Source organism: Schistocerca serialis, chromosome 4 (assembly GCF_023864345.2).
Source record: "Schistocerca serialis cubense isolate TAMUIC-IGC-003099 chromosome 4, iqSchSeri2.2, whole genome shotgun sequence".
Classification (NCBI taxonomy): Eukaryota; Metazoa; Arthropoda; class Insecta; order Orthoptera; family Acrididae; genus Schistocerca; species Schistocerca serialis.
Window position 1 is genome coordinate 233,542,266 of NC_064641.1, and position 140,873 is coordinate 233,683,138.

The 140,873-nt window shown below is 41.5% G+C and overlaps 1 protein-coding gene across 3 annotated transcripts; it reads left to right on the forward strand.

Annotated features, from left to right (window-relative positions):
• The first annotated feature begins 6,599 nt into the window (after nucleotides 1-6,599).
• On the forward strand, nucleotides 6,600-88,386 carry LOC126473981 (UDP-glucosyltransferase 2-like). 3 transcript variants are annotated; one of them, XM_050101367.1, is made up of 7 exons: nucleotides 6,600-6,673; nucleotides 56,556-56,738; nucleotides 62,127-62,308; nucleotides 63,667-64,123; nucleotides 65,802-66,024; nucleotides 72,947-73,166; nucleotides 87,418-88,386. In XM_050101367.1, exons 2-7 carry the CDS (start codon nucleotides 56,565-56,567, stop codon nucleotides 87,692-87,694), a joined length of 1,533 nt encoding a protein of 510 aa, XP_049957324.1. In that variant the 5' UTR covers nucleotides 6,600-6,673; nucleotides 56,556-56,564; the 3' UTR covers nucleotides 87,695-88,386. The 3 variants fall into 3 exon arrangements, with proteins under 3 accessions (XP_049957324.1, XP_049957325.1, XP_049957326.1); XM_050101368.1 differs by having other exon boundaries at nucleotides 6,657-6,715; XM_050101369.1 differs by lacking the exon at nucleotides 6,600-6,673 and adding an exon at nucleotides 11,681-11,752.
• The last annotated feature ends 52,487 nt before the right edge of the window (nucleotides 88,387-140,873 follow it).

Below are 140,873 nucleotides of genomic sequence, written 5' to 3' on the forward strand. Positions count from 1 at the left end.
AGTAATGAAACGCATTATGAAAGCATTTATTTGAAGTGCGCCCCTCATTTATTTATTTATCATATGGCAGCACTCATACAAACATTACAAAACTACATGTCAATATTTAAACACAGATCTCCAGCATAAAATAACATAATTCACAACAGTTATGTTTGGACATCAAGGTCTTTTATGTATTTTATCACATCATTCGTCGCTGCCATGAAATCTTCGAAAGGACCTTGGTAGGCGCGCGTGGGACATGTTGAATTAATGTGAACAACTGTCTCTCGTTCCGCAGCGCAGCCACACGATGGTGATGAAAATTTGTCCCCCTCGTAGATGCTGTCTCAACATCTGGCATGGCCTGTTCGGTTGCGGTTCAGGGTAGTCCAAACAGCCCAAACTGCCATTCTGGATGCATGGCAGTTCCTGGCATTGTGGAGGACAGTTTTGTTGCCAGCAGCGTTTCCATTCATCCATGGTATTCAATTTAGTTTCCATGTCCTCTCGTGGTGCTAAAGAATTTACTTCAAGGAAACTCGACGGGTCTCTTCTGGATGCATAACAGTTCAAGAACTGTGGAGAACAGTTTTGTTGCCAACCGCGTGTTCTTGGTATTGATTTCAGTTTCCATGTCCTCTTGGTGGTGCTGAAGAATTCACTTCATGGAAAATATCTACAGCCAAGAAGCAGAGGCAGCCAGATAATCTCAATGATTGCTGGCTACAGCAAATTTGTCACGAGATTTGGACATTGACAATATGTGGGTGTGAACACTTGACACTACGAAAACAAAAAGAGAAAATGGCTAGAAGTCCTGGATATCTGGTGTTACTGAAGGATTGTGAGGATCGGCTGGATAGATAGAACCACCAATGAAGCAGTGCTGAGAAAAGTACAGGAAGTGGAGTCGCTGTGGTGTCACATCAAAACAAGGTGTTGAAGGACACATTTTAAGATGCAGTAACATCATTGGAACAAAACAAGAAAGAGCTATTGCTGGAAGGAATCGCCGTAGACGACCAAGTACGCCAGACATACATCAGAATTAGAATTATGTGGGATGCTCTGCATATGTGGAAATGAAGAGGAGAGGAAAGATACGAGTGTGATAGCGTAGCTGAGGAAACGATTACTGCAGAGCCCAAAAAAGTGTACTCGCTGCTGCGAAAGACGAGCACTAGCTGCTGAAAGCGTTTCGTTATTGCCGTCTTTCAGGTTGATAATCCTTTTGAACCTTTGTGTCTAAAAACAAAAGTCGCCTACAGAGCTGTCACAACGCCACAGAGATACACGCAGCGTCGCGTTGCACGACTGATTGTCGCAGATGCATGAATCAGTCGCGTTAAACTGCAAGGGCGCTGTTTCAAACAGTCCGTCTCCGTGGTCTCGGCGTACCCTCGGTTTCTTATTTAACGCAGTCGGTCTCCCTTCTCGCGTTTAAAATGGCTCGCTCTTGTTACACTTTTTCGTCCCTACTAAAAAATGTGTGTGAATTCCTGAGGGACCAAACTGCTGAGGTCATCGTTCGCTAGACATACACAATATTTTAAGTAGCTTAAACTAACTCAAAGGAAAGACAACACACAACACCTTTGCCCGAGGGAGGACTCGAACCTCCGCCGGGAGGTGCCGCCCAAGTCGTAACACGGCGCCTCTAATCGCGCAGCCGTCTCTACTAAATTAAAACGCGTTGGTATGTGACGAGGAGAAACACCAGCGGTACAAACTCTTATGTAGCAACGTATAACGCGTCGACTGCCTGTATCAAGACTCTGTGCTGAGTGAATCAAGTGCTTGTGTTTATTGCAAATTTGATGTCCAACCGCACCATCCACACCTGTCAAACTTATCTGGCGCCCCAGTCTGTGAATTGTGCGTACAAAAGTACTCCCAAATTAATACTCTAGGGAATTAGTCAAGTTCGTCAATAAACCACAGGCAAAGCTGGTAAAATCTTGATACACTATGTGACCAAAAGTATCCAGAAACCTGGTTGAAAATGACTTATAAGTTCGTGGCGCCCTCCACGGGAACGCTGGGATTCAGTACGGTGTTGGCCCACCCTTAGCCTTGATGAGAGCTTCCACTCATGGAGGCCTACGTTCAATCAGGTGCTGGGAGGTTTCTTGGGGAATGGCAGCACATTCTTCACGGAGTGCTGCACTGAAGAGAGATATCGATGTCGGTCGGTGACACCTGGCAACAAGTCGGCGTTGCAAAACATCAAAAAGGTGTTCTATAGGATTCAAGTCTGGAATCTGTGCAGGCCAGTCCATTACAGGGATGTTATTGTCGTGTAACCACTTCGCCAGAGGTCGTGCGTTATGAACAGGTGCTCGATCATGTTGAAAGATGCAATCGCCATCCCCGAATTGCTCTTCAACAGTGGGAAGCAAGAAGCTGCTTAAAACATCATTGTAGGCCTATGCTTGGATACTGCCACGCAAAACAACAATGTGTGCCAGCCCCCTCCATGAAAAACGTAACCACACCATAACATAACCGTCTACGAATTTTACTGTTGGCACTACACACTCTGGCAGATAACGTTCACCGGGCATTCGCCATACCCACACCCTGCCATCGGGTCGCCACACTGATGTATTGTAAACGCCACTAGACACAACGTTTTTCCACTCTTCAATTGTCCTTACACCAAGCGAGGCGTCGCTTGGCATTTACCGGCGTGATTTGTGTCTTATGAGCAGCCGCTCGACCATGAAATCAAAGTTTTCTTACTTCCGGCCTAACTGTCGTAGTACTTGAAGTGGATCCTGATGCAGTTTGGAATTCCTGTGTGATGGTATGGATAGATGTCTGCCTATTACACATTACGACCCTCTTCAACTGTTGGCGGTCTCTGCCAGTCAACAGACGAGGTCGATCTATACGCCATTGTGCTGTATGTGTCCCATTACGTTTCCACTTCACTATCGTATCAGAAACAGTGAATCTAGGGATGTTTAGGAGTGTGGAAATCTCGCGTGCAGACGTGTGACACAAGTGACACCCAGTCACCTGACCACGTTCCAAGTCCGTGAGTTCCGCAGAGCGCCCCATTCTGCTCTCTCACGATGTCTAATGACTACTGAGCTCGCTGATACGGAGCACCTGGCAGTAGGTGGGAGCACAATGCACCTAATATGAAAAACGTATGTTTTTGGGAGTGTCCGGATAGTTTTGATCACATAATGTACATTGGGTACCCTCAGCGTCCTCTAGTTTCGTATGTATACATCCGTTGCAGCACTGTTATAAAGTACCAGCTGCTTCAATCAGAATTCACAGTTCACTCGCGAACGTAACTTTATCCTCTCGCCCCGAAACTACCGACACACAAGACCAGTTACTTGCACCAGAAAGCACAATAATAATGTCTCCCCATTCTACTCTGTTTGTGGCTGCTACGCGTGTCCTGATACCATACACTGCCGGGATAGTATTAGAACCGGCCTGAGTTGCCGAGCGGTTCTAGGCGATACAGTTTGGAACCGCGCGACCGCTACGGCCGCAGGTTCGAATCCTGCCTTGGGCATGGATGTGTGTGATTTCCTTAGGTTAGTTAGGTTTAAGTAGTTCTAAATTCTAGGGGACTGATGATCTCAGCAGTTAAGTCCCATAGTGTTCAGAGCCATTTTGACAGTTTTAGAATTGGTTGTACCTTTGCAACGAACACAAAATGACTGAAATCTTTCCTGTCATAGCCAAATGATCATCAGCGACGGTAATTCCACAACAAAAAATGAGGCAGCGCACAATGAAATCAGTAGACAACCAACTTAATTACTTGCCAGCCTTCGGACTTCCCAGAAACCCTATCTGCGCCCACGCACAGATGACTTGCATTTCTCGGCCAGCACCGCCCCACACCGCGGCGCTCCCGCCTCCTGATCTCTTCGGGTACCCGCGAATTAAGGTCGACCAACGGAATAATAATGTAAATATCTCGTAGTAACGGCTCACGTCGCTGTTTTCACCTCCATTAACCTATTAAAATTCTCTATGTAACTAGATATAGTTTGTTTATGATTTCTTTAATTATTTTAATTTATCCATCTGTGGACGAAGAGTACAATGAGCATGGACACCCACATAACTAACTGCCCCACATCTCACTTGAAGCACAAATGACGCACCTGTTTCGCTTAAGATACTGTTCGATAGGCTACAGATATTCGTAATCTATTTTTAGTTTGCTGAATTGCCATTATGGCTTCATAAAATAACGAGTATCGTGTGATTCTTGAGTTTCTCCCGGCGTATTTGATAATCAAAATATCCACGGGTGTACTGCCGGTCTACGGTGTCCAGCGGGCACAATATTTCGGCGATCATACATGTCGCCGTCATCAGGTGAACTGACGGACTGAGCTCCTGTGAACGTGCCAGTACGGAGATCCGTACGCTATGACTGCTCAGGGGGAGCTGGGTTCGGTTGCGGCGGCGGCCGATTTAAATACCCTCCGCCCGCGGCGCACTCCCTCCGCCGTCCGCGCCCCGCGCCACGGTCGCGAGGTGGAACTGATTGCGACGGCGTCTGAGATGACGTCGGAGTGATGGCTCTGTCCGCCGTGGTCGTCACAACTATACTTTTGCTCGGTTTACTCTTGATTAACCCAATCGCTGGTTCCCAAGCCTTGCTAAGATTATAGCCACAGTCACGGTTTATGAGGTCGTCATTGGTGCGAATTTCGATGGCCTCTCTAACAACGCTGTCCCAGTATCTCGACGTCTGTACCAGAATCCTCGTGCGTTCATACTCCATAGCGTGATTTTCTGACAAACATTGTTCAGCGACCGTCGACTTGCTCGGATACATCAGTCGAGTGTGCCTCTGGTGTTCACGGCATCGATCCTCAGCGGTACGCATCGTCTGACTAATATACGACTTGCCACGTTGACACGGAATCTGGTACACGCCGGCCTTCCTCAAACCGAGGTCATCTTTGGCGCTCCTCACCAGTGGACGAGTTTTATTCAGAGGACAAAACGCAGCTCCGTCCCGGTGTTTCTTCAAATTGCGGGCGATTTTCCCCGAGAGTGCGCCTGTATATGGAATAAACGCAGTGCCTACTTCCTCCCTCGTGATTTCATCCATCTCCACAGGTTGCGCTGTAGTGGTTGGGCGGGGAGCACGTTGAATCTGCCACTCTGAGTACCCATTTCTTCGAAATACGGTTCTCAGATGTTCCGATTCCTGGGGTAGACTCTCTGCGTCGGAGATAGTGCGCGCCCTATGTACTAGAGTTTTAAGTACCCCATTCCTCTGTGAAGGGTGGTGGCAGCTGTCTGCGTGCAAATACAGATCAGTGTGCGTTGTCTTAAGATACACCCGATGACCTAGGGTGCCGTCAGCCGTTCTCTTGACCAAGACGTCAAGGAAAGGTAATTTACCCTCCGTTTCAGTCTCCATAGTGAATTTGATGTTGGGGCGTGTAAGGAAGTCAAGGAGTTTATCCATACCATGTGGCCAGATGACGAGCGTGTCGTCCACGTAACGGAAAAAGCAAGTAGGTTTCCATTCGGATGACGACAGGGCTTCCTCCTCGAAGTTCTCCATGTACAAATATCCCCAACCGAACTTCCACACTCACACGACTTGGAAAAACAACAACGTCACCCCAAAGATAGGGCAACAGTTACTACATATCGATAACCACCGCTGCTGCCACTAGCGGACAGACAATGCTTGTGAAACGCGTGGCGCCAGTCAAGAGGACAAGACAAACAACCGCAACCATGCCAACTAAAGGATACGGTCTGACCTCCAACAGAGGACGCAAACCTACAAACAGCACCAACTCGACCTGCAGCATGGCTCAGAATGTTTATTATAGATGTATTTTTCACTCTTTGTGCTTTATCTACAAGTGAGCACAGTGTCCTCTGAATTCTCATGGTAATGATAGTAGTAGGAAGTCTACAGTTTCCGATTTTATTGTTAATGGTACAATTGTTTTAGCGAGTAGAGATGGATGAATCCAGTAACAAGATTTAATTTTACTAGAATCATGCTATGATCTAAAATAAATGTCGTCATTTGCAATGACCATTTAGTAGGTAATCTGTATAGTTTCAGTCCAGGCTATACGTTACACTACTGCTTTTTGAGAATGTGAAGAAGCCAAATTATCTTCAAGTGACTATACAAGTATATTTGGAAAACATGAACTGTTTTAGCCATTACCAGACAGATGAAATGCGAACGTGCAACAAATAACCAAGTGGTATGTTTCGAGAGCTGAAAATATTTATGTTGTGTGCGCTCGGTATCACTCGCGTTGAGAGTTTGCGTTATCGCAGCATGGAATGTAGAGCGAATACTAGACAAGCTGAGGGGTGCAAGGAAGCACTCAAGTAGTCATTCTTCCCAAGGCAAGAAACGCGAAAACGGCGTATAATGAGAAGAAGCCTCTGCCATACACTTCACCGCTGTCGACAGTCTACGAATGCAGATGTAGATAGCGCCAACTGTCCAGCGCCGTATCCAGTCTCTAGCCTCTGTATCTCGGCCAACGTCGGCAGGCGGCCGCGAACCGCTATCTGAGTTCCTTGCTGTTGGGGGACTCCGGCTCAAGGCCCCTTGCGTTACGTCACTGCGGTCGCCGCGGACCGCCGGCTCTTCCGTTTTTGTGAGCTCGCGCCAGTAGTGCAGGCGCCTCTCCCGCCGCAGCCTGGCTTCCAGGTAAGAGCACGGACGCACTGACGCACTCAGCACGTGCGATTGGTACGTAAACTTTAAACTTTGTGTTCTGTACTAACTGAAATACAAACGCGGTCGTGCCCAAGAATTGTGCCTCTGCCTACCTGCTTTTGGCTAGCTCTCTGACTTTCCCCAACATGGAACCATTCCGAAGGGCTGATTTAGTGAGGCGGCTGTATACTGGATGCCACCAAAAGCGGCCAACAGCAGAACTGTTTGGAAAACAGTGTCGCTGTCTCTAGGAAGTGCCAATGGAATTTAATCAGTGGAATTGCTATCAACCTTTTATATTTCTTCAGTGTGCTACAAGTACCCGTTCATTATTGTTGTTGTGGTCTTCAGTCCTGAGACTGGTTTGATGCAGCTCTCAATGCTACCCTATTCTGTGCAAGCTTCTTCATCTGCCAGTACTTACTGCAACCTACATCCTTCTGAATCTGTTTAGTGTATTCATCTCTTGGTCTCCCTCTACGATTTTTACCCTCCACGCTGTTCTCCAATACTAAATTGGTGATCCCTTGATGCCCCAGAATATGCCCTACCAACCGATCCCCTCTTTTAGTTAAGTTGTGCCACAAATTTCTCTTCTCTCCAATTCTATTGAGTACCTCCTCATTATTTATGTGATCTACCCATCTAATCTTCAGCTTTCTTCTGTAGCACCACATTTCGATAGTTTCTATTCTCTTCTTGTCGAAACTATTTATCGTCCATGTTTCACTGCCATACATGGCTACACTCCACACAAATACATTCAGAAACGACTTCCTGCCACTTAAATCTATACTCGATGTTAACAAATTTCTCTTCTTCAGAAACGCTTTCTTTGTCATTGCCAGTCTACATTTTATATCCTCTCTACTTCGTCCATCATCAGTTATTTTTCTCCCCAAATAGCAAAACTCCTTTACTACTTTAAGCGTCTCATTTCCTAATCTAATTCCTGGAGCATCACCCGATTTAATTCGACTACATTCCATTATTCTCATTTTGCTTTTGTTGATGTTCATATTATATCCTCCTTTCAAGAGACTGTCCATTCTGTTCAGCTGCTCTTTCAAGTCCGTTGCTGTCTCTGACAGAATTACAATGTCATCGGTGAACCTCGAAGTTTTTATTTCTTCTCCATGGATTTTAATTCCTACTCCAAATTTTTCTTTTGTTTCCTTTACTGCTTGCTCAATATACAGATTGAATAACATCGGGCAGAGGCTACTACCCTGTCTCTCACTCCCTGCCCAACCACTGCTTCCCTTTCATGTCCCTCGACTCTGGTTTCTGTACAAATTGTACAAATTGTAAATAGCCTTTCGCTCCCTGTATTTTACCCCTGCCACCTTCAGAATTTGAAAGAGAATATTCTAGTCAACATTGTCAAAAGCTTTCTCTAAGTCTACAAATGCTAGTTCGGTAATTTTCACACATGTCAACACCTGCTTACTTTGGGATTGGAATTATTATATTCTTCTTGAAGTCTGAGGATATTTCGCCTGTCTCATACATCTTGCTCACCAGATGGTAGAGTTTTGTTAGGCCTGGATCTGCCAAGGTAGTAGTTCTAATGGAATGTTGTCTGCTCCCGGGGCCTTGTTCCGGCTTAGGTCTTTCAGTGCTCTGTCAAACTCTTCACGCAGTATCATATCTCCTATTTCATCTTCATCTACATTCTCTTCCATTTCTAAAATATTGTCCTCATGAACATCGCCCTTGTATAGACCCTCTATATACTCCTTCCACCTTTCTGCTTTCCCTTCTTTGCTTAGAATTGCGTTTTCATCTGAGCTCTTGATATCCATGCAAGTGGTTCTCTTTTCTCCAAAGGTCTCTGTAATTTTCCTGTAGGCAATATCTATCTTACCCCTAGTGATATGTGCCTCTACATCCTTACATTATTCCTCTAGCCATTCCTGCTTAGCCATTTTGCACTTCCTGTCGATCTAGGTAACATTTGTAATACATTAAGACTGAAGATCACAGGTCAACGTCAGCGTAGCAAATGAGAAATGATGGTACATTAATAACCGGTGGTACGCCCAGAATCTTGAATGAAAGCATGTAAACGTACATGCCTTGTGTTGCACAAGTGCCGGATGTCACTTTGCAGGATGGAGTTCCATTCCTGTTGCACATGCACGATTAATGCAGGGGCGGGTTATGCTGTTTGTGGATGACGCTGGAGTTGTCGTTAGATGATGTCCCACAGGTGCTCGATTGGAGACGGATCTCGTGATCTAGCAGGCCACGACAGTATGTCGACGCTCACAGAGCATGCTGGATTACAACAGCAGTATGTGTGCGCGCGGTATTCTGTTAGAAAAAAACCCTGGAATGCTGTTCATGAATGGCAGCAAAACAATTCGGATCACCGGCTGACGTTTAAATTTGCAGTCAGGGTGCGTGGAGTAGCCTCGAGAGTGCTTCCGGTGTCATACGAAATCGTGACCACAGACCATCAGAAAACACAAGAGACCTTCATCCTGCGCTCCAGTGACCCTCGCTTGACACCACTGAAGTCACAAATGGCTCAGTGAAATGCAAACTACAGGATGTCTGGTTCGGAGCTGTCCTTCAAGTAACTGATTTGTAACAGTTCGTTGTGTCACTGTGGGGCCAAATGCTCCTCAAATTGGTGCTACAGATGCAGTACGAGAGCCATACGCCTCCTACGATGGTGTTCCCTCTCTTTAGTACCACGTGGCCGTTATAGTATAATAAAATAATGGAATAGACGATAATAAAATGCGTGGCTTTTTAAAATGTATTGAATTAATGAGATTAATTTTTCGGCGTGAATGACAAGTACAATAAGCTGAGCTATGCCTGGAAATAAGTCCGTATTAGTTCATATTATTTTGCAGGGCGGAGTAGTTTCTTTCTCCGCTGTAGATTTGTGCTTACCATTCTTTATAATACTACGTTTGGTCGCCGCGTTCACCTTTGAAGTCTTGACCGTGTTCCTATTAAGCTTATCGGATCTTCGTAATTTTCCAAAGTACACAGGTGGGCTTCAGTTATTGTAATTATTGTACTATTTGAAATAACAACTCACACGACCTTTCTGTTAATAAAGCAATACTGTATTTTTCTAAACGGTGCACATATGAAATCCACACTCCTCACTTATTCATAGCGACCCCAAAATGGCGGTCTACAATTACTCGCTAAAAAATTCACGTGCTTCTCACTCTTTCACTAGCTGAGCGCGAATCCCCCCTTCCTCCTACCGGTACCAGAAAAAATCCTCTGTTTATTAACAACTGAAAGTCAAAAAATACATGACGGTAGGCATAGGCTCTATGATGGGCTACCGCTTCATCTTGTCTCTTTGCCTTTAAGGAAGACGAAAACATAGTCTCTTTATTTAGGGAGACGGTATACAGTAGTCTTATTAACCTCGGGGCTCATAGTTCAGTCACTTAGTGCACGTCAATGGAGTTTTAATACCCTTATGTTACTACAAATATATCTAAAAAGCTCATTTTCTTGGCCATTACAAATTCATACATATAAATACATTCACATATACTTATATCACGTAATTACATTCACATATATTCATATTACATATCGCACGTCCATGGCGTGCTAACGTCGTAGTCTCTTATTTCTCCTTACATTTATTAAGCAGTATTATCAGGAGGAAAATGTTACATTTTTTACATTGTCCTTTCACCATATTTTAGTAATTGTTTTTCTCCTTGGTGTTTGGTTCATTAGCCATTCTGATAAGCTGCCCTTTCGACACACGTTATCTCATTGTTCGCTGCACTTACGGCCAGCAGCAGCTCATTGTTTAACGCGCCCTACTCAGTGACGCAAACGCCACGTGAGCAGCAGCACTGCCCGCGCCCACACTGTAATGTCGCTCCAGGCTCGTGAAGTCGGTGTTGTATTTGCCCTCCAGTCCGGAGACTGGATACGACGGATTCAGCTCCAACGCTCAACCGAAGAACACCAATACCTCATCTCGCGCCTGGGCGAGGATTTCGGCCAGTGACATTGAAGGTAAGAGCCGCACTGCAGGATACGGTATTATCTTCCGACGTGCATTATAGTTAGCGGTTCCCACACCTCAACTCGTGGTCATACTGATTTCCTCTGATATCTCCGTCGCACACGCATCACACTCTCTGTATTCACTTTGCTAGACTGCAGCGTTTACTCATATTACGGCTGAGCCGTTATTTTCAATATTATTACGCCTTAATATTTTTGTATCACTTCACACGTGCGAGTATTTTACTCGTCCGTCGCGATGCACTTCACATACATACATAAGTTGTTCTTCTTCAAGTATAAAATCTCACATAAAATTGATAATAGTACATACATAGACATAAACATTGACAATAATAGAGTTGACACATAAATTTACAATTCACATCCACATTTCATATACGGACTCCATGACATGCACCCTCTTACACACTAATACGTAAATCAGGAAGTATCTTTCATTTATTCTGAACATTCGCATTTTCTATTCTTGTCTTGCAGGACCGACCTCCTGCGCGTTTTTACGTCCACAAATACACATAGAAAAGAAGAAAAGAGTACATACATACATTTTATATGGACATCGACATTAACAATTATATAGTTGGCAAATAAATGTCCAATTCACATTCACATTTCGTATATGGACTCTATGTTAAGCAGCATCTGACACAGCAATAAGTATATTAGAAGGAATTTTGCATTTGTTCTGAATGTTTGCTCTTTCTTGTTATTGTCTTGCAGGACCGACCTCCTGCGCGTTTTTACATCCACAACTACAATAGAAAATACTACATACATATTTTCATAGACATCGACATTGGCAATAGTAAAGTTGACACATAAATGTACAAGGCACATTCATATTTCCTATATGGGTTCCATGTTAGGCATCATCCATCTTACACACTAATAAGTAAATTAGAAGGAATCTCTCATTTGTTCTGAATTTTTGTTTTTCTCTTGACTTGCAGGTCCAACCTCCTGCGTCTTTTTAGCACCAAAAATACACATAGAAAATACGTTCCAGCACTACTTACTACATGGAAAACAGGATTTGCTAAGGTCTGCTTCAGAGATCAAGCTGCTTCTAGGATTGCTATTTGTAGTGCGTCGTTAGTGTACTTATTCTATCCTTGGCATTTGATAAATCTTCATACTATGTATAATATTTACAAATGCTCGTTTGTGAGCGAGTGTGGGGAATGTTTTATCCCTTGACAAACCTGACTTCATCACTGCTTGTTAATCGTCGTAATATTCCACATTCGTGAATATATATTTCAAGCCATATTTCTGCCTTATTGATTCGACGACATGTACATGTTTACCTTTGTGACGTGTGACCGATAATTTTACCGTATTTTTGTCATGTGTTGCTCCACTCATAATTCATTTGATAAATCTTCATACTATGTATAATATTTACAAATGCTCGTTTGTGAGCGAGTGTGGGGAATGTTTTATCCCTTGACAAACCTGACTTCATCACTGCTTGTTAATCGTCGTAATATTCCACATTCGTGAATATATATTTCAAGCCATATTTCTGCCTTATTGATTCGACGACATGTACATGTTTACCTTTGTGACGTGTGACCGATAATTTTACCGTATTTTTGTCATGTGTTGCTCCACTCATAATTCATTACCGATAGATAAGAACGCGCAAGTGCTAAAATGATGCTTTCGCTTCTGCGTGCAAGAACTCAGTGCAGAAAATATTGTTTCACTGCATTTTGTGTTCATTCCTCATACGAATCGTGTATCATATTTTCATTTATATTAACCTTATAGTTTCTCGAGCTGTAACAGTTAGTCGCTAAGGAAATATTTTTCATACTAGGTTGTTTTACATTCTGATGTCTGTGTAGCAAAGCACTGTGCTGTGGTGTGTTTTAAATGTTTATCATGTACCATTGTTACTATCGACTTCACTGTTTCTCCTATACTACTCACTGCTTCTTCGTGATGTTCGTTTTCATAATTACTTACCGTACATGCATCATCATACTTTGCTTTCCCCACTCATACAACCATTCATTCTAAGACTTAAAACTATATAGTGTATTCTTTCTTACGTCAGCTTCGTGGCCCTTTCCTAGGTACCCTTGTAACATTAATCTTCATATTCATCGCCGTATACCCATATAATTATTCATTAAAAATATTCCACATAAATCGCCATTTATACTCATGTACTACCTACCGGGTTCTCACACTAGAACCACCGCACTATTTATTTCTTCCCACAAATATAAATAAACTCGTATTACTCTAATACACTTTCATTCTCTTCCTAGATTCACTCCATGCACGGTAAGTCACCACAAACGTAGATTAACTAATTAATACCTTCAATCGAATCTAATAAACCTTTCACTCTCTCTACTTCAAAATATTATCCAGCAGTGAAATTTCATTTATTTCTCCATATCGCTTTTGTAAACATACAGTACTTACCTCAGTTCTTTTGTTTTAAGTTTATGCAATTACGTTGTGTGCGTATTGGTTGGTGTTTGTATTTACTTAGCTTATCTCCCGCGTGTTGTTCAATTCATGTTTACAGCTTTATTTTGCTGCTTATACTATAAGGTATCGTGTAATTAATACCAACTAACATAGGTGAGCTCTATAATAACAAATTTGTGGATATGTATTCTCCCTGTACATTAAGCTCACTACTTCTAATGTTGTCTGTAAAGAAGTGTAGTTCTACGATATGTTATTTTATAGTTTATGTCTCAGTCACACGCATTTTTCTATGTTTATGTCTCATTCTACCTTTCACATCGTCGCTCGCGTATGTGTTGTATGTAAGTCGCTTAGCTCTTAAGTTATGTGCTAATCGCGTTCTTTCAAGTGTACATGTTGTTACTTCCTTTTTCAACTTGTCCTAGTCCTGTTGTATATAGTCGGATAGGTCATTTCCTGTATATATTCTCTTCTACTTCGAATACTTATACTTATTCCTAGCTATGTACATTCAATAGAATATGTTGAGTTCACAAATTTAGCGTATTCTACTCTCCTTATAGCTTACTTGCGTCCATGTGCTCATTTTCTTAAAGCTGCATATGCTTAAACTAATGATTAACTCTTAACATTAATGCTCTTTACAGTATAGTCACCGACTTAGGAATAAATGTCTCTGTTCGTTTAGTTTGTGTTGCTCATCTACGTCAGAGTAACTAGCTGATAGGTACTCTATTTCCTATTGCTCCTATTTTGTCCAGCTGGTTAGGCGGTGTGGATGCCGATTCGCTTAAATTCTAGAATGGTTTCCGTCGCGGTGCGCAGTGTGTCTTTGCGCATCGTACAGGGGACACTGAACTAAACCTTGCTTTTTGCCTACTTGGCCCCTACGATCAGCTGTTAAGCCGCTCCGTATATAATTGTTGATGTACGCTCTGCTTTAAGCGCGGCAGCACGGCTCAGTATACCCCATCGCTCTTGCCTCTCGCTTAAAGCTCGCGCGCTGTGAATTAAGTCTTAAGAAAGTACAATATCAAAATACAAGAAAAGTTTATTTTCACTAGGCTGAATCTCACTCTCTGCATGTTAGATAGTAAAAGAAGATTGAACATTCCTTATTGATTAAGCAGGATAGTAGAAGAGGGAGAGGGCACCGGAAATATAAATATTGTACCCCCTAGCTGGAGAGGAACCGAGCGCCAGTGGTTTATTCGTCAAAGAGCGACAAACCTCCTACCTTCTTGCGTTTTACTGATGCAACAGATAAGGACAGAATGAGATTTGAATTTTCATTTAATAAATTTCCGCAAATCTTTATGTGGATACATGCCTTTTATTTTACCATTTTTATATTTCCTATCAAGTAGCACCCCGGATGTGGCTTGTCAACAATGATATACGGACCAACATATAACAATTGCCATTTTCTATTCAATGCCTTTAATTTCGATGATTTCGGATGCGTTCTTAGTAGTACCTCCTGTCCAATCTGGAATTCTGTTACGTTTTTCAATTTCCTGTCGTAAATTCCTTTCCTTATCTGAGCTTGCTCTTCCAATGTTATTAGCGCTCGCCGTACTTTCTCTTCTAAGATTACGCCTTTGTGCCTTAATTTAGGTATCGGTTTTGCCCATTCATCTAGCTCCATCTTTTCAAACATTAGTTCGGCCGGTGTGTGCCCTGTGGATGTGTGTGGTAGGTGATTTACTATGTGCTGAAACGGACCCAGGTATTCTATCCATTTCCTTTGGTTCTGTGGTATATATATGCGGATAAACCTATTAAAGTCACGGAAGCACCGTTCGACGGGAGTTGCTTCCGGGTGGAACTTGGATACTAAAATATGACGTATGTTTTGTGATTTTAAAAATGATTTCCATTGGTCACATGTAAAATTTGAGGCGTTATCAGTTAGGACTGCCTGTGGTTTCCCGATGCGTGGTATGTAGTCTTCCAGAATTCGCCTTATAATTGGCCCTGACCTAACTGTTTTGACTGCGTACAGCTGGAGATACTTACTAAAAACATCATACAGGGCTACGATGTATTTAACTCCGCCGCGGGCTTGGGGATAAGGGCCTGCGGCGTCGATAGATACAAGATCTCTTGGTTGCTTTGGTATTATTGGGTTTAGTGCGTTAAGACAGGTCCTATTCTGATGTTTGACCTTTTGACACACCGCACAGCGTCTGATTACTTGCTCTATACGTCGCCTCATATTAGGGAAATAACAATACGTAGAAATTTTGGCGGCACACTTCTGCACTCCATAGTGCCCCCATGTGCGGTGCGTGTGTTGAATTAAGTTTTCCACGTATTCCTGAGGTATGCACACACACCACTTATCCATTCGTCGATCTCTTCTGTGAAAGAGGACGCCATTATGTATAATGTAATACTGCTCTAAACGTTCGTGTGTTCTAGCTTGCAATTTTTTCCTTACCTTGCTCCATCTCGGGTCTTCTTCCTGTAAACGTTGCATGTTTTTGCACATTTTAATATAATATGGTTTAAAAGTTCCATCCTCTATTAAAAGGACCTTGAAGTCTGATGTTTGTTCCTCTAACTCGTGGAAATCGGTAAGACCTTGAGGTAACCGTGATAGTGCATCTGCCAAAACATTCTGTTCCCCTTTTATGTACACTATCTCAAAATCAAACTCTTGGACATACAGGCACCACCTCGCTATTCTCTTATGTAACAACTTGCACGTCAGAAGAAAAGACAAGGCTTGATGATCACAGTAAACTTTGGTATGTTTTCCCCAAAGGTAATATTGAAATTTACGAAACGCCCAAACTACTGCTAATGCTTCTAGCTCAGTTACGGAATAAGATCTTTCACATTCTGTGAGGGTTCTACTGGCAAAACTGATTACATTGACTTCTTCCTTACCATCCTTTGTTATTATTTGAAACAGGCACGCACCGAGCCCCTGATAACTAGCATCGGTGCTTAAACAAAAATCCAATTCCATATTTGGGTGTTTCAGGATAGGCGCGTTAATCAGCGCCTGCTTAATCTGCTGAAAATCATTTTCACATTCTTTAGTCCACAACCAACTGTGGTTTTTACGCAGTAAGTTTAATAGTGAACTACTGTTCAACAATTGTTGTGGCAGGAACTTCCTGAAAAACGAGGCCATACCTAGAAAACCATTTAATTGTTTCTTAGTATAGGGTGTTGGGAAATTCCGTATCGCATCTAGTTTACTGGGGTCAGGTAGAATACCTACTGGTGAAATAATATGCCCTAAGAATTTTATTTTTTCCTTTCCGAGTTCAGACTTTTTAAAGTTAACTGTGACATTGTATTCATCAAATTTTTGCAAAATCCTTTCCAAAATACTTACATGTTCATCCCATGTTTGAGTTGCAATTAATAAATCATCAACGTAGAGTGTAACCTGGCTAAGCAGTTCCGGTCCAAGAACCCTGTCTAATGCTTCAATAAATACACCAGCGCTCACATTTAATCCGAAAGGCAGCATCCTAAATTGGTAGCTCCTCCCGGCATTTATGAAAGCTGTATACTTTCTACTCTCTTCATGTAATAAAATTTGCCAGTACGAAGCTTTCAAATCAAGGGATGTTAAATACTTAACGCCATGGAACTTTAATAACTGCTCTTCTAGATTCTCTGGCCTTGTTCTTAGAGGAACGATGATTTTGTTTATTTCCCTCGCTTCTAACACCAACCGCACCGTTCCGTCAGTTTTACCAACTGCGAGAATCGGACTGCAGTAAGGTGAGTGCGATGTTTCAATAACCCTCCAACTAATCATACGCTCTATTTCCTTTCTTACTGCCTCTTTCTTTGCCCAAGGGGTGCCATAAGACGTTCTACAATAAGTTTCATGCGGGTATACTTCCATTTTATATTCATATCCCTTAATAACACTAGGTTGTTTACGAAAAATGTTATGATATTTGAAGAGTAATTTTGTCAGTTCACTTCGCTGTTCATTGTTAAGACAAGTGGATTTATTTATTTTACTGTCTACTATTTGCTCATCGAGGATCTCCCTACCAGAGTCATCAAGTTCCATCTCCTTTACCATTATGGGTTGAGGGTAGACAAATTTAACATTAATGTCTGGTATCGGCCTAACCTGATTTGTCATTGTAGTTCTTATTAAGTCCATAGTCAGCGTGCGCTCCCCTACATGAAACTGGCATTCTCCGCTGCCAATATCTATTTTTATCCCATATCTTCTGAACACCTCCATACCAAGCATACAGTTCACTATAAGTTTGTCTACCAACAAGAAAGTACACTGCAAAATTACGCCACATATGCTAATGGGTATGCTGGCCTGTAATTTTATAACTTTAGATTTACTTCCCGTCGCCGTTACGATCTTACAGTTCTCTACAGGTAGTGTGGGAACATTTACTTCCCTCGCTATCTCTTTGAACAAGCTAGTAGACATCAGGCTTGTCGACGCGCCAGTATCCAAAACAACTAGTACATCTATGTTTCCCACCTTTACCTTTATTATTGCTTGAATAATTTCACTTACCTTGCGTGTTGTTTCTTTCTCTTCGATAAACAAGTCTTCTTTCATTTCTGCGCCCTTATCATACCTTAAAAATAGATTCCGGATATGCTGTATGTGTAGGTTTGTTTCAGTGTCTGCTTCCTCCTTTCCGTTCCTGTTCGCTTTAGTGTTTAAGTCGCTCATATTAGTACTGTGGCACACTGACAGTTCATTACCTTCTTCCTCTAGTCACGCTCGATTATTATTTCCTGGGGCCGGTAAAGGTATTGTTTCATTTTCTGCCGTCACTTCTACTATGTTTACTGTATGTTCGCGTGCTCGCCAGTTCGTGTCCCGGTTGTTTCGATTTGACTGTACGGGCTGCCTGTTATCTCTCGGATCCCTGTGTTGCATATTCCGTTCCTGGTAATTTGCATTTCCTTGTCGCCCATTGTCGAAGTTTTCCCTCGAGTTTCTATTGTCTCTGCCATTACCGTACCTATAGGGCTGATATTTAGTTTCGTACGACCCTCGGCCACTCTGTGGCTGGTAGGTAGACCGATTGTACGGATTTCCGTCGTGGCGCGGCAGTACATACGGATGCCATTCATTCATACGCACACGACCGTTATAATTTCCAAAGCCGTTGCCGTTACCGTAGTTCTTCCCGTTTGGGTTGTGCCCATTACCGTTACGATAACTAGGTGTGGCTTGCCCATCCTCATGAATCAGATCTATTGAGTCGAGCACTGAAAGAAAATACTCGAGATCATATTCGGGAACAGTCATTAATTTTTCCCTAACATTTGCAGGTAACTTGTTCTTTAAGATTTTCAGTACATCGACATGAGATATCGGATTATTCCAGTAACGGGTCTTGTTTAGGTATTTTTCAAAATAGCTTCTTAGCCCCCCGAATTTTGAATGATATGGTACTGGGTTAAATACCTCTCGTCTTAACCTCTCCTGGATAGCTGTTGACCAGTATTTATCTAAAAATGCATTCTCAAACTGCTCATATGTCTCGCAAAGTTCTGACATCTCCGTAGCCCACAAAAGGGCATCACCCTCGGTGTGTCCTACTACATATTTAATTTTTTGAGCTTCTGTCCAAGTCCTGGGCAGTACGTTTCTAAAGGCTCGGACAAACACTACTGGGTGCGTTCGCTTTTTCTCATTTGAGAATACGGGAAACTGTCGATGTTTTATTAAGCTCTCATCCATTAACAACGCTGTCCAGCACGGCGGAACAGCATTTCCCTGCGGTGATGGTATATTTGTTTCAGCAAAGTTTTGCCCGCTGCTCGCGTCGCGCGTCGACATGCGGTCGCGCGGCATGGGTTGGGCATTGTTGTCCGCGCCACTGATTCCTCCCACTGGCGGATGGCTGTTTATCGCTCCGCTTACCGCCCCAGGCGATGATATTACCGTACTTTGTTTGTTAACTATTTCGTCTCTTAACCGTTGTTCTAACTGCCTGATATCATGTTCTACGCGTTTTAAGATTTCTTCTTCCTTGTCCCCCATTACTTCCTTTACCGCTTCCACATAGGTACGCTGTTCACGTACGCATTTTTCTGCGAACGTTGTATTGTCGTCTTTTGCATTGCTCTTTACCGATTCATAAAGGTGCACAATGTCTGAGTTGATCCTCTTGTGTTCTAACTTGAGTAATCCTACCTCCAATGTGATTTTTTCTACATTTTCTGGCAAGTCGTTACAGAAAGAATGTAGTTTCGCTACATCTGATTGTACATTGTCTAAGTTGACCTGCGTATTCTTTTGCATTGCCTGTAAATTCTCTTGGGTTTCTCTAATTCCGGATAGCTCCTGTCGATACGTGTGTGTTAGTGTTTCAAATTTTTCGCCCACTATGCCTTTTAATTTCTCACCCATATCGTGAACCGAAATTTGTACTTGTTCATTAATTTTACTATCCACCTCCGTGGAGATTTGTGAAATCTGCTGTGTGAACTTCGTGTCCAGACTATTGAGTTCTGTGCGCAAATTTTTTACGTCGTCTGAAATGTGTGTCATGTTTGTATTAACCTTCTCGATCTCGGACTTTACTGTGGCCATGTCTGCTTGTATCGTTTGTAAACTTGACATTTTAGTCTCTAAGCCCGACATTTTTGAATTTATGTCTGCTTTCATTGCATTCATGCTTGTTTGTATGGATTCTGTTAAGGCTCGAAATAAGGCTTGCATATCTTCCGTATTCACTTCCGGCCTACGCCTGTCAGTATCTGTGTCCGTACTACGCGTACTGCTCTCATTTAAAATAATCTCTGGCCTCGAGGTGCCATTAGTTACGTCTACTGTAATTAACGTATTGCTTGTAATTAAATGTTCTGTATTCACGGGCGTCGAATGCAACAATGGCATGTCGCGCCCAGCATCCAAATAATCACCGTTAAACAGTTCCAAACCACTCATTGTTGCATTTTGCAAATGAACATCCACTACATTCGCATTATGATTTTCGAATGACATTTCCTTATTGTTTTGACCCTCCATTATAGAAATCCTTATACCACTGCAGTTATCAAAATAAAAATTTTCTTTTTTAAGATTTTACTTCCGCGCTACTTCTCACGCGAAAAAAATGCATATACAGTTGTATGTAATTATAGTCTCAGCTATTCTTTAGTCAATATACTTTCTATACTAATAAAGAAATGTCATTATCTCCTCTTGACTACAATAGCGTTAATATCTGAAGCTTTAGGTTCTGGAATTTAGGAAATAGGTGGATGGATTTTCTAATATGTCTACTGGGAACGCATTCTCTATATGCATTGCGCAGTCCTACCTGATTGTTGTCTTGTAAATCGTACTTCCTCTATTGTGCTTTGTTGTGTGCTCTTGGTATTGTCGCCTTTTTTCCTTCTAATTTATTTATTATTTCCTTTTTATAGCATTTCTTCAGTACCACATCATCGTCTCCGTCACATCATCAGCGTACATGGAACGTAAAGAAATCGTTAACATACATGTATATTCGTTTTCCTAACAATACTAGTACTCACAGTTTTGCCCACTGCGTATCGTGCCTGTCACCTGTCGCCACTTTATAGTATAATAAAATAATAGAATAGATGATAATAAAATGCGTGGCTTTTTAAAATGTATTGAATTAATGAGATTAATTTTTCGGCGTGAATGACAAGCACAATAAGCTGAGCTATGCCTGGAAATAAGTCCGTATTAGTTCATATTATTTTGCAGGGCGGAGTAGTTTCTTTCTCCGCTGTAGATTTGTGCTTACCATTCTTTATAATACTACGTTTGGTCGCCGCGTTCACCTTTGAAGTCTTGACCGTGTTCCTATTAAGCTTATCGGATCTTCGTAATTTTCCAAAGTACACAGGTGGGCTTCAGTTATTGTAATTATTGTACTATTTGAAATAACAACTCACACGACCTTTCTGTTAATAAAACAATACTGTATTTTTCTAAACGGTGCACATATGAAATCCACACTCCTCACTTATTCATAGCGACCCCAAAATGGCGGTCTACAATTACTCGCTAAAAAATTCACGTGCTTCTCACTCTTTCACTAGCTGAGCGCGAATCCCCCCTTCCTCCTACCGGTACCAGAAAAAATCCTGTTTATTAACAACTGAAAGTCAAAAAATACATGACGGTAGGCATAGGCTCTATGATGGGCTACCGCTTCATCTTGTCTCTTTGCCTTTGAGGAAGACGAAAACATAAAGGAAATGCAAAAGGTTTATCACACAGTTCGGAGCCCGGTGTTCTTAAAACAGTACATTCTCGTGACCACCCTTGCCATCAATGATATACAGCGGCTAAATTTCTGCCGAGTCTTGATGCAATATTGCAGGAGGAACACCCAGCTTCTCGCAGCGCTATTACGCGACCTAGTTCAAACTCTGCGAGTTGTTGATATTGGCGTCTTCGTCGAAATAAAGGCATTCTTGATAAACATCATCTCACGACGTCTCATCTCAAAGGTAACTAACGCTCACAGCACATATTTAAAGCAAACACTATTTGTATCCTCAAAGCGCCGCTACTAGCGTCAGTCATGTGCGACTGGCCCGAAATCCGAATAGACATCATCTCTCAGATGTAGTAACACGCCTACCAACTTTCCTTCATGTCACACAACTCCTTATTGGTGCTGTGATTTTTTTCTCCGTCAGTGTGGAACGAAAACAAAGGCGATGAAGAATAGTCACTTACTTGACATCAAAACTGCAAACGACACGCTAGTGATAGAAGTGAACACTCCCGTGTAGGTAGCAGGATTAAACAGGATTGCCGAAAAAAGGAAAATATCACATGCAGATTATTATAGGCGAAGAAAGCTAGCTTCAGTAACAGAACTCTATTGACATAAGTTATCGATATGGAATTTGGGAAGAAGCTCCTGAAAGTGTACAGAATTGTATGCGAGTGAGACGTGGATCACTGGAAATTCAGAGAAGAAGAATTTGTAATTTGGCACTAACACTGCGAGTTAAAAATTAAGTGTACAAATTAATTATGAAATAAAAAAGTTATACAAAGAAGAAATGAAGAATGGAGTCTATAAAAGACACTTACCAGAAGAAGGGTCATGTTAGAGGGACCTCTGCTTCGGCATCCAGGAATAGTTAAGTGGGCGCTGGAAGGAGCACTACAGGGGAAAACAGGAGGGACAGACAAAAGAAAGTTATGTGGGCATGAGAAGATTTTGATATTACAGGTAAGAAAGAGGGCAGAATTAAATCAATCGAAAGAGTGATGACTTGAAAAAATGCATCGATGTCAATAATCTCGGACTCCCAAGCCTTGTACGAAGACGAGAAGTGTAACGATTAGTCAGCTAAAGTTCTCCCATCAAAGCAACTTCGTTAAGTAACTGTGAGAAGAGCGAGAGGTGCCAGCAGTAGAAAATTCGAGTCTTACAGAGAATGTTCAATTTCAAAAACCGTATGCCCAAGCAAACGTTATCAATCGTACCGCCGCTCTTCCCTCCAACACTAAATAGGTGTATCAGCATGTTTCCTATCAGTCAGTCTTCTAGTCAAGTCGTGTCACAGGTTTCTTTCCTTCCCAGTTCTGTTCAGTACCTTCTCATTAGTTAAATGATCTACCAATTTCATCTTCAGCATTCTTCTGTAGCACCACATTTCAAAAGCATTTATTCTTGTCTAAACTCATATCATCCATCAATTTCTCCAGGCGTATTTTATGACGAAAAAAATCTCGGGTGAAAAGCCTGATATGAGTGTGCATAGGACACACATGTGACCTATCATCCATGTTTCACTCCAATACACGGCTACACTCCATACAAGTACTTTCACCAAAGACGTCCTAACACTTAAATTGTCATAGATCCGAAGGTAACAAATTTCTTCTCTCCGGAGACGCTTCTCTTGCCGTTGCCAGCCTACATTTGATACCCTGTCTACTTCGCTCACCATCAGTTATTCTGCTACCAAAACAAAAAAAAAACCTTATCTACTACTTAAAGTGTCTCGTTTCCTAATCTAATTCCCTCAAAATCACCTGGTATATTCGACAACATACCATTATTCTTGTTTTCCTTTTGTTGATGTTCATGTTATATCCTCTTTTCAACAGACTGTCCATTCCGTTCAACTGCTTTTCCTAGGCCTTTGCTGTCTCTGACCGAATTACAATGACATCGTCAGACACCAAAGTTTTTCTTTCTTTTCTTTGAACCTTGATTCCTACTCCCAATGTTTTTTTTTAGTTTCCTTTACTGATCGCTCAGTGTACAGATTGAATAACATTGGCGATAAGCTGCAACACTGGCCCTCTCCCATCTCAACGACTGCTTTCCTTTCATGGCCCTCGACTCGTAGAACTGCCGTCTGGTTTGTATACAAGTGGTAGAATGTCACCAGACTCATACATTCTACTCACCACCATGAATATTCGTATTGTTTTCACTTCCCCCAATGATTTTAGAAATTTTGATGGAATGTTACCTATCCCTTCTGCTTTATTTTATCTTCAGACCTCCAAAGTTCTCTTAAATTCTCATTCTAATACTGGATCTCCTGTCTCTTCTAAATTGACTCTTGTTTCTTCGTCTATCATATCAGACAAATCTTCATCCTCATAGAGGTCTTCAATGTATTCTTTCCACCTATCCGCTGTCTCCTCTGCATTTAATAGTGGAATTCCTGTAGCGCTCTTAATGTTACCACCCTTGTTTTTAATTTCACCGAAGGTTGTTTTTGCTTTCCCACATGCTGAGTCAGTCCTTCCAACAATCATCTCTTTTTCGATTTCTTCACATTTTTCCTGCAGCCATTTCATCTCAGCTTCCCTACACTTCCTACTTCTTTCGTTCCTCAGTGACTTGTATTTCTATAATCCTGAATTTCCGTCAGCATGTTTGTACTTCCTTTTTTCATCGACTAACTGAATTTCATTATTGTACAATAATTATTTTTTGGTGTTGGGACTTTTTTAACATGAGTGTAAAAGTATTATGCACTTTTCATTGCTTTTCTTCTTCTATAATTTTGTTGATTGTAGTTAGTGCGGATTGGAATGTTCTCCAGTAAACAAACCGTATGTTAGATACAACACAGAAATCTCTTTCCTACAAGAGAAACTGGCGAATAAGTATTTGATATTGCTCCGAATATTTAAATGGAACTTGAAACTGTGATCACTCGGAATGGTGTCCACCTCGCAAACCATATAGGATGACGTAAGAACAGTGGTCGTATAAAGGTGCACACCGAAAGGAACCTGATGCCTCGTCAATGACGGTTTCCAACCTGACAGAGATTGCTGCTGTTTGTGACTGTAGGTGCTTATCAACTAGTTTCCGAGCGAACATAGTGAACGAACAGTATGCAGTAGACATTAGGAAGGAAGACTAGAGTTCATCGTCCCGTCGACAAGTAGGTCACGAGAGACGCGAGGCGTGAGAGCCGTACCCTTTGCGAAGTAACACCTCAGCTTTTACCTTGAGAGGTAGTTTGTGAATGTTCCTGAAATGGACTGGCCTCCCCAGAGCTCCGACCTAAACCCAATGGAGCACCTATGGAATGAATTAGAGCGTCGACTTCGCTTCAGACCCCCAGCATCCAGCATCACTACCTTCCCTGGTTTCCGTTCTTGAGGGACGGTGCCTGCCATTCCTCAACAGATATACAGATACCTCACTGAAAATGTCCCAAGCAGACTTCAAGCCCTTATAAAGACGAAGTATGGACATTCTACAGTGACGGTATCAACAAACAAGCCTGTCGTTGGGAGAAATATGTTTATCCCCAGGGCTGCTGTGTTGAGAAATAAATATACAGACATCATGAATAAAGATCTAGAATGTTGATGCTTTGTAGTTTGTTTTGTTGAGAAAGCTTTCAGAGTTTTCACATAAAAAGTTTTGGAGGTATTACTTTTCAGCATCACCTCGTACATTCTGCAGCCATACTGATGAAGATCTCATCCATCCATTACTAATAACAATTTAGATGATTCCCCAAAGACTCACGCATAATTGCAACTAACAGGAATCAACTTGCGAACAAAGCGCGCACAATGACCGCTGAAAAGAAACAAAAGCAACCTGCACGTACTTGAATCATCTGCGACCGCCTCTGGTGAACGCTGCCACTGCAGCTTGGGACTTCTCACGTGCAGAGAGCAACCATCACCCTGAGAAACACAGCATGTCTGCACTTTAAATATACATATGCCGTTTAGCCAGTGAAGTACCACCATACGTACGATGCCATGATCGGTGACTACAAATAACTACGGTAAATCTTCCTCCGTATCAGACAATCCCGACCAGTCTCGCGGTAACGGCGAATTTCCTTCCCGCTGCCCACGAATCTTCGATCGCAGCATCTCGAACAGAGGCAACCGTAAGACGTTCTAATTTTTTTTTCTTTTTTGGTAGTATACGAGAAAATCACGTAACATGACGCATTTTTGCGTAACACATCGGAAAACTACAGTGAACCACATTTCCTGAAATGTGGTATTTAAGTGATAGGTAACTATGTGGATTACACAGATCATGATAGCCAGTCACAGGTATTTCTTATGGTAGTATATTGACATTTAACTTAGTGTGGTGCAAATGTAGCACATTTTCAGATATAATATTCCAGTGCTAGAACAGTGCTTAAAACACACACACACACACACACACACACACACACACACACACATACTGCAAAGAGAGATATAGCTGCATTCATTACTCTGTAATCTTGGAAATCAGTCTTAATGCCATCCTTAAACTTCTTGAACTTTGCTCTCCCAATGGATTTATCTCCCACTATACGATGAGAATCACGTAACTCTTCGCATACCTGGTAAACATTGAGCGATGTATCACTCCAGGTTTGAAGTACGTAGTGTTATGTACCTCAGACAGGTAAGCTGTAACAATTGGTGCGTTACTTTGCTCGTCTTTATGCTTCTTGTGCTTTAAATCTACTACAGCAAAATCATCTTACATCTTAAGGCAGAGTAAATGGACGATTCTCTTTTGGAAGAGGTACCCTTATTAATACAGGAACGTCTCAACACATTGGTTGAAAAGTACAATGCAAACAATTTCGTCACAAAAAGTTGTAGGATAATAAATGCATTTTATTTTAAAAAAGTGTGATGTGAAGGCATACATGTATCATTGTTCTTAGCTACGCTGCGCCGATGAGACATTATCGCTCTCTCGACTACATGCAATAGATAGTGCGTAGAGCAGGACTTAACCACTCACCACAAGAAACACAAATGGACTCAGACTTGATAAACAGCAACTCATTAGAATACAGACTATATTAACTTCAATTACATACCTCCAAGGGCAATACTAGTTATGAATTGTCACAAAAATTCCAGATACTCGAAAACTTAAACAGGTAATTGTCTAAGCTGCTAGACATGTTGACTTCTTTGGGTATCTATATATTTGGCACCAAGTCAGTCAGGTCTTTAGCAATGTACAGCTGCACTTTGCATTCTTTGATTTACTGTCACTAGAGTTATTATTCTTAACACTAACGAAACTTTCTGGAAAGCCATTTTATCCTACACTGATTTGCTTACGACAAATAGTCATTCAGATGTAAAACATAGAATACCACCAAGATATAGTCTACAATAGAACTGTCAGTATAGCTCTTTGTCAGTTCCTGTAATCAACTTTCACGCTAAATAACTAAAACTGTGGACATACAAAGCGTAGTTTTATAAGTAGTTATTTGTCCTGATTACCTGGAACGAGTGTACATCCACACAAGCCAAAGTATTTACTTAAATTCTCTGGAAGATGCTGGTTTAGATACAATGTCAGTCTATCTTAGTCTTCATAAATTTATAGGCTATACGGTGGAAAGAATTAGAGAATAGCGACATGGACAGAACATCCACCAACAGCATGTGCGTTTTACTGATGATGATTATTCACACAAGTAGCAAAATCCTTCAGGAAAAGGTCATTATGGTGGCTCTTCCAGTCGCGTGATCTTCTGGTTATACCTTCTAAATGTGATTGGACTTGCAATCCAACTACACTACTTTGTGTGTGCTGCGACTTGGATACCCCACGACCATGGGGTGTGGATCCAGCGACGACAATCAGTATCCATGAGTTTTGGATGTAGTGTAGCTCTGCACACCGAAAACGCATGCTTATAGGTGTACGTTTATTAAAGTGTCGGCCACAATGTCTATAAAAATGCAAGATGTTACTCCAAAGGGACTAGCACAACCCAACCCCAACAAATGCGTAGAAGAACGTGATTACGATACCCTAGTACAAAGGGTTGTCATAATGTAAGGATGGCCGGCCGCTGTGGTCTCGCGGTTCTAGGCGCTCAGTTCGTGGCCGCGCGACTGCTACGGTCGCAGGTTCGAATCCTGCCTCGGGCCTTAGGTTAGTTAGGTTTAATTAGTTCTAAGTTCTAGGGGACTGATGACCACAGATGTTATGTCCCATAGTGCTCAGAGCCATTTGAACCATTTGAATGTAAAGATGACTTTGATATGGTTTTAAGTAGAACTAAAACGTGTATTTTGATAAAATAATATGCATGACTAAGACTTTGGCCGTCAGTACTTACCTAACCAAGTGGTTATGTACCCATTCTTGTAGTAAATATCTCATAATACATTATTTCGTATTAGTATACCAATAGCCCAAGTTGGTGTAATGGATTTCTGCGTCAAATAATTAAAATTATTGACAAACAACATTATGCATTGGAACCCCAACCTATCAATCACAGTTTAGTCGATTATTCATATCGGAAACAAAAACTTCTGAGTAAAGACATAAGTTAGACGTAATTACACAATGTTGTACGCGTGTGCTGCAATAGGGACAGGGCCAGGGGTAAGTTGGACTTGATTTTTTTCTATGCACAATATTACCCGACGTACCAAAATACATACTAATGGAAGAAAATCAGTTTTTAACATAATCCAGTTCCGCTTCCTTAACTAGGGCGTTATGTCTATTTAAACAATACTATTAATAATAATTAAAAACAGAGGACGATGATAGGACCTCGTAGCCAGCAGATAACGATACAGAGACACCATGGCGAATCGGTAGAGGTAGATGTACCCTTTCTCACAATAGCGATTAGAGATATGAACAGCAATAGAGCTGACAGTATCTCCAGACTCCTCTCTCTCCAGTATGGGTTAATCCAAATCAGTCAAGTGTCTGCCTGTCGAAAGCTATACATTCCCCGCGACATAAACTAATGGAGAGAACAGTCGAAAAAATGGTTAAAAGCAAGATAAATGGATCAAAAAGTAGGCAGATGACGAGCAATAATATTAGGTGCTAATCTAACTCATGTAGAGAAAATATATGCCACCTGTGATCAGCAAACTTCTCGTGATTCCATTTGTTGTATATCCTTTTCCATACCACTTTACACTGCATCCAAATATTTTATGATTTCAGACATATGACTTGCAACTCGCATGTATTGGGAGAGATATCACAACATTCAGAATCCAAATAAATAACGTTACTATTGCCTCATGTACACAGAACTACGGGAGCGCTAACCTGTAGCTTTCTAGGAAAGTATTCAAGACATGTTCAGATAATTTGATGCTGTGCTTATTTCATAAATATGAACTATTTTCTACGTATAAATACACAAATCCTGTATAGCCATATCTTATAGTCTTTTCCCAAAATTGCCACACTTTTTTGCCGTACATTAAAACACACCCACGTACATTTATTGCTGTGGAGTTGGTAGTGACCTCGTCATTTGTACAGAGGGAGGGGGAGACATGATGTCACACGTAGACTTAGAAATAAAAAGACATCATACAGGTGAAGTAATAGGAATATGTGGCTGATGGGGACTGTAGGTCCTTAATATAACGACTAGATATAAGGGACGGTTTGACACTGCACATGCTTTAATAGTGGAAAGACGGTGCCTTTGACGGAGACATTGTGATGAGACGAAATTGTCATACTCCTGGTAGTTGTCTGTGCCTGAGGAAACGGTAACGTTATTCATTTGCACTCTGAATGCTGTCATATTCTCTCAAAAAATATGTGAGCTGCACGTCATCTATATTTGGAATCGTAAGATATTTGGATGCAGTTTAAAGTGGTATTGTACACAAGGATCACATATTGACTATTACAAATGAAATCACCAGAAGTTTGCTGATCACAGGTCTCATATGTTTTATATACATGACTTGCATTAGCACCAAATACTGTTGCTCGGATTTGTCTAATTTTCTGAATAATTTATCTTGCTTTTAACGATTTCTTCCGATTGTTCTCTTCATCAATTTAAGTACTAGGAAATATACTGTTTTCGACACGTAGACAACTGACGGTTATTTACCTACGTTGGAGAGAGGTTCTGTAAATGCTGTCAGCGATGGTAAGGGAGATTAGATTTGCCTCTGCTGATATGTCAGAGTTGCCCTGTAACGTTACCTTCCAGTCTGAGGGGCTCTTCCATCGTCCTCTGGTTTTTTGTGTTTGAAAATATACTGTTATGAATTATTCTTACTGTTATTATTTTTTAAATAACCAAATACAACCTAGCTATCAAGTGGAACGACGCAATATTAAAAATAATAGATCTAATGTATAATTATTTATCACTTGTACACTGCAATCAGGAACTTGAGTGACATGACTTAATGCAGTTACAATAAAATTAATTTGTTATTAATAAATAGCCACATCCTAATCCTAATCCTCTCCACAATGAACTAACACGTGTGTTCCAGTTCCAGCAGGAAGGGGAAGAGATGCTTGAACCTTGCTGTCCAGGGGAGGAGAGGGGGAGAGTGGGCCGAGAGGGTGAGAGAGGGACTGGAGTGGTGGGAGTGACCTTGAACAATTGGTGGTGATTTCCCAGGGGGAGGGGGGTAAGGGGTGACCTGGAATATAACTAGTGCAAGTGTGTAAGATGACACAAGAAGTGTAATATCCTGTCCCCTCTTCTCTTACCAGTGACCTTGATCTAATGCTACTCTATCTAGCGTCTCCACTGATAACCTACTGATGAGTTCACAAACTTGATTCCTTGTCTACAACGTACATGACAATATCTCAACCTATACTGAAAGTGTGCTACTACCAGCAGTGCCCTGTGAGGACATCTGTTACACTATCTTCGTTTGTAGTCAAAAAGCATTACATTCAGTGTCTTTACTTAATTACTAAATTTCTCAACTTACCAAGCACCAATGGCTAGAACATTCAACTAGTTAGTGAATTAGTTAGTTAGTTACATATTCCATAGATCATTTGAACGATTCTTTCATCGAAATGATGTGGAGCTGTAAGATAACTTTTCCTTACTAGCGGCATAAAACTTGGAAAAAATATTTAAATATGACAAAAGTTTATGCAGTACATTTAAGAATGTTTTGCCTCAGGAAAAGTACATCACAAGTACGATGGTACGACGCAATTATCAGAATAAAGTACATCATATACGTACAACATTGTGTATTTTTCCTTCTTACCACTACATTCCATCGCAGAATGTATCGTACCATGGTGGCTATTTTACATCTTCATTGTTTGAAAACTTTTATGACCGTGGTAATAATGTGTTAATTTCCGCATAATGAATGTGGTTACATATATTAATTTGGACTCCAAGAAAAGAACTCCAGGTTCGATCTTGAATGTAAACAATATTTAGACAACACAACGCGATATGACATGCGGTCGTCCTGTTCTCAAACAATAAGTGCACAATCTAGATACCTATTCGACTGAAACATGAAGAAACTCATATACACATCATTTTGACCCACTAAAGGATTCTGCAGATGATTTGCTGACAGGGTTTTACCAAAATATGAACTACTATGAGCTATATATTTCGAAACAGAGACCTCATTAACGTACCTCTTACTTTTCCAGGTAACAATATATTTTGTTTCAGAAAATTTTAAAGTGTTACAGAGTTTAATGTAACTGCTTCGTTACAATTCTACGCAATACAATATATTCTTTGTTCTTCAAATACATTACAGTTTTTATACGAAAATATTTTTCATTATTGATTTTTTTACTTTTCTTCAAAAGTTACACAAAATGTGACATATTTTATTTTATAATGATAAGTTTCAGAACGTGCAGTTTACAGCATCTGTATAAATGACCATTGCTAACGTTAATGGACACATTATTTTTAGTCCTCCTCATGCAACTACACTTAATTTTGTTTAACTGGCTACCAGTTTTTAAGGATAAATTCCTCAATAGAACAGAAGAAACTATACCGGAGAAATAATTTAAAATTAGATTTAAAATTTGCTTTGCTTCCTGTCAGACATTTTATTTTATTGGGAAAATGATGAAAACTTTGTTGTTGTTGCGTATTTTAATCATTTATTAGCCACTGAGAGCTTTAACAAAGGGTAATAAACGTAATTTTTCCCTCTAGTATTACTTGCGAGAATTTCATCAGGGAATATATGCATTGTGATGGTGCGGATAAAATGCCTAGCTCCTTGAAGAGGTATCTACAGAGTCCATTTTCAGAGAACCATTTCATAATTCCTTGCAAATCAGGTTTTACCAACTCTTCTGTTGCTTTCTGTCTAACGGAACTTATTATAACACTAGTATTGTATGAAGAGTATGCCAGTTTTGCTTGTTGAATGTTTAGTGCAAGGTCATTCATATGCACGAATATATGGAATAGGTGTCCCAAAATTGAACGCTGTGAAACCCTTTTTGTAATTTTTTTTCCCGGTCACCACAATTTTCTGTCTTTCCAACATTGTCTGAATTACTCAGTGCGACGTTTTGCACACTGTCTGTCTGTCTGCTCCATAAAACTTGAATTTTCTAAAGAGTATCATAATCTAGACAATAAATGCCTTGGAAAGATCATAAGAAATATACTATTATTTAAGGCTTGTACCATTTGATGGTAAATGTATAAGTGGCATTCTCAGTCGAGTGACCCTTATGGAATCCAAACTATGATATGATAAGTTAATTGTTTCCACATAAAGTGTGCTACTTGTGTTGAGAGCATTATTTTTTCGAATATTCTGGAAAACTATGTCAATATGATAACTGTACTGTAGTTGTTTAAATCTGCCTTTTCACCTTTCTTATGAAGCAGTTTAATAACCCATATTTTAACCTGTCTGGAAAAATTCCCTATGCCGTGGCGCAAATTTCGCTTTGGGCATTACTTATTAAGCTCGAACAACTTTTCAGAATTCTGTTTGAAACTCCATCAACCCTTATTAGCTTTCGGTTTTTAGAATATTTAGAAGAGCATTTATTTCGGTGAAGGATGTAGGTGATACTTCTAGTTTCTTAAAGTTTTGTGGAGTGACGTTTGTAATATATTCTCTTGCTTCTTCAACTGAACAATTTAATCCTATGTTTTGTGCTAAATTTTGAACGTGATTGTTAAAAGTACATGTAACCTGTGAAATGTTGGTCACAGAACTGTCATTTAGTTTAATTGTTATGGAATCTTGTACGCTAACTGGCTGTTCTGTCTTCTATATGACAGTTCCAAATAGTTTTAGTGGTACTATCGGGAGTTACTTATTTCTGTCAGGACATGCATACTGCTGGACATTTTAATGAATTAGCTAGAAAAACTTGATTAGGCCTACAGTTTCATGTGTCTTTATTAATTTAATAAACAAATTACTTGATATACATGCATTGATACAAAGTGCGATGGGAGAAGTATGACCAGGTGCTGCTGCAAGACCTATAGTCACGTCAGGTGCTGTGCTAGTCTGATATTCTCCGATACGCAGTAGCGTAGTCCTACTGTTGGGTTCATGTACGTCGTCGACGTTGCTCACGCTGCCATGGCAACTTGCCTTCCTCCTGAGCGCTCACCATGGCCCTGACCTGCCGCTGGCACAGTCATGCACTATGTCATTCAAATGCGTATACTGTACCCTCCTGCTCTCTCTCACAACTCGAGTACTGTGCGCCATACGCACGCAACACGTAGCCACAGTTACTAAACCCAACTCCTTTGCCCACACATATGATGTTCTACTACTCTGCGGCTTACAGAGGATGTCATTAATATTCGATCAGGTACTATTTCCAATAATTTTCGTTTTCAGTCGTATCATTAAGTGTTAAGTGTAGACAAACGTGCACCGGATGTTAAAAAAACACTGAGACACTGACTCACTGTAAAATAATCTGTCATCTTATTATTCTGTAATGCTGCTTGGTCCACAAAGTCGCAGTGGGACACAAGGGAACTAACACAACGTTTGGACAGCGATAAATTGTTTTTCTTACCGTGTGAAAATTGCAGTCACAGAGATATTGCAAGTCTGCTGATTATACTGAGAAGGAAGATCGCTTAGACTCTGTCCCACAATAAGCGTAGCCAGGGATGCTAAACGAAAGAGGCAGACGCTTAGTGATTTTTAAAGATGAAGTGTAATTTTCAGTTACGTGCGCGTTAAACTGCAATCCAACTGCTGCAAAAATATTGCAACCTAAAGTGAATAAGTATCTGAGAAAACGCGCTCAGCAGAAGAATCGCAAGGAAAACGCCGTAAGTCAGCAAAGACAACCCGGAAAAAAGTCCCCATTTCTCAAGGGACCATCTAAACTAAAGGTCAAAGAGATTAAACGATATTATGTTCGCTGATGAGAGAAAATTCAACGTCGTTTGGAATAACTGTCGTCTAGCGAAAGCAAAACGACGAGCTATAGGCGGATAACTGTGATCAAATGTTAAAACACGGTAGGAAGAATGTCTTAATGCCGTGCTGTACTTCGTCAGGTGGTGTTCGGAAGATTTCTGTCACTAAGAGCTCTTTAAAGAAGAAGGAACATCTGGTCATTGTGAAGCAGAACGATGACAGAAAAATTTAAACTTTTACAGGATAGTGAGCCGTAGTACACTTCTCTGGTAACATCCAAGACCGTTGGATAGCGGTTGTGAAACATAAAGGATATTTCAAGAAGTATTGAAAACCAATATCGTTCCTGCAATCGAGAACAATTTGTATTGTGACCAAATGTTAAAGACACTAACGAGCTAATCTGTAAAATATAATTTTAGAAAATATGTGTTATTCCATTACGTTAGAAATTGTATACCACGCTTTCTATACACTGATGTCCAAAATTAAAGCAACAAACGGAAATTTCTCCAAGTTGCATTTATTTTGCTACAAAACGGTACAAACAGGTAATAGTAAAGTAGAAACAACCTAAAGAATACAGAACATAGATAACTGCAACATAGATACCACGAGGGGAAGTATGAACCAGGAATTTCCCTATAGATGGTGCTAGCCGTCAGTGTATGGCCCGTGAGACCGCGTCCAGAGCGCTCAAGAAGAATGTCAACACACGGTAAGCCATGTTCCAAACATCGATATCTGTTTCAAACCTGTAAACATGTCGAGGTTCTTGCCTACGAAGTCCGATTTGCGGACACCATTGGTTTTCTGTTATCATCTGAAGACAACTGTTGCTGAATCGCATCGATTGCTTGCCGAAGCTTTCGGCGAACATGCTCTTAGGAAAACACAGTGTTTCGAGTGGTTCAAAAAAGTCAAAAGTGGTTATTTTGACGTGAGAAACGACGAGCGCGGAAAACCAGCGAAAACGTTCGAAGACAACGAATTGAAGGCCTTAATGGATGAAGATGATACTCAAACTTAACAGGAACTCGCGCAACAATTGAATGTGACGCAGAAAGCCGTTTCTCTTCGCTTGAAAGTACTGGAAAGGCACAGAAAGTGGGAAAATAGGTTCTGCATCAACTGAATGCAAGACAGCAAGTAAATTGAAACACAATTTGTGAAATGCCGCTCACCAGATACAAACGAAAATCGTTTCTCCATCGAATAGTGATAGGTGATCAAAATGGATTTATTTTCAGAATCCTAAGCGTCGTAAACCATGGGTGAAGCCTGGCAAACCATCGTCATCCACTGCAAGACCAAATCGCTTTGGAAAGAAAATGCTCAGTGTTTGGTGGGATCGGAATGGTGTCATCTATTGTAAGCTGCTAAAACCTGGTGAAACCGTTAACACTGATCGCTACATAGCATTAAATCGAGAATCATGTGAAAAACGACCGAAATATGGACAAATGCAACACAAAGTCATATTTCTCCATGTTAACATGCCATCACACACAGCAACAAGGGACCGGGAAACGACTGAGGCGTTCAGTTGGCAAATTCTAGGGCATGCGTCTTATTGTCCAAACTTGGCTCCGTCCGATTGTCATCTACTTGCATCACTGGGACACGCTCTCGCTGAACAACTCCTCAGTTTGTATGTAAATATACGAAAATTACTAGCTAACTGGTTCGCTTCAAAAGAAGAACTGTTTTTCTGGCGTGGCATTCATAGCGTGCCGGAGAGGTGGGAGAAACATATAGACCGCAATGGATATTATTTTGAATAAAATATTGTTTACCAGTTTCAAACAACAGATGTGTAATTACTGCAACCAAAATCCGGTTTCATACTTCTACATCTGATAACAGTATACGAAAATGTTCTTCGTTTCTTTTCAACTTAACAAATTTGCACACATTGCGACAACCGGTTAACGTGCTCACTGTGTGGTGTGACCAGCAATACAGACCTGGCGGCAATACAGGACTGACAACATGATGTGAATAATGTCGTCAATGTCATGTTGAGGCAATTGTTGTTGTTGTGGTCTTGAGTCCAGAGACTGGTTTGATGCAGCTCTCCATGCTACCCTATTCTGTGCAAGCTTCTTCATCTCCCAATACGTAGTACGACCTACATCCTTCTGAATCTGTTTAGTGTATTCATCTCTTGGCCTCCCTCTACGATTTTTACCCTCCACGCTGCCCTCCATTACTAAATTGGCGATCCCTTGATGTCTCAGAATACGCCCTACCAGCCGATCCCTTCTTCTAGTCACGTTGTGCCACAAATTTCTCTTCTCCCCAATTCTATTCAATACCTCCTCATTAGTTATGTGATCCACCCATCTAATCTTCAACATTCTTCTGTAGCATCACATTTCGAAAGCTTCTATTCTCTTTTTGTCTATATTTATCGTCCACGTTTCACTGCCATACATGGCTACACTGCCGGCCGAAGTGGCCGTGCGGTTAAAGGCGCTGCAGTCTGGAACCGCAAGACCGCTACGGTCGCAGGTTCGAATCCTGCCTCGGGCATGGATGTTTGTGATGTCCTTAGGTTAGTTAGGTTTAACTAGTTCTAAGTTCTAGGGGACTAATGACCTCAGCAGTTGAGTCCCATAGTGCTCAGAGCCATTTGAACCATGGCTACACTCCATACAAATAGTTTCAGAAACGACTTCCGGACACTTAAATCTATACTCGATGTTAACAAATTTCTCTTCTTCAAAAACGCTTTCCTTGCCATTGCCAGTCTACATTTCATATCCTCCCTACTTCGACCATCATCAATCATTTTGCTCCCCATATAGCAAAACTCCTTTACTACTTTAAATGTTTCATTTCCTAATGTAATTCCCTCAGCATCACACGACTTAATTCGACTACATTCCATTATCCTTGTTTTGCTATTGTTGATGTTCATCTTATATCCTTCTTTCAAGACACGGTCCATTCTGTTCAACTGCTCTTCCAAGTCCTTTGCTGTCTCTGACAGAATTACAATGTCGTCGGCGAACCTCAAAGTTTTTATTTCTTCTCCATGGATTTTAATTCCTACTCCGAATTTTTCTTATGTTTCCTTTACTGCTTGCTCAATATACAGATTGAATAACATCGGGGATAGGCTACAATCCTGTCTCACTCCCTTCCTAACCACTGCTTCCCGTTCATGCCCCTCGACTCTGATAACTGCCATCTGGTTTCTGTACAAATTGAAAATAGCCTTTCGCTCCCTGTATTTTACCCCTGCAACCTTCAGAATTTGAAAGAGAGTATTCCAGTCAACATTGTAAAAAGCTTTCTCTAAGTCTACAAATGCTAGAAACGTAGGTTCGTCTTTCCTTAATCTATCTGAGGGTATTTCGCCCATCTCATATATCTTGCTCACTAGATGGTAGAGTTGTGTTCGGTCTGGCTCTACCAAGGCTGTCAGTAGTTCTAATGGGATGTTGTCTACTCCCGGGGCCTTGTTTCGACTTAGGTCTTTCAGTGCTCTGTCAAACTCTTCACGCAGTTTCATATCTCCCATTTCATCTTCATCTACATTCTCTTCCATTTCTATAATAGTGTCCTCAAGAACATCGCCCCTGTATAGACTCTCTGTATACTCCTTCCACATTTCTGCTTTCCCTTCTTTGCTTAAAACTGGGTTTCCATCTGAGCTCCTGATATTCATGCAAGTGATTCTCTGTTCTCCAAAGGTCGCTTTAATTTTCTTGTAGGCAGTATCTATCTTACCCCTAGTGATATGCGCCTCTACATCCGTACATTTATCCTGTAGCCATCCCTGCTTAGCCATTTTGCACTTCCTGTCGATCTCATTTTTGAGGCGTTTGTATTCCTTTTTTGCCTGCTTCAATTACTGCATTTTTGTATTTTCTCCTTTCATCAATTAAATTGAATATCTCTTCTGTCACCTAAGGGTTTCTATTAGCTCTAGTCTTTTTACCTACTTGATCCTCTGCTACCTTCCATATTTCGTCTCTCAAAGCGGCCCATTCTTCTTCTACTGTTTTTCTTCCCCCATTCTTGTCAATCGTTCCCTAATGCTCTCCCTGAAGCTCTCTAGAGCCTCTGGTTCTTTCAGTTTATCCAGGTTCCATCTCCTCAATTTCCCACTTTTTTGCAGTTTCTTCAGTGTTAATGTACAGTTCATAACCAATAGATTGTGGTCACAGTCCACATCTGCCCTTGGAAATGTCTTACAATTTAAAACCTGGTTCCTGAATCTCTGGATTACCATTATATAATCTATCTGATACCTTCCAGTATCTCCAGGCTTCTTCCGCGTGTACAACCTTGTTTCATAATTCTTGTACCAAGTGTTAGCTATGATTAAGTTATGCTCTGCGCAAAATTCTACCAGGCGGCTTCCTCCTTCATTCCTTACTCCCATTCGATATTCACCTACTACGTTTCCTTCTCCTACGTTTCCTACAGTCGAGTTTCAGTCACCCATGACTATTAAATTTTCGTCTCCCTTCACTATCTGAATAATTTATTTTATCTCATCATACATTTTATCAATGATGAGGCAATAATGCTCATTTTTCCTACAGGGCTGCTCGCAAGTCTTGGAGAGTGGTTGGTGGACGTTGATGTGATGCAACCTGCCTCCCTAGTGCATCCCACACATTCCGTGTGGGATTCAAACCGGGAGAGAGAGCAGACCACTCCATGCGTGCCGTATTTTCTGTTTCAAGAAAACATCAATCACTCGATCTCTATGAGGTCGAGCACTATCGTCCATCAATATGAAGTCTAGGGGGAGCACAGCACCTCGTAAAAACTGTACATGATGTCCCAAGACATCGTTACGATATCTGAAAGCACTTAAATCTTTCCAGTTCAACCGTACAATTTCATGAAGGGGTGTTCGAGTGATCAACACCGTGCCTGCCCACACCATTAACGATCCTCCTCGATATCGGTCTCTTTCCACAATTTTCGGGTCTCGAAATTGTGCTTAGATGTGAATCCATCAGTACTACTGGCGGCAGTGATACAATTTTGATACCTAATTGATATGCAAATTAATTAAATTGATCAATTAATAACCCATGACTATGCCCACCCCAAACCCTGGATGATGTCCTGTGTTTTTCTTAACGAGTACTCTCCTGAAATCATGAGTGTTTTTATTACTATTGTCACGACTGTGTGTTTAAAAAGCAGTTGTCACCACAGTCCTGTGTTTTTTTGTGATTCTTAGACTCAAATTGTAGAATAAAAACACCACTTGAATTATTGCTCAATGCAGATCCTAGAAATGATAGTGTTATCTTCTTTCCTGACATGTGAGTAGATTACAAGAAACAGGCTGTGATGATCAAATTGTTTACAAAACTAGAACACAAGAATCTGCTGTATGATTAGAAGCTTTGGAGTCATGCCGGAAGTTATGGAGGATATAGTAACTGGTTTCGATGTAGCGGCAGGGAGAGAGATTTTATAGAAAGTTGTGTTACAAGACAGGCTCTCACAATTTGTTTCGTAAATGCAGTAGTGATATAGCTTTGCATCGATAAAACAGGACTTGTCATAGTGTACAAAGCAACAACATCCTCTTGAATTATATGTTGCTGTTGAACGTAAAAATGATTGTTTTGTTCAAAATGTGAGCCAATGGTGTGAAAGATTGTATTCTGCAATGTCATGTGTCTGAAGTGTTTGTAATAGACGCACGCATGACAATTTATTTATAGACATTTGTTTGAACACAAGACATGCTCTCAGGTCCTTTGATTTGTCCATGAAGCTGAAAGAAATTTCTAAACATAGCTTTTTTTCTTTGGAGTTTAAATTTTCTCCTTTTCTTTACTGTAGTGTTGGTTTCGAAATAACGAGAATATTATGCGGTGATCGGTATCTTCCACAGCAAAATAATGGAAGCTTTCTTTTCCCTTAATTTTAAGTAGGGTGGCCATGTGTTGTAGGTCCAATTGTTCCCTGCAGTCGAACGTAAAAACTATACTATTTTGGCTCATAAAACTAATTTTACTCATAAAACTAAAAGAAAATGGACTGTGTCTATTTTTCTGGGAAGAGGACATATATTATTGTTATGATTGCGTTCTCATTTCTAATAGATACTGAATTATAAATATGTTGACATTAAATACAATTCTGTTCCATTGCGGAATGGCATCATCCAATGTGTGTGGTCTCCTAACACAGATGTAGAGGTGGGGTGGTACAACTAAATTTTCCTTTTGTGTTGCTGAAGGGCCATCACCTGAAGGCAGAGTGGGTATCGGTGGCATCCGCAGGGGTATGGCAGAATGCCAGGTGTAGGCAGCGAATGTGAGGCGATGGCTATTGGCCACAGAAAAACCATCAGGTGCTCGGTGATAGCAGTTGACCATTTGAAACAGCCTGTGTCCCCCCCCCCCCTCCTCCATCCATAGGTGGAGGAAGAGACAGAGAGAGCGAGGGGCAAAGCGAGGGAGAGAAGGAGGAGAGAGATATGGGGAGGTAAGAGGGCATCGAATTTCAGCAGTTTGTGTTTGTACACCGAGGAGAATGCTTGTTCAACTACCGCCTCCTCTCAGTCCTTTGGGACGACGATTTTCCACTGTACATGTGTTGCATTATGGCTGATTTATTATGAGTGCTGGTTTTTCCACGAGAATTTAGAAGTGTAATTAGAAGTGATGCACTTTTTCCATCAGTTGTGGCAGAGTGTATTGGCTTTGATTAACTGGGCTGCAGGGTCATCCTCAAACAGGTGTCTGCAGTGCTATCTAATGTCAAACAGTGAAAGATTGTGTCCTCAGCTGGATGCTTACAGGTAATACACTTATTAAACTCCTCTTTCTCGAACACCAGCAACTTCTCAGTTGACTATATTTCCCACCAGAAAATAAAGGTGGTACCTTACATCCCAGCCTTTTTCCCACTGGCTTGTAGGTGAAAGGTGGAGTCTGAGTGTGCCTGCCACTAGTTTTGAGTGGTACTGTGAAATTTTTTCATGGCAGGATAACACCAGCTGTATGGATCACGAATTTTTGAGTTCAGAAAAGGCTCTGCCATTTTTAATATCCTGCCAATTCCTGGGCAAAGTGTTGGGTGACACGCCAGCACAGCCCTGGGACAAAGAATTTCCCACCAAAATTCGATCTTCCTGATAAAATTTGTAATTCCCACCAAAATTCGAAATTACCATGGGCAAAGGAGGGGGGGGGAGGGGGGGGGGGGAGGTTAGAGGGGACTGGGACCCGCGTACAGGCTGAGAAAAATACAAGACATCATCCAGGGGTGGGGTTGGCCACACTCAGGGTGGAGGGGTAATTAATTACCTGATAAATTTAATGAATTTGCGTACCGAAATTGCACCAGTACCGCCAGTACCCTACTACTTCCGTCGTGAATCACTGTCCAGACCAAATCAAGACTCATCTGTGATAAGAATATTGGTCCACTGTTCGACTGTCCATGTGGCATGTTGACGACTCCACTGCACACGTTCCCTTCTGTGAAGACGCGCCTGAGGGACACATACAGCATGTCTCCGGCAATAAAGGTCACTTTGCCGAAGCCTTCTCTACATCGTTTGCCTCGATACAGCACGTCCAGTGGATGCTGCGAGGCCACATGCCAGCTGCTGCGCACTTCTGAGGCGGTACCGCAATGCCGTTACAGCCAGATATCGGTCCTCTCTTTCAGATGTCGCACCGATCGGCCCTGGACTGGTCTTTGGAATAGAGTTTCAGTCTCTATAAACTGTCGCCACATCCGAGAAACAACTGAACAATTCGCGTTAAGCCATCGGGCCCCTTGAGTTTGCGACTATTCTGCTTCCATTCGTCCTACGGCTCTCCATCGTATAGACACTGGTAGGCGTCTTCTCTCTGCCATACTGCGCCGTCTGTGATTGTGTACACAGTGATTGTGAATATGGGACTACCCGCCAAACACTACTCCGTCTTCTAGGTGCCCTGATGTCATCATATTCCTGTCGACCGAAATGGCGTCTTCCGTGCAGAACACGATCGTACGGATATTTGTTGACAGTTTGTATGATTATATCGTGAATTAGAAATAGGACGGAAAACAGCGGTTTGTTCCTTTCAGATTGGACACCAGTGTAAATTAATAGAATGCATTTTTCCTTTGTTGAAATCATGTTTGTCTTACATATGTGCATGAAATAAAATACATACCCGTCTGACTTTCAAATTATGCTTCTAACACTTCATAGTTTAGTTCGCACAACAGTCTCGTGCGACAATGTTCTTTTGTGAATGTGGAAGATACTGGGTGATCATAAAGTCAGTATAAATTTCAAAACTTAATAAACCACGGAATAATATAGATAGAGAGGTAAGAATTGACACACATGCTTGGAATGACATGAGGTTTTATGAGAACAAAGAAAAAAACAAAGTTCACAAAATGTCCGACAGATGCGCGTCGTTTGGTGATGATCGTGTGCACAGCCGCCACTTTCGTCATGCTTGGCCTCCCAGGTCCTCAGACCTCAGTCCGTGCGATTATTGGCTTTGGGGTTACCCGAAGTCTTAAGTGTATCATGATCGACCGACATCTCTAGGGATGCTGAAAGACAACATCCGACGCCAATGCCTCACCATAACTCCGGACATGCTTTACAGTGCTGTTCACAACATTATTCCTCGACTACAGCTATTGTTGAGTTTCCTGTAAAGATCATCATCGTTGTTTTTTCGTACTTTGTTATGCTAATTATTTAGTTTTCAAATTTATACTGACTTTTTGATCACCCGGTACCTTCACCTAACGACGTGAGTGTAGTCTAACGACGCAACACAATTTACCTTAAGGAACTGAAACTTTTAGTAAAAAGGACGAAAGTTTAGGGTTTAGCAAACCATCGAGTTCTAGGTCATTGGAGACCCGACTGGTAGCTCTGGTTGGGGAAAGAGGGGAAAGGAAATTTGAGGTAACCCTTCCGAAGAAGGTAACGTGACATAAGCGATTTTGTGACACTAACGAGACTCAAAATGTCAGTACCTGAATTAGGTTTTCAAAGGATGAAGGTCAGTACAGCTCTTCAGCAGCCGTCATCGTCCTTCATTTACGAGTTATTGAGGCTGTCGATTAGAAAACGCGATTACGGGAAGACAATTATCTCGCTTTTATCTCACCGTATCATATGACCCATGTGTGTCGCTCAGTTTTAATGCGTGCATGGATTCGTGCAATCTTCATAACAGCTTGGCATTTGTATGTACCGACATTTACTGTATATTCCCTCTAAAACTATTTTTCTCTGTTTTAGTATTTTAGTACTTTAAAATATTACAGTCGCGCCATTTGAGACCATGACGTCCGTTTAAAGGTTTTGGGTACTTGTCGTAATACGTTTTAAGATCTATTTCTATTTATATTTTTCTATTCAGCTATGTGAAACTTGAAATTAATTCTAATGAGGGCTTGCAAAACATTTCCACGACATTTTACTGCCATGTGTAGGATCCGGGTTCAATTACCGGTACTTTAAGGGACTTTTGTTTGTGGGAAAGCTGGAGCAATGGGGTGCAGCCTTGTGAGACTATTTGAGGGACTAGCTGAACGAGGAGTCTACAGTCTGGAACCACGCGACCGCTACGGTCGCAGGTTCGAATCCTGCCTCGGGCATGGATGTGTGTGATGTCCTTAAGTTAGTCAGGTTTAAGTAGTTCTAAGTTCTAGGGGAATGATGACCTCAGAAGTTAGGTCCCATAGTGCTCAGAGCCATTCGAATCACTTTTTGAACGAGGAGTATGGGTTCCGCGGTCTGGAAAGCTGATGGCGATCGGGAGAGCGGGGTGCTGACGCCGTATGGCAGAGGGTGACACGGCGGCCGGCCATAACCACGTGTTTCTCTGGGAATGATGATGGAGCTACTTTAATATAAATGTCGAACATTACTGATTTAAAAACTGAGTACACTCCTAAATTACGATGTTGGCATTCATTTTAACTAAGGGTCAGAACTTTGATTTATAGCATTTGAAGAAACAAGAACATTTTACAGCTGAACTGGAACCAATGGTCATCTTCAATGAAAGTGTGCTAGGTGTATGCCAACGTGACGTTATACGTATTATAACTTAACGTTTCATACCGTATTCCGAGGAAGATGTGATCTTCTTACAGTATAGATAGAACTGTATTCGTCCCGTAGAGTTAATGTGCAATACAGTTCGATACTTTGGTGTACCTTCAGAGGGTGGGGATTATACTTAACGTCCTCCAACTACCTCGACAGGTGGACCCTGGTAATATTTTCTGTTAATGGTGTGCACGCTTAAAATTGTAGTCTGACAAGGGCATGTCATGGATAGTAATTCCTAAAGTTTTTTTTTTGTTCTGCGATGTGTGGAGGTCAAAGTCACCAGCAGAGACCGGCAAAGCTGCAACACGAGAGTTCCTGCTTTCCTGTAGGTGCCGTTTCTTTGTCAGGTATGAGGAGCCGCAGGACCCATCGGTTGATGGTATCTAACTTACCGATGGTTTGTGATTTATGTTATTAAGGGCTATAAACTGTAATGCTTTCCTCCTCTGCAAACGACTCTACATAAACACGAAGATTTTGGGACACCAGAGCCTCCATCATTTGCTCGTTAATTGCTGAGTCAGCGCTGGGTGTTGTGCGGTCGTTTGTCCGCCCAAACTGGGGCTTCATGCTCGCCAGCATGGCTTCCTTATACAGCCATCTTTTTTTTCTGTGAATTCAGGTGGTATCCTTTTTTCCCTTTTAGAAACCATAAACGAACCACCGCCCAAGATTCCTTCCCTCAAGAAGATCATCGTAGATTTGGTGACTTTAGAGAGTTGAGAGGCTGCAGCTGATGGATTTATTTACTCACTCCGTGTGCGTCTATGTTTTACTGAGGAACTGTCGTCTGCAATATTAAGCTCTACCGGTGCATCGACATCTCATTCATCGTACACCCTCCAGTAACTTAGAGAGAATTAGAACTGCACTCCTGCAAGAAGAGAGTAGATATTTAAAAAAAAACTGCCGCCAACCTAGTCTGTACAAATGTGGTACAGGTTTTGGTATAGCTTTCGTGTTTGTCACGATATTGGGTGAAAATTTCGTAGGACAGGCCGTCCTGGAGATTAATAGCTTTATGTGATCAGTTTAGCCATGGATGCCTCGGATGCGGATTTGTTTCACTTGCGTCTTATTTGTGTTGTTTTTCGTAGCAGGGCAGCAAAAACTGCTCTTTTGTGAGTGAAAATCATTAAATTATCGTATCGCGCTACGAAACGCAGTGAATTTCATAGGGCAACTAGTATCAGCGAATTCATTCGTACATTATTGGTGTTGGGCATACGTTGTGTTGTGCTTGTGTCATTAACTCTCGTGATATGTTTACCAACTTAAACTTTAACAGTGGAAATAATGTATATAAAAGAGGTTGTGCGACTGGCTAAACATTCTCTTGCTGTAAACCAGTCTAGGAATAAGAGCATTACATGGTATGACGCTAAGTGCAGGTTATAAGGCAATATTTTTAAACTAATAGTTGTGTGTGTCATAGAAGAAGTTATTGATACAGATTCAGCTTTATCAGATGTGCAAATATTTCTTCTGCATCTGTACAAATAAACAACACAATGGCGCATGTTGAAGAGTGCTGGAGGCTGTTAACACGGTAGCAACGTCTGACAAAACCGAAGCGCCGGTTAGCTGTGAAAGGGGTAATTAAAAGATCCTTGTATCAGGACATTTCGACCTACATCTTTATCCTCACATATTTTATGAGACACGCAAATAAAAACTTCTAGGTCAAAAAGTGAGCGTTTAGTTGTGATGACTGTTTCTGAATGAATTCTCACCGCGAAATTTGTATTCTCAGCGTTTTATTTGTTCTTGGAGGGCTCATTGTGGGTAGCTATCTATGTTAACTCACGCAACAAATGGCACTGTGCATTAGAAACTGTTGAACATTCGTTATGTATTGATAAGGTTTTTGTTTGGTTTGTAGTTTCTGAACCAGTTTTATTCTGGTCACCCTAGTTCTTCATTGTTTTTCGTTATGCAATTTTCCTCGCTTTTGCACGATGTGTAAGGTTTTGAAAATGTTCTGTTCTAAAAGTAAGTTCAAAATAGATCTGTCCAGTCCTATTGTGCCAACGGAAAAATTCATTCTACGATTCATTTCAAATAATCGAGACATAGACCAGCTGCAAGTAGTCATCATGATGAAAAAGGGAAACAACGACTGTAAAAACTATCATGAAACCAGTCGTCTAAACACTAGATGCTAAGTATAAACTAAGACAATCAATAACCGCAAGAATAACATCACGAAACCTTCTATTTCTGAGAAAAACATGGATTTAGATCAGGTCGTTCATGCACAGCCAATTTGTTTGCAATTACGAGCGTTATAGAAAAACACAGAGAATTTAATGTAGAAATCTATATGGCCCTTCCCATCCTCGAGGAGACTTTTGATGGTGAGCCGTTATGGCCTATAGAAGATTATGTCTGAATGTGAATATCCATATCATCAAATAGAGACAAGGAAAAGTCTTTACAAAAATACACCCATTGCAATAAACACACGTGTGAGCCAAATGCGATAAATAATTATTTACGAAGTATAACAATTCTGTGTGGACTACCACTTACGCTTTTTAATATTTGTATTGTTTTCATTCTTTCTAAATAGAAATGTTAACAAAAAAGGAATTAAGATAGCGGATGAGGAATACTTCAAACTGCTTTTGATTGCAGATGACTTCGTTATTATTTAAAAGAATGAAGATGACATCTAAAGACCAGTACATCAGCGTAACGAAACACAACATAAAAGTTTGTAGCAATAAAACGGAAATGATGGCATTCCGAGGAAAATATCCAATCAATTAAAAAAATGTTTTACATAATTCAGTTTTCGAATAAGTCTTTCAAATCTCCTATTTAGACATGCTACTAGTTTAGATGATTTTGGTACTTACAATAAAATACTCCAGAGTTCAATCTGTACGTGGTATCATTAACAGAACGTTGGGCATTAATAAACAGAAAGAGACCGTCACGTTATTCTAGAAAGTCTTGGCTATTCCTGTGTTGTCCCGTGGAAACGGATGCTAGGTTACCATGAAATAACAAGAGAATATACACTCCTGGAAATGGAAAAAAGAACACATTGACACCGGTGTGTCAGACCCACCATACTTGCTCCGGACACTGCGAGAGGGCTGTACAAGCAATGATCACACGCACGGCACAGCGGACACACCAGGAACCGCGGTGTTGGCCGTCGAATGGCGCTAGCTGCGCAGCATTTGTGCACCGCCGCCGTCAGTGTCAGCCAGTTTGCCGTGGCATACGGAGCTCCATCGCAGTCTTTAACACTGGTAGCATGCCGCGACAGCGTGGACGTGAACCGTATGTGCAGTTGACGGACTTTGAGCGAGGGCGTATAGTGGGCATGCGGGAGGCCGGGTGGACGTACCGCCGAATTGCTCAACATGTGGGGCGTGAGGTCTCCACAGTACATCGATGTTGTCGCCAGTGGTCGGCGGAAGGTGCACGTGCCCGTCGACCTGGGACCAGACCGCAGCGACGCACGGATGCACGCCAAGACCGTAGGATCCTACGCAGTGCCGTAGGGGACCGCACCGCCACTTCCCAGCAAATTAGGGACACTGTTGCTCCTGGGGTATCGGCGAGGACCATTCGCAACCGTCTCCATGAAGCTGGGCTACGGTCCCGCGCACCGTTAGGCCGTCTTCCGCTCACGCCCCAACATCGTGCAGCCCGCCTCCAGTGGTGTCGCGACAGGCGTGAATGGAGGGACGAACGGAGACGTGTCGTCTTCAGCGATGAGAGTCGCTTCTGCCTTGGTGCCAATGATGGTCGTATGCGTGTTTGGCGCCGTGCAGGTGAGCGCCACAATCAGGACTGCATATGACCGAGGCACACAGGGCCAACACCCGGCATCATGGTGTGGGGAGCGTTCTCCTACACTGGCCGTACACCACTGGTGATCGTCGAGGGGACACTGAATAGTGCACGGTACATCCAAACCGTCATCGAACCCATCGTTCTACCATTCCTAGACCGGCAAGGGAACTTGCTGTTCCAACAGGACAATGCACGTCCGCATGTATCCCGTGCCACCCAACGTGCTCTAGAAGGTTTAAGTCAACTACCCTGGCCAGCAAGATCTCCGGATCTCTCCCCCATTGAGCATGTTTGGGACTGGATGAAGCGTCGTCTCACGCGGTCTGCACGTCCAGCACGAACGCTGGTCCAACTGAGGCGCCAGGTGGAAATGGCATGGCAAGCCGTTCCACAGGACTACATCCAGCATCTCTACGATCGTCTCCATGGGAGAATAGCAGCCTGCATTGCTGCGAAAGGTGGATATACACTGTACTAGTGCCGACATTGTGCATGCTCTGTTGCCTGTGTCTATGTGCCTGTGGTTCTGTCAGTGTGATCATGTGATGTATCTGACCCCAGGAATGTGTCAATAAAGTTTCCCCTTCCTGGGACAATGAATTCACGGTGTTCTTATTTCAATTTCCAGGAGTGTAATTGAAGCATCATAAATGGGGAGGATGAAGGCGCGCGCACAAGACAAGACATGAGTAGCAATGAAGGTATCAGAGCAGAATTAAATATTTTCAACACGAATGAAAAAACACAAAAGTATCGTGAAAATTATATACAACACCTCGACATAGATGCAACAATATGCTACTGCTATACAGGTTAATCAGCTGTATTCTGGAAATCAAACCATCAGTTCTGAGAACTTCTGTTTTAGTAAAGTATTTCTCCACTCTGGTATTACGCTAATCCAGTGTGCTGCAAACGAAAGCACACCAAAAATTTCGTCTCTGCCCACAGCAAAAGCTACAGACTCATAACGAACCCCAGCGAGGTGTTCGGAAATCCCCGTTAAAAACTTCTAGGGCTTGTAGAGAGGAACGAGTACATAATATTCTGAATATGAACCCACGACCGGAATCGTACGCTTCCGTTGTAGCACGATTTCAGTTTAGATGTTGGACTCATCCAATATCTGCTCGAGAAATTTAATTAGGCGTGACGCAGTACAATTATTAGGTAACAGTTTGAAAGGAGACATTACGAAACACACATATATCACTTAAACATATTTGTATTAACACGTAAACATTACGTGTTTACAATATTCCGAAACAAAAAAGAACCCAGCATACTGCACGTACAGAATAGTACAGACGCATTACAACAGCGGCTTGATGTGGCAACCATCAACGTTGTTACGGCCAATGTACCTAGGAAGAATGTTCTGGAATGCACTTTCCATCGCACCTGGTGTCTCTCCAGTTTTTAGTGCAGCCGCCAAAACACGTGCCAGCAGATCTTCCTCTGTCTCGACAAGAGTCTCGTAAATTAAACTTTTCATACGATCCAACCTCAGGTAACTAACGTAGTAGACTTCACCCTGTCTACCCTGTTGCATACCAGGACAAGCAACTCTGAGACTTTTCTCTTCCCTCAGCAGACGTGCACGCATTTTATACCTGAGCTGAAACCGTCATAGAACGGAAAAGGGGGGGGGGGGGTTCCGGACGTGGGTTTCTATTCAAAATATTGTGTACTCAGTACCCTACGAAGGATGTAGAAGTTTATAACGGAAATTCCCAAACACCCTGTAGATGGCTGCCATGCCACTAAAAACAAATGGAATCGTAGCACTAAACAATAATAAGAAAACCAAACCGAAACACACTTCAGAGCTTGCGTCTTCCCTCTCAGTTGCACCACAGTCTGATTCAGATAGCGGAAACAAGCTACTTTGAAACAGAAGAGGTAGATCTACATTAGTGTAGTACCTCAATGAGTCCCTCCGTCAAATGCGCACACAGTTGGAAATATACGAGTTGGGGCGTATGTAAATCACTGAGTAGGCTTAGTATTGATGTTCGTAAGTGCTACGAAAAACTTCAGAAGTGGTATTCCTCTAGACATAGCAAGGCACTTGTACTCTTCTCCTTGGTGCTCTGTTAAACGACCGTGGGCAGATATGCCTGTGCATCCCACTGGAATGAAGTAAACTACGGAATTCTTTAAGCCTGTTATAACTTTTTTCTGCTGTTTAATCTGATAACATTTGTATTATGTATTTTTGATTAAATTATGCTTCTGAAATAGTTATCACGTAATAAAACTAAAACACGGTTTTAGACACACATCACGTTGTATTCCCAACTCTACCATTTTACGCTGAGGTGACAAAGATCATGGGATAACGATGTGCACATACGCGGATGGTCATAGTATCGCATAAACAAAGGTATAAAAGGGCAGCTTAACCAGACTGAAATCTCAATTTCAGTCACAAACCCAGTCCAATTAAATCAACGTGGATACAGCACCTTCAAAGACAAATTACCCCAGTGGGTCAAATCCCACGGTTGAAAAACCGCAAGTGGTCTATTAGGATTCTGAGGAGACCACAGAAGTGTGCATGGAGGTAAATCGGAGTACCTCAAAACCCCTTAATAACAAAATCAAACAAAAATCTAGAATTTGGCTAATGACATTTAATGTAAATTCTCTCTTAAAAATGGGAAAACTGAAAAACATCCTGGACAAATCCAGAGAACGTAAAATCAAAATTATTGCATTTCAGGAATCACGATATACAGATGAAAATCCTTTTGATTCGGAAGGATACAGGATATTCAAAGGAAAACCTGGAAAACGAGCCATGGCAAATTGTCCACAATTTGGAACTGGATTTATAGTAGATACATCAATACTTGATTCAGTCGCAACTTTCAAATCTTACTCGGGTCGGCTCTCCACGATGACAATAAAATCAGCTAATAAGATATACACCCTAATCAACGGACATGCACCAACTAACATCACTAACAAAAACAAAATAGAAGAAGTAGAAGAATTCTGGAACCAATTAGATAATATTCTCCAAAAAAATCCCAAATAACAATGTCAAAATCCTTATGGGCGATTTCAATGCACAAATCGGTAAAGAAAAGAAATATCGATATTGGGTAGGTAAATGGTCAGGGCATACACAGACCAACCGGAATGGCATGCGACTCATTGAAATCTGCAAAAACCATGACCTATTTTTCAAATCAACATTTTTCAAGAAAAGAGCCTCGAAAACGAAAACTTGGATCTCACCTAATCCATTACTAGGTGAATATCAGTTGGATCATGTAATGATCTCCCGCGTAAGTACAGTAGAAATCATGAAACTTACAGTCCTTAATGGACTAGACCTAGATTCCGACCATTACCCAACAAAATTCTCCCTAGATGTCATTCCAGAAAAAAGAAAATTCACTAAGAAATCTCCACACCGTAAATATGATGTACAAAAGATAAATGGCAATGAACAATTTACAAAAGAAACGCAAAATTTAAAACCACAAAATTGGCAACAACTGCAAGCAGGACTTTTAAATGCAGCTGAAACTGTAGCACCGCAAACAAGAACACGTAAACACCCCTGGTGGACAGACGAGTGTGACCAACTGATAAATCTCAGACAACAGGCGTGGCAAAATTGGTTGTGCAACAAAAATCAAAAGACCCTGGAAGATCTCAAAGATACCAGGAAAACAGTCACAAAAGCAATACGAACAGTCCGTAAACAACACGAAGACAAAAAATTGCAAGACATAGAAAAAGATTTCAAGAAAAACAATTCCCGAAATTTCTACAGAGTGTTCAAACAAAAATTAACAAAGTACCAACACCGAAAACTGTGAAAATCTTGCAAAATACTTTTCTAAATTACTGAATTGTGAAAAGCCTGCTGAAAAATTTGAGTTCCATCGTACACAACGAAACCCAGACTCAAAGCCACCAAGTTTACAAGAGATTAAAGAGATAATTCAGTCACTGAAAAATAACAAAGCATCAGGAGAAGACCAAATCATCGCAGAATTACGGAAAAATGCAGGAGAAAATCTTATTGCAAAACTCAAAGAAATTAAACATGAAATCTGGAAAACTGAAAAATTCCCCACAGATTGGAAGACTGCAACATATATCCTCTGTACAAAAAAGGAAGTAAAACAGACCCCAACAACTAACGTGGAATCTCTTTATTGTCAATAACATACAAAATTCTGTCTAAAGCCCTACTAAACCGCGCAGAACCTCAGCTGGATTCAAAACTAGGCGAATACCAAGGTGGGTTCAGAAAAGGTCGATCTTGCGTAGAACAAATCCTAAACTTGAAAAACTCATTGAAATATTTACATAGTACTTCAAACAAAAGTTATGTCATCACGTTTGTCGACTTTAAAAAAGCATATGACAGTATAGACCGAGAATCCCTTTTTGAAGTATTAGCAGAATTTGGGCTAGATCAAAAGACAACAAACATCATAAAAGAAACTCACGGAGACCAAATCCAATGTAAAATTTATGGGAGAATTGAGCACAGAATTTGAAATAGACACAGGAGTACGACAAGGGAATGTACTGTCCCCAGTGCTCTTCAATTGTGCTCTTGAAAAAGTTGTTAGAGAATGGAAAAAAGCAGGTACACCAGCACACAGGCTGGGATCAAGACATAAGGGCATAGAATTACACTGTTTAGCATTTGCTGATGACATGGCACTGATCGCACAAGACATTACTGATGCACAGAAACAGCTAGAATTATTACAAGAACAGGCATCTAAAATAGGATTACAAATTTCATTTGATAAAACAAAATTTATGACTGACGTCAAAGATGCACCTTCTGATCTCAAAATTGGTAATAACTACATCTCTCGAGTAAAAGAATTTAAATATTTAGGTGAATGGATTGCAGAAAATTGTAATGAAAAGAAATCTGTCAGATCAAGAGTCCAGAAAATGGAGACGGTGTTTCAGTTAGCAAAAAACATTTACAACAAAAAGAGTCTCTCGTGGAACTGCAAAATACGACACTACACAACAGTAATTAGACCCGAAGCTCTCTACGCATCTGAGACACTAAATCTTCAACACAGAACACTAAAAGAGGAATTAGAAGTGAAAGAACGTAAGATAATGAGGAAAATCCTAGGACCAAGAACTAAAGATGGGGTACATTATCCAAAACCCAATGCAGAAATATATAAAAATATCTCCAAAATAACAGACACAATGCGCATGAGAAGAATCCAATTCATGGAGCACTTAGAAAGAATGGACTCAAACAGGTTAATGCCCAAAATCCATACATTTTTGAAGAACAAAACTACAAGACCGAACTGGTACAAACAGACGGAAAAAGACCTGAGAGAATTAGGGTCTCCAAATCTACATGATAGAAATGAAATCAGAAAAATCACAAACACACGGGGTTTTGAGGAAGAAGAGAGAAAAACTAACCGACATACATGGTCTACCCAACGAAAGCTAGCCCATTCGTTGTTTATGAAGGAATACTGGGCGAAAAGGAAGGCCAACAAATTTTGATTACGCGTGGTCCTAAGTGATCCATCCGCGAAGAAGAAGAAGAAAAGGGCAGTATACTGCCGGATCTGTCATTCACCTGATTCGTCTGAAAGGGTTTTCGACGTGATTATGGCTACAGGACGAGAATTAACAGACTTTAAATGCGGAATTGTAGTTGGAGCTAGACGCATGGGACACTCCATATCGGATCTCGTTAAGGAATTCAGTATTCCGAGATACACAGTGTCGAGAGTTTGCCGAAAATATCAGATTTCAGGCATTATCTCTCACCACCAACAACACAGTGGTAGACAACTGGGAGCAAGGGCCTTTGCGTAGAGATGTCAGTGGTAACAGATAAGCAATAATACGTAATATAACCGCAGAAATCGATGTGGAACGTCCAACGAACGTTTCCCTTAGGACAGTGTTTCGAAATGTGGCGTTAATGGGCTATGGCATCAGACGACCGACGTGAAAGACTAACAGCACGGCATCGCCTGCTGCGCGTCTCGTGGGTTCGTGACCCTAGGCAACTGGACAACTGTGGCCTGGTCAGTTGGGTCCCGATTTCAGTTGGTAACAGCTGGCAGTAGTTAGTATGTACGTAGAACTAAGGCTCTTGGAGAGGAATTCCGGTGCTACTAAATAATGCAACACAAATCTGATAAAAGCGGTTACATTCTAGAGACTCGTTGGCCTCAAAATCCTTTGATGCAATTTTTTTTACAACCAAGTTGCAAAATTGTAGTTTGCACGCCAGAATCCAGGCACATACCGGTCAGACGGATATGCTCCTCTGAGTGGGTTTAAAACCACTGTCGGATACCGTTTGCTTCTGGTTGCTGTCTCAATCAGGCTAATCTCAGTTGTGATCGTTTTAATATCATTCACTCAGCTGTCACGTGGGTATTTTAGTGCACAAGGCCAGGTGTATTACTGGATGGCACGGAACTCAGTTTTTATTTACACCTGATACTCCACATAAAAATAAGCATGAGGTTAACCAATTGGTCATAATGATCATTGGCAGAAAACAAAAACAGAACTCTAACAGCAGGGTTTCTATTCAAAATATCGTGTACTCAGTACCCTACGAAGGATTTACAAGTTTAAAACGGAAATTCCCAAACACCCTGTAGATTACTGGCATGGCACTAAAAACAAATGGCAGAAAACAGCACCTGATTTACTTTGTTCAATGACTGTCGTGTTGTTGCACACACTAGGCTTTGCTCGATTAACTGTTTGCTTCTATACCTCAGTAAATGTCACATTAAGATAAACATTTATTCGCAGTCAAAATAACTTCACCCTCTAAGCGAACGTCACTTTGTCACATTCTTATGCAGATGTAGCCAAGAAGCAAAGCTTAGTTGGTAATCTTGTTGGAGCGCAACTACCGGCCATCCGCACTGCTCCCCGGTCTAACCACTAGTCCTCAACAATGGCGAGCTGTGCGCTCCTTCTCCCCCACTAAACAGCTTGTAACGTCAGCCACCATCTCTGCCCTTAAAGCAGACGCCTTTTTACCTTATACTTTCCCTGTTGCTTTCTGCGAAGATGTACTTTTGATTTGCACCCTTCTGCAAATTTTAATCTATCTGTCTGTTTTAATTTAAAGTTTTTTTCAAATGAACTACTTTTTTTACCCTTCGGGAGCCTCTGGTCAGACCAGTCCACCTCCTCCATCCCCAAGATGTGCCCGACTGTGGATGGTGCGTCGTATTTCTAAGCTACCCCCGGCTTTCCTGTGTCCTTCCGCCTTCACGTTCTTGCAAGTCACCGCGCTGGCCCACAGCGCCCGACTCGGCTCTTATCGTAACCCTCCGGCACGCTACCTCCGCTCTGGCCGTCTTTCTCTCTGCCAGCCCGCTGCTTTCTAATCGGCTCTAGCGTAATTAAAAACGCTAGAACTTTAGTTTTATTGCCCGTACCACAACCGGGTTTCTTTGTGAATCCACTTCATATTATGAAGTTCTTGAAACTATTGCTTATATGAAGCGTGGTCATTCGTGCACAGCACATTGCCACGTTTCAAGTACTATTTGTGGAGATTTTAAACACAAAAGAGACTTTTAACTACTACAGGCAAAAGGGTATGATGGATGCCCAACTTCGTACCTATATTTTACGAGCTACTTTATAAATCAAGAATAAGAGACTCCCTTTTCATATTATCTTAGTAAAAATACCATTTCATTTTTAACGAACTTATTAACTGGGTAATTTGTAAATAGCATTGCCGTAGATAATAACCATCACCATTACGGTAGTCCACTATCTCTGCCTCTCGTACATGTTGACTTTTGTAAACGAATACACTTTCCGAAACGACTAACATATTTGTCATTGTCGTCAACTGCCCTTATTCCAACCATAACACATATTGCAAATACTGTTATTATTTACAACTATAAAAGTACGGAGGTTTCGCACTGGTCTCCTGTTGTTCAATAAAGCTTCACACAATTTAAAGATAACACCTGTAATGGCACCATTTGAGCTACCTGCGTGAATAACGAGTCTATTGTCTCCGTTCCCCGTAGTTGTCTTTTTCAGAGATTCAGTGATACTGGTCTAAGAACGTTATAGTGGAGAAACATGAACAGAAATGTATGTGTTTCACACGTATTAGCGGGGTACTTTGGCGGTTATGATATAGTCATATTTTCTGATGAATCCCGACACGAAAACATTTCTTCTCTTTAGAGCACTACAAAACGCCTGTCTTAATATCATGCATGAAGGTAATTTAGAACGGGATCAGTGGAGTTATTAAAGCTGTATGGGGGGCGTGTGAGAGATGCGTGATAGAGTCGCACAGAACCCTAAGATTAATTACATCTGTTGGAGCATATTTTGTGATAGAACCGATTATCGATGGTATTAGTGACGTAATTAAACATTTGAGAAACGAAAATGTATCATACTATGATTCCCAGCATTTGTTTGGATATGAACCTAAAAGCATTTTCAATTCGGAGCTAGTCTCTTGCCTTAAAATAACAACATGTGGTTGTCGTAGATACTTTTATTGTACTACTCATTCTGGATTGTACTAAAAGAAACCTTGCAAAGAGTAGAGACACGACACATAATCTACTTTTCGTTAATGCAATTCTGTACTTCCTCTACTACAAACGAAACGCATATCTGTGCTACTACTTTCAATATCTTCGCTTGTCGGGTAATCTCTGCGTACATGAACGTAAGTTGAAACCTCAGTATCCCAACAGTATTCTCGCATTATGAAAAGTGTAACAAGCTCAATTAAATAACGTAAATTGCTTCACCACTCCGTTCCGAAACAGCACTAAAATTATTTGTACTTGGCTTTTGACATCCTGAATATGAATAACGTAATGTGGCTACTTTTCTTTCAGCAACACGACATGAAGATCGCCGTGCTGCTTTTGCCGCTGCTGGTACATGCGTGCGCGTGTGCGAGGATCCTGGGCATCAACCCCACGCCGTCCATCAGCCATCAGCTGCCCTTCCTCATCATCATGCGAGCTCTCGCTGAACGTGGTCACCACGTCACCATCATCACCACTGACCCTATGAAGGTAAGGAAATACAAAACGTTTATATGGCATTACGAAAGGTGCAATTTTGTGTACTTCATTCAAGGAAAATTGGTATTTGACGTATTAAGGGAACACTTATCAAAGCAAATTATTCTACGGGAAAAACGTCTCCAAGATTCCCTTTATCTAGAAAACTTACTGTAAGTGTTGATACAAGGCGAGGAAAGAGTTCTTTACTACGTGGGTAAAATAAAAACTCTCCAGAGGAACACACTTCATCAGTTACAAAGCATAGCGAAAAATTTCAACTGTAGGGTAGTTGGTGAACTATAACCCAGTGAAATACCTGTGTATCCTTCGTGGAGTACGAAATATGCCGCCAGCTGCTGGTAATTCGAAATAAAATGCTGTGCAGTACGTTTGTGTTACGTTCAGCTTCTGTCTCCTTTTGCGTAGCCTGTTACTGTAGGTAGAGAAACCGTACTGTATGTTCTACAAATAAAACTATTCCATTAAATTTGGCTTTCCAACCTTACCAGATCACATAATTAATAAAATATGGAAATGAAGCAAGATAATTAAAATATTAATTTACAAACACTTCCATACCATTGACGTGAACCCAAAAACCTTAACAACGCATGTAGCGAAGGCCGGCTGCCAAAAGAAGGATCTCTAATACAAGGCTCTGCCGTGCCACTCCTCTTGTTGTAGGCTATTCGTAACATGAAAAGAAGGAATACTACAGTTTAACGTCCCGTCGATGGAAAGATCGTTACAGACAGAGCACAAGTTTAGGTTGGGGAAGGTTGGAGTGGAACACGTGCCGTATATTCTGTGAAGGCGTCGTATTAGCATTGTACTTAAGCAATTTATAGAAACTAGGATAAACCAAAATCGGAGTTGCGGGACGAGGATTTGGTCCATCATCCTTCCAAGAGGCAGTTCAGTCCAGTACCATTGAGTCAGCCATTTCACTCGGGAGAAGCTCCTCCAAGCGTAGAGTTTGTGCCGACACATGGCAGATTAGTATCACCAATCTATGGGGTTTAAAACAGAACTTGAACTCAGTCTGACAGTGTGGGGCATACCAGACGGTTGGTGGTGAACTGAAAGCGTATTTCATGTCTTGCGTTTCGATGGAACTATCGGAGAGTAATAGATTGTACGCTGGCAATAGGCGTCTACCTCTCTCTTTCTTTCGTTCCATGTTCGTCGATAACAACTTCAGCATGCCAGTATACGGCAGAAGTAATTCTCATAGTAATCTAGGCCATATGGAAAGACCAGCTCGCAGGAAGTGAATGTTCAGTTACTTTCATTAAGACTATACTTAACATGGCAATCTTGAGTTCCCATGTTGCCTTAGCGCTTTTTGACGACTTTGGAGTTGAGTTTGACTTGATACTGACTCAACTTAAAACAAATATTTACCAATGAAAAACTGGTATATTTAGACCTTTCCTTTTTCAGGAAATAATTGTGCAGCCTATTAAAAGTAACTTTGCCTACAGAGAAATATAAATTGCTATTATAAATTAAACAATCATTTGTATACAACATCTAATGTATTATACTAACATGTAAAGAACTGTGAATTTTTCACCCTAAATACAAGAAGAAACAACATCATAAATTCGTAAGGGATCTACGTCAATGTTAATTTTAATAAAATCCTTTCAGAGGAGTTAAACTGTTCTTTAGTCGGTCATTTAAGAGACTTTCGACATTTCTATTATATCGTTGTTTTAGTGTTTCATAATGATGCGGCCTAATATCCCAAACGTTCTCATTAAAAAAAAGGTCGTCGATCCCCTAATTGCTTCCTTCAGTGGCATTCCTTTTAACTTCACATACTTCGCCCCTTACAGGTAACTGTCTAGTTTGTGACAAGAGCCATGGGCGTTATTAATGTTTACACCCTCCTCACAGTATTCCAGTTTCCTCCATCTGACAGGACGAGGAGACTCAGTGGTTGACAAGCTGTACTCACATTTAAATCTCTGTTCGGCACTCCAAATTTATATTTTAGTTGAACTTTTTAAAGTACTTAAGACTAACTGTGGACCCCTTGTTTATCGTCGTCCAACCAGAGATTATCTTCCGTTTCTTTCCGTGTACGGAAGGTGTCTACGTTGAGTGACTTTGAGAGGACGCAAGATGGTTTAGACAGAATTTCTAGTTACTCTGATGAATGGCAGCTTGCTCTAAATGTATAAAAATGTAAGTTAATGGAGACTATTGTGCAATGTTCGAATACAGCTTTAGTAGCGTGCTTCTTGATACCAACAGATCGATTAAACATTTAGGCGTAACATTACAAAGTGATATGAAATGGAACATGCACTTTAGGACGGTGTTAGAGAAAGTGAATGGTCAACTTTGGTTTATTGGAAGAATACTAGGAAAGCAGGGCGGACTAACGAGAGACATCGAATCAATTCAGATGCGAAAGCTAGATTTGTTACCTATAGGTTCGATCAACACGCGAGTATTATCATGATGCTTTGTCAACTTAAATGGGAACCCCTGGAGAGAGGACTACTTTACTTCCTGCGCGACAGTTGAGAAAATTTAGAGAATCGACATTTGAAACTGACTACAGAATGATTGTACTGGAGCCAACGTACATTTCGCTTAAGGACTGCGGAGATAAGTGAAGTTGGGGATCGTCGGAGGCATACAGAGAGTCGTTTTTCTCGCGCTCCATTTGCAAGTGGAACAAGAAAGAAGGAAATGACCAGCAGTGCTGCAAAGTAGCCTTCGCCGTGTATCATACGCTGGTCTGTGGAATACGTATGAGAGCTGGTTTCTCCGCATGGGGCAGGATAAGGCTACGATTGTCGAAGGGGCCATAATCAGTTACTCTCGGTTGCACAACAAATACGTAAACTTTATTTAACGAAATTAAAATTTTAAAACAGTCTCTTAAAAAACAAACAATTGACTGTATGACGGTTCAAGGCCTTATCATAGATAAAAAATTCCACAATTTTAGGGCCGCAGGCCAACAATAACCTCAAACAACAAATGGCTGAAGGCCTGAATTAGAAGTCAGAAGAACGATTCCAAATAGCACATATCAAGATAAATACTTCGTTTTAAAACAAACTGTAACACGGCCGAAGATGTGAAATTATTACTCGGCTGAAGGCCACGAACAGTTTCAAATAACGAACGGCTGAAGGACTGAATTAGAAGTCAGGAAAACAATTCCAAATAGCACTTTTAAAGTAAATCCCCTGCTTTTAAAACAAGTTTACTTAAAAAAACTAACTGTAAAACGGCTGAAGGACTTATCACCAAAGAAGTGAAATTATTGCTCGGGTGAACGCCACACCAACGATAATTAGAAAATTACAAATATCCTTAAAACAAACATCACCATCTAAGGAATCACGGCAAGCATTCTCAGCAAGTGTTCCAAGGGTCGGCCTGGGAAGGTAACTCAAACATAAGGTAAGGTGAGACAGGCATCCAAGGGTTGAACTCACGTAACAGGATGGCAACTCAAACTAGGGGCAGCTTATGCGCCGACCGACCGACTACCCAATCTGCCTAACGTCCGATCACCGGTACATCGAAGGAATATTTTTAGGCAAGGGCGAAGGGACAGACAACACTACGTCTTCAGTAAACACCCATGGCCGAAGGAAACACTAGAACCAAGGTAGACTTAGTACAATACAAGAGGCTGTCGAACTACTGCCGGAAAAGTTCGCTAACCTACAGGGCAGATAACTGGGGTGTCGGCCACAAGGCAGAAAATACCGCTGGATGCACTTCAATAATAAGAATAATACTAAATTCAATGATTAATAACAAATAGAGAAAGACGTCTGCAATATTTCACTGCCTCGAAACACTTCAGTCGTAGGCGCCAGGCTCAGCGGCCCTGGGAGCAACAACCAGCCGACCAAAGCCGAGATCTCAGAATAGTCGCGGTTGCATTAGCAGTTAACTCTTCACTCAACGTAAACGTCCAGGGTTCGGTGTGCAACCAAGTCGTCGCTCTCGCAGCTACCCCTCCTCGATCTGGCAGTGGCACCACGCCGCCAGCGGCACTGGCTTGCCCTTGCGCTGCACGGACCTGCTCGCTGCTGCGCCCCCAACCGACCTTATGTCCGCTCGTAATCCTCACCAAATCCAGTACGCAGACAGCATTAAAATAATTGCTCATTCAAAACCACAAGATACACATGGATCTGGGAAAACAATTCCATTAGCAGCTCACAATACTAAAACCAGTCACTGTGAAACAACACAGACGAATTGTAAGTCGGCACAAACACAGGGAAGCCGGAAGCGATCGGAAGACCAAATGCACGTCTTCCGCTGCGAAGACCGACCGAACGACCAACCAACGGTCGTCCCCACTCAACTCAGGCACGGGAAAGATCCCAGTATAAATCGTGGACTGACAACTTATGCCATGAGGTCACTACGACGGGCGGACGGACACACCCCAGTGAAAGTTGCACTACTCGAATATCACGGTCAATTCAACTAAAACTCCCTGAATGCGGCCCTTGACGTGGTCGTGCACTCTCGCGACCACATCCTTCCGTCGGACAGTACACGTGTGTCGCCGGCGGTCGGACGAGTACTGGCTGTCCAGACCTCACTGCTGCTCCGTCCCAACTCACTCCCTCGACACACGACGGCTCGGAAATACTAGAGGCCGCTCCAAAGATGGTACCACAGTATGCACTATTGATAAGCGTTGCTGCTGCCACTCACAGGCAGGCAAGCCAGCAACTTAGTGACGCCAGTAAATCGAATAAGAAAGAGATGCCATAACCGCAATGACAAGATGCCAAGCAATAAACGTCATGAACACGAGCCGCGCTCGGCTCAACGTGCTTAGATGTAGGCTAGTAAACTTTAAAGAGTTTTTTTGTGTTTGTTTCCGATACGCGATACGAGAATGACTTGTAAATTTGAGGTCCTTTTTTTGGTACAGTCACACGAAACGCTCGCATAATTTCTATCTGAAAGCTTTCTAACCAGAGAAATAGGAAATACGACCCACAGGTCTTCTCTTAAAGTACCTTCTTATCAAGTACTCCTTTCATTACCTAACGCCCGCCCCCCGTATCTGGGTGGTCAGCGCGTCAGAATGTCAGTCCTAAGGGCCCGGGTTTGATTTCCGGCTGGGTCGGAGATTTTCTCCGCTCAGGGACTGGGTATTGTGTTGTCCTAATCATCATCGTTTCATCCCCATCGACGCGCAAGTTGCCAAAATGGCGTCAAATCGAAAGACTTGCACCCGGCGAACGGTCTACCCGACGGGTGGCCCTAGTCACACACATTACCTAACAAGATTATCCAAGGAAATAAGCGCGAGAAAAACTTTAGTGTTTTCTGAACTTGTTTTGCAGGGGTATTCTATGATTTGTGTTGATTTACATTTTACTTACCTTGCAGGATCCACCGCCAAACACTACCCAAGTCGATGTATCCTTCATGTACGAAAAGTGGAAAAGAGATGTCGATTTCTTCCAGTTGTCTCAACTTCCGAAGTTCGATGCCGCGAACTTCATGGGAGGGGTTGCTGTATCTGACTGTGAAGCTCAGTTCCAATTTCCGGCTGTGAAGGAACTAGTCCAGTAAGTGTAATCTTTGTATAAATCATGATACATTCCGGAAAGAACGATCGAGCACAGAACTTTTTGTTTCCCTTCTGGCAATTTATTAGTTAAACTGGAAAACCATTACTATTGGCATTTTATAGAGACAATAAACTTTATTTACTATCATCATCGTTTCTCACCCATTATTAGAAGACAACGAATGTCATAGAGGTCCTTGAGTGATTGTATAGAATAGAATTAATTTCTTCGATTTCAATTTTTTTATAAAGCTGCATGATGAGTTTTCCAGAATAAATTACTGTCTTTTGTGTGTATAAAACCTTACACATTCGTTAATATACAAAACATGAACTCGGTAATTTGACAACTGCTTTATAGCTACGTACTTCATTTTCGCGCCTGAGTATTAGTATTGTGCGCAATTTCGTTGTTTCACTTCTTCGGGCTTATCTTTTCATTTTTATTTTATTTTTACAGTGAGACTTAAACCTTTTCATTTCATCTTAAGACAGTCGTATCTACTTCCATTACTGAATAAATATTTATTTCAGTTCGTGTACTCGTTCATATACCTCTGTAAACTTTTATTTTCTTCTCGCAGTTCACAAGCTATTTTCCAATTTTATGTATTAAGAGCTTGTAGCGACCTATTCTGCATGAGTTATCATTTTGTGATTATTCCACAGATTTTGCACACATTCAGCTACTCGGTCATTGCACTCACGCTTAAGATCAAGAAAATGATGGGGACGGACGATAATTAAAATATTAATATCAATGAGTGCCACCTATTACGAAAATAAGATATTGCAGACGTCAACCTTTTGAATTTCTGCTATCTTACGGTTCTTCATGGCCTACATTGAAAAATTGATAGGATTTGTGGAACCCACTACTTGACTGGAACTTCAACGCATAGCTTAAGTTTAGCCCATCTCTTTTGAATTCTGCATTCAGAGTAACTGTAGTTATAGTACCTATTGCTACTTTCAGCGCTAAAGCTACTGAGGATGACTGTCTATACTGGCAACGGCATTACTGGTAGAGACATGGTTGCATGTGCAGAGTTCAGATATTTCAGTAAAATTCGACCATGTAATGCGCTTTGGCTGTTACACCTTATTAAGACATAACTGCCTCCACTACAAAACGGAGACGGTAGCTAGTTCCCTGTTGGAAAAATACAGAGACTAAAGATTTGCATAATTATGCGTAGGCAACAGGGAGAAATGGGACAAAAATCATTGTTGATACGATGCCGAACACTTGAAGTATTCCACCAAAATTGTTTTGGAAATAAATCATGTGTTTTTGTCGGTATATATATTTTAGGCTGAAGCGCTTAGTCACAGCATCGTCGTCATTTGCTGCAGGTCCGGTCAGAAATTCGACGTGGTGATCATGGAGCTGTTCCTGCACTTCTGCTACCTCGGCATGGTGCAGAAGCTGGGCGCTCCTCCTGTGGTTGGCTTCTGGTCGGCGGAGCTGTACCCGCACCTGCACCGCATCGTGGGCAACCCCGTGAACCCGGCCTACTTCCCGGAGTTCCAGTCCACCTACACGGACCACATGACTTTCTGGGAGAGAGCTCACAACGCCTACGACACCCTTCAGTCCTTCCGGACGCCCGGAGACTTTGGGCCAAGGCAGGATGAGACAATGAGAAAACATTTCGGCAGCGAACTCCACAGCATTCATGAGCTGCAGTACAACATCAGCCTGCTGCTCGCCAACAACCACTACTGCACCGGCTATCCAAAGCCGCTGCAGCCCAACGTAATACAAATGACAGGACTTCATATCACAGGAAAGAGTAACCCACTTCCACAGGTATGCCCATTTTTACTGATGTGATTACATTGAACTATTTATGGCCTCGAAAGACTACTGTACTACCACCATCTTTCCTATCTTGTTTAGGATGTAATGAACACTACATAACTTCATTACATTTCCCTTCTTCACTTTCCTATTCCCAGTACGTTAAACGTCAACAGATTATCCGAAGCTGTCATTAATTATGCATGTGAATCATATGTTTACTTGTTAATTGTATAGTCTTCAGAAAATAACAGTTTAAAAATTACGGTCTTGCTGCGAAGCTACAAACGGAAATTTTTCTAGCGGTGCATAAGAGTTTAGTGAGAAGCTGCGATGGATGACCTATCAACGGCCAATCGAGAGGTCCACTGAGCGACGTGCAATGCTATCTGGCATCCTATAAACATTATTAATAAATGGCTCGTGATCCACATAACGGATGTCTCTCCTGAGAGGCATTAGGACCGTTTTTTTCTGGTGTTTCAATAGATATTTTCTTTAAAATTGGCCGTTGATAGGTCATCCATCGCAGCTTCTCACGGAACTCTTATGCACCGCTAGAAAAATTTCCGTTTGTAGCTTCGCAGCAAGACCGTACTTTTTAAACTGTTATTTTCTGAAGACTATACAATTAACAAGTAAACATATGATTCACATGCATAATTAATAACAGCTTCGGATAATAATTACGCCAATAAAATGCATTGTTTAGTTCACTTCGCTGCAACGTGTTCTCTGTGATAGTTCCAGTTTGAGTTGTTCGAAACAGTCATATCTAAGTATTTAGTCGAATGGACAGCCTTTAAATCTATGGAATTTATTGGTTAATCGAAAATTAACGGATCCCTTTTAGTGCTCATGTGCAAGACCCCATACTTTTTATGTTTATATGCAACTACCACTTTTCGCTCCATGTAGATATCGTGTCTAAGTCATTTTGGAACTGGTTCTGATCTTCTGACGACTTACTAGACCGTAAATGACAGATTGTCTCCTAAATCGTTTGTATAGATTAGGAACAGCAGACGGCCTGAAATACTTCTATGGGGAGCGATAGATCAGTTCTCTTTCACTCGATGACTTTCCGTCAGTTACTACAAACTGTGACCTTTCTGGCAGAACGTCACGAATTCATTCGCACAATTCAGACTCCACTCCATGGATGAGCAGTATGATTGGAAGTCTCTTGTGAGGAACAATGTCAATGTGTAAATGTGGTTTTAGCAGTAGAGGCACATCTTCAAGTACAACCAAACATACCTATTGGTAAACAAAGGCACTACCAGGATACAAGTCATCCCCGAATCTAGTGTCAGGCTCGTATAGCGCATTAATTATGGAGATAGATTACCTGGTGCTGAGTGGAGTATTTCAGTCGTCTTCTTTTACTATGCTGTTTATACTTCTGAAATGTGGAATTTCTGGAAAAAAGTGAGTGGAGTGTCTCAATTTCTTTCTTTAAGCTGAGGTTGTATTCTAATAAATCTTAGATCAAAATGTTAAAAGATGTTCATAACTGTGACTTTGACTTAATTTTACTACACTACTACTCGGAAAGTGCCGTCCAGAGTCTTCTGACATTTCACTGTGTAGTAAAATGATATTAGAAAACAAATAAAAGTACTCTATGAGGCACATGACGGTCGGAGGTAAACAGTCTTACCTGCTGAAATTATTTGTCTAACAGGACATACAGCGCTTTCTTGACGGAGCGAAGCAGGGCGCCATCTACTTCAGCCTTGGCTCAAACGTGAAGAGCAGCAGCCTCCCCGGCGACACACTGCGAGCCCTGCTGGAAGCTTTCTCACAGCTGCCGCAGAGGGTGCTCTGGAAGTTTGAGGACGACTCCCTGCCGGGAAAGCCCGCCAACGTCATGGTCGCCAAGTGGCTCCCTCAGCAGGATGTGTTGGGTAAGTCCTCCAGTAAGCCGATGATTTCTTTGTCTCCAAAAAGAAGTAATGGCTACTTGGGAACCGTATGGTTGATTCGCCATAACTTGAGTTCCAGGTCAGGATTTCAGCCTGGATACCTGCTTATTGTTGACAATTCTTCTCCATCGCTGTAATGATTTCAAAGTACTGTTACTGTACTTAGTAGGGGTAACAGCGCTAGTTTTATTCACCTATGGATCAGGACATTGGACCTGTAATGGTATTGCAGTTTAAGAACTAAAACATAATTCACACATACAAGCATTTACTTGTCTCCAGGTCTTGCTTGTCAAGGATATGATACGTAATAGGAACCATCAAGACGCTTGCCTGAAGTAATTTAGAGAAATCACGGAAAACCGAAACCATGACGGCCTATTGAGGTTTAGAATCTCCACCCTCCTGAATAACTGACCAACTGATTAAAAACAGCACATCCTATTCCAATTTTACCTCAGTGCACAATGCTGTTATGTTAACATAGTCTTGCGAATATCATACTGTAAAAAGCTACCGCTAACTGTTTGCTCATTTCTCACCACCAATCACTGCACCCACCGGGCACGCAATACACATACTGTCGGCTGACACCAGAACCAGGACCATGATGTATGGTTTCCATTTTCTGTAACGCAGCTTCCCATACGCTTGCCTCAAAAATTGAGTCAGCATACCCCCCTACCCCCAACTCACCATCCCCTCCCGTGATGTATCAAATGTTGAGGCCAGAAAAAGAATAAAATTTTAATAGTATCCATTGCAAATCTTTGTTGTAAGACATTTCAGAAAAAGGAACTACGTAGTCGTGCGAAAGTGTGTTTCGAAAGGATAGAAATGTTTCATTATTATTAACTAGTGTCACATTATTTATCAAATTTCTTTGTTATCTAATCAATTTCTCACTGTATAAAACGTATTGCTTAAATGTTCTGTTTAAAAGTCTTTTAAAATAACTTTGATTCAGTAGTCTCTAATTATATACTTAGCAAAAAATGTTCAGTTTTTTCGTTGGTGAAAATGATGTTCTGAGTTATTGTTTATTCTATTTTGGTTAACTTATGTTCAGTCTAGATGTTTTTCCAAGGTCATAATAGAGCAGCTGCGCAGCAATAATCAAGGATATTTATGAAATGTGTAACTGATTGGTAAATGCATTCACATGGTGCAGCTAAAAGTCCAAAGTTTTCAACGGATCTATGCAGTGATAATGGCTACGGTTCTTTGTTAATGTTATGACCCATTATCAATATTATGTAGACCAGGTTTGTATCTTGAGTGTTCATTCCCCTGAAAAGAGTTTCATAGGTAAGAACTGAACGAATATATGAACAGTATGGAACAAGAGTTTAAGAATAAAACTTTGTGGTTATAATACTGTAGTCTTCTAATAGAAAAATCAGGAAACCGCTAGTCTTTGTTTTTGCACATTTCTTACTATCGTGACCACAAATAAGGATGATGATACATCTCTCCGTCCATCTTTGGAAATACAATATTTACTACAGCGTGGCGAGATGATTTATTTAAACAGAACAGTCTCTTACCTCCATACTCAGAGGCTGTCTAGCACAGCACTGCAATCACAAGGTGTAGTTTCCCAGCCAATGTTTCCTGAATATTCTCAACAATGGGGGTGTCATGCAACAGATTTACCTGATAACAGTCCATTATGAACTGTCTTCCCGCTCTTTCTTTAAGCATAGTGCACCAGAAATTTTTTTAAGTGTTAGCAGATGTGTTGTTCACTTTGTCAGTATCAACTTAATCACCAATCAGTATTAATGACGGTCCTTATTTAATCCAATACACTAACAGGTACTCTCCACAGTAATATAGCAATTAATATAGAAATTAAAAATTGCATCACATATTAGCTTATTATTATTGTTACCCAGTATTATTATAAAATTATTAAAATTATTACATATTATTAAAACTGTTATTATTATTATTATTACGTAATTAAAATATATTACATAAATTATTCATTTAAAAAATACGAAAGTAACATGTTCTGATGGCGCAGGAGTAACATGACGAAGCTATTACTGTGCTCTGAGCGTTCCGGAGGGAAAGAGAAGTGACAGACGCTCAAGGGAGATGTTCCGCATTACGAAGTAGTTTGCTGCTGAAATTCCGAGAGCGGACATTCAGAGAAGAGAAGGGCAACATAGTCTTTCCTCCCGCACACGTCTCGCGAAATGACCACGACGAGAAAGTCATAGAAATTAGATCTCCTACAGAAGTTTATTGACAGTTGTTGTTTCCGTGTATCATCCACGAATGGAACAAGGATAGGGGGATGCGAAAGCGGCAAGAATGGCATCCTCTGCCATAAACCATAACGTGGCTTGTGGAGCATAGATGCGAATATTGGTTAATGAGAAAATGACTAAGCCACATCGCTCTCCGAAATCATTTCTAAGGAAACCAGAGTAGCACGATAACGGCCCAAGCGGAAGTATCATAGGCTGTACAATAAGAAGAGTTATGAGACCGTCAGTATACGCTCACTCATCAACAAGTGGATTAGAGACAGCTGCTGTGCTGAAGAGACAGCGGCCGTACCACCGTGGAGAACGGAAATGTTGAGAGACCACACAACTCTAACGGTGTCGGATCTTGTTATGGGCGGTGGCTGAGAGTGGAGCACAAAGTGGGAAGAAGTGCAATATTATCGAGGTTCGTGGTCATGTAATGGGTTTCCGACTCACAGGGCACACTGGTCCGGAGACAGTGTGTTTTGGCTCTGGATATTTCACGTGAAATTGTGTTTAGCACTATGAATACCACGATCCAGGGAATACCTCTGCTACAAAACTCTTCGTGATTAACAACATACTGTAATACTTCGTCACCGGATGCTGCTGACGAGACAGCTGGTGGTAGAAGCTATCTCAAAAGCCAGACAGGGATTACGTGACTGAAGTGCTTGCCACTTTTGAGATGAGTTGCACCGTATGAAGTCTGGTAGACGGCAAAAGGGATGCCGCCAACTCACAAACACGTGGAGGGACTTGAACAAACTGCAGGCGTTCCAGTTACAAACAAATATGTTTGCTATTGTATGACTGATTTTTGGGCAAGTATGGAATGCTGGTAAACACTTGAAACAATTCATTGGGTTGATTGCAGTCAGCAGTGGGAACTGGCACAACGAGAACACTTGCGAACAAGCCAGCCACCTCAAGATAGGAAACTTTCACCCTGCGTGAAGGCTGACAGGTATAATTAAACAGCCGGCCGAAGTGGCCGTGCGGTTCTAGGCGCTGCAGTCTGGAACCGCGAGACCGCTACGGTCGCAGGAGGTTCGAATCCTGCCTCGGGCATGGATGTGTGTGATATCCTTAGGTTAGTTAGGTTTAACTAGTTCTAATTTCTAGGGGACTGATGACCTCAGAAGTTGAGTCCCATAGTGCTCTGAGCCATTTGAACCATTTATAATTAAACAGTGTCGGTGGGTCATTGGGCGGGGTTGTAAACTGGACCCGCCAGTGGCAAAGTCGATACGATGGAAAGGTCAATACCATGGAGTACACAGTGAGCTATACGAAAAGGAAAGCTGCAATTTTAAATTTCACGTTTAAGAAATTACTCGAGAAGACGTACAGACATACCGTCGTTTGAGTGTCGTACAAATTCCCTAATGGAGGGAGATAGAAACTGGCATGCGTGGTGTAGAGAAGCTACTGACAGAGTTGGGGAGAAATGAGTCACCAGCTCTAGATGGAATCCCAGTTCAGTTTTACTGAGAGCACTCTGTGGCATTGACCGCTTACTTAGCCTGCATTTACGGTGAATCTCTCTCCCAACGAGAAGTCCCATCCGAATGGAAAAAGGCTTAGGTAACTCCTACATAAAAGAAAAGTAAAAGAACTGTATCACATAAATCAGACCAACATCGGTCCTCTGCAAAATTTTTGAACACATTTTGAGTTCGAATATAATAAATTTTCTTGGGACATAATAGCCTCTGGCCACAAATCAGCTTTTAGAAAGCACCACTCTTGCGAACCTCTCTCACTTGATATCATACAAACCACTGATGGAGGATAACAGGGAGATTCCATATTCCTCAAGCATTTGACATGGTGTTTCTCTGCAGATTGTTGACGAAAGTCTGTACATACAGATTAGGTTCGCAGATATGTGAGTGTCTTGAAGACTTTTCCAGTAATAGAACCCAGTGCCTTATCCTTGACGGCGAGTATTCATCAGAGACAAAGGCATCGTCAGCAATGACCCAGGGAAGTGTGACAGGACCGCTTTTATTCTCGATATACATAAAACACCTAACAGACTGGTGAGCAGCGACTTAAGACTGTTTTCTGTTGACGCTGTAGCGTACGGGAAGGTATCGTCGTTGTGTGACTGTAGGAGCACACAGGACGATTTAGACAAAATTTTGCAGTTTGTGTGGCGAATGTCAGCTTACTCTAAATGTAGAAAATTGTAACTTAATACAGACGTGTAGAAAAAACAGTCCTGTAATGTTCTAATGCAGCAACAGTAAGGTGCAAGTGACACAGTCACTTAGATTACATATCTAGGTGTAATGTTGCAAAGCGATATGGAATGCAATGAGCACGTCAGGTTTACAGCAGCGAAAGCGAGTGATCGACTTCGTTTCATTGGGAGAATTTTGGAAAAGGTCAGCTCATATATGTAGAAGTTAAGGAATTCTACTACCTAGGTAGCAAAATAACCAATGACGGACGGAGCAAAGAAGACACCACGAACAGACTAGAACTGACAAAAAGAGCATTCCTAGCCAAGAGAAGTCCGCTAATATCAGATACCTATATCAGAGACCTGAGGTAGACCTGAGGAAGAAATTTGTAGGAGCACAGCATTGTATGGCAGTGAAACATGGACTGTGAGAAAATCGGAACAGAAGAGAATCGAAGCATATGATATGAGGTGCTACAGACGTATGTTGAAAATTAGGTGGACTGGTAAGGTAAGGAATGAGAAGGTCCTGCGCAGAATCGGAGAGGAAAGGAATGTTTGGAAAACACTGACAAGGAGAAGGGACAGAATGATAGGACATCTGTTAAGACATCAGGGGGACTTCCAAGGGAGAGGGAGCTATAGAGTGCAGATATTGGAAGACATCCAGCAAATAATTAAGGACGTAGGTATCAAGTGCTACTTTGAGAAGAAGGAATTCGTGCCGGGCTGCATCAAACCAATCAGAAGACTGATGACTCAATAAAATAAAAATAAAAAAAGAAACTCATCCATAAAACAGAACGCTAGTGGGGTCCATTCTTGAGCACTGTTTGTGTCTTTGGAATCTCTACCTGCCGCACGGGATTAGCCGAGCGGTCTAGGCGCTGCAGTCATGGACTGCGCGGCTGGTCACGGCGGGGGTTCGAGTCCTCCCTCGGGCATGGGTGTGTTTGTTTGTCCTTAGGATAATTTAGGTTAAGTAGTGTCTAAGCTTAGGGACTGATGACCTTAGCAGTTAAGTCCCATATGATTTCACACACATTTGAACATTCTTTTGAATGCCTACCAGGTCGAATTAAAGGACGACATCGAAAAAATTCAAAGGCGGGCTTCTAGAATTTTTAGCGGTGAGTTCAATCAGCACGCAAGTGTTACGAAGTTGTTTAAGAAAATGCATGTTTACTTTGCCATATGGTATTTTACACATTTGCCAGACCGGTTTCGGTTCTCAACCATTAACCAAAGAAAATTAAAAAGAAAACAACAACAATATGACTTTTACATTTCATGTATTATGATACAAACAAATGCCATACTACAGGGCATATTGTGATACACATCAACAGTTGTCAATGATAGCTGTTGATGGGCTACATAATATGACTGTAAATACAAACCAGCCACCAGATGATGCTTGACAGGAACAAGTCGGGGACACCGCATTGAATGCACATTATGTGCTGGGTATGCCGATATATTATGGAATCGCCTCATCCATAACCTGTCTCATAAACATTGCCAGAAGGTACGACTTTCAAGTAGGATGGCGCGCTACCCCATATTGCTACATGCATGAGAGACTTCTTGTGCACATCGTTTGGTGAGGATTGCGTGGTGGGCCTTCACTTCCTTCATCCTTGGCCTCCCAGGTCCCCAGACATTAATCTGTGTGATTATTGGTTGTGGGGTTACCTGAAGTCTTAAGTCTACCGCGAACGTCCGACCTCATTATGGATGCTGAAAGACAACATACAACGGCATTTTCTCAACGTACCTACCATTATAATGTAGAATGCTGTTCACCACATTGTCCCTCGACTATAGGTATTGTTGATGAATGACGGCTAACAGGTTGAGCATTTGTTACAAAGAACATTGTTTTCGCCGGCCGCGGTGGTCTAGCGGTTCTCGGCGCGCAGTCCGGAACCGCACGACTGCTACGGTCGCATTTTCGAATCCTGCCTCGGGCATGGATGTGTGTGATGTCCTTAGGTTAATTAGGTTTAAGTAGTTCTAAGTTCTAGGGGACTGATGACCACAGTAGTTAAGTCCCATAGTGCTCAGAGCCATTTTGAACATTGTTTTCGCTAAAAATCTGTTCTTATGTTAATTACTGCTTTTGTGTCATACGAAGTGCCACCTTTTCGTCATATTCTACACCTGTTTTGTCTCAATAAAACCTCATGTCATTTCAAGCATATATGTCAATTTCTGCCTCTCTATCTACGCTATTCCGTGAAGTATTGAATTTTAAAATGATAGGGAACTTCTCGGGTCACCCTGCATATGGCATAGAAATCCCACGCATTACTCAGTTGTACAACAACTACTCGCTGATGTCCGACTCTCAGAGCCAATCCACTGACACTCTTCAATTGCCGCTATTTTTCATATGCCTCAGTATGTATTCTGTGAGATTAATGCGTGATCTGTTATGTTTCTGATGCAGCTCACCCAAACGTGCGACTATTCATCACCCAGGGCGGACTTCAAAGTTTCAATGAGGCAGCATACTATGGAGTGCCTCTCATTGGAATACCGTTTTTTGGGGATCAAGGATACAACGTGGCAAAGATGGTCAGTGCGGGAATAGGGATGAAACTGGATTTCAAGAGCATTACAAAAGAGAAGATGCTGCAAACCATTCAGACAGTGCTAGGGGATAAGAGGTGAGTTGTAGGGAGTTATGGTAAAATAATCTTCCGTCATTTGGCATTTATAGGGAACTAACAATATGAGATGAATGGTAAACGTAAAGACTGAATATTCATTAGCACTATATATTTTCCCATTGGTTCATGACGTTCAGTAACTCCTGTCCATAAAATTCCATTAACCTATTAACCTCATGATGTAAGAACTTCTGCATGGCTAGCTCATTATAGATGAAATACTCGCCATCAACTTTTGTCATATGTCTGCACAAAACTTCAGAATGTAAATAGGTCATCCACATATAACTGCAATGCACTTTCCTTGTAACTGGCATCGAGTTTCATTCCCCAATTTCGAATCCTCTCAACCGTACATTTAAGGATATACCGATTGTATACTTACATTTTATAGGATAATCAATTTAAAGAAACCCCAATTGAGAAATCTAGTAACTGGAAAAAGGTTTAGAGAGAATAAGTTGAAAGTATTTTCTCCACAAGCTTACGTGACACGTTTGGAGTTGAATGAGATAGCGATCATGGTTGCAGTCAGGGCTTGCAGTGGGTGGACCAAATTGTGTTGTTTCTGGCGAGTCGTCTAGACTATGAATGAACAGCTTGTCAAAGGTCAAAGGCTCGTGAAAGACCGCAGAGACAGAAAAGCGCTACGTGGGGCACGCTAAGTAATAGTAGATTCTCTTCCAACAACCCAGAGTCACGGAAAACGATGCAGAGGGCACAAGGGTAATAACATTACTGACCCACAGTTTAAACAGTCGTCATGTTATACCAAATACGCTGTATTTAGGGATTGCGATCGCACTTATTAAATGTACGATTGTTAATGATTGACGCAACGGAATATGCGACAGTAATACAAAAATGACGACGGAACAAAAAAAGAGCTTCTGCATTCATCTCCACCCACCCCCTCCCGCCCTTCTCTTAACTACGTCACACTTGCCGATTGTGTCAAGAGATGTATATCGGACATGGCGGCTGTGAGAGAGTTAATTACGTCACTATCACCAATTAGTGAAGTAGCAGAAAATACGACAGCAACACATAGCAAAAAGCTAAAACTGCCCGCTTGCAATCGGCGATTACTATCTCACGTCCATTGCAGAGGATGGGGTGAAAAGAACTCACGCTGGTGCACATATGCCATTGAAATATCTGAAATTCTTTTAGTTCTGTTTGAACATGTTGTACAGTGCCGTTCATGAAATATCCAGGCAGATGAAAACACACTTACAATATAGCGATGTGATATGACATCGCCGGCCGCGGTGGTCTCGCGGTTCTAGGCGCGCAGTCCGGAACCGTGCGACTGCTGCGGTCGCCGGTTCGAATCCTGCCTCGGGCATGGATGTGTGTGATGTCCTTAGGTTAGTTAGGTTTAAGTAGTTCTAAGTTCTAGGGGACTGATGACCACAGCAGTTGAGTCCCATAGTGCTCAGAGCCATTTGAACCATTTTTTTTTGATATGACATCGCACGACGAATGACAGACGATTTGTATTCAATATCATGACATAGGCATATCAGGATTGTACCTCTGGTCTAGGGGTAGCGTCTTTGATTCATAATCAAAAACGTCTTCGGTCCCGGGTTCGATCCCCACCACTGCCTAAATTTTGATAAATAATCAGCATTGGCGGCCAAAGACTTCCGGCACAAGAAGTCAGCCTCATTCTGCCAACGGCCTTGTCAAAGAGGGCGGAGGAGCGGATAGAGGTTCAGGGCACTCTCTTGTCCTAGGGGTGGGAAATTGCCCCTAAAGGCGGAAGAATCAGCAATGATCAACGACATGAGGATGCAATAGGCAATGGAAACCACTGCATTAAAGACACGTAACGTGTATCCACAGGACATGTGGCCTGTAATTGAAGAAGTGTTATGATGATCTCTCCATTGGCAAAAGATTCCGGAATAGTCCCCCATTCGGGTCTCCGGGAGGGGACTGCCAAGGGGGAGGTTACCATGAGAAAAAGATTGAATAATCAACGAAAGGATAACGTTCTACGAGTCGGGGCGTGGAATGTCAGAAGCTTGAACGTGGTAGGGAAACTAGAAATTCTGAAAAGGGAAATGTAAAGGCTCAATCTAGATACAGTAGGGGTCAGTGAAGTGAAGTGGAAGGAAGACAAGGATTTCTGGTCAGATGAGTATCGGGTAATATCAACAGCAGCAGAAAATGGTATAACAGGTGTAGGATTCGTTATGAATAGGAAGGTAGGGCAGAGTGTGTGTTACCGTGAACAGTTCAGTGACCAACACCGAGGACGATAGTTCAGGTATACATGCCGACGTCGCAAGCTGAAGATGAACAGATAGAGAAAGTGTATGAGGATATTGAAAGGGTAATGCAGTATGTAAAGGGGGACGAAAATCTAATAGTCATGGGCGACTGGAATGCAGTTGTAGGGGAAGGAGTAGAAGAAAAGGTTACAGGAGAATACGGGCTTGGGACAAGGAATGAAAGAGGAGAAATACTAATTGAGTTCTGTAACAAGTTGCAGCTAGTAATAGCGAATACCCTGTTCAAGAATCACAAGAGGAGGAGGTATACTTGGAAAAGGCCGGGAGATACGGGAAGATTTCAATTAGATTACATCAAGGTCAGACAGAGATTCCGAAATCAGATACTGGATTGTAAGGCGTACCCAGGAGCAGATATAGACTCAGATCACAATATAGTAGTGATGAAGAGTAGGCTGAAGTTCAAGACATCAGGAAGAATCAATACGCAAAGAAGTGGGATACGGAAGTACTAAGGAATGACGAGATACGTTTGAAGTTCTCTAACGCTATAGATACAGCAATAAGGAATAGCGCAGTAGGCAATACAGTTGAAGAGGAATTGACGTCTCTAAAAAGGGCCATCACAGAAGTTGGGAAGGAAAACATAGGTACAAAGAAGGTAGCTGCGAAGAAACCATGGGTAACAGAAGAAATACTTCAGTTGGTTGATGAAAGGAGGTACAAAGAAGGTAGCTGCGAAGAAACCATGGGTAACAGAAGAAATACTTCAGTTGGTTGATGAAAGGAGGAAGAATGGAAAAGAAAATTGAGAATGCGCTAGGTGACGATCAGTTTGGCTTTAGGAAAAGTAAAGGGACGAGAGAGGCAATTCTGACGTTACGGCTAATAATGGAAGCAAGGCTAAAGAAAAATCAAAACACTTTCATAGGATTTGTCGATCTGGAAAAAGCGTTCGACAATATAAAATGGTGCAAGCTGTTCGAGATTCTGAAAAAAGTAGGGGTAAACTATAGGGAGAGACGGGCTATACACAATATGTACAACAACCAAGAGGGAATAATAAGAGTGGACGATCAAGAACGAAGAGCTCGTATTCAGAAGGTTGTAAGACAAGGCTGTAGCCTTTCGCCCCTACTCTTCAATCTGTACATCGAGGAAGCAATGATGGAAATAAAAGAAAGGTTCAGGAGTGGAATTAAAATACAAGGTGAAAGGATATAAATGATACGATTCACTGATGACATTGCTATCCTGAGTGAAAGTGAAGAAGAATTAAATGATCTGCTGAACGGAATGAACAGTCTAATGAGTACACAGTATGGTTTGAGAGTAAATCGGAGAAAGACGAAGGTAATGAGAAGTAATAGAAATGAGAACAGCGAGAAAATTAACATCAGGATTGATGGTCACGAAGTCAATGAAGTTAAGGAATTCTGCTACCTAGGCAGTAAAATAACCAATGACGGACGGAGCAAGGAGGACATCAAAAGTAGACTCGCTATGGCAAAAAAGGCATTTCCGGCCAAGAGAAGTCTACTAATATCAAATACCGGCCTTAATTTGAGGAAGAAATTTCTGAGGATGTACGTCTGGAGCTCAGCATTGTATGGTAGTGAAACATGGACTGTGGGAAAACCGGAACAGAAGAGAATCGAAGCATTTGAGATGTGGTGCTATAAACGAATGTTGAATATTAGGTGGACTGATAAGGTAAGGAACGAGGATGTTCTACGCAGAATCGGAGAGGAAAGGAATATGTGGAAAACACTGATAAGGAGAAGGGACAGGATGATAGGACATCCGCTAAGACATGAGGGAATGACTTCCATGGTACTAGAGGGAGCTGTAGAGAGCAAAAACTGTAGAGGAAGACAGAGATTGGAATACGTCAAGCAAATATTTGAGGACGTAGGTTGCAAGTCCTACTCTGAGAAAAGCATATCAGATAAAATATTTTACCCTTTACTTGAGTAATTAACACTGAAAAACTCCTAAGTAAGTCGAGTGCTGTGTTTATTGAGTACACACCAAACGCAAGTATAAAAATGAGTGTTCGGACCGATGCAAGGGAATCTAATTCACTAAGGATACCGATTTGTTAGTCTGAATGATCTGGGGTCTACCGCTTAATGCCACACGTGTAAGCAGTAAATGGAAACCGGTGAACCTACAAAAAATTAAGGCAGAACTGATTTGGTCTGCTAAAAAGATCGATGTTTTCCGGATGGTACAAGGTGTTCTTGATAACTTTGTGATGCTTTAACCGATAGATGACGACTAATTCACAACTCATCTACCAGAAGAAAAGGGGAAGAGTCCAGGATTCGAAAAAAAAGTAATCAGGACATGGCTTCTGTAGGAAAAAGCACTTGGTCAGAGGAAAACGGAGGATCTGAAGCGTGAATTGTTAGAAGATGCAAACTATTCATCAGAAAGTTCAACACACCCAGGTAAACAAGGCATAACAAGTTTATTAAGTTTATTAATGAATACATAAACAAATGCTCCTTTCTGGAGTAAGTCATTTACAAAAAAAGGGTGTAGTAGTTCGTGGTAATCACTGATTTTACACAAGTTCGTATATGGGCATATGACCCCAATGAAGAATTAAGTCAAGGTCTGACTTCACTCTGTAGTGGAACAGTTACAATGTAAGATAATGGTGATGACCAATATCAATGTCCTTTGCAATCTCCTGCATAGAAGCTACTTCCTGACGACGCCTGGAGTAGTCACTGGCGGCCCCACATTAGGCGGTGACTGACGGTTGTGTAGCACTGACGGTTCCGATGGTTTTCTCAGCGAGAGGTCTGTGGCTGAGAGCACTAGAAGAAAAAGACTGGCCTGGATTGCGTCAGTACCAGTGGTGCAACAATTCAACTACATTCATTTATGACCACGTGACTTGCGGAAGTAAGTAGGTCTGCAGCACCAGTGATCGCTGGTGGTTCCCATGAAGTCCCTTGCCGGTCTGTTGAGCTTGGGCGATCTTCCGTCTGTCGTCTGCTAATATGGCCTCTGTGGCTTCACTGGCTTAGACCACTCGTATGACACTGATATAGGAATCGTTGTTAAAGAGAGGATGAGCAGCTCTTACACATCATCCCACCACCACCTCGAGTGGGTGTGGTACGCACTAACTTCCTCGTCAACTGATCGCGGACTTGGCGAACAGGAGGGTAGTGGTCGATGTACCCTACAGTGTGTGTCTGGGTCAGAGAAGGCCAACCCTGCTGAAAGCTGCAGGCCACATAACTATTGAGGTGGCAGGAGAGTGACGTTGCCCATGGTCTTAGGAGGGAAGTATTCCAACTAAAGACTGAAAGACTATTGGTAAAAGGAGTTGGTGTGGTAGAGGAGTACAGCTGGTTGATAATGTTTGCAACATGTGGAGCAGGCTTTGTAGTTGCAACTGTAACATAGCTTGATCCAATAGGTTTGTGTCCACCGCCGGCACCCATTACTGGTGTTTATTGTAGAAAACCAGCACCCAGACCTCGTGATTGACAGAGTAACAGTGCCGGCTTTACCACCAAGGAGAGGGGTAAATCAGGTTTTGTATGAAGTATGAAAAGCTGCAAACGATGTGGTTGTTCATGTAATCTCTTGGTTGGACTGACTCCGTCTTATGAGGTGGAGTGATATGAAGTTAAAAGAGGTGTAGGTGCAGTTTGTCTAGTAGTGAACTGAAAGTGAGGACAAACTGTTCTGCCAGCCTGTTGGATGCTAGAAGGAAGTGCGCCATAGAAACCAAAGTGGTGCCATTCCTTGAACAAAGAATGGAAAATTCAGAAGACGTGAACAGGCGGCCATTGCTTGTGCCTATAATTTCTGGGAGCACCCCAATAGGAAAAACGCGTTCCAGTGCCTGAATCGTTTGGACTGATGAGTTGATGACATGTCTGACACATATGGAAAGCCACTACCTGCACCAACAAAACATGAAAACCTAAAGAGGGTTCCTCTACATTTAAACGCAGGTGCTTCCATAGAGATGACATATCACGCCGGGGGAAGTATCGCTGAGCCTGTGCCAGCTATTGACTCTGGCAGGAGTCTCATGATGCAACCATGTTGACAATGCTGGTGTCACTCCATTGGCAATATACATGTTGCATAGCCAACTATTCTGTCAGAATAATCTCCCAGTGTCTCTCATGGAGGAGTGAGAAGATATGTTATGACGACGTGGGTGTGACTATTGTCTTCCTGTAAAAAAAAAGATGCTTTTATGAGATGATAGCTCATGGCACCCATACCAGAAAGGCTTGTGCTTCCACGTGGTACAGGTATTTATGTTTTGTTGGCCAACTGTAGACAGAGCACTTCTTTGATGAGCAGGTCCTCAGAGGAGTAGTGGACGATGACTATCATGCCTAAGGGGAGAGCAAACACTGCCTCCTCTACTTTAGTATGCGTATGGAAACAGACATCCGGTGCTGAGTCAAATTCTGCGTCCTGTGCCAGCGGTAAACTGGAGAGGATGTCTGCAAGGACATGTTGAGCAGTGTAAAAATACTTGATGCCACAGAGTGACTGGACAGGAACAATGTCTACCGTAATGTCTGCCATGGTAGGAATATCTGAGTCGACCTTCAGCAATGGAAAAAGAGGCTTATATATTGTCAGTCATATGTGTACTTTTGGAATATTTTAGGGCAGAAAAATGGGGCTTCCTTTTCTATCCAGCTGTAGTTTCGTTGCCCCTGCATTAATGTTTTGGAGATAAACGCAATACAGCACTGCACACCATTGACTCCGTAAGACAGAAACACAGCTTACGCCATAATCTGATGTGTCAGCTGCCACAGAGAATAACTTGGATGAGCCATAAGACATAAAGCATACTGGGCAAACGGGAGTTTGTTGTAGATCACTGAAGGCTTTGAAACTTGTTGGAGTCCAATTCCAAATGGCATTTTCCCCCAGTTTCTGCTGCATTGGGTTAAATTGTCTATACTAATTTATTTGACGTTACGCAGACTAGAGTTGTTTAGTGTCTTTAAGTACTGGAAGTTTCTAGGAGAACTGAATGTTGTGTGGTGTGGGCTACATTCCTGAGTCACTTAAGATTTGACCAAGGTATTCGATTTGTGGCACAAAGAAACAGCATTTGTAGTTGTTGCACTTGAGATTGGCTTGCCAGAGCACTGAGAAAAGGGCATCTAGGATGGTTGTTAAATCATAAGCATTTTCTCCAGGTTTTCTAAGTATTGTTAAAAATAACTAGGGTACTGGCGATGCTGAAAGGAAACTTGTTGTAGCGGAATAGGCCAAATGAGATGTTGATCATTAAAACGCTGCGTGATGTCAAAAAGGAGTTGAAGATAAGTGTCCTGAACGCCAATGTTCGAAAATACCTTCCCCATGTAAGGTGCACCATGATGTCTTCGAATTTTGTAATAGAATCGGTATCGATGACAGGTGGGGTATTAGTGGTGGCCTTGAAATCTCTGCAAATCCAAGTGACCCATTTGGTTTTTCCACAGTGACGAATGGGGTAGCCCACTGAATGTTAGGTACTACAGCCAGGTTGCCTTCCTCTCACAGGTATCGTGTACCATCTGCAGATTTTCCTTGAGAGCAAAGAGGATGTTGCATGTATTGAAAAACTCGTGGCTGATAGGTATAGCGTCCACGAGTGACGCCAGGAGAGAGTCGAGAAGGAACAAACTCATACTTGTTGCATAAGCCTCATAAATAGGACCTGGCCATTGATGGCTGGACGCTGTTGGCAGAGCAGTCGCCTTCCTGGCCCAAGACGTTAAAAACATAGATTCTGAGGATGTTCGTGGATCCCTCCATGTCGACTACCAGGATGCATACCATGAAGGCGATTGAGTGGTACTGAATTCGGGCAGTAAACTGTCCCGTGATTTCAATAGTATCGTTTTTATACCTGAAAAGTTGTCTGGAGAATTCCTGAAGTGGGAGGCCAGGTGCCGACTAGTCTCCCAAACAATGAGTCATGGAAGAACCTGCATCACTCTGAAAAACCATGGGGCCAGCATTAACTTGTGTTACAAGAATTAAGAGTCTGTCAGATATGGGGAGCACGGCATGGATGTACAGAGCATCTTGAGAGCAAGCATTTTTCTAATCCTGGATTTGGGGGCCCATATGGGCACGATGAAACAATTCCTGCATTAGGGTAGGCATTGTAGGTGTTGCTCACCTGCAGGAGGTTTGCCATTAACAGGTGACCCAGTACAGTGGAAAGTCCATGGTTGGGGCTGGCACCTATGAGCCTGGCAGATAGAAAAATCCTGAGAGGGTACGTGGAACACTGCAGAAGACCACAGAGATTGTTAAAAAGGTCGAAAGATGGGATGGCACATTTCCAACATACAATCCTTTAGTCTGAGGAGGTCATTGTGAAGTCATTGGCGAGTGGACAAGGACCTTGTCCTGGACTAGATATGTAAGATTGTTTGCAGTGGATAATGGTACACTGTAAACGGTAGTCTATGGACAGACACTGCAGCCAGGTTACCCACTCCCTATAGAACTTTCCACTGAGCTTATGGTAGCAAAAATACCTGTCAAGGGCAGCTGCAATGTGCACTTGTGAATCGAAATATTCGGTAAGACAAGATTTCAAATGTTCATATGGGAATGAGACTGTATTTGGGTTGTGCCATTGTAGCAACTGATAAATTTCTGTACGTCCATATGGGGAGAAAAGCAAGTGCTGCTGAGTGCCACCTGTGATACCACGTGTGAGAAAAGGTTACTTCATCCTGGCCAAGTAGTTTGTCCATGGCTCGATCTTCCTGTAGAACACCTGGAATGGTGGAAGGGCTGTCCGGAATCCTTTCGCAGTAAACTGACGTATGGAAGGCGTTGGAGATTTGAGGGTTTCACGTGGTGAACCTGTGCCACTATATGGAGCAGCAGCACTACCCAGGCAGTAACATCAGGTTGGTTGGGATGGAAGGACAATATCAGTGCACTTCCAGCGTAGATGAAACATGCAAGAGAATACTATCTGTGGGGTTAAACAAGTGTCAGAAACGAGGATCACAGAAAAGTATAAGTCCTGCACTGGCTGAGATGCAACGGGAACACAACCCAGGAAACAGTTTATTAATAAATATATAAACAAATACTCCTTTATAGAGTTAGGTATTTACAAGAACTGTATGCAGCAGATTGTGGCAATCACTAAATTTAGGCAAGTTAGTAAATTGGGAGATGGACAATTATGATAAAGTGAAAGTCTTGTTACCCTCTGTAGTGGAACAGTTAAAACTTAAGGTAATGTCTACGGCCAGTACCAATGTTCTTTGTGTAGTGGTCAATCTCTTGAGATGTGTGAGGTAGTCAACAGTGGCTCCATGGTCAGTGGTGACTGGTGGCAGTGCGACGTTGACGGTTCTAGTGGTGTCCTTAGCGAGAACTCTGACCGAGGGACCTATTCTGCGATCAATGCCTGGCCCAGAGGACTCGAAGGTAAAGACTGACCTGGAGATGCCCTGTGCTGGCCTCAATACGTAGGCGACACCAGTATAAAGCTGTACCTATCTGTAGCCACCCGAGTCACGGAAGAAAGCAGGTCCGAGGGGCCAAGGACCTCCAGTGGTGCTCACACTGCACGATCTTCTGTCTGTCGCCTGCTGGATCAGATTACGCACATGACGATGGTGTAAGAAAGATTGCTGGTAGAGAGGGCAAACGCCCTGTACGCAGCACGGATATGTCCTCAAATAAATCAGCCTGTGGAAAGAACACATTTCGAGTTCAGGGAAGAGTTGCACATCTCTTCCGACAACCGTCCAGTTGCATGCATCGAGGGACCAGCAGTACGTTCACCCATCCACTGAGCTACGGACCCTCTGTTGTACCCAACTCGCCAAGTCTTGAGTCAGCACGTCAGCGTACTACATACTGCTCAATACTATGGTGGACAAGCACAGTTCATTTACTACAGTTCTATTAACATAAACTGTTGATTATTGTACATTTCACTATGTATGTACAAGAAATTTAAAATACGTCACATCAGTGGCTTTTTTCCTTACTATTTTTCTACTGCACATAAACATTGGAATATCATGTTCCCTTATTTCTTTCAGCATCTATGTCTTTTAGTGAGTGAATACATTTATTTTCATCGATACTTTTTTTTATTTCACTTTATCGGCCGTTACAGCTGATCTCTATTTATGGGTCACTTTTAAGTGTATTTTACGTAATTTTATATAAAAGTGAACGACACCCATAGAATACATTCTGATGCTTTGTGGTTTTACAACACAGTCATTTCCCATGAGTGTGTTGTAACTACTTCACACGTTACCTTAGGAAGCGTGAGAACGCTTGCCCTTAAAGGATCATGGGATTCTATAGTATATAACATTTCGTAAGATACTTTTAAACACAACCTTCCATAAAGCTAGGTCTTGTTTGTTGCCCTTGATTGTATTTCTTGTTCTTGTTTGTAGATCTGAATATGACTGTGCCTTATAGTCTCATATAGTCGAAACCAGTCATTCGAGGACTCTAATGTGTGGTTGTCATCTAGGTAAATAAAATAACGTAGAATATTGATATCAAACTTGTTCCAGATAACACTTATGTCGTAGTTAACATTTTACTGAAGTGATTGTAGCAATGATGTGTGAGTATTATGCCGACCTTCCAAATTCGCCCTGTAAGGACGTAATCTATTGACTGGAAAAACTATGTGAAGTGTGTATGAAAAGAGTAACAAGATGAAAATATACGTTTGAGTAGATATTATTTAGTAAGGATGAAAAATATTTGTCAATAATTCTCCCAGAAACTGTTTCTTGACTGACTCGTTTGTGGACCAGTTCTCCTGCTTGTTCTTGGTCACAGATCTCTGATCGTTCAGCAGCGCCATTTACTATTGCCTCCTACTGGCAGCAAAGTGACAGCAAACATCTGCTTGACCAATACTTGGAAAAACAGTGGTCCTATAGGAGCTGCTGCTGTAGGGTATTTTCAAGTGTTATACGTTAAAACTGCAACTTCGCCATCAGAGCAGCTCTGTAGTACATGTACTAACATACTGTTGTTCACTAAATGACTAAGTTATTTGAAAAAAACTTGATCACATCCTTAAATTCATTATTTTTATTTAATATGATGAATTGTTCTGTACTCTCTAATTGTTTTAAAATTGGGATAATAAAAATGTTCTTTCCCAAGAGGATTCTTTCAGAGCTCACAAACGCTACTTCTTATGTAGCGTGGAGAAATTGCCTAGTAGTGACTACGGGTAAAGTTCAATGAAATCCGTCAATCAGTGATTTAGACTGCACAAGACTCCACTTGCCAAGCGCTAAGTAATATGGACGCCGTTACGGAAGACAGCTAATAGAAAGGTTCATAATTACTCACTCGACTGGTACGACGCAGTTTCGATGCTATAAATCGCACACAAGTTGCAACGAAGATATATCAAAGTTCTATTACGGCTGTAGAGATGTGGAGACTGTATCATCGACTACGCACCCGACTCCTGGTCTAGCGGTCCACTTGGCACACAGGCACGGACGGCGTTGAGGAACACCCCGCTGTGAACAGCTTGTGTCGACAGCTACCACCATCGGTTATATGACCATTATAATACACACTTGCGTTAATATTTTACTGATTAGATTTTCTACTGAAAAAGAATTTTTTCCTGCTCAGTAAAGAAATCCAGCGTATCTACAAGATAAAACTAATGTAACGTTTTAAAGAGAATTCGTGGACGCCTGTGCCCTCCGACAGATCTCATCAGAGATGGATTGTGGCCAGAATATTCAAACTCCAACAGCCAAAGGCATTACACTGTCATTATCGACTTCAATACTGAATATTCTTACATGTAAGTCCAAACCAAAGGATAGTTACACTACAAGATACTGGAAAAATCTGCAGATCAGTACCTTTTATTGAATTTACTCATTTAGAATTTTTTACAGAGAAGAGTAAACGTACTGTTTTGTAGGTAATATTAAACATTTTCACTACACTTGATCTTGATACATCAGTTCCCTGTGACCCGTAAGAAAGAAAACGAAAAAATTGGTTGCTTCGAAAATCATTACTTTGCCTTCTTGAAATTTTAATTAACACTATTTCTTTACATCTTTCACAACTTGATGATATAAAATTAATACTTAAACAGCTGTTATTAATGTTGAATGACTGCACGATAACAGAGATACCATCCAGCTGTGCTGGGTGCTGATGTCGTAAGGGAAGACCTGCTCTCGAAATTGAAACCTTTCGGCGGAGCAGACCGAATACAGAGCTCCACATAAATGTCAAACGATAAGGTAGGGAAGGCTGATTAACTAAAAACGCAGACATGAATTTTAAAATTGAGAAAGTCACATCTCATCTTCTGCCTTTATGTAAATGTTGCAGTGTCACCTCAAACGGCGTTAGTCAGCCCTGTATGTTATAACTCCGTCTAGAACCATTCTAATGGACGAATCTGCACCATTTTTATCGTTATTTCAATTTCCCATGAGAGGGGTGTCTCGAAAGTGGGTAAAACCGTTATATGGCCAGAAGTTTCACAATCTCAAAAACTTTTTTTAATGCTATAAAACAGATGAAATGAACTCTGCTACAAAATATACACAGGTGAGAATTCTTCTAATTGTTCTAAACTATTTAACATTACTTTGCCGAAAAGTTGTAATTTAATCACGGATAATGACGACAATGCTGCTACTATGCAAGATGATTCAGCTGCCCCTGTTGCTGGGCTTTATACAAACTGGAATACCTTCAAATAATATACATATGATTTTCATTTTCTCTCACTCACTAAGTGCAAAGTATTAGTTCTACAGAAAGATTAACAGTAATACAATTGAATTTTGTACTGGGATGCGTTTTTGCTAAAGGCCGTCGTTTTCGATTTATTAAAGAGAAACGTACAACAGTAACCTTCAAACGCTTTTTTCTCGAATAACCCTAAACCTAGGCCTCCAGTGGAAACGTGTCCGAGTACAAAATTTAGCTACAGTAGAACTAATAGTTTGCATGTAGTGTGCGACAGAACATGAAAATCTTGCATTTCGTACTGTGTAATGGAAATTCTGGTGGTGCACGAAGACAATTACGTTCACGATGAACGTGCAATGATCACAGCTACACCAGGGTGCAGCGGGACAGAAGGAACCAACTGTCAGTTATTGAAAGAAACATCATGTTGCCTTTATGTATACACATGGAGAAGAGCGTTGTCTGACTCTGGAACAAATCGAGTGTGTTTTCTGGTTTTAAACTATGTAGCTAAAAGTCACAAGAAGGGTTGTCTCATTTCAGTATATGACGTGTATGTCGATAGGAAGTTGCGGTAGGTGTGGTTTTGGCTCTAATGGAGATATGATATCTGAATAGGATGTGGCAAATATGAGTGCAGTGAATATGGTATTACGTCGCCAGCAAACCGACGTTGAACGTAAACTTATAGTCATGAATCATGGAATACCCAAGATTACAGCAGGATTCGCGGTTTAGAGGTCAAGAGTGTGTAGAAGAGACCTCTAGAGGGGATCTTCAACATCACAGCAACCTTATTTCCACAAGCGCAAACTGCTGTACTGGAGGATAACAAGTGCCTGATGAACGGATGTCACGTCGCCGACAAAGAACCATACTGCTAGATCTCGGTCTGCTGTCAGTCAACGTGCTGCCGACATGAATGTGAGGCATGAGGAATACATTTTTTCTTCATCTACATGGATACTCAACAAATCATACTTAAGTGCCTGGCAGAGGTACTCTACAGCGACAAATGCACCGTGCAGGTTCCAGCAATACTCCTACTACTCATGTCCCTGTTCCGTTCGATGACTTTTCGTCAATCACTGTAGTATGCCTTTAAGATCCTTTTCTGTACAAGTTCCTACACAGGCTGGGACTCCAGTGTAAAAAGTTATACAAGGCAGAAGTGACATTTGTCAGAACATTTTTAGTTGAAAAAGCGTTTCCAAGTAAGGAAGGTAGCTAATTCCCTTTCTCTGTTGCAGCTACCAGGAGAACATGAAGCGCTACTCTGCCATCTACCGAGAACATCAGGGCACGTCTCTAGAAAACGCAGTGTGGTGGGTGGAGTACGTGATCCGCCACCAGGGGGCTCCACACCTGCGCAGCGCAGCCCTCGACCTGCACTGGTGGCAGCTGCTGCTGCTCGACGTCATAGCCTTCATACTGGCTGTGGCGGCCGTGGCGGCGTTTGTCCTCTACAAGCTGATGCGCCGCTTGGTGTCGGCCGTATCTCGACCGAGCAAGATTAAGAAACAGTGAAACACTGTTTGCAGGAGCTTGTGTGCACGTGGCCACCAACCATACGTTGCAGCTATGGACTCCTGAGGTACTATGAACTTAGTTTAAACCTGGGTATTGTGAAGAAGTCCCTGTTGCACATAAGTAACATCTGGAGTGGTTACAGTATGGAACATACCTTCGTAAGAAGATTAACAGATACATCATCAGTTGCATACACTTGGTTGGCGAGATGGTGCTTTTACTACGCATCCCGCCCCATTAGTGCTAGTACTACTCAGGTAACAGTGTTCGAAAACTGATGTTCCTGAAGAAATTCTCTAGTATTTATTCTGAGCTGCTGTTACGCAGTGTTATAAAATTCTCGTCGCCCATTCGAATTCCAATTTGAGAAACGAGGCCAGCAGAACCTGCCAGCATTCAGCTCACACTCATCTGCAGTGTGATGAATTATCACCAGTATTCTGGCATTTCTATACTTAAAAACACTGTGCAAGATTTATGTATCTTCTGCAACTTTTCACACAACAGTATGAACACGATGGTTCTGCGAGCTATTATGTGTGTGTGTGTGTGTGTGTGTGTGTGTGTGTGTGTGGTGTGCATGTGTGTAAATCTATGACGCTCAACAGCGATGTTATTAGTGGCCTTACCAATATATTCCGCGGGGAATATAATTAAAACATTTAAAATAAAAGTGAATTATGCATAAAGGTATTGTTTTACTTACAGTTATAACCACCTTGTCGCATTATGCACTCACATTCTGCTATCCAACATGCCCAAGCACAAAGAATGTACAACTGCGTAAAACGTGCTATGAAAATCTTAACTAAAATATAAAATAAGAGCTAAAAAAGCATAACTCAGGAAAGCGTGACTGGCGCACAGCTAAAAAAAAAGGAAAAAAAAACAGGGTGAGTCTGCCACACGTAGAAAATAGCAAATAAGATATTTCACAAAATGTTGAGATTCGTACACGAGATTCACCTCATCGTCTACTAAAATAGAATAATTATCGGTCAGTAAACTACCCTCTGTCCTTTAAAATGCATCAAACAGAAATATGTTTTCCATTGCAGGGTTCTTCCGCCAGAAGAAGAACTGTGTACAATCAAATTGTGGCCAATCCGAAGGCGAGTGATAAATATTTCTTCGACTTTGTAGCTGAAAGGGGAGACACCACTGCCGAGTAGCAAGTTTTACCCGCCGCAACTTCTTGTCCATTACTTCCAGCCACTCTTCGACCCACTGAGACATGACCTGTTCCTCAAATCGCTGCATTAACAGTAGTGTTGAGTGGAGCATTAAACCTTTAATATGTTGCCATTGGGGTAGTGAATACCTGAAAACTCACTTCTTTTTTTGAGTGGAAATAGAAGTAATTGGGAAAGCAAGGTAGATTAGAATTTAACGTCTCGACGACAGTTTGCTCGTAGAGTACAAGTTCGGATTACGAAAGCGTGGGTAAGGGATTCGCCCGTGCCCTTTTCAAAAGAACCAGCCTGGCATTTGCCTGGAACGATTTGAAGAAATCACGGGTAATCTAAGTATGGATGGCCAGACGGGGGATTTGAACTATCATCCTCCCGAATGCGTGGCCAGTGAGGTAACCACTGCTCCACCTGCTCGGTAGTAATAACAGAAATAATATGTTATCTCTGGTGGTTCATCTGTACTTTAAGGTAGTAATTTGTTTCTCACGCACAACAACAATTATTATGCGGACAGCATACCGTGGAGTCGGCCGCGACCATAAACAAAAGAGAACTTTGACTTCCCGAAGGGAGAGGAGCGGTGAGGGGGAATAAGTTCTGCAACCCTCTCGAAGATCTGCCATCCTACATCCGCGTTCTGTGCTTCAACAAAGCAGAACTGACACAACGGTCGTAGAGATAGCCGATTCGCTTTGTTGCGGTGAGTCCCATTCGAATCCCTTTATGTACCAGGAATGGTCTCTTCCCGCATTTCAATATTAGAAAACAAACAAAAATAGCTATACACAACAAATAGCAAATTGGACTAGACAAAGCATTTAGTAGTGTCTAGAGCAAAGTTCTTTTCTGCGTTTGGCAATGATAGTTTAGGCCCAACCTTTATCGGTAGTTTACGCAACCATAGTTCACAAAACACATCACCTAAAAGTGCCACGATGTAGAATCCGCGTGATATAAAAATAATTTGTTTCCGAATCAGCGAAAAAGACTGGCCAGAAACATAGACTGAAATACTCATTCCGAAGTGCCGTCCGAACTCATATCGACATTTCGGCACTGATTGGTGCCAGTAGCCAGTTTTAAGAGTATCCGAACGACTTGATTACCCTCCACCATATTCAAATGCAACCCATATAATGTATTGTTCGGAACTGGGGCTTCGTTCCCGCCGTAGCCCTCAGTGGTTCACAACCCCACAATAGGAAACAGTAGTCCACTCACCCCACCACCTCCCCACATACAACAAGGGGTTAAAGCGCGGTTCGGCAGCCAGTGGATCCCCCGGGAACGGCTCACACCAGACGAATGTAACCTCAATGTTTTCGTGGTAGAGTAATTATGGTGTACGCGTTCGTGGAGACAGTATTTGCGCAGAAATCGCCGTCACAGTGTAACTGAGGCGGAGTAAGGGGAGCCAATCCGCATTCGCCGAGGCAAATGGAAAACCGCCTTAAAAACCATCCACAGACTGGACGGCTCACCGGACCTCGACACTAATCCGCCGGGTGTATTCGTGCCAGGGACGGACACGCCTTCCCGCCCAGAAAGCAGTGCGTTAGACCGCATGTCTAACCGGGCGGGCTCATGTATGTCTTGTAGGTTCTTTTCGGTTCGGTCCTTTAAATATGCAAAATGCTTACCACCAGTGACCACTGCTCTGAATTGCAATAACTCCTGATATAAATCAATATCACGATGCTACTAGTATAAAGAAACACTTTATTACATTGCATGTACAATTACTGTCAGTACAAAACAGGTTGTTGTTGAATAACAAACACCAAAAAAGATTCTTTGACTTTGCAGTGCAACGGGAAATAGCTTTCAAATATCGCTCAGAGTAATTCAGTCTATATCAGGCTCATGTGTTGTACTGAGCGATATTTTGGTTAACCGAAAATATTTTATATTCTGAATAGCACTAAATAACGTACTGAGGTCCTCCATACCACACATCCAAGAAAAAACTGTTTCGTGTTTGCTCCCCTGTCGATTCCTGTTATCGTGGTGAAGCCTTCAGTCGGCAAAGAGATGATTAACTTCGACAGCTACATCTACATGATTACTCTCGCGTGGCAGAGGGTACATCCAACTACCTTCAAACTGCTTCTCTACGGTTCCACTCTCTAATGGCTCGCGAGAGAAACGAGCACTTAAAACTTTCTTCGCGAGCCCTGATTTTTCTTATTTTGTCATGATGTTCATTTCTTGCTATGTAGGTGGGAGCCAATAGAATATTTTGAATTCGGAGGAGAAAATTGGTAACTGAGATTTCACGAGAAGATTCTGCCGCAACAAAAACACCTTTGTTTTAATGACTGTCATCCTATTTCACGCATCATGTCCGTCACAATTTCCCCTCTATTTCTCTCTAATACAAAAGAGCTGCCCTTCTTTGAACTTTTGGTTATCCTCCGTCAGTTCCATCTGATGCGGATACCACACCGCACAGCAATAATAGAGAAGAGGGCTCAGAAGCGTGTTGTAAGTAGTCTGGTTTAGTTAACTTGTTGCATTTTTTAAGTGTTCTATCAATAAATAGCAGTCTTTGGTTTGCTTTGCGCAGTGCATTATCTATGTGATCGTTCCAATTGAAGTTATTTCTAATTGTAATCCTTAAGTGTTTGGTTGAATTTATAGCCTTTAGATTTGTGTGATTTTTCGTAAAACCGAAACTGAGCAGTTTTCTTACAGTATTTTCCTTATTTAGAGCAAATTGCTACTTTTCGCACCATGCAGATATCTTGACTAATTCATTTTGCAGTTGGTTTTGATCATCTGATGACTTTATAAGACAGTAAACGACAGCATCATCTGCAAACAATCGAAGAGGACTGCTCAGATTATCTTCTATGTGGTTCATGTAGATCAGGAGCAGCTGAGATCCTGTAACACTTCCTTGGAGAAAGCCACATATACTTCTGTTTCACCGTACCGTTAATTGCTACGAAATGTGTCCTACGTGACACGAACTCACAAATAGAGTAACACAAATCAGATGATACTCCATAGGTATGCAGTTTGATTAGAAGACGCTTGTGAGGAAATGTGTCGAAAGCCTTCAGCAAATCAAAAAATTAGAAATCAATTCGATAATCCCGATCGACAGCAATCATTACTTCGGGAGTACAGCGAGCCAGTTGTGTTTCACAAAAGCGATTTTTCCTGAACACATGCTGATTATTAGTCAATCATATCCTTTTCTTCGAGCTAATTCATTATGTTTGAACAAAATAAGTGTTCCAAAAGTCTACAGCAAATCGACGTTAGTGAAATGGGTCTGTAGTTCAGCGGATTACTCCCGTTTTCTTTCTTGTGTATTGGTGTGACTTGTGTAACTTTCCAGCCTTTACGTGCAGATCTCTCGATGAGCTAGCGGTTGTATATATCATTGTTAGATCTGGAGCTACTTTGTCAGCTACTATGATTGGATACTGAATGGTATGTAAAATGAGCCGGAAGTCTTGCTTTTATTAAGTAATTTAAACTGCTTCACTACACCGAGGATATCTGCTCTAAGTTACTCATGTTGGCAGTTGTTCTAGATTCGAATTCTCGAATATTTAGTTCGTCCTCTTTGGTGAACGAATTTCGGAAAACCATGTTTAATAACTCTGCTTAAGGCAGTCATCAATGACATAACCACTGTTATCATGCAGCGAAGGTATTGGTTGCGTCTTGCTACTGGTATACTTTACATATGACCAGAATCTCTTTGGGTTTTCTGCCAGATTTCGAGACAGAATCTCGTTGTCTATTAAAAGCATCTAGATGACCTGATATTTGTGAGTGTTTCGTATCGAGCAACTTAATCTCTTGCCTATGTTTACATTCCGCGCTGACCAGTTGCAGCTATAGCGGCGCATCGAAAGCTAAGTACTAATTAATTGTTTGTGTATAGTGGTTTATTTAGGAACTTTAGTAGTCTTCAACCGATGTTCTTGGTGTTTTCTGGTGAAATAATTTCAGAAGAACCTTTTGGGAACTGTTTTCAGCTTCATTACTGTGTCATTAGACGTTTGATTCTCTTTCTGTATTAGTCTTTTGTTATATTCACATTTGTTGTTTATTAATACTGTTAATAATAGTCGTTACTTCCCTTGTAGAGTAAGTTTGTGATTATTGTAGTCAGGTTTTTAACATCTTCTTATTGTAGTAGCCGAACTTAGAAAAAGTAAAATTTTACCATGTGTGAGAAGTGTGGGCTTTGCCGTAGGTTCGTGTGTAGTGGATTGCGGTGTGAGACTTGTTCGAAGTATTTTCACGGGGGGGAATGCAGTGGGAAAGCCAGTGGGCATTCTGGTGAGATCCTCTCCTGGATCTGCAGGTTATGTAGCAAGAGTTAGTTGATAGAGGAGCAGGAGCGTAAGATCTGTGCCCTTCAGGTGCAGTTGAAAAACGCTCAGGAGGAGCTAGATAGGATGAGGAGGGAGAAGGGGGTTGGGGAATGGGAGCTGGCTGTTGGCAAGAGATCTACTAGGAGAAGAAGATTTTCAGATAGTTTTACTATTGGTGTTTACAATAGATATGACCAACTGTCAGAGTCTAGTGGAGAGGAATCTCTAATAGCTGTATATGTAGGAAGTATGCAGCGGACCTCAGTAGTTACTGTGCCTAGAACAGTTGCAAAGTCGAAGCGGAAGAAGAAGGTTCTGCTGTTAGGTAGTTCTCATGGCAGAGGTGTAGGCCAGCACTTGCAGGAAGTGCTGGGGAGTGAGTACCAGGTCATCAGCATTGTGAAGCCTAATGCAGGGTTGGCTCAGGTGACTGTTAACATAGAGAGGTTATGTAGGGATTTTACTAAAGAGGATCAGGTAGTGATTGTGGGTGGGGCTGGTATAGTATTGGTAGGGATGGGGAGTATAACATAGATGGTGACCTGGAAAAGATAACCACTCAGACTGGCAACACGAATGTGCATTTCGTGGAATTGTTTCAGCGTCACGATCTGCCTCATCTTAATACAGCCGTCAGGCGTAATAACATGAGACTTGGGGGTGCGCTGATGACAGAAAGCATGGGTCACATTTCAGTGGTGTCGGTGGAGTCTATCAGCAGGACGGGTTTCACTAGACATGGCCTGCACCTCAACAGGTTGGGAAGGGGAGGTTGGCAAAGCTTATAGGTGACAGCATAGGTGTGGTTGGTGGGATCACTCATGGGAAAATTCCTGCAGTAGTGGGTGTTAGAGCTGCACCTTTTTTAGATTGAAGTCAGCTGATAGGTATTCCTGCTTAAGGGAAGTCTCTCTAACAAGGGAATCACTTTTGACAAAGCTTAGGTATCCGAGGAATGAGGGAATTAGTATATTTCATCAAAATATACAAGGGATTAGAGATAAAGTTAGTGAACTGCTTATAGATGTTGACTCTGAAATTATTGGTATATCTGAACACTTCTTAACTAAGGAGATAATTCAGAGGCTTCCTTTACCAGGATACAGGTTGGCTGGCAGGTTTTCGAGGAGCTCTTTGCGGTGTGGGGGAGTAGCCATGTATGTGAAAAACGGCATCCCATTTGAGTCAATTGATGTTTCAAAGTACTGCACTGAAAAGGTGTTTGAATGTTGAGCAGGTGTGGTTAAATTTAACGGAGCTAAACTTCTAGCTGTTGTTATTTGTAGATCCCCAGACTCCGATTTCACAACATTTTTGTTAAAGCTAGAGGAGTTTCTTGGTTCACTTTATAGGAAATACAAAAAGTTAGTTATATGTGGTGACTTCAATATTAATTGTATAAGTGATTGTGCAAGGAAGAGGATGCTGGTAGACTTCTTTAATTCATATAATCTTATGCAAACCGTATTCTTTCCAACGAGAGTGCAAGGGAACTGTAGAACAACCATAGACAACATTTTTGTTCATTCCTCATTACTAGAAGGGCATTATGTTAGCAAAAAGGTGAATGGCCTTTCAGATCATGATGCACAAATTTTAACTTTAAATATTTTTGTGGTGCAACACGTGTTAAATATAGTCATCAGCTGTTCAGGAAATCTGATCCAGTTGCTGTAGAGACCTTTGTAAACCTTATAAAGGAACAAAAGTGGCAAGATGTTTATAGCGCTGATACAGTAGACGATAAATATAATGCTTTTCTCAAGACTTTTCTCTTGCTCTTTGAAAGTTGCTTTCCGTTAGAACGTTTAAAACAGGGTACTAGCACAAACAGGCAGCCTGGGTGGCTGACTAGAGGGATAAGAATATCTTGTAGAACAAAGTGGCAATTATATCAAAACGTTAGAAACAGTCAAAATCTAAATGCAGCAGCCCATTACAAACAGTATTGTAAGGTGCTTAAAAATGTTATTAGGAAGGCAAAAAGTATGTGGTATGCAGATAGAATAGCTAAGTCTCAGGATAAAATTAAAACCATATGGTCAGTCGTAAAGGAAGTTGCTGGTCTGCAGAGACAGGTCGAGAATATAGAATCAGTGCGTAGTGGGAATGTCCGTGTTACTGATAAGTCGCATATATGTACAGTATTTAATAATCACTTTCTGAATATAGCAGGTGAACTAAATAGAAACCTAGTCCCAATAGGAAATCATATAGCGCTCTTAGAAAAAAGTGTTCGAGACTGTTACCTGAAATGCTCCTCCATGATACTGACAAGAGGGAGATTGAGTTAATAATTAAATCACTAAAGACCAAGAACTCTCATGGATATGACGGGGTATCTAGCAGAATACTGAAGTATTGTTCTATGTATGTTAGCCCAGTTCTCAGCCATATCTGTAACTTTTCCTTTAGGAGTGGTCGGTTTCCTGACCGATTAAAGTACTCGGTAGTGAGGTCACTTTATAAAAAGGGAGACATTGATAATGTTGACAATTTTAGACCTATTTCTATGCCATCGGTGTTTGCTAAAGTTATCGAGAAGGTTGTATATACAAGGTTACTGGAGCATTTAAATTCACATAATTTGCTGTCAAATGTTCAGTTTGGTTTTAGAAATGGCTTAACAACTGAAAATGCTATATTCTCTTTTCTCTGTGAGGTTTTGGACGGATTAAATAAAAGGTTGCGAACGCTAGGTGTTTTCTTTCATTTAACGAAGGCTTTTGACTGTGTTGACCACAAAATATTACTGCAGAAGTTGGACCATTATGGAGTAAGGGGAGTAGCTTACAATTGGTTCGCCTCTTACTTTAAGAACAGAAAGCAGAGGGTAATTCTCCGCAATATTGAGAGTGGTAGTGATGTTCAGTCCCAATGGGGCACTGTTAAATGGGGCGTTCCCAAGGGTCGGTGCTGGGGCCACTGCTGTTTCTTATTTATATAAATGATATGCTTTCTAGTATTACAGGTGAATCAAAAATATTTCTGTTTGCTGATGACACCAGCTTGATAGTGAAGGATCTTGTGTGTAATATTGAAACAGTGACAAATAATGTAGTTCATGAAATAAGTTCGTGGCTTGTGGAAAATAATTTGATGCTAAATCACAGTAAGACTCAGTTTTTACAGTTTCTGACTCACAATTCAACAAGAACCGATATTTTGATCAGACAGAATAGGCATATTATAAGCGAGACGGAACAGTTCAAGTTCCTAGGCGCTCGGATAGATAGTAAGCTGTTGTGGAAAGCCCATGTCCAGGATCTTTTTCAGAAGCTAAATGCTGCTTTATTTACCATTAGAACAGTATCTGAAATAAGCGACACTTCAACACGAAAAGTAGTCTACTTCGCATATTTTCATACGCTTATGTCGTATGGTATTATTTTTTGGGGTATTTCTTCTGATTCAAAAAGGGTATTTTTGGCTCAAAAACGGGCTGTTCGAGCTATATGTGGTGTAGAGGGAGACCAAGAGATGAATACACTAAGCAGATTCAGAAGGATGTAGGTTGCAGTAGGTATTGGGAGATGAAAAAGCTTGCACAGGATAGAGTAGCATGGAGAGCTGCATCAAACCAGTCTCAGGACTGAAGACCACAACAACAACAACATTGACTCGTTACATGACCATGGAGACTTCTCCTTAATTTGGTCCCACGGAACAATAAATAAATAAAATAAATAAATAAATTTCGAGTTTCTGTAAAATTTAGGCAGTCTTGTGGATTTTGCATTCTTTTAATTTTGGGATTTTTTTTCGTTGCTTCTGCAAGAGTGTTCTGCCCCTTTTATTGTGCCAATGGACACCAGTACCATCGCTTATTAATTTATGTGGTATACATCTCTCAAGCCGACGATACTATTGCTTTGAATTCAAACCACTTCTGGTCTACGCTTAAATAGTAAGATAAGAAGAAATGGAGACCGTCTCTTACATAGGTGTCTAGAGAATTTTTACCTGTTTTTTTTGTTTTTTTTAAGAAGATGTATTTTGCGTTTAGTTTTGGTCGGTTTAAATGTTAGGGCATTCAGTCTCGCTACAACTGCTTTTGCTCACTGATCCTTATATCCGACATGACGCTCTCCATTTTCTCGGGATTATTTGTTGCTGATATGTCAAGTATGTTTTCGCAACCATTTACACTTCGAGTGGGCTCCTGAACTAATTGTTCGAAATAATTTTCTGAGAAAGCATTCAGCACAATTTCGGACTACGTTTTATGTCTACCGCCGGCTTTAAACATGTATTTTCCCCAATATATCGAGGGCAGATAGAAATCACCACGAACGGAAATTGTGTGGGTGGGGTATTAATTGTAATGAGACTTAAGTTTTCTTTGAACTGTTCAGCAGCTGCATCATCTGAGTCAAGAGGTCTGTAAAACGATCCAATTATTAATTTATTCCGGTTGTCAAGTATAACCTCTACCCATATTAATTCACAGGAACTATCTGTTTCAATTTCTGTACAAGGTTAACTACTTCTGACAGCAATAAATACTCCACCATCAACTGTATTTAAGCTGTCCTTTCTGAACACAATTAGGTCCTTTGAAAAAATTCTGCTGAAGTTATTTCCGCCTTTAGAAAGCTTTCTGTACCTGTAAAGATTTGAGCTTAAGTGCTTTCTATTAGAACTTGAAGCTCTGGGTATTTCCTAACACAGCTACGACAATTTATAATTAAAATATAAATATTTGCTATCTCTACCTTCCTGTGTTTCCCCTGCATCCATTTAGACTGACATCCTTTCTGTACTTTCCCGAGACCCTCTAATCTACAGAACCGCTGAGTCCCTTCCACAAAGCTCCTGCTATCCATATAGCCGCTTCCTGTGTGTAGTGGACTCCTGATCTGTTAAGCGGAATCCGGAAACCCACAGCCCGATGGCGCTAGTCGAGAAATCTGCAGGCTACACCACCGCAGAACCGCCTGAGCCTCTGATTCAGACCCTCCACTCGGCTCTGTGCGAAAGGACCACAGTCGGTCCTGTCGACGATGCTGCAGATGGTGAGCTCTGTCTTCATCTTGCAACTAAGACTAGCAGTCCTTACCATTTAAGCTAGCCGACCGAATCAAGAAAGAATCTCTTCTGATCCAAAGCGACAGAGAATCTCTTCTCATCCGAAGCGACACACATTGTTGGCATCTACATGAGCCACCACACTGCGGTACCCTGTGCTCTTCATGGCATCTGGAAGCACCCTTTCCACATCTGGAACGACTCCACCCGGTATGCACACGGAGTACACACTGGACACCTTCCCTTCTTTGCAGTCTATCCCTAAGGGGCTCCATTATGCGCCTAACTCTGGAGCTCCAAACTACTAGCAAACCCACCCTCTGTGTATGCCCAGACCTTGCGGGCCGAGAAGTTTCCTCTGCTGGGACAGTTGGAGCATCTGCATCTCGCTCAGGGAAATCGTCAGTCACAGATAGCGCCTGAAAACTGTTCCTCAGACGAACCAGGGCAGCTTTCCGATCGGACTCACGGAAAGTCTTTCGCTGCCTGTCAGACCCTGGAACGACCTCCCACTCGACCACGGGTGAGGCGTCAGTCTTAGTGCAGGCAGTAACGGGCGGCCACAGCAGTGGACCGAATGAGGGTCATGTGGGTTGTAAAGAAATGTTACGCTCTGTCTGTTGTACAGAAAATATCTAACAGGAAGCAGCTTTGCGTTATAATACATAATCCAGCCATAAAGGCTGTATAGTTACACTTTGTCTTCTCACTCATTCACTCACCCGCTCGTTCACAACAACAACGCCACTGTCAAACATGCAGTTGTCTTTTACACGAAGATGATACAACCTGTCTATAATGCTGCTTATTTGAGCGCGATGGTATAGAGCAGTACTAAATATTTCATTTGTCCTCTTTACAACTTTATACCGCACGTATATTTGTTTGTGTGATAATTTTCTTCTACTGAAGAAGCCATTAAGGATTACCAATACTTCTAGTAATTACAAAAACTATGAGTTACGAAATCAATAAGGAAGTATTATACGCCGAAAATCAATATTTGCTAAATTTTTCACACACTGTCATAGGAATCTCTACACGCTGTGCCATTGAATTAGATGATACTGTGTAACGCCAAGGTCGCATTCTAGATAAATCATATACTAATACAGGCGAACATAAGGTCCCATACATGTCCAAAGACTGTAAAAATGAGGAAAGAAGACGTACATGCAAAACAGGAAGGAGGCTAGAAATTTCCACACAATACGATCATTTGAATACGCAACTCGAGAAGTACCGCAAAGGAAAAGGTAACAATGTCGATTCCACTTAGTCAATGAAGTATCACTCGCTGTTGAGGGTGCACAGAAGAATGAAAAGATGGGATCGGTCACAAAGATCAACTGTACCCACACCAGATTATTATGCATTGTCACAGTAACGAAAGCTAACACCTGCTGTAGTTATATCCGTCAGTCGAGTGGTATCTTTCGTTATTGCAGTATCGAGTCATAGTATTCCGTGTCTGTCTGAGAGCTGACACTGCTTCTCACAAGGAGCGATTTATTTTAAATGTCCTCTGTGCTCTTTAGTTTAAATACCTAAATTTGGTGCATGTTTGTTTGTTTATCAGGCTCAGTTTCGCATTTTATTAACTGTCTGAAGTATATTTCCGCTGTTTTTATTATGAATAAGAACTGCGACTGCTCCGTTCAGATGCAACCTGAGTTGGTGACCCTTCGCTCACAGCTCCAGGCAATGTTGGCTGCTGTCACGCAACGTGAGGCAGCTGCCATTGGGCATCACTAGGGGCAGGGGGTTGGGAAGGGGGTGGGGACCCGAGGGACGTCCAGCTCGTCCCACATGCGTCCGATCTGTCCGCTATTCTGGCTGCCCCAGGTACTACCCGCACTCTTGGTCAGGTGGAAAGTCGTTCCAAGGTTTGGCATGCAGCGAAAAACTTTCCTTAGGGCCGATCACAAGGCCTCCGCAGTTCGTCTGACGAACAGGTTTCTGGCGCTATCTGTGGATGACAATGGCCCACAGCCAGATGCAGTCGCTCGCCCTATTCCAGAGGAAGCCTGTCGACTCACAAGATCTGGGCATTCACATAGGATAGAACTACTGCCAGTTGAGAGCTACAACATTGGGCTCGTAATGAACCCCCTTAGGGACGTAGCTGCCAAGGAAGGAAAGGAATCCAGTGTGCACTCTGTGCACATACCGGGAAAAGTCTTTCCAGATGTGGAACGGGTGCTCCTGACTGCCATGAAGAGCACAAGGTGCAACCAACTGCAGGTGGTGGCTCATGTAGGTACTAACAACCGTCAGCATGAGTAACTTAGAAGCAGATATCCTCTGTATAGTGAAGCAGCTTAATTCATCAAAGGCAAGATCTCCATTCGAGATTATATACCAGTCAGATTCCTTCAGAGTATGCTGGTGCAATAGCTCCGTACTTAGCAATCATACACAACCGCTCACTCGTCGAAAGTCCGCAGCTCGTGGTCGTGCGGTAGGGTTCTCTTTTCCGCGCCCGGGTTCCCAGGTTCGATTCCCGGCGGGGTCAGGGATTTTCTCTGCCTCGTGATGACTGGGTGTTGTGTGATGTCCTTCGGTTAGTTAGGTTTAAGTAGTTCTAAGTTCTAGGGGACTGATGACCATAGATGTTAAGTCCCATAGTGCTCAGAGCCATTTTTTGAACTCGTCGAAATATCCGTACCTAATGACTGGAATGTTGCACAATTATCACCAATACCGAAGAAAGCAAGTACAAGTAGTCCGCTGAACTATAGATACATATCGCTAACGTCGATTTGCAACAGGATTCTTGAATACATACTCTGTTCCAACATTGTGGATTACCTTGAAGAAAACGATTTCTTGAGAATCAGCCAACACAGGTTCAGGAAATATAGTTTTTCTGAAAGACCAATAGCTCTTTATACTCACGAAGTAATGACTGCTATACACAGGTGAACCGTGAATTTACTTTCAAAACCTTTTCTTAAGAATTTACTTTATTTACTAACGATCCATCAAGAACATTAACACATTTAGTCACACAAAGTGAGCGTGGAAGTAGTTGCCAGTGGGTAACTGATGAAAACAAATTAAATTTCAACAATGGAAATTTTATTCCTAAAAACCCTTTCTTTTTCTTTTTTTTTTTTAAAAAAAAGACAGATTTAAAAATTATAATCAGAAAGCACCCTCTAAATATTAAATTACAATTTATTCAGAGACAGAAATAAAATCTTCTTTCGACAGTATGAGCTTTCGGGCTGAGAAGCTTGCCGCTCCCTTTTAACACGGCCGTAGTCACGACCGCTCACAACAACCTCTGAAAGACTACACTGGTGCAAATCTGCAACACACCAGATTACTTTAACTAAAAATTTTAGCAACTCACACAAACACATAAACTATGCACCCAGTAGGAGGGATGGAAATGGTACAAAACACTCACATTAAAGAAAAATTCTTTGCCACAGAAAGTGCAACTTGTTTTTAAAAGAAAACTCTTACGGTGGGAGAGTGGCAACCTTATATACTAAAATGACCATTTAAATAAAAACCCATGAAATGCAGTCTTACATAAAATGTACAAACATGCTCTACATTACACATATACCGCCTCTCAAGATGATAAGAAAGATAAAAACATATTTCAGGAATTCGGCCTTTACACCTTAAGCAATAAATTCGTTAAAACCGAATCCGACAATCATGACAGAGGCAGCTATTAACGTACAGCAGACCGACAGACAGACACTAACTGCCTAACAAATGCGGACGAGGAACAGACTAGCAAGCTGGGGACGAGACTGACCAAGAAAATAAGTAGAATTTAACAAGTAAATGAAACAACATATCACGAATCACTTATCTTCTAATAAACTGCGATGTCTGGCGAAGACCTGGCGCAGCACCCCCAAAACACTCTCCCGCACCGTCCGCTGCCAGCCGCTTCAACGGACGCAGGAAGGCGCTCCGATCTCCCGTCTCACGGCGTCGCAGCTCGCACCGGACAGACCGATGTCGTGGGTTGATTCCTGTTGCTCTCGTGTCGGCCGCGAAGCCACTACCCCTCGCTATACGGCGCGGCCCACTGGACTGACGTGGCGCCGACGCTCAAGACGGACAAGTCATCTTGTGTCTCAGTGCGCGACCGACCAACCGATCGATCCAACTGCCGATGACCATTGCCTGAACAAACTCGACCAGACTGGCGGCCTAACACATACTAGCACTCTGGACAACAGACAAACACTGACTGCCCCACACTGATCCGGCTGACCAGCTGACCAGACTCGCCCCTAGCGAGCTCATAGCGCCCCTTAAATGCACGTGAACAGGCAACCTTTCCCCTTTCCCACCTAAGGGAGACACCAAAGCTGCGACTGCCACAGCGGTGCCACCGCCAGAAACGGAGGGCGACTGCTTTTCACTACGCGGTGCGGCGCGCTCTTCAAAACAGCAAATTTTACAACGGCTCAACAGGGGATGTCAAACTGATTCCATATCTTTATGCTTCCGGAAGTCTTTCGACATCGTTCTTCACAGGCGATTTCGAATAGAAGTGCGGCCTATGCCTCGGTAGCGCGAGCTTATTGGCGAGTTCCTGTCAGAAAGGTCACAGTTCATAGTAATTGACGGAAATTCATCGAGTGAAACAGAAGTAATATCTGGCGTTCTCGAAGAAAGTGTTATAGGCCCCCTGCTGTTGCTGGTCTTCATAAACAATTTAAGAACAATCTATGTAGCTCTTTTACGCTGTTTGTAGATGATATTGTTACTTACCGTCTTGTAAGGTCATCAGATGATCAAAACCAACTACAAAATGTTTTAGACAATTTATGTGTATGGTGTGAAAAGTGGAAATTAACTCTAAAATGATAAATATTAACTCTAAAATGATATATGTGAAGTGATCGAGTCCGCAGCTCGTGGTCGTGCGGTAGCGTTCTCGCTTCCCACGCGCGGGTTCCCGGGTTCCATTCCCGGCGGGGTCAGGGATTTTCTCTGCCTCATGATGACTTGGTGTTGTGTGATGTCCTTCGGTTAGTTAGGTTTAAGTAGTTCTAAGTACTGGGGGATGTAACGTCTATTAGCAAAAGACATATTATGTAATAAAGAGAAAGGATTACGTGTCATGTTTTGTTCTTGTATAGAATTAGGTACTGTTTTTTTTTTTTTATTTAGATAATATCTGTGTCGGCGAGTACTGAAACCGCCACAGACGATACTTATTAAATATCAAACAAAGATGAGAATATGTGACTACTATAAATAGTACAGAACGAACATTAATTTCTCTGTCGTCTTCTTGTAGTTACGTGAGTAGGAAGAGCCTGTGACGTTATATTGTACGCTTGCGTAGCATTCTTTTGTCAAGATTGTGAGAGGGACGCCATTAGACATAGCTTGGGAAAGGTGTGTAATAACTTGATTTGTTTAAATGTTTTGAATAGAGTTACTTAGTGAAACCTTGCATTATGATTTGTAATAAGCTTGCCTGGTATTTTGTCCCATCCCTTTAAGAAATTTTCAGTTATTTAAATATTATTCGTGGTGCAGAGCTGCGCTACGAACGAACGAGCCGCTGCCGCGGCACATTCAAACTGCGTTAAATGAAATCAATCATACCGCAAAGAAGCGGGCAGGTAATAGTGAATTAAAATTATTTCTTTCAGCTTTCGGAATTGCAGAGCAGAGCAGCAGATTTTATGATGTGTTTTACAGGTTGCTGATAATATATTATTAACAGTGCAAAAAGATAATTTACCTTCATAACATACGACAAATCTTGCTGTGCGTAGTTATGGTCTGGTCAACCTTATAGTAAAAACATCTTTTTCTATGACGATAGTCTCATGTTCTCGTGTTAGTCGTGGTACTTATTGGGGTTTTACTCTTAACAAAAATCCACTGCAAAACTTTGATGTTGAACAATCATTGCGTACTGTAACATAAGTATTGATAACGAAGTAATTTTCATTAACCTTTTCAATAACTGCAAAGTAAGGAAGATATGTTGAACTTTATAGCGAGTTACAGTAACGAAAAAATGTTCCTTTAATAGAAAGCCAGATCCAGAATAATAAGAACATAATATATTTTGTTTTATTGAAAATTAATGATCCAAAGAAAGTCATAGCACAGCATCGCTCAAAGGTATTTCGGGGCTCTTTTCGTAGCAACATATTTTATCTCATATATTAGTTGTTACGCGAGTAATTTAGTAAAACAAAGCAAATAGCAAAGAGCCAGCGAAAGGGACTGATGGCCATAGATGTTAAGTCCCATAGTGCTCAGAGCCATTTGAACCATTTGAAGTGATCCACAACAGTATTAAAAGGAATCCGCAAAATTTCGGTCATGTGATTAATAAAACAAATCTAAAGGCTGTGAACTGAATTAAATACTTAGTTATTACAGTTACGAATAATTTAAATTGGAACGTTCAAAAATGGTTCAAATGGCTCTGAGCACTATGGGACTTAACATCTGTGGTCATCAGTCCCCTAGAACTTAGAACTACTTAAACCTAACTAACCTAAGGACATCACACACATCCATGTCCGAGGCAGGATTCGAACCTGCGACCGTAGCGGTCACGCGGTTCCAGACTGAAACGCCTAGAACCGCACGGCCACACCGGCCGGCTAAATTGGAACGATCACAGAAATAATGTTGTGGGGAAAGCAAAACCAAACACTGCGATTTTTTGGCAGAGCACTTAGAAAATAGAACAGGTCTACTAAAGAGACACTAAGCTTCTGGAGTACTGCTGTGCGCTGTAGGGTCCGCATCAGACAGGACTGGCGGAGTACATCGAAAGAAATCAGAGTGAGGCAGCTTGCTTCGCATTACTGCGAAACAGTGGAGAGAATGATATGATACACGACTTCGGGTTACAATCGTTAAAACAAAGGCGTTCTTTGCTGCAGTAAGATCTTCACATGGAACTTCAATCACCAACATCCTCCACAGAGTGCGAAAATATTTTGTTAGCGCCTATCATAATCATCATAATAAAATAAGAGCTCGTACGGAAATATTTAATTGCTCCATTTTCCCACACGCTGTTCGAGAGTGGAACGGTAGAGAAAATAGCTTGAAGGTGGTTCGATGATCCTCTGCCATGCACTTAATAGTGAATTGCAGAGTAATCATTTGGATGTAGATGTATATGGTGATGTACACTGTGTGATCAAAAGTATCCGGACAGCGACAAAAACTTACGTTTTTCATATTAGGTGGATTGTGCTGCCACCTACTACCAGGTACTTCATATCAGCGACCTCAGTAGTCATTAGACATCGTGAGAGACCAGAATGGGGCGCACAGCAGAACTCAAGGACTTCGAATATGGTCAGGTGATTGGGTGTCACTTGTGTCATTCGTCTGTACGCGAAATTTCCACACTGCTAAACATCCCTAGGTCCACTGTTTCCGATGTGATAGTAAAGTGGAAACGTCAAGGGGCATATACAGCACAAAAGCGTACAGGCCGACCTCGTCAGTTGACTGCCAGACACGGCCGACAGGTGTAGAGTGTTTGTAATGTATAATAGGCAGACATCTATCCAGACTATCACACAGGATTTCCGAATTGCATCAGGATCCACGGCAGTACTATGATAGTTAGGCGAGAGGTGAGAAGACTTTGAGTTCGTGGTCGAGCGGCTGCTCATAAGCCACACATCACGCTGGTAAATGTCAAACAACGCCTCGCTTGGTGTAAGGAGCGTAAACATTGGACGATTGGGCACTGGAAAAAGATTGTGTGCAGTGAAGAATCACGGTAACAATGTGGCCATCCGATGGCAGGGTGCGGGTATTGCGAATGGCAGGTGAACGTCATCTGCCAGCGTGTACAGTGCCAACAGTAAAATTCGGAGGCGTTGGTGTTATGCTGTGGTCGTGTTTTTCGTGGAGGAGGCTTGCACCCCTGTTGTTTTGCGTGGCACTATCACAGCACAGGCTTACATTAATGTTTTAAGCACCTTCTTGCTTCCCACTGTTGAAGATCAATTCGCAGATGGCGATTGCATCTTTCAACGCGATCGAGCACATTTTCATAATAAACGGCCTGTGGCGGAGTGTTTACACGAGAATAACATCCCTGTAATGGACTGGCCTGCACAGAGTCGTGGCCTGAATCCTATAGAAAACATTTGGGATGTTTTGAACGCCGACTTCGAGCCAGGCCTCACCGACCAACATCGATACGCCTCCTCAGTGCAGCACTCCGTGAAGAATGGGCTGCCATTCCCCAAGAAACCTTCCAGCACCTGATTGAACGTATGCCTGGGAGAGTATAAGCTGTCAGCAAGGCTAAGGGTGGGTCAACGCCATACTAAATTCCAGCATTACCGATGGAGAACGCCACGAACTTGTAAGAAATTTTCAGCCAGGTGACCGGATACTTTTGATCACATAGTGTAGATGTAACAGATAAAGTTGGTGTTTAATGGAATGCAAAATTTTTATTGGTTGCCAATGACCACACACTGTAAGTTGTACCCATATCACACATGACAGGTGACATCGAAAAGCATTATATGCATAGAGTTCGTAACGTAAGATATGATTGGTAGTTATAAAAGCGAGTCTGTACGACTTAAGCATTGTTATAATCCCAGTGTCAAGGAGAAACTTCACGGTCCGTCATGACCATGCGAATAAAATAAGTAGCATTCCTTGCCAGCATCAAATTTAGTATTTCACAGCGCACTTCATAACTCATCATGTTGCCTTTGGGTCATATGTTCCACGCATTAATCTCTGTGATAGTATTACAACCGTGTAGGTAACGGTCATATGAAACGGTGAATCGCATTCGCCATGGCTGCTCATTAGTCCATTTCGAACTTGTGCTTTGCGAACAATGAAAACAATGTTGATAATACTCCAGTGCTTCAGTGCTGGTAATCTTCGAACGAATCGCGAGTCATGAATTAAAAGACCAAGTTAGGGAAGGGGTAACGTATGACCTAGAAATTTAAAAATTGTGTATAGAGCATATAGAAAGGTAGGGAGATACGTAAAAGTGAAAAAATGGCAGACAAGGAAAAACTAATTTGTGACCCCATACCGCTACTATTGACCTGTGACTGAGTCAGTCCATAATATTACATAAACTTACTTCTTGCGATTGCCGGAAATTATTTTAGACTGCACAGTGTGGTAATGCCTTTCGCTACTCAAAATAAACTTAGTCAAACAGTGGGCCAAAACATACATAAAAGATTAGATTCTCTCTTCGAATTACAAAATTACGTGGCTCTACTGGAGAAGTTTTGTACTGTTAGAAGTTTGACTATGAAAATACAGACTTTTTACGATACGAGTACTCCTTACTGAGCCTCTCATCAGTTGATAAACAAGAAATGTCGACACTTAACGTATCAAGAAAAGAAAACAACTACAAAACAAGGTGTAAATTATTATTTCTCAATATTTATCAGACTCATAACTTAAAACTTAAAGCAATGTCTTAGTACCCATATCATAGCGGAAAAAGAGATTAGAGCACACGTAATTTCTTGGGTGCTCTTGTAATTAAAATTTTCAGCTTTCGCCAATAATTAGTATGATGTTATCCAAGTGTGGTCACTTTTAAGAAACTTAAGCGCGTTTCAAGTCCAAACGCCTAAGAATATTGATGAACTGCTTCATTCTGTTGCAGGATAATCCCGACCCCCTTGTTACCAAGGTTCTTTCAAGTATTGTACAGAAGTTTCACTGGAAAACCCTTACACATCTGATGTACAGTCCCGATCTCTCCCCGTCCGATTTCCATATTTTTGTAGCCTTGAAAAAAGACATTCGGGCTGTCGATTTGGTTCGTTAGTAGAGGTTCAAACATGGGTAGAATCAACCACAAACATTTTACATGAATGTGTTGACCGTCTTGACTGACGGTGGAATAAAAGTATTAACAGTTGTCGCGATTAATTTTGTAGTAACAAAAAGCTGGACTTACTTTTTCCCGTGTTTGTCGTTTTATTTGACTACCCCATATGGAAGAACGATCTTTAACAGAGTAAGCGACATGTCAAATAGCTGATGTAATCCTACACCTGTCACTGAGTAGGAATCAGTCACAATGAATACGACGTATTTTTTTCGATATTCGACAAATTTTCGTTTGCGAAAGTTACGTGACTTTGTACACTTAAATCTACATCGACATGACTACTCTGATGTTCACACTTCGTGACAGAGAGTTCATCGAACAATCTTCAGACTCTTTCTCTTCTGTTCCACTCTCGAATAGCGTGCGGGTAAAATGAACATTTAAATCTTTCCATGTGAGCTCTGATTTCTCCTGTTTTATTGTAAGGGTCTGTTCTCCCTATTTGAATGGGCATCAACAAAAGATTTTCGCGTTCGGAGGGTAAAGCTATAATTTAGACTACAGCATCACTAGTTGCTTTCATAATGAACACCTACACTGCGTCGTCACTCGGATGATTACCCAGTCAGAGTGACTTAGATAATCTGAACCTCGTTAAGATTTTACTCCATTATACAGGGAGTAGAATATGTTTATCAGAGTCTCTGGTAACTCGAAACATATTCGTTCTGTACTCGAAATCTGTCCAAATTCTTTACAACGTCTTCTGAACGATAATATAACTAGCTTTTACATTTTGGGAACCTACGTCATAAAAGACTCGTACTTTTATTTATACAAACGCAATATGTACTAAATAAATTGACATGTCGATAAAAAATAAGTGCGCTACGTTGAAGAGTTGGCGAATAAGCAGGCAAATTCATAGCTGGATGCCCTCATACACAGCGGACAAAGAGATTTTGATCTAGGCATCTTTTGTCCAATGGTGTGAAGCACTCCTCAACAAAGAAAGAACATTTTGCAGCAAATGTTAGAGCAAAGTAATACCAACAGTCTCTAAAAAGCCAACTATAAGACACAGAAGACTTACACTTCGTTTGGTACGAACAACAATAACCTGACCATCATGTTCCACGGAACGAGGACGAATATTCTCATCTGTATTTATCTACATGCATTGGAAAAATTCTCGTACTTATTCCTCCATTCAGTGAAACCATGAGACTTCAGTACTGCCCTGCGACATTTAGGGCGAATTTTGTTGCAAAATATACACACTACTGGCCATTAAAATTGCTACATCACGAAACGACGTGCTACAGACGGGAAATTTAACCGACAGGAAGAAGATGCTGTGATATGCAAATTATTAGCTTTCAGAGCATTCACACAAGGTTGGGGCCGCTGGCGACACCTACAACATGCTGACATGAGGAAAGTTTCCAACCGATTTCTCATACACAAACAGCAGTTGACCGGCGTTGCCTGGTGAAACGTTGTTGTGATGCCTCGTATAAGGAGGAGAAATGCGTACCATTACGTTCCCGACTTTGATAAAGGTCGGATTGTAGCCTATCACGATTATGGTTTATCGTATCGCGACATTGCTGCTCGCGTTGGTCGAGATCCAATGACTGTTAGCAGAATATGGAATCGGTGGGTTCAGGAGGGTAATAGAGAACGCCGTGCTGGATCCCAACGGCCTCGTATCACTAGCAGTCGAGATGACAGGCATCTTATCCGCATGGCTGTAACGGATCGTGCATCCACGTCTCGATCCCTTACTCAACAGATGGAGACGTTTGCAAGACAACAACCATATGTACGAACAGTTCGACGACGTTTGCAGCAGCATGGACTACCAGCTCGGAGACCATGGCTGCGGTTACCCTTGACGCTGCATCACAGTCAGGAGCGCCTGCGATGTTGTACTCAACGAGGAACCTGGGTGTACGAATGGCAAAACGTCATTTTTTCTCATCAATCCAGGTTCTATTTACAGCATCATGATGGTCGCAACCGTGTTTGGCGACATCGGGGTGAACGCACATTGGAAGCGTGTATTCGTCATCGCCATACTGGCGTATCACCCGGCGTGGCGGTATGGGGTGCCATTGGTTACACGTCTCGGTCACCTCTTGTTCGCATTTACGGCACTTTGAACAGTGGACGTTACATTTCAGATGTGTTACGACTCGTGGCTCTACCCTTCATGCGATCCCTGCGAAAACCTACTTTTCAGCAGGATAATGCACGACCGCATGTTGCAGGTTTTAACCTTTTTTTTTATGTTAAGGATAATAAGTTGTCGTCTCTTCATCTAAGAATAGATGATGAATGCAGCTAGCCGCAAACTTTGTGTAATGTCTTGTCTGTATAGACGTGTATCTGTTGCCTTTAAGATCCCTTCACCTTCACACATAAATATATACAGTAAAATAAGGACCTCCCATTTGTTGACTGACTTGCTGTAAGAGATCTTTACATTTATTATTATTTTTAAACACTGTATTCAGTCGGGAGAATCCATCGTGTGGACAATTTGTTCCTTTTACGAAAGATTGAGAATTCCAGATGTGTACGAAGCCTTTTTGGACGATTTAACACAGACTCAGTGATTGCAGGCTCTCTTCGACACAGCTGAAACTTCCCCACTAATTACAGGGCCAACGTGATCATCAAATGATTCAGAAAAACTCATTCGTTCATTTACTCCAGAACAAAAAGTCACAAACATTATTTATGAAGGAAATTGTGTATTAAATCCATCTCCATTACATGTCCAGATCTCCGGTGATTCCACGTCTTAATTATTTTCCTTTTACAGTCTCTTTCTCTTCAAACAAACCGCTAGCGGCACAAATGTTAATTGTCTCGCTTTAGCAAGAAGAAAAGCAGAATATGTATCTCTCAGAAACACGTCAATCCCTCAACAGATACTCCAGAAGCTGTCCTAGTTACCGCTCTAACAACCATGGAGAATGCATATATGCATGTCTGTTATTTCAAAGAATACACGCACTAGAAAATACTTTGGCGTCGTCGAGCTGTCGCCGCATATATTACGAGAAAATCAGATCAGATACTTTTCCAAAGTGAATGAATGTGGATGGTTTGATTGACAATGATTAATTGGTGCGTGGTAGAGGGTATTTTCTGTGGGGACATTACAATGCCCCTCGCAGCGAGCGAAGTTTGTGAGCCTAATTTTGATTTTCCGAACACACTTCGCGAGCTATCTATTAGTGTGGGTAACCCGGAAGTGATGAGTGTCAGTCCTCCGACTAAAAAAAAATTATGTTTAAGACAGACGAAGAAAAGAAACATTGAAAACAGAAGAAATGAAGAGACAGGTACCGCGGCTGTATTGCTTTTACGTGCATCAAGGTGTTATGTCTGCTGTGCACAACCAAGGAAGATGATCTTTCATGAAACTGTTATCAGGGTCTACCCATTCGGGAACTTTCTTAAGCAGGGAAACCTTGGAAAACCTCTTAAGCCTAGACCCCCAGCCTACGGTACATAGAAGATAGGAAAGCCTACAGAAGAGAAAAAATAATTTTGAAATTGATCTCTAAAGGAAAGGTAGGGATCGATTTATATAACGATTTGGAGAAGAGTGATTTGTGCCTCTAGCTAAAAAATATTTTATAATCAATAAATCGAGTTTTTTGTTTACAATCTTGTTCCCCGGACAATATCTTGCGGTGCTGAAACTCCCCCGGATCTTGCACGTCCCCGACGTCCACATTTGTAGTCGGTCTTCTACGCGGCCCACAATGGGAAGAGTAGAAGAGACAGGAATACCAGATTTCACATGCAACATTCATTCCAAAAGAATTAGCAATGGCCGAAAGAGAAACTCTTCCTGTAAAAGAACTGGTTAGGTTGCACCGTCCAAGATTCTCCTTTTTGAAAACAAAATCCCTATGGCTTCATGCATCCTTTTTCTTACGATGTACTGCAAGGAATTTAACCATTGACTTAAAGTTTCCGTTTATCCATTGACTAATGCTGTGGCCGAAAACATCATAATATTTACTCTAGTCTTTTGGACTTCGCATCACCACTTGTGCTTGTAAGTCCAAAAATTCTGACACATTTTCTGCCAATGATTTATTCTTCTTAATTTAAAGGATTCATGCAACTTGCAGTAGATTTTGAATTCAAATCATCCAATAATGGAAAGTGTGGTTCATTTTATACAAAGACATAATCCATCATTTCCTTGAAAAGTCATATCATTTATCTATACTCATAAAAGTTTTATCCTAAATACATATATTTCTCCGCTTGATTGCTGTAATGTAAAAGTTATTAGTAGTGAGGAATGTGGATTCACTTCTTTCATTTATTCTCTGATTCATCCGGCATTCATACATGCACATATATGGAAATGGATATTCAAACAAAATTCCAAAGTGAACAAGGCCCATTAAATAACTACTAATTCTATGAATCTTAGGTTCTTTTGACATTCAACAATAAATCAAAAACTCTTAACGTCTAATTATGATACTTTTTTGAAGTTTAATATCAATCAGTTTCCCCTCGCGTTTGATGCGAGTCTCTTACAAAGCATATCTGTGTCGTCTATATCGATTCTAACTCTCGCGCCGACGTCAATTGTTTTGCGCGGAAAATTATCTTTGCGGGTTTAACCGTCACCCATGATTCACTACTTAAACGCATCACTTCACACGTTTACACATCTAAGCGTGCACTTGAAATTATATATGAACATTCACTGGGAACACCTTTTGATTATGCAGCGTCATTTTCGGGAAACATTTCTTTCTTCTTGAAGGTCATTCAGATCCTGTATAAATCTTGATGACATTAGCAATGCTAAAGTTCCATGTTTACCCAAACACAGGGGAAGCCTATCTCCATTATCTTTTTTGCAGCACTCGATAGTAATAGTTAGTCACTATTTCTACAATCTGTGTCACTGATTAATTATTTCAGTTTAAAGTTTTCTAACACTAAGCACACACAGTTTATTTTTATGTTTTTTTTTTCGAGCGTTCATCTCTGTCACTCGCAACACCATTCCTCCCTATCTTCTAATCTTCATTAAATTTTTTCAAGTCGTTATGGGAAAATAACCCTTTCATTTTGTTAGATCCCGGGTATGCTAACAGATAAGCCCCAGGATTCGGAATTTGTAGAATAATGTATGGGCCAGTTTATAATAACTCCCATTTCTTTATACTCTTCTTTATTAAGGATGATTTGGTATGTCTTTTGACTAATATCTTCTCTCCGACGTGGTACGCCTGTACCCTTTTTATTAATTTGTCATATTGTTGTTTTCTCTGATCAGCCTTTTGAGTCATATTTATGATGGCTTGTCTTATTTTTTCTTCCCAAGGCATCTCAGTTTCCTGAGTTTTGGGTATATGTTCAGTCCAGAAGGTTTCTTCTTTTGCCTCGAACATCAGTTCATGAGGTGTATATCCAGTGGAGGAGTGGGGCATGTTGTTGTATATCTGCTCAAATTCTTCCACATAATTTGCCCACGCAGTCTGCTTATTATGGCAATAGGTCCTCATAAATCGATTGAACTCTCTAAAAGTTCTCTCAACCAAATTGCCTTGTGGGTGGTAAAATGATGTTAGTATGTGTTTCACATCGACTTGAGACAAAGCCTGTTTCCATCGGAGTCCCGTGAATAGCATTGTCTGTTATTATCGCCTTAGGTATACCAACATGTGGAAGATAATGCCTTGTCAATCTTAATACAATTACTTTGGCTGTAGCCGCCTTTATCGGGTATAGCTTTACATATTTCGTACACACATCGAGAAATGCCAATACATATCTAACACCACCTCTTGAAGTAGGTAACGGTCCACACAGATCGCACGAAATTAATTCTTTTGGCTCTTGGACTAATATAGAGCATAATGGGTGCTTACTCCCTTTTGAATCCGGCTTTGTTTTTTGACAGATTATGCATTTCTTCAAGACCTCATGCACTCTGCGCTTTATGTTGGGAAATTAACGGTACACACTTATCTTGTCTGCACATTTTGTCGCACCGAAATGTTCCGAGGTTAAATGGGTGAACCATACGAGTTTCTCTATTTGCGCCTCAGGTATACAAACACACCAACGGACTTTGTCTGGCCTTCCACAGCGGAAAAATTATACGCCATTTACCAGCTTGTAATAATTTGCCATCTGATCCGAAGGTTGCTGTTGTAACCTTTGAATGACACTTCCCCATTGAGCATCTCTTTTCTGTAACTGTGCCATATGCGCACACAAATTGACGTAGTACGTCTTATATGGATTTTCCTGCAGCAGCAATACAGGGAATTCTGAGTTATTATTTACTTCAATCTCTTTGGTCAAACCCTGTGGTGACCTTGAAAATAGAGCGTCAGCAATAATGTTTTGCTGTCCTGAGACATGCACGATCTTGAATTGGTATTGTTGCAGAGCTAGAGTCTACCTAGCTAGTCTGGGGTGTAACAGTTTACACGTTTGTAAAAACGTTAATGATTGATGATCGCAATATACGATAGTCTTTGACCCATATAGATAATAATGAAATTTTTTAAATCCCCAGATGACCGCAAGAGCCTCTAATTCTGTCGTCGTGTAAGTTCGTTCACAGTTGGACAAAACACGACTAGCAAACGCAATAGGACAGAAGGTGAGTTGTCCATTTATCTTGCGTACTTGGAAAAGGCACGCTCCAATACCCACATTCGAAGAATCTGTTGACTAGTAAAATTCTTCTTGCATGTCCGGATGGTACAAAAGCGGTGCATTTACTAATTGCTTCTTTATCTCTTCGAATGCTTCTTGACACTCTAATGTCCAGAGCAAGGCACATCCTTCTTCAGCAGACTATTTAGAGCTGCTGCGTTCATCGCCTGAATTGTGACGAATCTTCTAAAACATGAGGCAAGGCCCATAAACCCTTTTAATTGCCTCCTATTCCTGGGTGTTGGAAACTTACTAATCGCAATTAGCTTCTCCTTGGTTGGTAAAATTCCCTTTGCGTCAATTGTATGCCCCAGGAACTTGATTCTGTTTACTGCAAAATGGGATTTCTGTAGGTTAGCAGTTATTCCCATGCTTTTGAACACGTCCAACACTCGGTTCAGTAAGGTAATATGCTCCTCCCAAGTTTTCGATCCAATAAGCAAATCATCAACAAACACTGTTATCCTGCTTCTGAGTCCTGGGCCTAGTGCATAATCTAGAGCTGCTATAAAAATTCCGGCACTAATGTTGAGTCCGAAAGGAACTACAGTAAATTGGTAACTTCTTCCGGAATAAATGAAAGCCGTATACTTCCTTGATGACTCATCCAGCTTGACTTGCCAATAAGAGCTCCGCAAATCAATGCTCGTCAAATATTGGACATCCTGGAACCGTTGTATAAGTTCGTCTATGTTTTCCGGATGTGTTCTCCCTGGAATTATGATTTTATTTATTTCTCTGGCGTCGAGTATCAGCCTAACAGTCCCATTTGCTTTTGGCACGACTAACAATGGGGAGCAGTATGGGCTTGTAGAGGGTTGGATCAAACCCCATTTCAACATGCGATCTATTTCCTTTTGAACTTGAGCCTTTAACCTCCAGGGAACAGGATAGAAAGTTCTACAATACGTGTCGTGCGGCTTAATGTAGAGATGGCATATGTATCCCTTAATAACTCCTGGCCTTTCATCAAAAACCTTTTCATACGTGAATAATAATTCATTGAGCTGCCTCTTCTGATATTCAATAAAGCAGTCGGATTCATTTAACTTTTCAAACACTAATTGACCGAAATCTTCTTTGACTTGGAACTCATTAATTACGCGCTCTTTCGAATTTTGGGCCGTCCTGATTACTTGCACACTGATCCGACAATTATATTTTCTCGTAAGGTTTTTTTTTTTCAACATCTCCAACTCAATTTCTTGTTTATTAACATTCAACCAAAATTTTCCTGTTTTAAAATCTATTCTGCATCGGTATTGACGTAGGCTGTCGACTCCGATAATGCAATCTACCACCAAATTTTTCACAACAAGGAATGTGCTTAATATTGCTACATTTCCGAATTCCACACCAAGTAGTGACTGCACCTTTACATTAGTCGATCGAGCCCCAACGGCGCCTATTATTCTGCAATTTTGAACTGGAAAAATTGGTACTCGTCTCATATTTCTGATCCTGTTAAATAGTGCCTCCGAAATAACATTTGTGGTTGCAGCTGTGTCTAAAACCGCCACTGTAGGTATGGTCTCCATAATGACTAGCACTTCGGCTACTGCCACCTGTTCCTTATCCTCATCTTGTGCTTCTAAGTCCTCGGTCAGTTCATCTGCCAGTAATCGTCCATCATTATACGTTGGCATGGGTACACATATCCTGTTGCCCCTCAACCAATTGTTGACCGCTCCTCCGGGGCACGAGTGGGTCCTTGCAAGTTTGTTGGATTTTGATTTGTCTGCTGGTTGACATCACCCGTCACTTCGGTAATTACCGGTTGATTCGGAGATGTCCGTCCCCACTCATGTTGGCTATTTGAATTCATTCCTCCCGGTTGATTCCACTTTCTATTATTGTTATTATTCCAGGCCTGGGGTCTGAAATTTCTTTCGTTCCCCCACACGGGATTGTATCTTTTCCCGTTCCTGTTGTTCCTTGAATAGCCCCTCGCAAGACGATTGCCGGGATTACTATTGAGATTTTGAGGGGTTCCTCCATTATTTAACAATCTCTGTTCATTCCTTCTAAGTGTCGATTGATCGCCATTGGTACAACACATACTTCCACCTTGCCTACCGTTTGGCGGAGGTTCTATCACCCTGTATTGTAATCTGTTATTACGTGCTTTCTGGTTGTCCTCTTCGATAATATCTGTATGGTCTACCGTCGTGAGGAACGACTCCAAGTCTTTGTCGTTGCCGTAAATCAATTGATTCCGGATGGTAGTTGGTAGTCTTGCCTTAAGTATGTTTATTATGTCTGGCAAGGGCATAGGTCTGTCCCAGTATCTCGTTTTATTTATATATTTTTCGAAATACTTTCTAAGGCTCCCTTTCGAAAAGGAGAAAGGCTCTGGGTAGAGCACCTCCTGCCTTAGGCGTTCCTGTACCCCTTCTGACCAGAACTTTGCTAAAAACGCCTTCTCAAAATCGTCATATGTCGGGCAAACAGAAGTCATGTCCGAGGCCCAGATCGCCCCCGAACCTTGTATATATCCTGTAACAAAACTGATCTTCTGCCACTCCGACCAATTTCTGGGTAGCACTCCTCTGAAACTTTGAATAAAAACAATTGGATGGACCCCCCTTTTGTCAGGGTTAAAAATCTGTAATTGCCGATGCTTTATCATTTTTTCTTCGGCATGGCAAAGGCTTTCGTAATCTCCGTTAGATAAGAATTCACGCGAACAACCAGCTTGTGACAATTTAATGTTTGAATTACTTGCACAAGTCGGTATTGTGTGCGAATGGGCAGTAACTGGCTCTATAGTCGCTGCCAACTTCTGCTGCTGCCCTGCATTCATTTGTTCTGAGCTTTGTTGTGAAGCGCGCATCGACTCTTCTATCGTTTGTTTCCAATGCTCCAAATCAGCACCTAACTGCTGTCGCACCTCCTCAAGTCCTTTCGCAAACAAATTCTCTTCCTGTTTGCCAGATAAACTCTGGAATGCTGCCTCATTTTGCTCAACGTGTTCACACATTAGCCTTTTGTTTTCTAATGTGATTTCGGATAATTTACCCGTTAATACGTTAATTTGGTGGTCTATAACGCCTTGACGCTCTGTCAGATGTTCAACGCTTTCCTTTATGTTAGTCCGTGTGCGTGCCAATTCAGGAAGTTGCGCAATTGCACATGACATGGCGTCTTGCTTTTGTACTAATTGCGGAACCATTTCCACTTGTTCCCGTACAGTATCTATCTTAATAGCCACATACTCCTTCATTTCGACACGTACGCAGTGAGTAGATTCCTCACATTGTGCTTTCACCAATTCTATTTGTGCAGTTAATTTTCGTTCCGTCTCTTCGGCCTGATCTTTGAGTTCCTTGGTCTTCGCCTCTATCCGCTGCTCTAATTCGGAAAAACTGTCTTGTAACTGCTGCTTAATCGCAGTCTGGACTAATTTCATTTCTTCTTGAGTTTGAGTGACTGTCACTAATTGTGCTTTAATATCGGTTTTCAGATTTTCCTGCCCTGCAGTAACTGAGGCTGATTTCGCGTTAATGTCGGTTTTCAAACTATTCATGCTCTCGGTTATCATCTGCATCTGTCTCATGATAATTACCAATGGATCTAATCCCTGCTACGTACTTGCTGTTACACCTCCAGCCCTGTCTATAGGGCGTTCTATTGCGCTATCTGTAGCCATCGGTCCTACAACACTTCTTACTGCATCATTATTATCAGTGCTAACAGCTGAAGGCTGTTGCGTGCTGCTATGCTCTGCTTGACTCATCCTAAACATTGCCCTAGATAAAACCATATAAATGTTCTACTGTCACTGTATATAACTACCTTCTACTGTCACTATATGTAACTCCGTTCACACAAGAGTACTTCTGTGTCTACTTTCTAAATGTACATAAACAGATAAATGCAACTGGGACAGGCAAATCAAAATACATCTAACATGAACAGAATTAATCAATGTTCAAATATCAATAACGCTAAACAGGATAGCGTATACTTCCACTATTCTAGCAAGTTCTAATATTAAAAATTTAGACTTGGCCTTTTCTCTGCGCCCAGCGTGCTGTCTTTCGGCTTTATTTGTCTGCGAGTCTTTCCTCTCTTTTCCAAGCGTCAGTTAGGTTAGCTCGTCGTAGTTGACATGAAACAGAGAACAAAATTATTTTAGCAACGTCCAAAAACGTGTCCTGTCACGGATTGGACATTTTAACATTTTATTATCAAATGTTAAGGATAAGAAGTTGTCGTCTCTTCATCTAAGAATAGATGATGAATGCAGCTAGCCGCTAATTTTGTGTAATGTCTTGTCTGTATAGACGTGTATCTGTTGCCTTTAAGATCCCTTCACCTTCACACATAAATATATACAGTAAAATAAGGACCTCCCATTTGTTGACTGACTTGCTGTAAGAGATCTTTACATTTATTATTATTGTTAAACACTGTATTCAGTCGGGAGAATCCATCGTGTGGACAATTTGTTCCTTTTACGAAAGATTGAGAATTCCAGATGTGTACGAAGCCTTTTTGGACGATTTAACACAGACTCAGTGATTGCAGGCTCTCTTCGACACAGCTGAAACTTCCCCACTAATTACAGGGCCAACGTGATCATCAAATGATTCAGAAAAACTCATTCGTTTATTTACTCCAGAACAAAAAGTCACAAACCTTATTTATGAAGGAAATTGTGTATTAAATCCATCTCCATTACATGTCCAGATCTCCGGTGATTCCACGTCTTAATTATTTTCCTTTTACAGTCTCTTTCTCTTCAAACAAACCGCTAGCGGCACAAATGTTAATTGTCTCGCTTTAGCAAGAAGAAAAGCAGAATATGTATCTCTCAGAAACACGTCAATCCCTCAACAGATACTCCAGAAGCTGTCCTAGTTACCGCTCTAACAACCATGGAGAATGCATATATGCATGTCTGTTATTTCAAAGAATACACGCACTAGAAAATAATTTGGCGTCGTCGAGCTGTCGCCGCATATATTACGAGAAAATCAGATCAGATACTTTTCCAAAGTGAATGAATGTGGATGGTTTGATTGACAATGATTAATTGGTGCGCGGTAGAGGGTATTTTCTGTGTGGACATTACAAGGTCCTGTACGGGCCTTTCTGGATGCAGAAAATGTTCGACTGCTGCCCTGGCCAGCACATTCTCCAGATCTCTCACCAATTGAAAACGTCTGGTCAATGGTGGCCAAGCAACTGGCTCGTCACAATACGCCAGTCACTACTCTTGATGAACTGTGGTATCGTGTTGAAGCTGTCTGTTCACGCCATCCAAGCTCTGTTTGACTCAATGCCAAGGCGTATCAAGGCCGTTATTACGGCCAGAGGTGGTTGTTCTGGGTATTGATTTCTCAGGATCTATGCACCCAAATTGCGTGAAAATGTAATCACATGCCAGTTCTAGTATAATATATTTGTCCGATGAATACCCGTTTATCATTTGCATTTCTTCTTGGTGTAGCAATTTTAACGGCCAGCTGTGTATGTACTTACGTCTTTTTCGCTAGTGGCTTCGTTATCTAGGGTTCAGATGTGCTACAAAAGGCGAACATTAGTCCCCGATCATAGAGGGGCTGCGCCGACGACGCAGAGAGGAAGTGCGCATCGGGCAGCTGCCCCTCCGCGCCCGCTTACAGTGGGTGGATGGGGGAGGAGGCAGCTGTGCACACGCCTGTCTCGCTTCACTGCGTGGACGGCAAAAGCGCAAGCCGGCCGATCTGCAGTCTTTCTCAAACGATGTTAGAGAAACTACTGGGTGAAAAAATTGATTCTCGCGTATCTCATAGCTTTCCTCTGCAGCTTCATTATAAACTGCGTACCATTTCGTTAACAGTCATAGTTATTGTGGTACTTCAAAATTAACTAATCTAGAGAAAGAATGTCGGAAATTCTGCATCGAAAATTTGGGTTCACTGTGAATTTGTGTTTAGTTCATTTTAGATCACATGTTCCTGCATATGAAATGTAGCTAACGTAATAAATTATCTTTTAAGCTCAGGAGGATATCGCTATCGCCAGTGTAGAGAAAATTGATCATATGTAAAATGCTTCGTCCCGATCTCATGTGCCAGCAAAAAAGGCACAATGAAATTTCTCATAAACGGTTTAAGATATCGAAACAAGAGTTTGGAAAACTGGAAATTGGTGGTAAGGTCTTATGGGACCAAACTACTGAGGTCATCGGTCCCTCATCTTACACACTACATAATCTAACTTAAACTAACTTACCCTAAGGACGACACACACACTCATGCCCGAGGGAGGACTCGAACCTCCGAGGGGGAAGCCGCACGGACCGTGACAAGACTTCTGCCTCAGATTGCTCGGCTACACCATGCGGCTAAAGATTTTGGCAAATGATAGTACGCGAAGAGGACAATATGTTACTGCATGATTAATAGGCGAATCTTCGATATATATAACTGATATTCAAGCTAATACACCCAATGAAAAAACATCATTTTCAAGGACCATAGATAGCAGAAAAACAAGAATTATTATAGGTTCCTAAAAGTGAGAAGAAATTTTCGAGACATGGATCTGATATTCACAAAAGGACTCAAAGCCATTGTAAGTATTGTGGAGTAACTACCAAAATGTTGTGGGACTGCTTCCAGCCACACGTTTTTCTAAATACTGCAAATGACTTGTACACCATACAGAAGGTCCCAGCCACAGTCGGTGTTGTTGACAGAAAACACTTTCGTCTAAAATGTCCAGAAAATTTTGGTACTATATTTTATGGTTATAAAAATTTTCGTTCAGTCATACATTAAGCAGTCACAGATCCTCGGGGGAAATTCATTATGACTGATGTTGGGGGTTGTGGGAACGAAAGGGAAGGTGGTAGATTTTATTCTCCAAGTGTATTTCACTTGGTGCAGGAAGAGGAGCTTAACAAACCGCCATACTCTCCACTACTAAGTACATCAATTGGATTGCCTTTTGTATTCATTGGAGATTAAGCATACGATTGCTCAGGCATTTTATCAAATATTACAGTCGATGTGTTTTAGATCCATGGAATGAATATTTCAACAAACACTTTTCCATACTACAGTGATTAACAGAATGTGCTTTCCGAGTAATAAGCGCTAAATGGAGCATATTTTGGAAGCCAACTGAAACTTCACCAGAATTTTCTTACGATACTGCGATATGTACTAGGTCTACAACTTTGATTCCGCCGTTTTTCCTCGAAGTTTGAGACTTAATTGTGAAAAACGTACAAAAAATTTACGATTCAAAGTATTGGCCATCTTTGGCCACTACTTTCTCCTAGATTATGGGCAGCATACGAATGCCGCAGTGTATAAACTGGGCATCTTTCGAGGGGAGACATGAATCGATCCAATTTTGCACTTGTTCAAATGACCGCAAGTGCTTGTCAGCTAGGTCGTGTGTCATACATCGAGAAAGGTGGCACTCAAAGGGAGGAATATCTGGAGAACACAGCTGGTGGGGTAGAACTTCCTATTTCAACGTTTCAAAGTATGTTTTGGCGGGATTTTCGACATGGGGTCGTGCACTGTCATGCTGTAAAATCATTTTTTGATGTCTATCGCTGCAGTGTGGCCGTTTGTCTTTCAGTGCTCGGCTCAAACACATCAATTGCTTTCGATAACGATCTCCTGTTATTGTTCCCGTCGGTTGCTGTAGCATCGAAAGCTTTCTCACTTTCACAATCATGCCGGTCTTCAACGTCAAAGTCACCATTCTTGAAACATGGAAATCATTTTCTGCGAAGTTCTGTCACTAAGAGGCGTCTCATCATAGGACATACCCAGCTTTTTATGAGCCTCGCCCGCAAATTTCTGCATATCAAAGCAGAAAATTAAAACGAGAATTGGGCTCTAAGTTGACGTATTCAGTCGAGAATAACTTTATGATGCAATCAAAAATAGACTGAAATTTTGATGGCGTTATGTCCTAAAATGCCTGAGCTTACTGTATGACATGACGAAAGACTTGCACCACTACTTTCCAGTACTGCCGTCTATTGCAAAACGGTGGAAGCAAAGTTGTAGACCTAATACATTTCCTCCACTACACTGTCATTGAACTACAAGGAACCTTGAACGTCGATGAGCTACGTACAGTAGACATCCAGCGTTCTACAGAAGGTAGTTGCCAGATAGGACGGAACTTCAACAGACCTTCAAACGAAGCTGTCCAAACGAGATAGTTTTGAAAACTTTTTCACACATAAGAAAACACGACTTTGATATGTTTCACAGCAACGCTACTTCACCCTTGTTAGCACCTCTTGTTTTAAGATAGTGAAAGAAATAAGAGATTAATGAAATGCGTTCTGTAATTTAGTGTGTAATTCTCCCTCCACTTCATCACATAACTTGTCCAAAATGAATCACTTGTGACAACACTTGTTTCTGTGGTCTCATAAAGGGCGCCAAGTAAATTCAGGGACTATCAGAGCTTCCGCTGATACCATTTGTCGACAGTACCAGGGTACACGGCTGTTCCAAAGTTTGTTCAAATCGCTCTAAGCTCTATGGGACTTAACATCTAAGGTCATCAGTCTCCTAGACTTAGAACTACCTAAACCTAACTAACTAACCTAAGGACTCACACACATCCATGCCTGAGGCAGAATTCGAACCTTCGACCGTAGCAGCAGCGCAGTTCCGGACTGAATCGCCTAGAACCGCTCGAACACGATGGCTGGCCCAAAGTTTGTGGCTGATACGTTCGGCATGACCATCTCAATGCAGAATCTTGTGCTATTGTTAAAGCTCTTTAATAAAAAGGGTGACTGTTTGCGAGTAGCTCGGCAGAAGTCCACACACTCAAGGCTATGAAAAAACGGCGTTCGTCTGTTTGCTAAGGGTATGGAAAAAAATGATTACCAAATTAGAAAAGCCAGGTTCTTATGAAGCGCAGTGTTGCAGAGGGAGGAAAACAATTGATCCGATATCAGTAAAGGATATGATTGCAGCACTGCAGGGGGAGCGAGCAGTGGTGCGCAAACTCGCAGTGTCCGGGGAACTGCCTTTACTGACAGTGTGTTTCCTATTGGTGTCATTAACTAATTCGTCTTTCGGGGCTCTTATTACGCAGCGAATGTTTCCAAATGGAATCTTGCCATATAGTCTGAATTCCGTCGACAGATTACAGCATGTTGTTGGTTGATCAGCTATTAGGTCTCAATCTTCTGTAGTTTGTTGACGTGTGCTTGGCGTTCCTGTTTCAGTCTTACACTTAGAACTTTCATGATAATATATATGTTATGCAATATAATATAGTATAATATAAATCTTTCTTTTAGCTGTTTCTATATTGCGCACGGAATTGGAGAATAAAGAGCATGTATGCCAGAGATGAAATTTTATGTCGTGAGAAAATAGTAATTCCATTTAGAATCAGTAGATCATCACGATTTACATGTTTTAGCGTATAATGAATGGTTTGCTTTGCTAATGATTACTCGATTATTGGTTGGTTAATTCAGAATAAGGGGGTGGGGGTGGGGGGGGGGGGGGGTGAGGGGACCAACCAGCGAGGTCATCAGTCATATTGTGTTAAGGAAGGATGGGGAATGAAGGTCGGCTGTGACTTTACAAAGGAATCATCCCCACATTTGCTTGAAGCGATTCAGGGAAATCACGGAGAACGTAAATCAGGATGGCCGGACGCGAGTTTGAACCGTCGTCTTGAAACGTCCCCTTTAAACAATTATACATAACTGTGCTTAAACTGACACACAATATTTTGTTAGCGCAACGCAATCTGACTTTAAAAATTCCCTACAAAAGAATGGCCCTGACTGACATTAAACTGTACCTTTCACAAATCACTTACCTCACAAAAATCTTCGCTGCTCAAGCTACTGCAATACAGCGAGCGCCACTACTGCCAGCTAAATAAAAGATTCAAACTATGGAAGGCACTAACTACTGATAGGGATAGTTAGCAAATGAAAGATATTAATAGGGAACAAACAATGTATTTACCTTGATATCATCATACACTCCTGGAAATTGAAATAAGAACACCGTGAATTCATTGTCCCAGGAAGGGGAAACTTTATTGACACATTCCTGGGGTCAGATACATCACATGATCACACTGACAGAACCACAGGCACATAGACACAGGCAACAGAGCATGCACAATGTCGGCACTAGTACAGTGTATATCCACCTTTCGCAGCAATGCAGGCTGCTATTCTCCCATGGAGACGATCGTAGAGATGCTGGATGTAGTCCTGTGGAACGGCTTGCCATGCCATTTCCACCTGGCGCCTCAGTTGGACCAGCGTTCGTGCTGGACGTGCAGACCGCGTGAGACGACGCTTCATCCAGTCCCAAACATGCTCAATGGGGGACAGATCTGGAGATCTTGCTGGCCAGGGTAGTTGACTTACACCTTCTAGAGCACGTTGGGTGGCACGGGATACATGCGGACGTGCATTGTCCTGTTGGAACAGCAAGTTCCCTTGCCGGTCTAGGAATGGTAGAACGATGAGTTCGATGACGGTTTGGATGTACCGTGCACTATTCAGTGTCCCCTCGACGATCACCAGTGGTGTACGGCCAGTGTAGGAGATCGCTCCCCACACCATGATGCCGGGTGTTGGCCCTGTGTGCCTCGCTCGTATGCAGTCCTGATTGTGGCGCTCACCTGCACGGCGCCAAACACGCATACGACCATCATTGGCACCAAGGCAGAAGCGACTCTCATCGCTGAAGACGACACGTCTCCATTCGTCCCTCCATTCACGCCTGTCGCGACACCACTGGAGGCGGGCTGCACGATGTTGGGGCGTGAGCGGAAGACGGCCTAACGGTATGCGGGACCGTAGCCCAGCTTCATGGAGACGGTTGCGAATGGTCCTCGCCGATACCCCAGGAGCAACAGTGTCCCTAATTTGCTGGGAAGTGGCGGTGCGGTCCCCTACAGCACTGCGTAGGATCCTACGGTCTTGGCGTGCATCCGTGCGTCGCTGCAGTCCGGTCCCAGGTCGACGGGCACGTGCACCTCCCGCCGACCACTGGCGACAACATCGATGCACTGTGGAGACCTCACGCCCCACGTGTTGAGCAATTCGGCGGTACGTCCACCCGGCCTCCCGCATGCCCACTATACGCCCTCGCTCAAAGTCCGTCAACTGCACATACGGTTCACGTCCATGCTGTCGCAGCATGCTACCAGTGTTAAAGACTGCGATGGAGCTCCGTATGCCACGGCAAACTGGCTGACACTGACGGCGGCGGTGCACAAATGCTGCGCAGCTAGCGCCATTCGACGGCCAACACCGCGGTTCCTGGTGTGTCCACTGTGCCGTGCGTGTGATCATTGCTTGTACAGCCCTCTCGCAGTGTCCGGAGCAAGTATGGTGGGTCTGACACACCGGTGTCAATGTGTTCTTTTTTCCATTTCCAGGAGTGTATATAAATATAGCAGTTCATGACAAATTTCAAAACTCCGCCATCTCTCTCCCCACATCCACCACTGCTGGCGGCTCACCTCCAACTGCGCAACGCTACGCGCTGTTCACAGCCAGCTGCCTAACACTACAATGGCGAGTATTACAACAATGCAAAGCAGCCACAGACTGCACACAGCACAGCCAGTGATTTTCATACAGAGGTGGCGTTACCAATAAAAAACCTAAACAGCCTACTTACATAGCCCCCATGCTCCCCACAAAAAATTTTACAAATTGGTTTGGGCAGTGGCCAATACAGATTTGAAAAAAATTTTCATAATTACAATAACAAAGAAATCAAATGCACACACTTATTGATACAATGTTGGTCAAAAGCTAAAAATTTCTCACAGTCCATAAAGACAGTCCAGATTGTTCATCACAGTAAATATGCAGAGTTTTTCTCAAAGTCTGAGCAGTAAAAGAAAATGCACACAGAAGTAGTGGATTTCCATGCAGTCTTGAAGAAGTAGTGTTGTCCTTCCAACGGAAAGACAGTGCTGACTCTTGACATACATACAGGTAATGGGCCACAACAGAGCAAACTCACAGCAGAGTCAGTCGAAATTTTGAAGAGTATTGGTAGGTACGTCATCACAGAGCAGACCCACTGTAGTCCTGGTAGAGATTACGGTATTGGTGGGCCACCAGAGGTGCAGACCCACTGCAGTCCTTGTAGAAATAATGGTACTGGTGGATCATCAAAGGTGTAGACCCACTGTAGTCCTTGTAGAAATTATGGTACTGGTGGGCTACCAGAGATGCAGACCCACTGTAGTCCTTGTAGAGATGATGGTACTGGTGAGTCAGCGAAGGTGTAGACCCACTGTAGTCCTTGTAGAAATGGCCAGCAGCCATCTGCTGCGACTGTGTAGGTGCACAATCACCATCGAAGAGTCTTGCGGACAATATAGCAAGTCCATAACCACCACTTCTGCACTCACAAAGTTTTTTGGAACTGTCCTTAGAACCAGCAATGCTGTTGACCAGTCCCTTGCTGAATTATAACACACGTGCAAACACTAACAGTCCCTACTTCTCACATATTGTCCATATACTATGACCAACAGAAACGTGTGCAGTGAAATGTAACATACAAGTTAATAATTTGATGAACTGGTGACAATTACAATTTTATAACATGAGAATACAATTACATAGATACAGAAAACATCCTTAAAAACATAATAATACAGATAACATTTGTAGTACAGGCTTTACAAAAGAATCGAACTAACATATACATCAGTGGAATTATGACATGAGTAGACACATAAAAGATCACAATAACTTTTGAAACATCAACTTCACACATGAGCATTAACACAAAACAGAATAAATAATGTCTAAACATCTTTACAAAGTAAATAACACATTATTAATGCCAATTGTATTTGAGGATAACGGTATTCCTCATCATAGTGAATGTAACTTAGTATTAGAAGAGAAAAAAGTTCTATGAAACAGTACACAGAGACAGGAAGAAAACAAATACACAAGGGTACACAAACATATAGTGGGATAACACAAAAGGGAAAGGACAGGGTTTGTTTTACTGCAGTATTTTGCATGGAGATCTCCCTTTGTTCATCATTATTCCCAAAAACTCCTATCTAAGCCTGCTTTCTGTATTCTGTTCATATTTCTTTCAAAATAATTATTTCTGATTGTACAATACTCATTTGGGCCCAAATCTTTTTTATATAACTTCGCAATGCATTCTTTACCTATTCTCCATAGTCAGTTTCTCACATAGTCTACCCCCTCTTAAGCTAACTTAAATCTACTGAGCTCAGATGCTAAACTAAGGGACGAGGCAATGCAGCAGCACATAAAACAATTAATATAAACAGCAATGAAAAAAAAATGGTAAATCGCAAAGCAAGCTACAGTAAATGTAAATTACCAAGCAATTCAACATTACAACTAATATGAGGCAATGCGCAGCAAACAAGAAAAATAAATCTGGCTGAGCAGAGTAACACAAGTTAAAGTTCAGTAGCACTATGCCTGGCAAACAGCAGCTTATATCTAAAAATGACATAGCTCAAGCAGAAAAAATATTACAGTAGAAACAACAATGCAGATAAGGGAAATGTATATTCACATATTAATGTCTATGTAATTAAAGTGGTGCACCACAACAACTTATTGTAAAAAAAATATTACCATGTACTTGAAAAGAAAATTATGTGTCCAGTTACTGTTACTAGTCCCTTCTTATTGTTCTTTCCTTTCCAAGTGCTCCTTTTTTAAAGAATGTTGATTACAAAATTATTATTTAATAGATCTGTTGACAGAAAGTGTTCACATTAGCAAGTGCATTTTATTTTATAAAAGCAATGCTGCAACACAGCTGGAAACCAGATATCAAGTGAAATAAGCAACTACGAAAAGCAACGCATAAAAATATCATTCAATAGTCATGTGACATTTCATAAATTAGTAGAAATTCTCTCAACTCTCGTAGAAAGACGCTTGTCGTAATCAGGTGTGCAGATGTAAAAATATTTCTCGTCATTTCATTAGGCATTTCAGTAAATATCATAAATTACGAGCTCCACAGTATGCTTTCAACAAGGAAATGTCAATAGCGAGGACAATGGCCTCCCCTTTCTTTTTTTCTACCTGTGCTTCTGACGAGGCACTCACACTAGTGGCTTGTTCTCCAGGCGTCTACCGCAGCTGTGTGCCCACGACGCACGTGCAGGTGGTCACTTAACTTTCTTACGGAAATATTTACGACAGCAGCCTCCGCTACAGTGACAGTCTCATATAAAAATATTTCACAGGTCAAGAATTTGCGTTGCAAATGTGTAGAAACAAAATCCTATGAATATAACAGTGTCATCTACCTCAAACGTACTTTAAAAATCATGCTCCCTTACGAAATACGACATTCAACGCTCTCATAGTATCACAATGGTTCCGAAAAAATATGAACAGTTCACACAGTGCAGACAAAATACAATTTCATAAGTGAAGTTATCCAACTGTGTAATTATGTAAACATGTGTCACTGACATAGTAAAAAGAATGTTTGTTTCTCTGTCAAATAATCAGATAGCTGTGTAATTCTGTGTTAGAGAAATATGGTACCGATGTGTAAAGTTGTATAAGCAGATACCATATTAGCTAGGGTTCCTTGTGGTTGCCACACACATGGTACACAAAGTAAGCGTGTACCCCCCTGAGGATTAATGTAATTATACCCTCAGGTGTTACAGATTACAGCAATGGAATGAAATGTATCACGGAAAACTTTCTTTGTAATTCAAAAATCTTTAAAAATAAATGTTTCAAGTACAAAATTAATCACTCAAATACGTGTACTGTGGCGCTAAATGTGCGTCTTGTTGCAACATAATCTGTGTGGAAGTGTCGTAGTTATCGTCCTCCGAAAGCTAAGTTCTGCAGAAGTCAATGTACTTACCTCATAATACACAAAAGTGAAATGCTTTGCGTATAAATGTCTTAGTTATTACACTTATTGCCGTGATGAGGAAAGTACTGTGCTGTAACGTATTGTTGTGCTACGGAAAAGGCAGTCTCATTGTAGCTATACCACAAAAGTTACTACTAAAACCTGTTTTACTTTCCAGAATAAAACAGAAAACTGTGCAGATATAAAACAGAAACACTGCAAAAGCAACATTGTATATTGTGTCACACATTAGTAGCGTCGTGATATAATTGTGTAGCTGTCAAAGAAACCAAATGCTAAGTCATCATTAATTCCACAGAAAGTACTTTAAATCCAGAACGTATTTTCAAGTAAACCAAAATGTTGCATTAAAATCTCATTAGCAGTACTGGTAAATGTTCTAAGTATGTGAGTCTTATAGTCATTACGTAAACGTGCAACTAACAAGCAAGGATGTACACACACAATAACACTGTGTTGTCTGTTCACAATAACAATGGATTCGTAATATCTGTTTAAATAAGTTCCCTTGGTTCTTGACTGGATATTTAACTTCAAACATTGTTGCATATTAACAGATTCTAAGTCTGACAAAGCATACTAGTAATGTAAAGTAAAAAGTTATATGACAAAGACAAAGTTAAAAAGCAGATTATCTTTCAATAAACGGTTTTACATGTGAAACCTGGTGTAAACCTTTACTCTTCATAGTACTCAGAGTTTGAACTTGAATGCAATTGTCATGCGGTATACGTCGGTAAAGAATACTGGAATCTTTCTCAAGGTTAGCGTCTATGTTATTTTTCTCTGAGCCAGCCGGTGCAAGTGGGTGCCTGCGGCGCGAGTCATTGTCTGTCTCTTTGTTGGCGCGCGTTGTTATTGGGATTAGGAGACCTAACTTCTACAAATTCGCCTTGCTGAGAGGGCCCAGCTGTTTTAGAATCCCGCCAGTTCTGATGAAATTCACGTCTGTCGTTTTGTCGGTAGTTTACATAGTTTCTTGTTTGTCGGTCATGTGATGGAGAATTTCTCCCTGAATCGTAACTCTGCACCGAACTGTTGCATCTGAAGTTATTCTGCCTCCCTTGATAATAATTTTTTTGGTTCCCATATTGTCTGTTTCTCTTATTGTCTCTGTGATAGTCATTACCACGGAGAGGTGATCTTTCCCTGTAGTTATTACTACTCTGCCAACGGTTGTCATACGGGTGGTGTCTGTTTTGGTCACGATATGTGTTGTGAAAATAGCCTTGTCGTGTCCAGTTATTACTTCTTTCATCGCGGAATTGCGACGGATGTGACCTGTAATTGTTGTGTTCCTGGTTTCGCGTTCCGCGATTGTCAGTGTCAATTTCTAATTCTTGTAAAAGTCCCTGAAATGCTTCAATGTCGTCTTTGCAACGTCCTGCCAAAATAATACGTCGTAAATGTTCAGGCAGTTTGATTAAGCAAATGCGGATGAGTTCTGAGGGGCTGTATGGGTTTGAAAGATACTGATTCTTATGCAACATGTCTTCAAAATATTTCATAAGACTGGAAAATTCAGATTGTTCGAAACGTTTCATCATTATGATGCTATGTTTTACTCGGTCTTGTGTGGCTTGAGACCAATATGCTGAGAGGAAGGCATGGTAAAACTCTCCTTCACTGTGGCAATCGTGAATTACCGATCGCATTCTTACAGCTGGTTCATTCTCCAAGTAGCCACACATAAATTGTAATCTGTGTTCTAACGACCAGTTGGGAGGAAAACAATGCGAGAATTGATGGAGCCATGCTTGTGGATGAATGTCGTTGCCAGAATTCTTAAATGTTTTGAATTTACATGTAGTAATGAACAGCTTATAGTCAAAATCATCATGTCGGCGAGTCGCATATCGGTCATTGTTAGGTCGTGTCGGCGGTTCCATCTCAAAATTCGGTGCACATTGCCAATTTCTTTCATAACTTCCGAAATGCCCTGTGTTATTATTTTGTGGCTGTTCCGTATTTCTGTGTCCCTCTTCCCGTATTGGGGCGCGAGTATCCTCTGAAATACGTAATTCTTGCATTACCTGTGTCAGCTGATCTTATACTTCCCGGATTTCTCTTTTATACTGTGTATTGATTTGATTTTGATTCTGTTTGAATTTTCTAATTTGTTCATACTCTTCTGTGTCAGTGAAGGCTACAGGTCTTGTGTCATTCAGATCATCATCTACCTTTGTAGATAAGTTAGTGACCTGATCCGAAAGTTCGGCTACTTTCTCCGATAGTGAACACATTTCCTCAGTGTGTTTTTCTGAACCAAGTTTCGGAGTGTCCATTTGTGTTGAAATCGAATCTACTGTGTCCTTTAAGTTTTCCTGAGTTATTGCAAGTTGCGTAACCGAATCGGTAGATGCAACTGAGTCAATTTTAGCCCACAAGGTCTCATGATTTTCATGAACAATGGCTTGCAGTTCTTTTATGGCTGCTTCGTGATTCTGTAATGCATTTTCACGCCGCGAAAAAATAGGTTGAAAATGCTCACAAATTTGTGTTTTTACGTCTTTACAGACTTTTTGACATTTCGATTCAATGTTATGTAACTCAGTAGCTAAATCTTCACGTGTTTGTTCAAGTGTGGTGTCTAACTTTTGAAGATTTTGTTCCATTGTGTCTAACTGTTGCTGTGTTTGTCTCTGATGTTGTTCCATTGTGTCTAACTTTTGAAGATTTTGTTCCACTGTGTCTAACTTTTTAAGATTTTGTTCCACTGTATCTAACTTTCGAAGATTTTGTTCCATTGTGTCTAACTTTTGAAGCTTTTGCTGTGTTTGTCCCATTTGCTGTATTAATTGTAATAACAATGCACTGGTGTCTGGAACATGTTCCTCAGTGCTTTTCGGCAGTGAATTTGCACCGGAAACATTCACATTTTGACAAGCAGAAAATGTGTCTTGACTTATTTGAGAAAACGGTGAGGATCCAAAACCTGAATCTACAGTATTTGCGAGATTGTTTCCTGTCATTTCGGATGCCTGAGGCGAGCTGCTGCCGACCGATCGATCGATAATGCTTCCCTGTTCTCTAATTGTTTCACTGTCTACACCATTGTTTGCCGCCCGCTCCATTTCCCTATGCACAATTACCAAATTACTACTTTGAACATTAGTTAATTCATTACTCTGCGGCTCTAACACACTGCTTTCGTCTTCACTGTCATTTCTCAATTTACTTTGGAGCCTAGTATTACGTTTTTCACACGCCATTATTGTCACAATATTTCACGATAACACAGAAAAGCACAATTTGAAGAGCAAAAATAAGAGAACACATTAACATAACACTGAAAATAATATCTAGTTAATTGCAGCTGCGAAATACTTGGTGCAAATCTACATGCATGCCACAACTGTTTTACTGTACAACAATGAAAGACTGCAACTACAAAGGAGATTTTCTCTACAATTACGCGCTAGCAATAAACAAAAGCTACACTAAGTACACAAACTACAAGAAAAAAAATATCAGAAGATTCCAGTGAGGCATCCTCGGCTAAGTTCGACATATGAAACGTCCCCTTTAAACAATTATACATGACTGTGCTTAAACTGACACACAATATTTTGTTAGCGCAACGCAATCTGACTTTCAAAATTCCCTACAAAAGAATGGCCCTGACTGACATTAAACTATACCTTTCACAAATCACTTACCTCACAAAAATCTTCGCTGCTCAAGCTACTGCAATACAGCGAGCGCCACTACTGCCAGCTAAATAAAAGAACAAACTATGGAAGGCACTAACTACTGATAGGGATAGTTAGCAAATGAAAGATATTAATAGAGAACAAACAATGTATTTACCTTGATATCATCATATATAAATATAGCAGTTCATGACAAATTTCAAAACTCCGCCATCTCTCTCCCCACATCCACCACTGCTGGCGGCTCACCTCCAACTGCGCAACGCTACGCGCTGTTCACAGCCAGCTGCCTAACACTACAATGGCGAGTATTACAACAATGGAAAGCAGCCACAGACTGCACACAGCACAGCCAGTGATTTTCATACAGAGGTGGCGTTACCAATAAAAAACCTAAACAGCCTACTTACAGTCTTTTAGAAAGCGAGTTCAGTGTGCTAACCACTGCACCACCTCGCTCAGTACTCGATTATTTAGTAACTTCTTTAATACTTATTATCCCCGTTTTCAACTTTTGACAATGAAAATATGGTATAAGTTATATATAATGCTACCAGCAGTTAATTTTTCGTCGTGTTATATTACACTTTTCAGGTTACCAGCCACAACATAATTAATATTGAGATAGCATTTATTTACAGATATACGGTGGTCACTGACAGACGAAATTGTTGCAATTTAAGAAAGTCATGCATCTGATTTTGAAAGTGCTGTCTTCGAAGGTGATGAGGAGGAATCTATTTAGGTAGCAGCTTTTCGAGGAAGAAGTTTTGGTCCATAACATCTTGTTAGTGAAATATTGAATACAGACCATTTAGATTTTCCTGCGCAAATTCACACTTAAAATGACGATGTAGAGAAAGAATTAGATGAGACATCCCTAACTATAAGTCTTGAAACACAAGTTCCAGGTGAGCTAGCTATGCATCAGGTAAGAAGCAGACGTTAAGACACAAAAATGTGGAACCAATAGATGTGACCTACAATGACACATTTTTGATTTTTCAGTTGAAGAGTTAAGCCTATTGAATTGTTATGAAAAAGTTGTTGACAGCAGCATCATTCGGAAAAAAAACAGCCAAGTCCATCGGCACACGTACAATTGAAGCGTCGCAGACTTTTTGTAACTGAGATATTACGTGGAGTTATTGCATTGCCAAAGTACAGGGTGTCCCACTGAAACCTCCCTGACTTCAGGGACCCAGGAGAGAAAAACCACAGTAGATACGACAATGAAAAATACACCACATTGCAGAACATCTCCAAGAATTTATATTCCCGCGTCACAAATGCCAAGTATCGTCGCCAGAGTGCAGCATGGTCGAATAAAGTGAAAATGGCGACTCCACAGCAGCGAGCACAAGCAGTAGTGTGGTTTGCAGAAACAAAATCGCTGATTACTATGCAAATAAATATCGTCCTTTTGTATGAATGTGATCCATCTGATGTGAAAATAATTAAGGAATGGTATAGGAAGTTTCTGGCAACAGGAAGTGTTCTGAAACATTCTGGCAGTGAACATTACGGAGTTTCACAAGAGACAATGGACGACATCAGACAAACGTTTCTCAGAAGCCCACGTGACTCAATTTGTCAAGCATCTAGGCAACTTGATGTACCTCAATCAACATTGCATCTTCTAGTTCACCAGTGTCTTCATATGTGTGCTTACAAAGTGCAAATTCCGCAACATCTGATGCCGAACTACTGTGGATATGCTGTAGTGTATTGGTATGGATGCCAGCTTCCTGGAAAGACGTTTATTCTTTAGATGAGGCAATCTTTCATCTATCAGGAACGGTTAATAGGCATAATGTTCAGAATTCGGGATAGCAAAATTCGCACACTGTCACTTGAACATGTTCGTGATAGCCCTAAACTAAACATATGCTGTGGGCTAACGCACGAGGGGATTGGTGGACCGTTCTTTTATGCGGAACAAACAGTGAATAGCTCAGTGTATCGGTAGATATTGGAAAAGTTTGTATACCCTCAGATACAAGACTTGCAGCCCTACATCATTATTCAACAAGATGGAGCTCCACCACATTAGTCAATAGCTGTTCGCAAGTTCCTGGATAGGAAATTTCCCATCCGTTGTGTCGGACGCGGAGGACCCATTGCCTGGCCATCACGTTCACCTGACGTTATGCCACTTGATCTCTTCATGTGGGGATTCGTGAAGGACGGCGTGTATGCGTCCAAAGTGGACGATATTCCTACGTTGCGACATCGTATCACTAATGCAATTGCAACAATAACAGCCGCCCGATGTTGCCGAGCGGTTCTAGGCGCTACAGTCCACAACCGCATGACCGCTACGGTCGCAGGTTCAAATCCTGCCTCGGGCATGGATGTGTGTGATGTCCTTAGGTTAGTTAGCTTTAAGTAGTTCTAAGTTATAGGTGACTGATGACCTCAGATGTTAAGTCTCATAGTGATCAGAGCTATTTGAACCATTTTTTTGCAACGATAACAGAGGAAATGTTACAAAGAACTTGGCAAGAAATTGAATACAGACTCGCTACAGATATAGATAGCTACAAATGGTTCACATGTAGAGGTATATTGCTGATAAATATATAAATTCTTTGAGATGTTGTACAATGTGGTGCATTTTTCTTTGCGTATCTACTGCGGTTTTTCTTTCCTGGCTCTTTGAAATCAGGGAGGTTTCAATGGGACACCCTGTACAATATATAAAGGATTACTTCTAGCCGTTGTGAAATGTTACATGATCGTTTTTGTTGGTTAAGACTTATTTATATGTAAGCAATACTGATAACATGGTTCGAAGAGAACAACAACTAAAGTACATGTGGCTTTCTGTGTTATCTTGAAATTTATGTAGAGAAATGGACAAAAGTGAATGATAGTCCTTTAGGTATCACTGGTGGTGTTCTCATGAGGCTTGTAGGTAGTTTTCCTGAACATCACAACCACAAATTATTTATTAACTCTTAGTTTGCTTCCCATGATCTGACTGAGGAACTAAAGAACCTGGGAACACTGAGAAAGAATCGACCGTCATGGAACTCTTTGCAGACATGTGGTTGCCTGAAGCGAACTCATCGAGGATTTTATGATTACAAGGCTGAGACAAACGAGAACACTTTGGTGCTGAAATAGTTTGACAACAAGGGAGCGCAACTCGTTTCTTCATATGAGAGTCAGGAGTACGTTAACGATGTAAGACGCTGGTCAGTTGCTGCAAAGCAATACGGGAATGACCGTCTTTCTGACACTTTAATCACCAAACGACTAACCCGCTTCATGGTTCATGGGTCACGGTGCACGATATCAAGTTTCAGGTTGCCTGTATAACGTGTTCTAGGAGCAACAAAAATTTGATTACAGTTAGAAACTGTGTATATATCTAGAGGCGGCATAGCTCAAGCCGCGAAATTTACCCAGACTTCATACTTCCCGAGTTTGATAATGCGAGCACTTTGCGACTTCCAACAAACTTTACACATCATTTCAAATCTTAAAGAAAGTTTTTCTCGCTGACACCCCCCAAAATGATACAAGGGAGAAAGCTTATCATATACTACATTTTCGCTGTTCGTGCAGTAAAGCTTCATCATGAGGCATGGCGTTTTAATTTATTTCCATTTTACTACTAACTCCATTCGCAACAGACTTTACAGACGGTATGCGCATACACACTGAATGTAACTGCAAATTATATCATTTTACGATACACGGAGCAGGAGAAACGTCGCCAAAAACAGTGAGAAAAATTAACTATTGCTTGAAACGAAGCGCAAATTACTCGAACTATAGTCATCCAATTTTTGATAGTGAGAAAACATGGCAGCTTCCAAAACATTATTTCAAATCTTTTCCAAACTTTATCTTGCTTCATGCTCAGCGTCAAATATTTAACGTATTACCTCATTTGTAATCAAACGTACCGAGGTGTATTATACAAGGGAATTCGATTCTTTAAAGAATCGATGGTTAAATGATAGTAATAGAATACAAACGTTTTGTGGGAGATGTTGACATGTATGACGTTCTAATCCAGTTCTGCCGAACAAATATCACGGAACGCCTGTTCTGTCTGAAAATAATATTTCATCTAGTGAAGATGACACGTGCCAATGCATGGCTCTTATGTATAAGACATCATGGTCAGAAAGATGTACCACACAGACTAGTCCTTCACTCTGTCACGATGTTGCAGCAGGTCTTTTGAAGAGGGGTAAGTAAGAACCGAGAAAGGGAGGACATCCAACCAATTCACCAAACCTAAGTCGATGAAGGACAGGAGAACAGAGAAAGCACCTCTTCCAGTTGTACACTACAGTTGTATAGGCCATTGATCAGAACACTGACCTGATAAAGGGAGATGGGTGTTGTCCATAATACCTAATCTAGAATGAACTGCAGGAAACGCAGCATGTTACTTTGTTTTGACAAGGATAAGGAATGTTTCAAGGACATCATGTCACATAAGTTCAATGTCACCATGTATTATCTACAAAAATATTTTGTTGTAACATAAACATTCAAATTACCTTAATTCTGTGTATTTTGTAATATATACAGATTATTGCTTAACATCAAACTTGGTAAGGAAAAATATTTATTCTTCACTTTCACCTACCTCATTACAGTGTTTTCGTTTAATGAACAAGGTAAGAGCATTCGGACTATCAGACCAATTGTGTGGTTGGAATGAAGAGTTCCTAGATAATAGAACGCAGCAGATCATTCTGAATGGAGAGAAGTCTTCCGAAGTAAGAGTGATTTCAGGTGCGCCGGAGGGGAGTGTCGTAGGACCATTGCTATTCACAATATATATAAGTGACCTTGTGGATAACATCGGAAGTTCACTGAGACTTTTTGCGGATGATGCTGTAGTATATCGTGAGGTTGTAATAATGGAAAAGTGTACTGAAATGCAGGGGGATCTGCAACGAATTGAGGCATGGTGCAGGGAATGGCAATTGAATCTCAATGAAGACAAGCGCAATGTGCTGCGAATACATATAAAGAAAGATCCTTTTCATTTAGCTACAATACAGCAGGTCAGCAACTGGAAGCAGTTAATTCCATAAATTATTTGGGAGTACGCATTAGGAGTGATTTAAAATGGAGTGACCATATAAAATTTTGAATGACTATATAAAATAAATCTTCGGTAAAGCAGATGCCAGACTGAGATTCATTGGAAGAATCCTAAGGAAATGCAATCCGAAAACAAAGGAAGCAAGCTACAGTACACTTGCTCTCCCACTGCTTGAATACTGCTCACCGGTGTGGGATCCGTACCAGATAGGGTTGATAGAAGAGATATAGAAGATCCAACGGAGAGCAGCGCGCTTAGTTACAGGATCATTTAGTAATCGCGAAAGCGTTACGGAGATGATAGATAAACTCCAGTGGAAGACTCTGCAAGAGAGACGCTCAGTAGCTCGGTACGGGCATTTGTTGAAGTTTCGAGAACATACCGTCACCGAGGAGTCAAGCAGTACATTGCTCCCTCCTACGTATATCTCGCGAAGAGACCATGAAGATAAAACCAGAGAGATTAGAGCCCACACAGAGGCATACCGACAGTCTTTCTTTCCACGAACAATACGAGACTGGAATAGAAGGGAGAACTCTAAATACCCTCCGCCACACACTGTCAGGTAGCTTGCGGAGCATGGACGTAGATGTAGATGAAGACAGTGTTCCAATTATTTTAAGTGCTCTCATTCCGCGAAGCATACACTAAACTTTATTTTTCAAAAATATGTTTACAGGTCTTGTTTATTGTTACCTAAAGACAGTATAACTTGAATGAAATATTTCTTTGGTGAAAAGCAATTCAGATCAGAAAGGATTAACTCCTGGCATGATATTCGTGGGCAAAATAGTTTTCTGTGATCAGGATAGACGTTCTGACCGAGATCTTAACTGTTTATAGGCCTTGTTGGTACAAACACAGTAGCCACAACCACACAAGTGTTCTCAAATACAGGTATCCTGCATACAGATTTCTCACTTGACAGTAGGCTGTTACTAATCCTAAACTAGTTACAATTATCCCTCTAGCCGCAAATGTTTACGGCAATCGCTTCTGTGCTCATTTACGCAGGGTGTCCATAAATGTTTGTCCTGATAACAAGACAATGTAACTCTTTATGGGATACAGTAAATGAAACATGCGATATATCACATAGGCCTCTGCTTATTAAGTTTTGAGGCTTATGTAAAGATTTAATACAGATAATACACTTCAACATTTAAATCACTTCAACATGTGCATCCCTGGTAACAAGCAAAATATCAAGCCAGTATTCAGCCTCTTGCACACATTCTCCAACATGACTGGTGTCATTGTGCTGATGGTATTTCCGATGCGTTGCTGCAATGTGACAATATCAGCAGGAATTGCTGTTTTGTACGCAATATCTTTCATGTACCTCAAAAGAAAGAAATCTAAGGGGATAGTGTCAGGTGATCCGCGGCCATGGAACTGGGACGTCTCTGCCAATCCATCCGTTGGAGAAGGTTTCATTAAGAAAATCGCGAACTTCTACAGCCTTGTGTTAGGGTGTGTGTGTTGGGGGAGAGGGGGGGGGAGGGAGGGAAGAGCGTCATCTTGCTGAAAGATGATAGTGTCTTGCATATCATGTAGCTGGCGAACAGCACAATTCACCAACAAGCAAACATATTCAGTTACAGTGCTTTCAAGGAAGAAAAATGGGCCAATCACTCGATTATACGTTAAACTGCACAATACACTAACCACTGGACTGTCCAGAACTTGTTCTCTTACGACATGAGGATTTTCTGATACCAGATCCGGACATTATGGCGGTTGACTGAGCCACAAACATGAAATGTACCCTCATCGGAAAAACACACACGCTTCAAGAAATCATTGTCCTCATCCAAACGGTTCAGCACGATAATTAGCAATTGTTCACGTTTTGGGCAATCATCTGGTTGTAGCGTCTGAACAATTGAACTTTCTGCTGGAGGGAACTTATTTTTACGATATAGCTTACACAGCGCTCCCTGTGGTGAAAGTGTTGAATAAGACCCAGCTGCACAGAAATTTCATGGGTTTCCCTAGTAGACCTGTAACAAAAAACAGAGGTTAATGTTTAATCTTGATATCAGGGTAAACATTAATGGGCCTCCTGCGTAATAATCTACCCACCAACAAGTCAAAAGTTTCAAGTTTCTCCGCATTAAAAAAAAAAAGAAAAGGAAAAGGTGCTCTGTTTCTTCAGAAAGAGACTGCACAACTTTTACTTCTTTCTGGGTAACTTTTCATCACTAACTGCCATCATCTTAAAAGTTGTAACCCGAAGACTTGCAGATGGGTGCAATCTGAATTCTCCCAGAAAAAACCATATACCTCCTTCGACACCAACTTTACGTTTAAATGACATTCAAGTATATTTTAGGGTTGTGCTCTCGAATACAGGTAGTATTTGTGATCGAAGTGGGATCAGTCTGGTCATTAGTTACAAAATGTGGTGAAAATTCCGGTTAATGTGGGTTCTTTCATCTATTGTGGTTTCTTGAAAGAAAG

What these genes read in the sequence shown, in the direction of transcription:
- LOC126473981 (XM_050101367.1), top strand. Translation starts at nt 56,565, where the DNA reads ATGAAGATCGCCGTGCTGCTTTTGCCGCTGCTGGTACATGCGTGCGCG. An exon ending in TCACCACTGACCCTATGAAG is followed by an intron (nt 56,739 to 62,126) that starts GTAAGGAAATAC and finishes CTTACCTTGCAG; the next exon opens with GATCCACCGCCAAACACTAC. An exon ending in ACAGTGCTAGGGGATAAGAG is followed by an intron (nt 73,167 to 87,417) that starts GTGAGTTGTAGG and finishes TCTCTGTTGCAG; the next exon opens with CTACCAGGAGAACATGAAGC.